This window comes from Aulonocara stuartgranti (genome assembly GCF_965226115.1).
Source record: "Aulonocara stuartgranti genome assembly, chromosome: 23".
NCBI classification, from domain to species: domain Eukaryota; kingdom Metazoa; phylum Chordata; class Actinopteri; order Cichliformes; family Cichlidae; genus Aulonocara; species Aulonocara stuartgranti.
The window spans coordinates 8,270,189-8,391,554 of NC_138958.1; the positions used below are offsets into that span (position 1 = coordinate 8,270,189).

General features: G+C 40.5%; 10 protein-coding genes and 1 long non-coding RNA gene across 19 annotated transcripts in view; 5 read left to right on the top strand and 6 right to left on the bottom strand.

The window, feature by feature from the left end:
* LOC309701379 (GTP-binding protein REM 2-like) overlaps positions 1-1,408 on the top strand; it is an 8,115-nt gene extending 6,707 nt beyond the window's left edge. The window contains exon 6 of the mRNA XM_082525503.1: positions 818-1,408. Within this exon, the coding sequence (XP_082381629.1) occupies positions 818-1,110 (293 nt within the window). The 3' untranslated portion in view covers positions 1,111-1,408. The remainder of the gene's footprint in view (positions 1-817) is intronic.
* A 3,730-nt stretch (positions 1,409-5,138) lies between these two features.
* On the bottom strand, positions 5,139-16,571 carry paics (phosphoribosylaminoimidazole carboxylase, phosphoribosylaminoimidazole succinocarboxamide synthetase). The gene is made up of 15 exons (XM_082524194.1): positions 15,759-16,571; positions 15,027-15,524; positions 14,888-14,947; positions 14,183-14,794; positions 13,451-13,528; positions 13,044-13,201; positions 8,350-8,389; positions 8,074-8,271; positions 6,940-7,118; positions 6,674-6,853; positions 6,449-6,562; positions 6,275-6,358; positions 5,898-6,078; positions 5,653-5,811; positions 5,139-5,427 (listed from the first exon to the last, which is right to left on the bottom strand). Exons 1-15 carry the CDS (start codon positions 16,126-16,128, stop codon positions 5,261-5,263), a joined length of 3,078 nt encoding a protein of 1,025 aa, XP_082380320.1. The 5' UTR covers positions 16,129-16,571; the 3' UTR covers positions 5,139-5,260.
* On the top strand, positions 8,544-22,695 carry ppat (phosphoribosyl pyrophosphate amidotransferase). 2 transcript variants are annotated; one of them, XM_082524198.1, is made up of 11 exons: positions 8,544-9,171; positions 16,616-16,682; positions 17,000-17,206; positions 19,299-19,411; positions 19,516-19,661; positions 19,897-19,972; positions 20,235-20,386; positions 20,470-20,597; positions 20,694-20,915; positions 21,841-21,961; positions 22,044-22,695. In XM_082524198.1, the coding sequence occupies exons 1-11, from the start codon at positions 9,044-9,046 to the stop codon at positions 22,214-22,216; spliced, it is 1,533 nt and encodes a 510-aa protein (XP_082380324.1). In that variant the 5' UTR covers positions 8,544-9,043; the 3' UTR covers positions 22,217-22,695. The 2 variants fall into 2 exon arrangements, with proteins under 2 accessions (XP_082380324.1, XP_082380325.1); XM_082524199.1 differs by having other exon boundaries at positions 8,545-9,171; positions 19,900-19,972.
* On the bottom strand, positions 22,562-28,031 carry LOC309700576 (uncharacterized protein). Its single transcript, XM_082524197.1, has 9 exons — positions 27,870-28,031; positions 27,705-27,768; positions 26,194-26,249; positions 26,064-26,097; positions 25,940-25,965; positions 25,815-25,863; positions 23,722-25,239; positions 23,034-23,076; positions 22,562-22,948 (listed from the first exon to the last, which is right to left on the bottom strand). The coding sequence occupies exons 1-9, from the start codon at positions 27,945-27,947 to the stop codon at positions 22,936-22,938; spliced, it is 1,881 nt and encodes a 626-aa protein (XP_082380323.1). The 5' UTR covers positions 27,948-28,031; the 3' UTR covers positions 22,562-22,935.
* Positions 28,032-28,308: 277 nt separating this feature from the next.
* On the top strand, positions 28,309-35,699 carry aasdh (aminoadipate-semialdehyde dehydrogenase). Its single transcript, XM_082524008.1, has 14 exons — positions 28,309-28,717; positions 29,598-29,718; positions 30,492-30,775; positions 30,858-31,050; positions 31,127-31,368; positions 31,460-31,566; positions 31,652-31,824; positions 32,604-32,940; positions 33,037-33,149; positions 33,243-33,942; positions 34,040-34,203; positions 34,324-34,449; positions 34,859-34,990; positions 35,237-35,699. Exons 1-14 carry the CDS (start codon positions 28,407-28,409, stop codon positions 35,630-35,632), a joined length of 3,399 nt encoding a protein of 1,132 aa, XP_082380134.1. The 5' UTR covers positions 28,309-28,406; the 3' UTR covers positions 35,633-35,699.
* Positions 28,731-32,669, bottom strand: LOC309700474. 2 transcript variants are annotated; one of them, XR_014274677.1, is made up of 3 exons: positions 32,547-32,669; positions 29,574-29,712; positions 28,731-29,446 (listed from the first exon to the last, which is right to left on the bottom strand). It is a non-coding gene; the product is annotated as an uncharacterized lncRNA (long non-coding RNA). The 2 variants fall into 2 exon arrangements; XR_014274678.1 differs by having other exon boundaries at positions 28,731-29,457.
* Positions 35,700-36,009: 310 nt separating the features above from the next.
* cracd (capping protein inhibiting regulator of actin dynamics) lies at positions 36,010-64,277 on the bottom strand. Of its 6 annotated transcripts, none has more exons than XM_082524003.1 (10): positions 60,607-60,659; positions 54,045-54,129; positions 43,266-43,431; positions 42,691-42,823; positions 42,450-42,605; positions 41,948-42,160; positions 39,286-41,848; positions 38,541-38,731; positions 38,287-38,449; positions 36,010-38,039 (listed from the first exon to the last, which is right to left on the bottom strand). In XM_082524003.1, exons 2-10 carry the CDS (start codon positions 54,094-54,096, stop codon positions 37,879-37,881), a joined length of 3,798 nt encoding a protein of 1,265 aa, XP_082380129.1. In that variant the 5' UTR covers positions 54,097-54,129; positions 60,607-60,659; the 3' UTR covers positions 36,010-37,878. The 6 variants fall into 6 exon arrangements, with proteins under 6 accessions (XP_082380129.1, XP_082380131.1, XP_082380128.1 ...); XM_082524005.1 differs by lacking the exon at positions 60,607-60,659 and adding an exon at positions 64,060-64,249 and having other exon boundaries at positions 36,011-38,039; positions 41,948-42,163; XM_082524002.1 differs by having other exon boundaries at positions 36,011-38,039; positions 41,948-42,163.
* A 1,309-nt stretch (positions 64,278-65,586) lies between these two features.
* Positions 65,587-69,550, top strand: chst14 (carbohydrate (N-acetylgalactosamine 4-0) sulfotransferase 14). The gene is made up of 2 exons (XM_082524201.1): positions 65,587-66,190; positions 68,203-69,550. The coding sequence occupies exons 1-2, from the start codon at positions 65,894-65,896 to the stop codon at positions 69,028-69,030; spliced, it is 1,125 nt and encodes a 374-aa protein (XP_082380327.1). The 5' UTR covers positions 65,587-65,893; the 3' UTR covers positions 69,031-69,550.
* Positions 69,551-69,561: 11 nt separating this feature from the next.
* On the bottom strand, positions 69,562-79,329 carry cep135 (centrosomal protein 135). The gene is made up of 26 exons (XM_082524200.1): positions 79,009-79,329; positions 77,939-78,090; positions 77,659-77,849; positions 77,374-77,541; positions 77,129-77,270; positions 76,934-77,018; positions 76,716-76,844; positions 76,403-76,618; positions 76,245-76,310; positions 76,001-76,151; positions 75,694-75,923; positions 75,446-75,601; positions 75,221-75,358; positions 75,052-75,129; positions 74,790-74,941; positions 73,927-74,042; positions 73,686-73,840; positions 72,726-72,781; positions 72,439-72,607; positions 72,225-72,335; positions 71,928-72,113; positions 71,579-71,788; positions 71,258-71,460; positions 71,070-71,174; positions 70,176-70,331; positions 69,562-70,018 (listed from the first exon to the last, which is right to left on the bottom strand). Exons 2-26 carry the CDS (start codon positions 78,049-78,051, stop codon positions 69,997-69,999), a joined length of 3,504 nt encoding a protein of 1,167 aa, XP_082380326.1. The 5' UTR covers positions 78,052-78,090; positions 79,009-79,329; the 3' UTR covers positions 69,562-69,996.
* A 713-nt stretch (positions 79,330-80,042) lies between these two features.
* exoc1 (exocyst complex component 1) lies at positions 80,043-92,188 on the bottom strand. Of its 2 annotated transcripts, XM_082524352.1 has the most exons (19): positions 92,080-92,188; positions 90,204-90,335; positions 89,980-90,110; positions 89,725-89,884; positions 87,462-87,649; positions 87,110-87,337; positions 86,559-86,691; positions 86,338-86,447; positions 85,063-85,212; positions 84,653-84,761; positions 83,804-83,848; positions 83,314-83,477; positions 83,093-83,206; positions 82,754-82,833; positions 82,436-82,664; positions 81,454-81,637; positions 81,152-81,351; positions 80,846-81,040; positions 80,043-80,759 (listed from the first exon to the last, which is right to left on the bottom strand). In XM_082524352.1, the coding sequence occupies exons 2-19, from the start codon at positions 90,325-90,327 to the stop codon at positions 80,607-80,609; spliced, it is 2,697 nt and encodes an 898-aa protein (XP_082380478.1). In that variant the 5' UTR covers positions 90,328-90,335; positions 92,080-92,188; the 3' UTR covers positions 80,043-80,606. The 2 variants fall into 2 exon arrangements, with proteins under 2 accessions (XP_082380478.1, XP_082380479.1); XM_082524353.1 differs by lacking the exon at positions 83,804-83,848.
* A 19,639-nt stretch (positions 92,189-111,827) lies between these two features.
* On the top strand, positions 111,828-117,246 carry nmu (neuromedin U). Its single transcript, XM_082524354.1, has 8 exons — positions 111,828-112,152; positions 113,364-113,419; positions 113,496-113,543; positions 113,706-113,759; positions 114,354-114,383; positions 116,465-116,518; positions 116,613-116,655; positions 117,042-117,246. The coding sequence occupies exons 1-7, from the start codon at positions 112,014-112,016 to the stop codon at positions 116,646-116,648; spliced, it is 417 nt and encodes a 138-aa protein (XP_082380480.1). The 5' UTR covers positions 111,828-112,013; the 3' UTR covers positions 116,649-116,655; positions 117,042-117,246.
* Positions 117,247-121,366: the final 4,120 nt, after the last annotated feature.

Genomic DNA, 121,366 nt, shown 5'->3' on the forward strand with positions numbered 1-121,366 from the left:
TTGAGTAGAAGATCCTTCCATAACCCCAGCTACAAGCCTTAGATGATACACAACATATCATGGTTGCTAATGACTTACGGTGTAATCACAATATTTACAGCTACATGTCCTTATTGATTCAGCTGTGTACACACAAATCTATTTCATTTATTCAGCCATACTTTACAGTGTGTTTTACGATGTGCTGACTGGAAACAGCGGTGGGCCTGGGATAAATGGGCACCCTTTTGTTGCTTAAGGCCAGGTTCGTGTGATGGTTTATGTTGTTATAATGGCCTTTTTCTGTATTCTGAACACAGATTAAGGCACGGATCATAAACCTGCAACGTAGTGCTCAACATTTCAAGAAGGTTTTGTGACCATAATATTTGTGACAGTATACATATTTTTTAAACTGAACATTTTCTTAATGCTTGCCTGACTCAGTACATGGAGTGCATGTACTGAGTGTTGTTAGTAAATCTCAGTGGAGTCACTCATTTGTTTTTGTGTTGGACATCTGGTTGTATTCCCTGGTGTGTTTTTGCCTCAAGTGGTGAAACATGTTTGTTGTTTCCACCTTAAGCGGGAACATTTTTATCACATATTTCCCAAGTATTGTGCTTTGTAAGAGTAGCCTTCTTAGTCGTCACTGAAGGCTGACATGCAGCTCTTCCTCTTAGACGTGCCCTGGCTTGGAACCTCTACTACCAACAATCTATTACAGGTGAAGGAGTATCAAAAGGTTTATATGGATGAAAAGACATGTGGCTCTGAATATAAGCTGTGACAGCTGCCTTTTTTCTGATCTCCTCCGTCTCCTGTTTTCCTCTCACAGAGGCCATGTCTAGCGCTGCCCTTTTCAACTGTCTGTATCTGGAGATCTCCGCCTCTCTGGATCACCGTACCGTGGAACTCCTGGAGTGTGCGGTGCGACTAGCCAGGGGCCAGTCTCCCTGGCCTCCGGGGACAAGCGCCGAGGACATGAGCGGAGGAGGGCAACGTGAAAGCATCACATCTCGTGCCAAACGTTTCCTGTCCAGTCTGGTGCCTCGGTACCCTCGAGAGCGAGAGGTGGGGAAGTTCCTGAGGCAGAAGTCCCGCTCCTGCCACGATCTGGGAGCGCTGTGATGGTGCCCCACGGGGAGCAAGTGGTTAGATTGTTAACAGGGATAGCTGGAAGGGATGTATTATACCAACAAAGAGAAAAAGATGTAGTGATGCAAATGAGTAGACAAGACAGGAGGAGTGACTAAGAAAATGTGAAGGAAACAGTGATAACAGGACAATGTTGTGAGGCTCACTCATCAGAGGATAATTGTTGATAGGATGATATAGAAACTCTGTAGACAGAAAAGGAGATGATAAAATACCGTTGTAGAAACATGTAAATAAACTGTAGTAGTGACATTTAACTGCAACCTTCACAGCTTTGAGAACTAAATAAATTGCTTTTTTGAGTCTTGAGAAAGTGAGTGCACAGTGGCCTTGAGGTCTGTTATTTTACTATCTGCCACGCGTTTTATACACTGAATAGGAAATCACATTAAAAACAGTCCAAGCCCCAGATAAAGTCATGACCACACATTTTCATAACTCATTTACAGGTTATGCTTTTCTGATGATTCATTCACTGTTTGTGAGCTATTATAGTGCGCAGTAAAACAGTGAAAGGCCAGTGATGACAGGCAGGAATTAAAGAGCTTTCTTTTTTAAAAATGGACTCAAAGAGCCCAGCATGAGAATAAGAAAAGGAGCAGAAAAAGGAAAGGGAGATTATTGTATATGGAGTGATTGTTGCCATGTTACTGTTGTCAAGGAAACCTGGAATCGTTGAGACTTACACATTATGTCCATTTCAGCTCTGTGACTGCACCTCTACCCTTTCTGGTGCATGTCGACTCCGAGAGAAGAAGGATGATTCGTGCAGCAAATCATATTTTTAAGTATGGAATTCGATCCAAATTAAAATGCAAAGACTTTTTATTATTATTATTATTATTATTATCAGATATCAGCCTCCATGCACTCATGTGAACCACGCTCGGAACCCTCAGCACTTCCATCCTCCCACTGACACCCACACGTGAACAAAGATTTAGCACATCACAGGTCATTATACCCATCATTTGTTATCAAAGGGAGAACTGGGCTATAATACAAGTAAAAAATAAAATGGTGGCATGATATTCTGACTCATTCCCTTGGCTGCAAACTACTGGAACGAAATGAAAGGTTAAGATTTTGGATCGTGAACATGGGGTGCAAGCTCCCTCGTGTGGCTGATTTCAGGTCCTGCAGCATGTAGAACATGAAGTTAGGCATAAGAATGAGACGCAAACATAAGGTGAAGGTTTAGTAATAGAAAAGAAGTCTGCATCCCAGTTCATGACTTGCTTGCAAGCTACTTAGCTTAGGTGAAAAGCAGCTATCTTGCATGCCTCCATGCAACAAATCGCCATATTTACTACATGCAGATTCACACGGGAACCCTTTTGATTTTTAAAAATAAATACAAGTACAGATGCTTTAAGTGCTTAGACTGATATTGTAGGTATAAAAAGGATGCAGCGACTCTGTAAGGAGCAGATGAAGATGTTGCACCTGTGCCAACATTAGTCTTTTATACCATGCCCAACATTTTGCTTATTTTTAACTTGTCCTCTGTTGAAATTATCCATATTTAGCAAAGCTACTCCAAATTCAAATTCAAATTCAAATTCAAATTCAAATTTTTATTTGTCACGTACACAGTCATACACAGTACGATATGTAGTGAAATGCTTGGACAACTGCTCGTGACCTAAAGAAAACAAAAAAGGAAAAGGCTATGAATAAGATAGGAAATAAATATGAAAAATTAAAAAGGGTAAATTTAACTAGGAAGGAATAAAATATAAATTAAGGTTAAAAATGAAATAACTGTACAACACAAATTAGAATGAAGGGTAAATTTAACTGGGAAGAATAAGATAAAATATATAAATTAAAGTTGAAAATAAAATAACTGTACAACAAAATACACAATATAGAACTATATAAGAATGTATGAAGAAATCTAAATATAAATAAATATATACACAATAACAGCAGCTGTACAAGTATTAACCGGAAATGAAGAATATAGTGACCAGTGTTGTGCAAAACCAAAGTCCAGAAAGTCCAGTGTGTGTGTAAGAACTGTATGTGTGGGTCAGTACTGTGTGGTGGTGTGATTGAGAGACCGTATCGCCTGCGGGAAGAAGCTCCTCCTCAGTCTCTCTGTGTTGGTCTTCAGGGAGCGGAATCGCTTTCCTGACCTCAGCAGAGAGAACAGTCTGTTGTTGGGATGGCTGAGGTCCTTCACGATCTTCCTGGCCTTGGTCCAGCACCGCCTGCTGTAGATTGAGTGCAGGTCAGGGAGCTCGGAGCGGATGGTGCGCTCAGCTAACCGCACAACCCTCTCTAGAGCTCGTCTGTCCTGCATGGTGCTGTTCCCGAACCAGGTTAAGATGTTTCCCGCCAGGATGCTCTCTATGGTGCACGAGTAAAAGTTCCTGAGCACCTTGGAGGGCAGTTGGAAGTCTCTCAAGCGTCTGAGGTGGTAGAGACGCTGTCGGGCCTTTTTCACCACGGTGTTGATGTGACAGGACCATGACAGGTCCTGCGTGATGTGAACTCCGAGGTATTTGAAGCTGTCCACTCTCTCCACTGGGCACTCGTTGATGACGGGGGTCTGGTAGTTCCTCTCCTGCTTAGTGCTGAAGTCCACTATCAGCTCCTTTGTCTTACTGACGTTTAGAAGGAGGTTGTTCCTCTGGCACCAGTTCTCCAGATTCCTAATCTCCTTCAGGTAGGCCGTCTCGTTGTTATCAGAGATCAGGCCCACCACGACGGTGTCGTCAGCAAACTTGATGATGGTGGTGGAGCTGGTAGTGGCCACACAGTCATATGTGTACAAAGAGTACAGCAGGGGGCTCAGAACACACCCCTGGGGGGCTCCAGTGCTGAGAGTGGTGGAGGCTGAGACATGTCCGCCCATCCTTACTGCCTGTGGTCTGTATCTCTTAAGATGAAATCCTGCTCATGGTGATAAAACCATTGGGAAAGTATCTGCAGAAAAACTGTCTTTCTTCTGGTTTTAAACTGAGGTAAAAATTGCTCCTCCTCATCTCCCTACATTAATGATTTATATAGCCCTAAAGTTATCTGACTGTTCCCAAATGTATACCATGACATTAAATGTCTTGGTAATTTATTCATTTTACAAGGTTGAATGATTGTACAGCATAGATCTAAAACAAGAACTAGGTACACAATTTTCAATTTATGTAGATTTTCATGGCTACTACTGTTTGATTTAATGTCCCTTAGCAAGGTGCACTTTCACCAGGCTTTTGGTAGCCATCAACAAGCTTCTTACATAGTTCTGGTTGGGATATATGACCACTCTTACTGGCTGGATTGGTAGAGTTTATTTCCTGGCACTAACCCAGCCTTTAAGCGTAGTCCGCACATTTTTAGTAGAGGAGAGGTCAGGGATTTGGGAAGGCCATTACGCCAGTTTAATATTGGCTTGCTTCATGTATTATTTGAACAGCTTTAATGTGTATTTGTGGTCATTGCCCTGTCGGAACATCCAATTGGGTCCAAGTTTTAACCATAGATGTTAAATATAGCTAATGTTGAATTTTGAGGTAGTCCATTATACCATCGCTTTTGTGCAATGTGCCAGTATTGCTGTCAACAAAACAGCCCGAGAGCATGACAGTACCACCCCGACACACAACAGTTGGTACAGTGTTACGCTTGAAAGCCAAACAGTGACAATAATGTGAAGTGGTCTAATAAGGAGTTAACAGGCCTTGGCATTTTCAGCTTAAGACATCGTAGAACCTTCAACTCCATTTTTTTTTTTTTTAAAAATACATGCATACACTCACTCATATCTGTATGCATGTATGTAGGTGAGCCAGTATGTATAATTTAGAACCTGGGTAATTATCTCAAAGCTCTGCACCTTTTTTAAATCATTAAGGACATATGAAGTGCACTCATTACAACCTTGGAAAAACAAAAGTTCAAAGAAATCATGAAATCCTCCAAACTATCATGGGATTCATGAATATGAGTATATAAACCCATAAAAATTAGTCTTAAAGAAAGAAAATGCGCAGAAATACATATAAGCTTTAATCATTTGTCTCTTCATGGAATGATATGTGTGACAAGCAACTACATTTAATGGGTTTTTAATAGTAAACAAAGACAGTGTGTTAAAGTGTGAAGCACACTGGGCTCTTCAGAGGCTGCAGGCCTGTAACTTCTTGTCAGCCAGCTTGAGAGACACCCAGGTGTTGAGCATGGATGCCCTCAGTTTGCACCACACCAGGTGGTCACTCAACCCGAAGATCTGCGCTGCAAACTGGGCAGAAGCTTCTGGAGACAATACTGTGGAGCAGCCAAGACCTGCAGGACAAATAAAGTAGAGAAAGACTTGGTTACCATAAGGGGGAAAAAATTAAAACCGTATGTATGATTCACACTGCACATGTATATATTGCTGCAGAAACGATGCACCCCCCCCCCCCCTTCTTCTCCAACATGTTTGCACCGAGTAGGAGATCATCTGTATCTCATTGTACATCTGTATAGTGACAATAAAGGCATTCTATTCTAAAGAGCTCTTCTCACCACTTGGCATGCGGAGGGATGACCATACATCTTGCGATCCCCAGTCTGGAGTGAGAGGAGGGCAGTTGATAACAGGGTAAGCCGTGTTACCAGACATCACTGGGCCGAGGCCGTTACTTCTCCCAGCCACAGCCACAAATACAGTGGGTATCCCATCACCTGCAAAAAAGCATAGAGAAATTATCACATTATCAAGAATCCCTAGATCAGTTTAAAGATGGAATTATGTCAATATTAAAGCACACCTTCATATTCAGCCTTGATTCGGAGCGTCTCATCTGGACCCTTGTGTGCCGAGGTGACTCTGAGGACGCAGGGGATCCCGTAGGAGGTGCACGCCTTTCTTATCTTCTCACAATGGGCCATGTCTGAGGTGGAACCCATTAAAACCACCACCCTGCTGCTTGCCTGGGGCTTCAGCAGCAACTGTAGATGCACAGAAACCATTGAATCATCAGTTTATTTCAGTTTTTGACTGGTCAAATTGTACTCGTTTTTTTCCCCGAATTGCATAAAAAGCAGCTGCAGGCTTTTGTGATGTTAAACAATGTCTGTTGGTTAAGATATTCAAAGCAAAATACTCCTACAAGATAAAGAAGAATTTAGAGTTTGTTTGCTGTACCTTGACCCTTTCAGCGACCCACTCAAAATTCCTCTTCACCATCTGCATTGCCTCTGGGGTAACCTCCTTCAGGTCTCTGTACACCTACAAAGGGGAAGAAAAAAAAAAAACAGTTTAAGGCTTGTATCTTCCCCCCCCCCTCATATCAGCATGAAATGAAAGTCAATGCATGACCTGTTTATCTTTCTGCTGGCTCCGATCTCCAGCTGGCCAAAGCCTCCATGAATCATTATCAATCACGTCAGCGAGCACAATCTCTTGAGTTTTAACATTGACACCAAATTCAATCTATAAGCAAAGAAAAAAGTCCTTAATTGTAGTTCTGCTGTAGGTACAGAAGAAAAGTGATTGCACCAAGATATGAAATTAACCAGCAGGGGGAGGTGCTGCACAGCCTACCTTCATGTCCACCAGGGTGCAGTTCTGAGTGGCCCAGGCCTTCTCCAGAATCTCAAAAATGGCCACAGTGCTGCGATTCATTATGTCCACCTCACACTGACCAATAGTGAGCCCAGCCAGACAGAATTTGGCCTCCAGCAGCTGCTCCTCTGACCACTGAGGATCATTGTTGGCATCATCCTAAAAACAATCATTGATGAGTTTGCATGCAACACTCACAGACTGAAAATGCATCGAGAGAATCACTGCACGCCTGGAAGACTCACTTTAAAGAACATCTCCATCTTTAGAGGAGAAAAGCGGTAGCCCTCTTTGACTCCTGGATTCCTCTTGAGGAAAGATCCAGTCGCCACTCTGCGACATACCCACTCAATGGGTATCATCTCACAGTGCGCTGCAATGAACGCCGTGTCCGAGTGCTGCTTAACAAAAGCTGTCTTAATGCCTGGGGGGGAGGGTGGATGTTAGGGCAACCTCAAACTAATGGACAAATTTCAATATGTGCAACCATGTCAGATTAGAAAAATATAGATTTTATTTAATTTTTTATACACTGGCACACAGATGGCTCTTCAAGTTACCATGATTTAAACCTATCTTTGATTAGGGTCAAGTGGATGGGATGTGGCTGGTTGGATCGGGTTAATTCTAAGTGGAAACACATCAAGTCACAAGGCAGCCATTACTACAGCTTGACTGACCTACGCGTCACACACAAGATGGTTACAGTTAGCCAATTGCTTATAAATTAAAGTCATATGGAAAGTAATTTTGGGATCATGTAAATCTTGCATGCCCTTCACATTTAAGTATTTTTGCAAGATTGTCATTTCTGTTCAATTCACCCCCCATCCATCCATGAAACACAACATAAAATTCAGTTCTTAGTGGATTGTCATTCAGAGGGTTAAAAAAAAAAAAAAAAAAAGTCATTTTTAAAAAGTTGCAAAAAATGAGAAGAGCCGAACTGCTTCCCATGTGTGGAAAACTGATTACCATGTACTTCTGAGATATTTAAATAAATCCAATGGCATTTCAGAAAAATCCTGCAAACTGAATAAGTGAGCCAGGGCTCTGACAAAGTGTGACAAACGTTTTATATTTTCTTAACATTTAAGCCCCCACATTAACTGAAACTGAAAAGATCAATGAGTCCAAAGTTTGTTTTTTTCCAGTAAACTCTACTGAATCAATTTACCTTTGATAGTTTGTTGCTCACAAAAACTTCTGCAGAAACAATGTGCCTAGATACTGGCCAAGTGTAAGGGACTTTTTTTTTTTTTTTAATGGGAAAAAAAAGAGAGCTGCAATAATTATACACATGCGTTTGACAGAACTGCCCCAACCCACTCAGACTGCAGAATACTGTCCCCCCCTACAAACATTCAATAAGTCCTCACCAGACTCCTGCAGCAGCTGGAACACGCAGCTCGTAGTTTTGTTGGCAATGGCAGCTTTGCCCTCCATCTGATCTTTCCTCACGGCATTCCCAGCCGTGATCTGGTCTTTAGACTGGACTAGAACCAGTCCCGGCTGGTCCAAGAGCTCGAAAATCTGTTTTGTCTTGCCCTCATTGAGCTTTTGGCCGACTTTCAACTCTGAAAAAAAAGAGGAAAAAGTTAAAACACGCACATCTAACTTAAGCGCTAACGTGTGTATTAAGGATCGTGCAGTACCTGGGGTGGATGCCATAGCGCTCGTCGATCCTGAACAGTCCTGAAAGACAAATCACAAAACACGCCAGTTAACTTATTGAGAAGCAGAAGGTGTGCAGGCAGCGGGGAGGGGAAGTGGGCCGTGTCATACTTGCGCCGGGAGCCAATCACAGTTCTCAACTCATCTAAACAACCAATCACAGCGGCGCATCTGTTACCACGTGAAAGGGAAGCGCTCAAACGTCAAGAGAAGACGTTAAAAAAAAAAAGAAAAAGAAAAAACTTTTGGAGGTTTTTCTACCAAAGTTCATCCTTTTACTCTTTGATGAGAAGGTTGTCTTATCAAAAGCTCCAACAGGACTAAATAGTGTGGTTTTTGACCTAATCGATTAATTTGATTAGAATTATTCGTAAATTCCACGTATTCCATTTAATTCGTTATGATTTTAGTTATGGCGGACCGGTTGTTAGGTTAAAACGTGTCTAGTCTGATTTAACTCTGTTACTCGTGATTTCATGCCCAATTCAGCAGTGTCAGCTGAGTTTGGTATGTTTTAACAAACCACGTTGTATCGCTGCAAGCACGTGTTTGGTCACGAACGTGTATCAGGCAAGCGCTCATACAAACACGCGCGCGCACGGTAATTGCTCACAGACAACTAGGCGCGAGACTAGACCGCAGTTTATACGAGAGGCATCGGCGACAGGCGAGCCCATGGAGTTCGAGGAGTCGGGTATTGGAGAGGAGTGCGGAGTCTTTGGGTGTGTCGCTGCGGGAGAGTGGCCCACACAGCTGGAGGTGGCTCAGGTCTTAACTTTGGGGTTGGTGGCGTTACAGCACAGGTAAGTAACGGAAAACCAGTTACTCCAAAATTGGTAACGACTGAAAAGTTACCACACTAGTTAATGACGTCCAAGCTTTGCATTTTAGATGAAATGTTTGGTTTAAATTTGAATCTGACCCAAACTTGAGCAAGAAAAACAAAAATGCAAGATGTGAATTTTTGCAGAAAGCAACCTCATGCATCTACAGTATTGTGCAAAAATATTGACCCCCGCTCCCCCTTTTCTTTATATTTTGCAGAGAAATTAGAAAAAAACGGTAGCGACTTTTTAAATATGCACAGAAATAGGCTGTATATGACAAAAACTGAGTTTTTACTACTCTAAAGAGCATCAAAGCAAATATTAGTATGACAACCTTTATTCTTCAACACAACCTGAATTCTCTTATGGAAACTTTCTTGTAACTTCTGTAAGTAGCCTTCGACACTAGTTCTCCTGGCTTGTTGAAGGACATTCAGAGTTTGTCTTTGGATGTTTGTTTCCTTGTTCTGTTTTCCCTCAGTCTGTCAATTCTGCCATCCCACATTGCTTTAAAAATGTTGAGGCTGGGCTCTGGAGAGGCCAATCCATGACTGACCATGTTTCATTGTGTGTGTGTTCTTTCTGTCCAGGTATGCATTTCCTGCATTGGCAGTGTGTTTGGAATCACTCCTGTGCTGAAAAATGAGGCATCAATCAGATGCTTCCTCGCCATGCTAGATCAAAATCTGTCAGTATTTTTCTTTATTATAATTGAATCAGAGGCAATACAACCATGATAGAACCTCCACTGTGTTTTAAAGATGGCTCTCTATTTTACCTCTTGGTTTTTTTTTAACACACTGATGGCAGTTTGAACCGACAATTGAATATTAATTAATCACATCACTGTCGTCACAGATTTTTCAGTCCAGTTCTTGTGTTATTTGGCATACCTCAGTTTTTCCTCCATGCTCCCCCTCCTTAAGAATGACATCTTTACAGACACCCTCCCACTGACCACTGAAGAACCAAATCCATCTCTTAGGTCCTTTGACAGCCCCCCCCCCCCCACACACACACATTTTTTGTTCATTTGAAAAATGAAAAACATGAAGAGTTAAAAAATGCTCAGTGACAAGGTCTACACTGAAAAGGAGTGAAAGAGCAGCCAATGTCTAGTGAAAACTATAAAAAAACTTATGTATGTGTAAATACATTACTAAGGCAAGAATAAAAGTGAGCTTTGCATATTTCCTAAGGTTTAGCTATATAAATGTACATGTGCATAAGTTTAGGTTCAACACTGTGGACAACAAAAAAAAAAATCACTTTGTATAAAACCAAAAAACATATGTATGAATTAGTTGTTCCAGTATTGGAGAGTACTCAGCCATTTGATTGCTATACCATAATTTGACTGTATTTAATCCCTAATGTTTTGTAATAATTCTTGCAGTGTTATTGGTTTTCAAAATGGAACATTCCCTTAGCTATCTATATTAGAAGGACATGTTATTCTTAGAGGATCCCAGGCAAGGATTGCTGTGTTAAGTGTAAAGAGCTGCAGCCACACCATGGTTCTCTACAATGTTCTGGCAACCAAGCACTCAACTCTTTCTGAGTGGGCATTGGATTACTTCATATAAAAGCACCAAATATGCCACATGCTTCTTTGCACACTAACTTTCTTTTTGGGATAACCAGCTTTTTTGGTGGTTATGACAAAGTGCTATATATTTCTGAATGCAGCCAGGTCATCCACTTGCTCAGCGCAGTAAAGTACCTTCCCGATTCAGAGGAGGTGAATGTTATAATAAACAACAACCTTAAACTCTGCTGCAAAACCTGTATTTCTACAGGTTCTGTCCTGTGACTGATTGGGTAGTAAAGCCTGAACACGGGTAGGACAATTTCTGGATATTTATCTACCACAGAATCAATTTTTTCAATAAGCAGGGTTTTTTCCAGTTTCTACTGTGTCAGTAGACCATTTTGCTGAAATGCTTTGCAAGCTGTGCGAAAAACATCAATCACTTACTTGGGTGGTTGCCTGATTTGTGGCACTGTGATCTACCACAATGGTAGATGCCTTCTCAAAAAGGCTTTGGAAAGCATCATTAGTTTTGCCTTTTTTGCCTCAGTGTGGGACTCAACAGACAGCCTGCATACCAGAGTTGGTTTGTGACGTTCTTTGGAGAGAAATATTGAGATTTTGTAGCTCTCCAAACTGATCTCCTGCATCCTGACAGTTTGCTCTACATCATAGGACTGGCATAATTCAGGCTGTGTCTTTAGCCATTTTTGAAAGGCTGTCTTACCTTCTGCCTTGTGTTTAAGAAGTTGGCACAGGTTTCTGATATTACCAAGCATGACCTCTTGAAGCTCAATGTTCTTGGGCTAAATACTTGAAGCATACATTCTTAAGCAATGAAGGCCTTGCTTTCTTCTGTTCTTCTTGAGCACACACTGAGAAAAAGACTACTCAATAGCTTTTCTCTTTTTTGTACAATTTTTGAGTCTACACTCATAAAAGCCAGATTTGATTGCCTAGCAGTTAGCAATTTTTTGTTTTCTCATCGACTCTGGTACAGTGGAAACACAAAACACCTTTTAAAGTGTCACTGTAGTTAGCAACATTTTATCAAGCAGCTTTTCTGAAAACATATCATATGATTGCCACATTCTTGGTTCTGATGAAATATTCGATACAGTTGTTGAGACCATGCTAGTTTTAAGTTACTGAGTTGAAGGCAACTGGATTTCTTTTTTGGTTCATGAAGCTGTCCCACATAGAATTCACACTTAGGTCTTGTGACCGAAATAACCCATCCATTTAGTCACATGTCAGCTCAACTGATGTGACCCTTAACGACTTGCATAAAAACCGGGTGGGTCAACGATCCTCAGGACACCCTCCAAGAGCACAACCCCACTAAGGGTTAAAATACTTTGTTTTTGGAACTGAAAAAGCTTCACACATGAGAGGTGAAATGTCTTCAAGAACCAAAAGGCCTGGTTTCCTTCATCTAGCTTGCAATTTAATATATCATTCTTTTTCTCCCAATTTCATTGAATTTAGAAAGCCAACCCGACAACCTCCGGTTAGCAGATTGGACAGCGCAGAAGAGCTAGCTCATCAGGACAGGGCTGTTTACACCTACAGGCCAGTGGCCACTCTTTCAGTGACGATGTGCACATCCTGGTTTGAGTGGCGAGCCGTTATGTGAAAAGGGGATGACATCTTTGAACTATTGTTCATCATCTTAGAGTGATGTGATTGCAGCCAATTCCTAACACTGTCTAAATGGTACTCATGCTACCAATGGTCATGACAGTTTGCATACTAACAACCATGGAACTGAATTTGTGGCTCATTGTTAGTCAATGGTGCTGGTTTCAGTTGTTATGCAGCTATACCGCTCAAGTACTGTACTGTAAAGTTGTGGAAAACTGCAGTCAGTCGATACTGAAGAAGTCACCTGGATAAGCGATGAAACATTTCCATTGAAAATGCTGTGACCAGATGAAGAAAATCAACTTTCTGGGATTTTCTGACATGGATTAGTGAATAACCCTTAAGACATAACAGTTTTCATTCATAAAAGCAATAGAGCTGCAGCTTTTTTTTTATTTTTATTTTTTATGATATATGCATTAATCAGTTCACCTTTGTTTTTGCAATCTGAAACAATCTAAAACCTAAACATGTTCAAGTTTGCAATCATAATTTTAATGTTCGGCATTTTTATTTAAAAAATGATTAACTGATTATCACAATGTTCGCCAAATAATCTGTCACTCGATTAATCAAGTAGTTGGGGTAGCTTTTAAAAAGTTGCCACAACAGCTTTTATTATTTAAAAAATACCTCAGTTTTATAATGGTCACATGAGATCAGTATATGTTACCTGTAATTCTGGCGACGGAGCAGGGGTGGCCATTGAACAGACTGAGTTGATCTTTATTATTGGAATATGGTCCGTCTCTTCTTTACACTGGCTGTGGAGTCTTTCAGCAACGAGAGGCCCAATGTTCAGCTTTTTTAGTGGTGTGTGCAGTCCAGGGTCTGGAAATAAGAAGGACAAAGGTTTACATTAACCTACTTTTTAAGTACTACTAGTGTAACATGTTAGCTCCTAGTAGGGTTATGCGAGTTGTGCATTTTATTAGAAGTCATGACCATATCCTTATCCATAATTTAATTATGAAGCGCCATGGCATATCATGGGACTTAGCCAGAAATTACAAAAGCTTCAGTCAATTGTGGATGTCACGTGACATTAAAAGGGATTACAGAAGGAGACATATTTCAGACCTTCATCTACAGCTTTCCTCTTGATTCTTCTGTGTGTTGAAGTAGTATCCTCTCTTTCCACCACACTCTCAGAAGCACCTGCAAAAATATAATATTAAAGGTAGTTACAAAAATACAAATATGCATTTTTTGCTACAAAAGAAAAGAATTGTCTTGGTACTAAACATAGTAAGACTGGCTTAAGACCACCTCGGGACTCCTTTTTAAATAAAATCTTTAAACTATAATAATAATATATTTTATATGTATATAATAATATATTTTAAAACCAAGTTGGACCAAGTTGTCTACTAATTGGAAAGTTGTTGGTTTGATGTCCGACTTCTCTGGACTGAAGTATCCTTGGGCAAGATAATGAACCTAAAGTTCAGCTGATGCATTGATTGATTTCTCATGAAGTGGTTAGAAATCTGTGCATTTTCTATCACATTTGGTAACAGATTCAGTGCCTTGACTTTGCTGGGGCTAATCTTGCATACATGTGTCATAAACCAAGAAAAGTCTGTTGTGAGCCAGGGAGAACCCTGAACTAAATGTCATCGGTTTGTTTTGTGTATGGGAAATATATTAAGACATAATGTAAAAAAAAAAAAAAACACATTTGTTTTTGGCTGTCCAAGATGGTCCTGCTTGATTATCTTACTCATGGTAACTGACCACTGAAAGCATTATGTAATCTTTTTCATCTAATTCATGCTGATAATAATGATGATGATTAAATGATCAGCTCACTCATCAACATGTGTTCTTGATCCAGATAATGCTCCTTAATTTTATGTCGCTTTGGCTCATAAGCATTTGATGTAGCCTCGATGGTTACTGATAAGTCCGAATCAGAGGTGCAGGTTTTGTCCTCCAAGGCTCCCTCCACAGCTCTCCTCGTGTTTGTCAACTTGCCGTCCACGTGATTTTTCTCATCACAGTTGTCAGATGTAGTAAGTCCGCCTGAATCTGCAGACTCGGCTGCTCCTGTGTCTCGCAGAGAGTCGTTAGCCGTGCGATTCATAATGGAGTCCACTTCCTCATAGAACCTCATGAGGCGTCTCGGGTCAGCTTCATCAGTCTTGCCCCTTTGAAGGGACCTGTAGAGGTACTTGAGGTTCTTGTACTTTGTGTGGCACTGTTTCCAGTCACGTTCAATGCCTTGTTGCATTAACCTGTTCGAGATCTGGACAAAGATGTCCCTCTTTCTGGTTGAGCTCTCCAGCTGCCTGCGTATGCGCTCATCCGACCAGACTTGGATCAGGGCTCGCACCTCTTGGTCGCTCCAGTTTCGACCCGTGTCCGACACTGTGACTACTTGGAACTGGTCAGAGCTGGAGTCTGTGTGTGCTAGATGGGCGTCTGGGATAAAAGAAGAACAGATATGGAAGGAAAAGTTTAATTATGCTGCTAAACTCCACAGTTGATTTGGCAGATTTTTCTTTTTCGGCATACCTGCACTTCTCCATTTTACTTCCATTTCTCCATCCATGTCGTAATCGTCACTGTTGTCATCTTAAATGATAAATACATAAGAAAATTATTTTCACGAAGTCTTGAATCTAAAACAACTGCTTGCAAACTTGATGCTTACCATCATCAATTTCAATGACCACCTCACTCTCAGAGCCCGTTATCTGCCCTGTGTGGCCTGCTGCTGTTTGTAGCCTCCCTGCTTCCATTTCACCATCATACAGTCTCTTCTGCATTTCCCTGGTCCCATTTTCCAGTCCTTTGTCCAGTAGAATGGCCTCCACTTCATCAAAAAACTTCATGTATTTCCCCGGGCTTCCTGCACTGCTGCCTCCCGCAGCGTGTGCACTTTTCGCAGTCTTATAGTCATATTTCAAATTCTTGTATTTTGTACGGCATTGTTTCCAGTTCCGTATCACCCCAAAGTTTCTCTGCATTTGACGAGCCATCTCTTGGAATATGGATTTGTTGCGCAGCGTGCATTTCAAACGTTCCCGAATGTTGCGGTCAGCCCAGACGCACAGCAGCGCTCTAACCTCGTCATCCGTCCAGTGGCGGCCTCCCTCTTCAGCCACATTAGTAGAGTAAGAAACAGCTGAATGAAATCGAGTCTTCATTCCTGTGCACACATGAAAACATTGTAAATTTTGGCTAAATGTTGATGTAGAAAAAACCCAAAGAAGAACAAGATGACTTTTATGTAAGTGTTTGAATTACTTTTTAGCACAAGCAAGCTAAGAATAGTTTTAACTGGCGTGTCTGTTTATCCTTGGATACCAGTTTTTGTTTTTTCCCAAGGTGGAAAAAGTCATGTTGTTATCATCAATAGTACAGTGGTGTTGTACATGTTTACCTTCCTGGACTGGGTAGATTCTTCTTTGATTATCCACATCTTCTTCCTCCCATGGCCTTTCAAGCGGCCTTTCTTCCACTCCTTGGCTGTAGTTTGCCGATGTGCCTGCGTCAGCCTTCCTGCTCTGAAGTCTCATGCTTCTGCATTTGGCCTGACACTCCCTCCAGTTGCGCACAACACTGAGCCTCCTCAGACGCTCTGAAATCACCTCAAATGTGCTTCTGCTCTCTACTACGTGCTGAGCTCCAACCTGGTCCCACACTGAGAGTAGAGCCAGCACTTCTGCTTCCCCCCACTGCCTCTCCACTGAGCCTTTTTCCTCCCCCACCTCACTATCACCTCCTCTTTGTCTCTCTGCTCCTCTCTCCATGTTTGAGCTGACCTGGAAACGCTTTCTTTTCCCCCAGCCTGTCTGTCTCTGCTGCCCGGTTCCCTAGGCAACCAGGCGGTTAAGCCTGAAAGCAACGCCTTCATGCTGAAAAGCAGCCTCACCACTGGCTTAAGCTGTGTGCTGAGGGGGCGGGACTAAGTGTAATCTGAGAAGCAGCTTGGTAATGGATTGAAACTGCAGCAAGGCGACTCTCCATATATGGCAGCCTCACCGCAGGGAAGCAAATCTGCTTTTTCCTTTTTTGGGGGGGGATTTTGTTTCTGCTCCATTTGGCCCTCGTTAAACCAGTTTTGATTTGCCTCAAGGCAACCGTAACTGACTCAAGTTTATTCTTGCAGAGAAGAAACAGAAATCATTCATGCAAAAAAACACACTTCCCACTAATACATGAAAATTTACACTGTGTGTGTGTGTGTGTGTGTGTGTGTGTGTGTGTGTGTGTGTGTGTGTGTGTGTCTCTACTCAGGGGACAGGAAAGTGCTGGGATTGTCACAAGTAATGGAGCCAGTCCACCCACGTACACAGCACACAAGGTAACACTGAATCATGATCAGAAGCTTCTTATATGATAAAACAGAAGCACAGTTTAACCCAGCATCTCAAAAACAGACCCAGGACGTATTTGGGTTGCGTCCTGAATATATTTCCATTTGGCACAGTTACATCAAAACAACCCAGCTGGTCAGAATCACACTGAGCACTTTAATGTTTGGCCTTTACAGACATGTTTTAAAGCCTTCAGACATCCTCATTGTTTGCTGATTTTCTGCTTTTTAACATCACTTTTATTTATTTTAAAATATTTTTGTGCAAGTTAAAACCTTCACAGAGCAATGTTGTCATTTTATAGGGAATGGGATTAGTGAGCACCGCTTTTTCACCAGAGGCTCTCACTAAACTGCGCTATGGTAACCTCGGCATTTGCCACACACGCTATTCAACCACTGGGATCTCAGAGCTGCAGAACTGCCAGCCCTTTGTGGTGGATACACTGCATGGCAAGATTGCTGTAGCACACAATGGAGAGCTGGTTAATGCCCATGCCCTGCGGAAAAAGGTGAGGAGGGGGCTCTGCTTGTCCACACTGAATGTTGCGCATATCAATGTGACATAAAAATAATGAACTGAACACACACAGACACAGTTTTTCTTTCTGCTGAAATATTTATTTGCTATATCCAATCTTAACGAAGGTTATGGGCTGGATGTCAACACTTTCACATACCAGAGCTGCATCCATCATCCAGTCAAAGGATTTGTTTGACTATTAAGTGTTTTGCGCTCTCAAAAGAATTTGTATCTGCAGTTAATGCTCGCATTAATGAGAAACAAAATGAATAGCTTTTTAAAATGTATATCTCTTAAGAACATTTCAGGCTGAAAATCTAAAAAAAAAACCCAAAAAAACCCCAATCTATAAAATGTAAGCTATATTAAACTGATTTTGCCCCAGGGTGGTTGTGACTACAATGTAGCTTGCCATCACCAGTGTGTGAATGGGTGGATGACTGGATGTGTAAAGTGCTTTTGGGTCCTTAGGGACTAGTAAAGCGCTATACAAATACAGGCCATTTAGCATAATTTAACAAATGTGTTCCCATCCTGTCTTTTTCTCAGCAACCTCTCTTCCAATCTGAGGCTAAAATACACAGGAAGTTTTGACTATATTTATGAGACTGTGCACTGAGTGAGAATTCCACACATGATTTGCCATGAAAAATCAGTACCAAATCATTAACTGCTCTCTTAAACTTCACTCCAAATTTCAAAAGTCTGAACGCTCAAACAGGCTTTTTGAAGTTCTGCCATCACTCTGATGGTTCAGTAAATCGATTACATTTACCTTGTCAAAGGTGATTTGAGACACTTACTCATGCTGGTTGTATAAGTGGATCTTGAGAAAGCTGTATTACCATAATCTGCTCGTTCGACACTGCCATTTCTATGATTATGCTTTCATACAAACCTGCACATTCACTGAGTGCATATTTATAACTGTCCTCTTTTTTTTTTTTTTTTTTGTTCTTTAAAGTAATCTTATGACAATCCATGCACTTTATATTATATATCTAGTCGACCAATTACGATGAATTAATAAGATTTTTTTTTTTTTTTAACGCAGACCTTGTCAGCTGGATTTGGTTTTTAACCAATTATACATAACTAACCTTTCAGAAGGAAATTTAAAGCTTTACATCAAATAAGTCCTATTCTTTAGGTAAATTTAGACTGCCTCCCCTTTTTCCTAACAAGAAGTCAGTATCTCTATTCATAAGTGGCACTGAAACATGCTCAGTCCAGCTGGATCACATCAACGTCCCTTCTCGAGTGCACTTTGTGATCACTAACAAAAATCTGTGTGTCATGTATATGTGTTGTGTTTTTGTTTGTTTTTTTTTAAGACAAGCCAGACCTTTATATGGAATATACAGTACGTACTACCTATTGAACTGGACGGTGAAATAGATCATCAATAGACCAATGGATTAACTTCATACTCTTAGTTGTCCTTTATGCTCAGCAGCCATCTTGGAAACTGCTTCAGGTGATTATGTGGACAATTATTTTAAAGTGATTTAGTTGATAACATTCAGTTGGCAAGTAAAGGTCACTGTTTCATTTCCAGCCAGAGACACAAATCCTCTTTGTGCATCAAGAAAGTCAGCCGGTATAAATCTCTGCCAACTTAAACATGTGGCCAACCTCTTGTGACAAGCCAGAATCTTAAAGTAGCTTTGTCTGATCTGAAAAACCCATAAATTTCATTTTGATGGCCGCTGAGACGTAAAAGCAGGACTGATTTAGAAATAAAATGTAAAAAACACAAAACACTTTTCTCCAGAGTCCTGACTCACATTATAGATGCAATAATTGAAGGAAAAATAATAAGTAGACTTATGTATATCTTTGTGTCATTATATAGCAGCTGTGCCTAAGCGCAGTTAAAACTATCATGAACATCAGGCGAGCCTAGACGTCAGTGCAACAACATGATTGGCCTGTGTCTCTTTCCCAGAGTGGCTGTTGAGTGGCTCTTTGAGGGCAGGGGTGTGACAACCATTTCCATTATAAAATTTTCCAAAGACTGCTATTCCACAGAAAATAACATTATTCCATAATTAATCAGTCACTATAAATGTGCCTTGTAGGTGATGCGCCATGGTGTCGGCCTCTCCACCAGCTCAGACAGTGAGCTCATCACCCAGCTGCTGGCACTGACTCCACCTATGGAGGAGCTAGACTCACCTGACTGGGTTGCCAGGTGACTGTTGTGACCTAATGATACATAAGCATATAAGCATAAATATTTTTGCTTTACATTACTTTAATGCTGTTTTTATTTGTTTTTTTTGTTTTTTGTTGTAGAATTAAAAACCTCATGACTGAAACGCCAACATCATACTCACTGCTGGTCATGTTCAAAGATGTAATCTACGCAGTGCGTGACCCTTATGGAAATAGGCCACTGTGCATTGGGCAGCTCGTTCCCATCTCTAAACTGCACAATCCAGGTATCTACACAGTTGTTGCATGTGACCGTTGCATCAGAATTAGTGCAACTGCAGAACACAGGCATGTTTGCTCTCAAAAGACTAGCTTTACTGATAAAAAGGACGCCTCACGAGAGGTCAATGGTTGCAGCAGAGCTTTTGGCCCTTTTGATTTTGTCAGAGGTCAGATGTGTAAGCTGGTGAATGATTAACTTGATTCTTGTTTTTTTTTTTTTTTTTTTTTTTTTTTTTTAAGCAGGCGCTCAAGAGGAAGACACTGAGGGGTGGGTTGTGTCATCAGAGTCGTGCAGCTTCCAGTCGATTGGTGCCAAGTAAGCATTTGTTACCTTTGCAAAAGTATTCTTTAGTATAAAAGGAACCGTAATGCCAGGTGTAAATCATTTTTATAACCTTATTTTTTTATTTTTCTTTCTTTCCCAAAGGTTTCATATCATTTGCCTTAGGCCACGAGTACTTTTTTTTTTCTTTCTATTTTGGCGCTTTAATTCTTCTGAATCTGAATGCATGAACAGTGAAATGGTGTTCCTTGAGTCCATCCGTTCATTGTACTTTTTTGTCGTTATTGATTAACAGGTACTACAGAGAGGTCTTGCCAGGAGAGATAGTCCAGATATCCAGACATGGTGTCAAATCTCTGAGTGTTGTGCCCCGACCTGAGGGAGACCTCCCAGCCTTCTGCATTTTTGAATATGTTTATTTTGCCAGACCAGACTCTATTTTCGAGGGTATGCATATTTATTATGGGTAACACACTTACTGATTACTCATTTCTTAAATGTATTAATACTGAAATATCAATGTACTACAGGGCAGATGGTCTATACTGCCAGACAGCGATGTGGGCGGCAGTTGGCCATCGAGTCTCCGACTGATGCAGACGTTGTCAGCACTGTGCCAGAGTCTGCAACCCCTGCTGCTCTGGGCTACGCTGAGCAGGTCTGTCTACAGTGTGTCTGCTCCACCTCAGTAATCTTATAATATACCGGGTGGACTTACAGTCTCACTAGTTTTTCTTCTGTCTTCTTCTCACAGTCTGGTCTTCCATACATTGAGGTTCTGTGTAAAAACCGCTATGTTGGAAGAACTTTTATCCAGCCAAACACCCGCTTGAGGCAGCTAGGAGTGGCCAAGAAGTTTGGAGCACTGACAGACAACTTTGCTGGGAAACGAGTGGTGCTCATTGACGACTCCATCGTCAGAGGCAACACAATTTCCCCTATTATTAAGCTGCTGAAGGAAGCGGGTGCCAAAGAGGTTCGTTTAATAGTGTTTGGCAATAGTTGTTGATATAGCACACACAACATTTTGGCAGAGTGGCTCAGAAACTGGTTGGTTTGGATTGTCTGATAATTCAGACTGTAAGTAGACTAGAAGCACAGGAAAGTAACATAAAACTGGAGTTTTTTTTTTTTTTTTTTCTTTTAATGGCAGTAAGTGGAATAAGTGAGAAAAGCCCATGTGTTTGTCACATTGCGTACTATACTTACATCAGGGGTTCATAGAAAATATTAGGCTCATTAACTGTCAACTCAAAAAAGTGGGCGTACCACAAGAGCAGTCTGAGACTGTATTTCCAATAAGACAGAAAATTCCCTCCGCACTATGCATGAATTAAAACCCCAAATCCAGGATATCTGGATCCAAATTTTGGGGGTATTTTCTTGAACATCCCAGTTATTATTTCATTGATACATGTTTATTTGGGAATATCTAATCTTGTAATACTAAAGATAGGAAGTGATTAACTTTTGGATTTTTTTAAAAGTTGGGCCAAGCCCCACGTCTGGTAAACCATTTTTATGAAAATCGGTCCCTAATCAGATTTATGGCATGAGTAACATACTCTCATTCATCATTTTTGGGCCTACTAGTCAATCTGATCTGAACCGTAATTCACATTTTAACCAAACATTCATGCAGCACTTTATTGTCTCTTCTTCTATACACATCAAGTGCTTGATGTGTATAGAAGAATAGATAAATGCTACATTTTTGCCACACTTAGTAAAGGTAAATAATCATTGTTACATGAATTAACGGAAGATACGTTTTGTTTTGTTATTTCTGACCATTTGAAGAACAAATATTGGTCCTGAAAAGGGCACCTAACTGTGTGTGACCAGAATATAGTCACACACTAACTTTGTGTTTATAGTAACCTAATTATTCTTCTGGACAGGTCCACATCAGGGTGGCTTCTCCACCAATCAGGTTCCCTTGCTACATGGGCATCAACATCCCAACCAAGGAGGAGCTCATTGCCAACAAGCCGGAGTTTCAGGACATTGCTGGTTATATTGGTATTTAAAAATGCACATCTACCATTCATTTCTTTGCCTGGTCAGAACAAAAGCTTGTGTTTAATGCTAACGCTGTTTACAGGTGCTGACAGTGTTAAATATCTGACTGTGGAGGGCCTCGTATCTGCTGTCCAGGAGGGTATTGCTTTCCATATTGAAAAGGACAAAATTAATTCCAATAACAAGTCCAACAGGAAAGTGGGCCACTGCACTGCCTGTCTGACTGGGAAATATCCAGTGGAGCTGGAGTGGTAACTGCTGCACCAACAGTAGCACTGTGGATGGTGCTGCAAACTTTAAATAAAAAAACCCCCCCTGTTCTACATATGGTTTATCTCAACATTGCCAGCCGGAACACTAAGATGTTGCACAACTACAGAAGGTTACTTTATTCAGAACCTCAGGAAGCTAAAAGTGATGCTTTTTCTCACCTGTGGTGGCTAAGCTTTTTTCTTTTCCTGTTCCTGGATGTGACTAATTCCAGGTGTGTATTTCTTACCACACAAGTATGTTTTTGTTTTGCAGCTGCATTTATTTGAAAAGTAGATTTCCACATGTATTCAAAGCATTTACAATGCCAGAAAAAGCGCACACGATAAATGACCAAAACATTAAATCATCTTTATTTCTGTTATTTACTTAAGACTGTTTTGTTTGGGTTTTGGGCTGTTTGCTCAAATTTGAACAATACAGGAATATGATGTATGAATAATAAACAATAACTACAATGACAAGTACTTTTTTTTTTTTTTTTTAAATAACTACATTCTCCCATTGACAATTTTATTTCAATAATGAATAGACAGAAAAAATGGACATCAAACATATATTCAAGAAATGATAGAACATATAAGAACAATTATAATCAATTAAAAATAGTTCAGAGAGATTAATTATCAGCGGGTTTCCATCGCAGAACTAGATGGTCATACATTTCATTAAATTTCATCGGCCCATCTCCTTGATGATCCCCTTCATCGCCATTTTCTGTATGTGACGGGAAAAGGTGAGTAAGAACACATCAACCCCCAGAGGCCAAAAATATCTTGTACATGGGAATTATTTTAGTCACCTGGGAGAGTAGCCACAGGTCATTTTGCTCTCTAGTGAACTTCCTGTTGAATAAAGCATAATGATTAGGTAATCAGAAACAAGTCAAGAAAACTATGAAGATCAGATGTGAAGGGACAGACAAACTTCACAGGTGCAGTGTTGGTCATTTAGTAGCTGTCATTTTTGTGCGAGTTGTATGCTACAGTGACCTCTGTCTGCTCCACTCAGTATGAGAATGAATTTTGGCTTGTACGGCCTCTCATACAAACACACAGGCGTGCTCTCTTTCTCTTACCCCAAGTGGAAATTCACTGACCAAATACACGTCGATGGACTCTTTACATAGTTGTGATGATTAAACTTGCATAAAATAAGTCTGACTTGTAATTTCAAAACCCAAACTTTAAAGAAATATTGGGGGTTCTTACAAAGTAAGCTGACAATCAGTTTATATATTTGTATCTTCTTTAGTTTGTGTTGTCTGGGTGAGTGGTTCCTTAGAAAGCTGCACCCTAGAAAAAACATGCACAATCATGCATGCATGCATGCATCCAAATTCAGTGGGTGTGTCCTCATCAAAGTCCTCTTCCCAAAATACCTGCCTGCACCTGATATGTTTAGGAGGCATCTTAACTGCACTTTTGTAGCTATGCAAAAATACATAATTTGAGCACTATCACTTGACTTAAAAAAAGGATGAGGCTTACCCATGCCAGAAAAATCCGCTGCAGATTCAGCCTCCACATATTCCTCATGTGCTGGATACTGCTGGCTGCTGAACCTTTGAAACATGTTGTGCTTACTGGAGCTACCACCACGAGGCAGCTCCAGTTCAGACAAAGGCCTTAGCATCGCTCTGCTGTGGCGTTTGGACCCTGGGGAGTATGTGCAATACACTTCCCTGAAGCGTTTGGACTGTGGATGGCTGCTCCAGTCTAGGTCCCTGTGGCGTTTCCTCAGGACAGACCGGTGTGGTGACAGTGCAAGAGCAGCCAGAGCTGATGAAGAGTGACCTCTGCTGGCCTCAGAGCTTCTAGCACAGAGACGGCATGCAGGGCCATTGAAGAAAGTTGACTTGTTCTGACACACAAACTTGTGGTAAAGTTTCATGAAATCCTCATCAACTTGTTTTGGTGAGCACGAGCCAGGGGATGAAGGCAGGACGGAATCAATGGAGAGGTGTCGTACGAGCCTGCGATGACCCCCTGCTGCTGAGGCTGACTGCGGTGAGTGTGGCAGGAAGGACTGCTGGGAGTTTTGTGAGTAAAGCATCTTCGGTGGCAAAACAGGCCTTTTTGTCGGGGAAAACAGAGAGGCCGTGAGTGATCTGGGCCTCATAGGCTCTCTGGAAGTCACAGAATATTCACTGGGGCTTCTGGAAAACAAATGAGGTGATCTTCCCAGGCTGGTCACCACTCTTGCTTTTAGGGGACTCCTGTCCCTAAAGCTCGGCGCCTCCTGCCTGACTGGGGAGCCATAGATATCAGGTCTCTGTACTGCAGCAGTGAATTCTGGTGCAAGGATGGAGCTCCCAGCTGTCTCTAATAGAGAAAGACTTGATCTTTCCTCAGAGGCTTTAGCACAAGGTCGTGAAGGACTGACGCTATAGGCAGAGGCCTGGTCTTCCAGCTGGGTTTGTTTACGAGAGGACAGCTGAGACACAGTGAAAGTCTTGTTTAATGGTATCTCTTTTGGTTTAAAGGACACAGAGGAAGCAGAGAAGTCCATTACAAGGACAGGCTTATGCTGGTGCCTGCTCATAAGGTTTTCCTCCCTATCAGGAGATTGGTGCATTTCGTGCCAGTCTCTAGGACAGGTCACAGTCTGCATAGGCGTTGTTTTGGTCCTCGTGAATTGCTCTTTCATAGGCCTGCTGGAGCTTTTCTCTGGAAATGCTTTTGTGGTCATCTTTGGTTTGCTGTTTGTGTGTCTAAGTGGGACGACAAAGGTGTTGTTGAGGTTACTTCTGTTTGATTGCTGACGCCATCTGCGGTACCTCCTCAGCACAGAATCAGCGGCTGTAGAGACATGCTGCCGATCCCAGGCCCTCTTTATCCGACTAATCATACTTGGATAGAGCTCCACCCAGGAACTGCCATGACTTCTAAGAGACATTTCCAGCTCCTCATCTTGGTCTTCAGGTTGAAGGTCCACATTGGAAAAGTTTCTCTGACTCTCATCCAGTGAGCTCACAGTCAGCTGAGTCACATCACTTCTAGTCATCCCTGTGTGTGATGCACAAGGGGAAACAAAATTGGGAATTAGACAAATAATATACTCAGTGCTTCTCTTGGATAAACAATCTTTATATATACACTAGTGGACAACCCTCTGTTTTATTTGGAAAGTTCACACACTACCAGCTTCCAGCTGCCTCACGGGCCAGGTTACCTAACTGGGGTAACCGGATGTACTCCAAATCTTCTATCTTGGATTGCAGTTGGCGATAGTGGTGCTTCTTTTGCTCCGAGGGTTCACTGTGAGCTGGAGGCCCACTCTAATTAACCCTCGCCAAAGCTAAGAGCAGAACAAGGATTACCTTTGCCAGCTGCTGTTCAAGGTGTTGGAGTCTAACACTTAAAACTACCACAATGGTCAACTATTCATTTATCACAAAGTACAGGGAAATCAAAATGTTTGTGGAGGCAAAACTTATTAAATATATTATTTAATAATTAAAGAGAGCGTGCATGTGTAATTTAAGAAAGCAATCACGCATTTCTGTTGTGCATTTCTTTGTTGTCACAAATTTAATCCAAGACTGGAAAACACTGAAACAAAAGGATTTCCTTTTTCTTACCACCATCTTCCATAGACAGCTGGATGCTGGTATCAGATGACAAGTCCAGCTGTCAAAAACAAACCATCATTAACTCAAGTTATGCCAGATATTTTGATACAGAAGGTAATTGCAGGTATATTTACCTGAGAGTCTCCTGTGGGGTCCTGTGCTGTGTAAGAAATGTTCAAGTTGTATTAGATGAACTACACAGTGAAGCAAAGAAAAAGATGCATGTTGTCATTTAAACTCTTAATTCTGAGAAATTACCTCTTAGTGACTCCTCTCTGACATCTGTCGAGCTCTGAGGAGAAAATGTGGGTGATTAAATAGTAGTAAACGCAGCTTATGGTATTTTGTGTCGTGCATGGCTGCAAAGGTCGTTGTTAGTAACCCAAACCTTCAGTTGCAGTGAGATCACCTTCTTTTTAGATAACGTCATGTAGCTGTCAAGCTCTTGAGGACAGAAAATATACACAATGTGGTCAGACAACAAAAAAAAGTGAACATTACAGATCATCAAATATTAAGCAGTGTTTCAGGTATCAGGCCTTCACCCATTGGACACACAAATACCTATAATTGAAATCTGGTGAAGAAGATAACAGCTGGAGGACGTAACATTTTCTTCCATTAAATACAATCAAAATCACAAATCATGCAAATTGCATCAACCACTAATATTCTAATTGGAGCTGACAGAAACAGTAAAATGTATCATGTGACATGGCCTTAATGTCTGAATGACATTAAAGGAAAGCTCTGCAGTTTTGCTTCTTTCAAATTATATCCAAACCTTTAATCCAAAATTAAAACAACACTCAAAATTAGATCTGGGAAAACAAATCATCCAGGTTTATGTTTTTTCTGGGATAGACCACCTCAAATCTCTTACTGCTGGTAAAAATCTCACCTTCAACTAATTAAAAATGCAGCAGCAAGACTTAGCACATAGCATTGCATTACCCCCGTTCCTGGCTCCTCTCTACTGGTTCCCAGTACATTTGATTTTAAGGTTTTACTGATCACTTTTAAGATATGTTTTGATCTCGTCTCCAAGATACTTTGCAGAAATATTATCTTGTTTGTTCTTCTTTTTTCAGCTGCTCTCTTTAGGGATTATCTTTAGCAGATTATCTACCTTCATCTCAGCCAATCTTTCTGCTCTATCACATCAACCCTCTGCATGTCCTCCTTCAACACATCCTCTGTCCAGTATATCCACTATACCTCCTCTGCTCAAACCATCTCAGCCTTGCCTCTTTAAATAATGTCCAAACCACTAAACCAGAGCTGTCCCTCTGATGTTCTCATTTCAAATCATGTTCATCCAGGTGACTCCCAATGACAATCTTAACATCTTCAAATCGGCCACCTCCAGCTGTGCTTCCCGTCTTTTTGTCAGTGTCACCACCTCTAAAGTACACATTGCAAAACTCACGCACCCCAAGATATTTAAACTCATCTACCTTCCTTAACTCTACTCGTTGCATCTTCATCCACACACATTCTATCTTGCTTCTGACTTTTAATCCTGTCCTCTCCAGAGCATACCTCCACATTTCCAAGCTACTATTATCTCACTTTATTGTCCTCTCATCTCAATGTTTGTTTTCCGTTTTTCACTGTTTCTGAATTTAGCATTTTGCTTTTGCTTGTCTGTCAAACTGCTTTGCAAACTCAAAACACTTTTCAAAGATTTATAATTAAAGTCTATTGTTTTTATTGTAATAAAAGGCCCTTCAGGCGACTATTGCTGTGAATTAATATATAAATAATACTGAACTTCATTATTCCAGAAAGAAAACAAGTCCTGTGATTGATCTAGCTTACAAACGCATCTAATTAGTTAGTTTTCGGTTACCTTTACTAACACAGACGATGTTATTAAAACCTTTCCGGCTCACTTACTTGTGGGGCTTATATCGTCGAGATCAACCTCTGTCCCCGCGTCCTGGTACTGAAGTTTTGAATACTATCAGAAGGAAACAGAGGTTGGTTAATTCTGTTGCTTTCATTTGCAAAACCCGCTGATAGTTACGTTCATGCTAACCGTCCATAGCCTTATTCACACACCTTGTCTATGATTCGATCCAGGGAAAGTTTGAACTTTGAATTGTTATTTTGCAATTGTGTCTTTACAAGCTCATCCATGTTTGCATATAAAATTATTTTTTATCAAAAAGACGACAAAGAAAGAGAACAGCTAAACGAAGAAGAAAAATGGCGCTTTCGATTTTAAAGATTCTACGTCACAAAATAGTGGAATGTGATTGGACAGTGGACATATGGTGCCTTCCTTGATACTAGGAAATTGCGGTTGTTTCTTTATTGCGTTTAATTTGAAAGACAAAATTAAAATAGAAAACTCCGGGATGTTAGCAGTGATAACACGTAGCGGTTATTGTTCATATGAAAATGACTGCAAGTATTAATAATATTTTGTAAGCAAAATTTTAAAACGACATTTAAGGACAAATTGTTGTTATGGCCGAGCTTTGAGACGAGCATTTGAAATAACCGTTCATTGCTTACTGTAAAATCCGCGTCATCAATCCTCGACAAATGTGCTTGTAAACAAATCCAGCTTCTTCTGAAATTAGCAACACTTGAATGTTTAAAAATTTTCGGGTTTTGCCAGAATGTACACCGACAGAAGATGAGCATTTGGTCACTAAAGGGCTTCTCAACATGTCTGCTCGGACGCTGCAGGAGCTGGTCGCCGCCGCTGCCTCCCTGCACGCCGACAGGCTGGCTGTGACACACTCGGTGTCCGGAAAACCATCGGCGTCCCTCACCTACAGAGACCTGGTTCAACTCGCCGATGAATTCTCTCGTGCTTTGCAAAATAACTGTTCTCCTAGGAGCGGGGTGATCGGGCTTTACTGCAGAGATGATTTGTTTGTACCTGTCTGGATTTTGGGGTGAGTGCAAACATTAGAGATCGACCTCTGTAATTTATTTATGGGCGATATTAGTGATCAGAATCAAGGAGACGGAAATTGAGGCAACAAAAAAAAAAAAACCCACAAAAAGGAAAGTTGTCATTCCAAGCTACGATAATTTATATCAAAATATATACAGTGAATTCTTATTTATGTGACAGGTACAATGCATGTTAATAAAAGAGAGTACACATAAGATTCAAGGATGTAGTAGAGTAGAATTTGCAGGTGACAAGATAAGATAACCTTTAGTTGTCCCACATGTGGAAAGTTTGTTTTGTTACAGCAGAAAGTGGACAGTGCAAAGTTACATAGCAAAACTTAGAAAACACTGGAATAGAATAAGATAAGATACTGTACACAATAGAATAGAATAAAATTAAAAATAAAGAATAAAATAAAACAAATGCTATATGCAACTGAGTATAATACAACGATGTCAGAAAAGAGTATTGCACTTAGTTTTATTGCTATTGCACATGCGTGTGTTTGGTCAGTTGGAAGTCTTTGTTGTGGTGTCTGACAGCAGTGGGGAGGAAAGACCTGCAAATCTCTCCGTCCCACATCGTGGGTGCCGCATCCTGCCACTGAAGGAGTTGCTCAGTGCTGTCAGAGTCTGCATGGGGTGGGAGATGTTGTCCAGCAGGGATGACAGCTTAGCCACCATTCTCCTATCATTCACCACCTCCACTGGGTCCAGAGGGCATCCTAGAACAGAGCTGAAGAGCTGTCATATTCAGAACTTCTCATTATTTTAATATTTGTCAGTGCCTATGTGCTTCTTGTGTGTTATGGCTGCATGTGCCTCACTGCTCTATAACAAATCATAACTCACAAATGACTCTGCTTTGTTTGTCAGGATCTTGCAATCCTCTGCTGCTTACGTCCCACTGGACCCAGAATCTCCTGGACTCCTCTCTGCCAGAGTCATGAACCAATGTGGCCTCAAGTACTGTGCTGTACAGACCGACCTCCTGCAGGTTGAATTTTGTCATATTTTATCAGCATTAATACAACAGCTGTGAGTAATTTTGCAAATGTAATACTCAGGCCTCACTTAACCCTCGGAGTAAAAGAGTAAAAAAAAACTCATAAAAAATATGTATGTGGGGTAATCAGGTTTTTAGTTTTTAACTGTTGCAAATCTGCAACGCCTGCCTTGAGAGGGTTAAAAGGTTAAACCATCCAGACGATGAAAACACACGAGAAAGGCCATGGTCTTATTTATTTATTAAGGCCAACAGCCACCTTTGTCTTTCCAGATTTAGTACATAAAAATACACACAGCCATGGAGACATCCTGAGAAAGAACCCCACCCCAAAAGACATGGAAATATAAAATAATGATAAAATTAGATATTCACAAAGCTGACACTGAAATATTACAACAAGGGCTCCACAGTGGGACTTTGATTCTGTCTGATTCTGTCCATCTAGTATAACAATCTGTGCAATAGCCAACCCAAGATTCTAATTAATTAATCCAGCTACGTAACCTGAGAACATCTTACTAGCCAGATGACTGTGGATTTTGGGGTGTTTGGGTTGAATTTTTCTTTACAAAACCCAATTCAAGATCCCCTCCTGTGCAGTAACAAAAAATATTCCAAGTGTATGTTTCCTACAGATGACTCGTCTGTAATATTAAGAGGTTTTTTTTAATGCAATATCAGAACACCTTTGTAAATTCTTTGTTAATGAATTGTGTTTTTTTGTGAATATTTATATTGCTATTGTTTTTTTCAACTTAAAGCAATTTCAGGCAGCTCTCATCAAACACGTAACTGTGGAAGTTTGTGTGGAGCTGCTCAAGTTCAAACTGACTCTGATTCACATCGAGCCGCTGCGAGTCGCCCAGCGTGAACGAGGAGCAGGACAAACTTCATCAGTAAATGATCTCAGCGGTTCAGCTGTGGAGCAAGACGACGCTGGGCGCAGGGAGTTGGCGTATGTGCTGCACACATCGGGAACAACAGGCTTTCCAAAGACTGTCAGGGTACCACACAGGTGTATACTTCCCAACATACTGCATCTCAGGTCAGTAAGGAATCATTTATGCCTTTGCCTGTTGTAGAGTGGCATTTTCAGTCCAAGACAAATCCCTTCTCTTTCTGCTCAGATCTTTGTTTCAGATGAGGCCGGATGATGTGGTTTTCCTCGCCTCACCTTTAACCTTTGATCCCTCAGTAGTGGATATTTTTCTCGCCTTATCATCTGGGGCTCAACTCCTCATTGTCCCTAATGTGATTAAGAAAATGCCCAATCGACTAGCTGAACTGTTGTTCAACGATCACAAGACAACTGTCCTCCAGGCAAGTGTAGAGCCAGTTGTGTTTGTGAGGCAGTATTCCTTGTTTGTGCAATGCTTCATTTTCACTGTTGTCACAGGTCACGCCCACTCTGCTGTTGCGCTTCGGCCATCGTATTCTAAAACAGGACGTGCTGTCGTGCGGCTCTTCACTGCGGGTGTTGGCTCTGGGTGGAGAAGCCTGCCCGTCGCCCGCTCTGCTGGAGAGCTGGAGACATGAGGACAATAAAACCAAAATCTACAACATCTACGGGATCACTGAGGTTTCCTGCTGGGCCAGCTGTTACAGAATACCAGAGTCTCTGCTGCGGTCAAGTAACCTGTGAGTGGACCCCCCGTTTTAAAATGTTCATGACTTCTACAAGTTTGTCCTACAGATGTAGGAGTTATCTAACATTACAAACATCTCACAGCACGGTGTCTTCTGTGCCTCTCGGGACTCCTCTGATGGGCACAGTGGTGGAAGTCAGAGATGAACATGGCTGTGTTGTTTCAGAGGGTGAAGGACAGATCTTCATAGGTAGGAAAAACACTGTGAGTTCTCTGCAAATTAATCACATTGAGATGAAGAAAAACCTCATGAATTCATATGATCGTTTGTGCAGGTGGAGAGGACCGAGTGTGTCTCTTGGATGATGAAGACACTGTTGTCCCTGGGACGATGAGGGCTACAGGAGACTGGGTGAATGTTAAAGATGGACAGCTGCACTACCTGGGACGGAGAGACCGACTGATCAAACGCAATGGAAAACGAGTGAACTTAGACAGCCTGCAGCAAGTAAGATGTTTTCTGATGTATGAATTATAAGTCACGTGATTGATTCAAAAAAGAAATAAGTCCACTGGCTTAGCCTCATGTTAGACCAAGACTGACACATGAAGGAACACACATCACTCGTGCTTTTAACATCCAACAACTTTTACGTCTTATCCAGGTCACAGTGTCAGCAGAGAAGCCCAAACCTTGGTTTCTGAGGGATGAGCTTGACCACCTCCCCAGAATACCCTCCCCAAGCTCAGTCAGAGTTGTAGCAACGTGTTTCCGAGCTAGCCAAGAAATATAATCTCTCTGCCTGGCCTGGGTCTGCTCCAGGGCCTGTTCTTGTTAGAACATGCCTGGAATACCTCAACTGGGAGGCGCCTTAGTCAGTTTCTCGAGCCACTTCAACTGGATCCTTTTTTTTAACATACTGAAGGCAAAGCTGATGTACTGATTGTGGTAAATTAAAGGAAAGATTTGAATCCTTAACCCCCACCCTAAAGAAATCTGGTGTCTCTGTTATGAACCAGTTTCCTCACTCAGATTCACTGTTACTAAAAATAATGAAAGACTATTTTTTCAATTTATTGTCACATACACACAGCAATAAGAAAAAAAGAGCAAACAAGAGAAAAGCAGTTTTAGCTGATTAATAATTGCGTTTTTAAACTGGTGGCACCTTTTCTTAATGCTGTACTTTAATGTGGATACTTTTCATTAATTCTTTGTAAACAAAATACCTTTTCAACATCTTTTTAACACCTTTATGATTTTGATTTACATCTCCCCTCCTGCAGGTCCTGCTGAGTCTCCCTCAGGTGGAAGCCTGCACTGTGGGTCTGCACCAAGGATTTCGACTTCTCGCCTTTGTCGTGGCATCCACATCTGGACACCAGAAGGCAGCTTCCACCTCCGCATCTGTACAGCAACGTGCAGAACAAATTCCCTCTGCTTGTGCTTTTGGTGAGCATGCTGAGAACCTACCCTCTTCTGTCAACCCCCCCCTGGAGGAGTCAGGCGGTGCAGACGGAGATCTGAAGAAGCTCATTCTGAGCCAGTTGTCTCTGCTGCTGCCTGCTCACAGCGTTCCTGACACGCTGGTGCTCGTCCCGGCTTTATGCCTGACTGCTCACGGTGAGCTTTAGACACGCTGTCACTGCTGAGGAGAAACAGCAGCTAATTCATTCACCACTTTATCCATTCACCTTTCTAACTGTCGTTTTTTGATAGGCAAAGTCAACATGGAGGCATTAGTCCGAGTTTATGAAAAACAGAGACAGTGTTTAGAGTCTTCACAGAGAAATCGCAGTGAACTGAGGCAAATTCTTCAGACTCTGTGGCGGGTATTTTCATTTTTGATGACAACATTCATGCTCTAAATTTAAATAAACCGTTGTCTCCTTATGTTCATTCTCTTTTAAACTATCTATCAACAGGATACTTTAAATCTTGCTGTAGATGTTACCGTTGACGAGAAGTCCAAGTTCCTGTTCAGTGGAGGAGATTCTCTGAAGGCTCTGCGTCTCTGTGAAGACATCCTCACTGCTGTGGGAGTGACCTCACCAGAGCTCCTGGAGGTTATACTTGATGGGACCTTCTCTGACATCGTGAATCATGTTGCCAGAGCAAGAGGAATCTTGGAGCATGAGAACAGCCAGTCAACGCCGTCTCAGGCCAAGAGACGGCACGTCGAATCCACGTCTCAGGTACTAGAAAAGAGAGTGCGCAAAGACTGGACAGCAGCTGAGAGTCTGCAGGTGGAGAAACAGGCTGTGAAAGTCATAAGAAGAGGGGGCGAGGTGATAGAGATGAACATCAGATATACAGAAGATGATAAAACCGTGCAGAATCAACTCCTCGGAGAAAGGGAGTCTTGTGGAGAAGCTGATTTGGGCCTCAGTCTGAGCTGGTCCTCAGACACAGGCAGATGTGTGGACGCCTCCCCGGTGCTTCTAGTACAAAACAGAGCTGAGCACAGGTCAGATTTGTTCAAAGCAACAGTGTTTATCGGCTCACACTCCCACAGGATCCAGGCTTTAGACGTCGCCACCGGAAACCTAATGTGGGAGCGAGTTCTTGGAGACAGAATCGAGGCCTCTGCTGCCGTGTCTCACTGTGGCGCCCTTGTTGTAATAGGTAAGTGTCAGCTTTGTGAATACCTAATGTTCAGGAGGTTTTATTACTTTATATTTCTATATCTTTTTTTTTGGGGGGGGGGGGGGTTCTTTCACAGGATGTTATGACGGCTGTGTGTATTTTTTATGCACTGAAACTGGAAAGACACAGTGGGTGTTTGAGACGGGAGATGCTGTGAAGAGCTGTCCTGCTGTGGATCCTCTCACTGGTCTGGTGGTAGTGGGCTCACACGATGGGTACGTTTACGCCCTAAACTCAGAGGTGAGTGCTCGATGCAAAGAGACACAAGGACTCGAATGATTCAGAAAAGTCACAGATTGATGGTTGCACTCGATACCTGTCTCACGTGTTTGAAGCAGACACTCTATTTTCTGTTTTCAGGTTCAGAAGTGTGTTTGGAAGTGTCACTGTGGTGGAGGAGCTGTGTTTTCTTCTCCACGTCTTCACGCGTCACGCCGTCAGGTGTACGCGGCTTCACTGGGAGGACGCCTGCTCTGTCTCAGCATCGTAAGTGAAGGTCGTTTTGCCATTTGGTGCACAAGTGGAAATAAGAAAGGAAGAGGCACGAGTCTGTTTGAATCACAAATTTTTGTAAAAATATTTCTATGATGACTTTGAGGGTGTTAGTTTAACGTTTAAAATGAGAAAGCTCTTCATCTTTCAGCTGTTCCCTTTAGGAGTCGCCATGCAGATCATCTGTCTCCATCTCACACTATCGCTAGCATCCTCCTCTGTCACGTCAACCCTCTGCATGTCCATTTTCACTACATTCATGAACTTTCTCTGTAGCCTTCCTCTTTCCCTTATGTGCACATTTGTCTCAAAAGAGAAATTTGCTACTGACTATAAAACATTAAAAAAGGAGAATAATAAGAGTGATGGCCCTACATGTCTCACGTGTGTTTCTCTTTCCCAGGACAGTGGAGATGTCTTGTGGTCTTACTGCAGAGACACTCCTTTCTTCTCCTCACCAAACTGCTTCTCTGAGCACATTGTGATCGGCTCGGTTGATGGACACATCTGCTGCTTCAGCAACACAGGGAAACTTGTAAGGAGCTCACTTTTTGTTATAATATTTTCCAGTTACTATATATACAAAACCTGATTTGCTGAAGATTTGAGCGATTTCGGGGGTTTGGGGTTTTTTTTTTGGTTTTTTTTACATTAAAGTCACAACCATTCATTACGACAACATTCAAATGTACTCGTATGGTGAAAAGGGGGGAAGGGGCCTGGCTATTTTCTGAATCCTCTGTGTAATTCATAACTGTATGACCCTTGTGTGTATTTGCAGCTGTGGCAGTTTCTAACAAAGGGTCCAGTTTTCTCCTCTCCATGCATCACGTCAGACCAGCAGAGACTTCTGTGTGGATCACATGACGGTTGCCTGTACTGTTTGAATTGTGCAGATGGCTCTTTGGTTTGGACTTTTCAGACGACAGGCAAGGTGTACTCCACCCCATTTGTGTTTGACGGCTCAGCTGTGGGAAAAAGGGGTTCACTGGTGGGCCTGGCCTCCACTGACGGCACAGTCTGGATCCTGGATGGAAAAGACGGACGGATGTTGGCCTCGCATACCTTTCCCGGGGAGCTGTTTTCATCCCCGGTGGTGTGGGAAAGGTCACTCCTAGTCGGATGTCGTAATGACTATGTGTATTGTCTGAGCCTGAGTGTAAAAGAGGAAACGTAGAAGGATATATTTTATTTTTGTACCTTTTTTAAAAAAAAACAATAAACACAACTTGTTTGTCAGTGAAGTGAGGTGTTTTGGGAAATAGGATTTTTAAGTCAATTCTACTTGTTTTCTGAGATCCATATGTCTTGTTACACATTACAAGCTTAGTTGAGGCATTTTTTTAGAACTCATCAATCTTTATAATTTCAAAGGGAGTCCACATCCCTGATGTGACCATCTCAGGCATGCACTCTGCCCCACCCACTTTCCGTTTAAACCAGGGTGGTGTTGGGGCCCGCCAAAACACACAGAGCTGTAAATGGAAACAGCTGTGCTGATTACTGCACGTCGCAGGTCACTGGGTTACACTTACACTGGGACAAATCTAGTGAACATACACTATATTGCCAAAAGTATTTGCTCATCTGCCTTCACATGCATATAAATGTTGGAGGAGAAGCCCTAGCTCACAGTGTCCACTCTGATTCATCCCAAAGATGTTCTGTTGGGTGGAGGTCAGGCCTCTGTGCACCATGCTTTATGCACCTGTAGCCATGGAAGTAATCGAAACACCCGAATTCAGTGGTTTGGATGGGTGAGTGAATACTTTTGATGATATAGTTTACCAAAAGTATATCAAAACCATTTTTAGATTATGTCCCAATTAGAATAATGTAAAACAGAGAAGGAAGCGAGCTAAAACAGCTTGTTTCATTCAAATATGAACTCAAGGGCTGCACCGAGACTTAGCAGTAAGGTAAACTGATTAATTTGAATTATGAATCATGTAAAGCCACTTCAAGAATAGAAATATGGAGTTTGTAATGAGCATAGTACTTTCCCCTTCGTGATTTTGAACAGTATGAGACGGCAGTTCTGTGGTTCAGACATCAGTATTTAATTTACATTATTCATAACATTTTGTATCTTTTTTTTCATATCTGTAAGTGGGACAAAAAAGTGCAAATAATACCAAACATTTTTTGTTACATACAACACTGCGTACACTACACTATTGTGCACGACCAAAGTTAGAAACAAAATGACAGTGAGTCCACCTCTTTTAGGGCCCTCTTTTTGACCGAACCTCCGGCAATGCCTTTCACTTACATACAGTACATACTTACATAGATACAGATCATTAAGTGAGTGGCAGGAAATAAGAATCAAGTTTTTTTTTTCTTCATAGAGGAAATGTTTACATTATGTAGGATCATATCACATTTAAGAGAAAGTGATGGCGCAAGCCTACTAAGACGAGCGTGTTACAGGAGGACAGCTATAAGAGTCGTAGGTCTACAGCTAGGAGGTGTCACATCTGTCTCCAATAAGCAAAGCCTAAAAATAAAAAATCCAAATTACATCGGCACACAGCTGTGAGGATGAGGTGCAGGTTCACCATAAATGCCCAGTAACACTTGTGGTCTTCAGTGCTGTGTTTAGGTGCACCCACCATGTTTCTTTTCTTTTTAAATCATGGCAAAATTGTACAATAGCTCCTTGGACAGCTATCACAGTCGTCACGGGCACAGTGAGAATTGTTAAGCTAAGATTTTCCAGTATGTGTTGATAAAAAAAAGGCATCTCTTGTAGATGAAAAACAAGGCTCAGAGAAAAGACACAGGAGAGGGAGAGCTGCTGCTTTACATAAATAACGCCAAAAAGGACAGAGGGGATGCCTGTAACACTTCCAGAAGCAGGTTCGTGCTGAGTTTAAACTGGTAGCCCTTAAAACATGATTCAGACAGTTATCCTCTGTTGATTAAACACTGTCATAGATCAGAGCTTCACCTCTATAATAAAGAAGTGTTATATTGTGTTGAGCAAATGATTTATTTACAACCATGGTGACACAGTTGGCTACACAATTAAAAAAAAAAGAAAAAGGTTGGCTATTGCAGTGGCCAACCATGGTTGCGATTGGCTGCAGGAGTTTAAGAGACATATAATTTATGTTTTTATACAGTATGTGCATGCTCGCATCAATTGTTTATATCTGTGTGGCTGTATCGGATTAAGTGAATGTGAAGCGCACTTTAACATGATAATAGTACCAGCCAGTGTATGTGGGGGGGTTAGGAGGAGATGGAGAGCTTTACTGGTTTCACAGTCGGGAAGAGTTTTCATTGTGAGAAGTGAGAGGTGGAGTTCTCAGAGGGGGGGGACAGTTAATGGTGACACTCCAAGTGTTTCAGAGTCTGTGGGCAGTGTACACTCTTGATGCAGGCCGGAGTGTCGTGTGTAGCTGGTGGTTTGAGGTGTTATTTGATGATCTGAGGACAGTCGCTCCAGGCTTTGGCCTTTCGTTTGGCCAGAGCAAGCCAGGCCGGCTCTGTGGAAACCTGCGGAGAGTCACTGGAGGGGAAGCGCTTTGACACCTCTTTGACAGCAGGTGGCGACGGTGTAGAGTCTGCAATCTCAACTGCAACAACAAACATGTAAAAATGTGTTACTAATCTGTTTGCTTTCTATATCCCATTATTAAACTCATTTTAAAAAAACAGATTAATTTTGAAGAAGAGCTTCTGGAAATAAAGAAATTTGCCTGACTAATAACAGCAACTGTAATCAGAATAACCAGAAATCGCAGAAAAAGAGCTCATCCTGTTGTTTGTGACGCTAATAGCTACTTAGTATATTCACTTTACTACGATATATGACAATTTTACCAGTGACAGAGCTCGGTAGAGTGTTGGCCTTCTTTAGGTGCTCCCGGCGTTCAAATTTTCCCAGGAGGCTCTCTGGTCTCTTGGGCTCCTCTGGCGTCTGAGGTTTAGAAGAAGGACTGGTGCTTCCACTTCCTTTGCTGTCTGTGGGGCTCACCAGTGTAACCTGCAAAAGAGATTTGGGATCCATTCAGAAGATGGACAGTATGTTACGGAGATCACGAGAAAGTGTGTAAACGTTTATCTGTGGGGCATACACTGTCTCGCTCTTTAGCTTGTTTTTCTGCCAGCTTGGCCTCTCTTTGGCTACGACGCTCCTCCCGGTTCTGCTGCTGCTCCCTGAAGCCTTTCTGCTTCTGAAGAGCCAGTGTGATCCACAAAGGTCCAGCCTCCTTCTCCTGGACCCTCGCACTGTCCAGTGAGTGCCTGCTCTGTAGGGATGGTTTTTCTGCAGATGAACACACGATAGATGTTGTTGGAAAGCTTTGATACTACAAAACACTATTTTTAATTTAACAAAACATTCATCTCAAAATCATATTCCAAATTTTTCCACAGGACCTTTTTTTCTTTCTGTCCGACAATGCGTGTAGGTTAGTAGAAAGAAAATAGCCATTTACATAAAAACTATTCACATAATTGCTTGCGGATTTATCATTTAGTCCCAGTATATTCACGGGAAGGCAGACATCTCTACTGCCAATATCACCAACTCATGCCAAAACAATCTAGATGGATAAATGGTAATTTGATTTAGGTATGGAACATCCTTTTAAGCAGTAAATGTTGCCAAGGTATTGGCAAATCAAATGGATTTGCATTATGTAGATGAGAAGATTGTTGCTTATGTCTCTTTACTTAAATAGGAAGCTACGGTCTGGAGATGCTTGGGGATGAAGCAGCTTACACAGTTTTGTCTAAAAGTATCAAGATAAGCTTACAGGTTCATCTAAAGCTCGTTATTTCACGTGATAATTTCAGCTAACTAACAAAGATGCTGACCTTTCCTGATGAGTTCTGTCTTTCTGTCTGCCTTTTCCCTCCAGGGTATGTTAATGGAGGGGAAGAATGACCTCTTCTCCTTGGGCTCTTCTTCCCCTTGGACATGACTTTGGCTGCTCTTGTGCAGCAGGGCTGAAGGTTCCTCACTCCTTCCGGCTTGCTCCTGGATGGATGAATCCACACCCATTGTACTCTCCACTGAATCATCACTGGGAGACTCATGAGCTACCTTAGGTAGTGGTGATGGGGGAGGTGTTGGGGCTGCACCTGTAGGCTTAGGTGATGTCACTGGTCTGCGGTAGAGCGGTGGCTTGGAAAACACTTTCTCACCCTCACTGTGTGGAGTCGGACTGGTAGACTTAGTCAGTTTACCCCGGGGGAATGCAGGAGAGGCAGATGCATGTAAATACTTGCTGACCGCGCCTTCTTTCTGAGGTGACGTGGGGCTTGATTTGTCAGAAAAGACAGAAGAGGCATCAGAGTCTGGCTCAATGGGGGTAAGAGGCGAGGGGACGCCATCAAAGCTGTCCCCAGCACTGTAGCGCTTCTTCTTTTTCTCTGTGGACTGCTCGCTGTGAAAACGCAGAGAGTAGTTGGTCCTCCTCAGCTTTATGCCAAAAGGAGAAGGCTTCTCCTCACTGTCCTGGCCCTGCTCCTCTCCCTCCACTCTGCTTTCAGATGTCTCTGTTTCACTCTGAACCCTGCTCTTCGACTCTGCCTCTTCAGATTGAATTTCAGAACTGGGAACGAGGAAAGAAGGAAGGTCTTTGGCAAACATACACTCATCTGACCCTCTTTCTATGATGCGGACACTTTTACTTGTCCTGTTCTGAGGTTTACTTGATGGAGAAGGAGAGGCTACAGTGGGGCTTCCAGGTGGAGCAACCTCCTCTCCTGCTTCCTTATCTTCTGCACCAAACACCTCAGAGTTCCTATTTGAATCTCCAAACTTCTTCCTTGCAGGGGTGATGGAGAACTTGGCGCTAGCAGACATGGTCTTCCTGAGGTTCGTGTGGGCAAACAGAGGCTGTTCTTCAGCGCTGGACTGAGACTGGCTCCTGCTCGGCTCTGGGTACTCGTCGTACTTCCCCTCTTCTACCCCCTTGAATATCTTTGATCTGATGCTTGCCCATTCTGCCAGGACAGCTGCACTGGACTGATCGGTAGAGAGCACAGACTCATTGAGTGATTTGGTTTTTCCAGACTTGCGTTCTGGGGAAGTCTTGCTCTTTGTTGGCGGTGTTCCTTGGGCCTTTCTATCCTCTCCCAAACCCAGCAGGGACTTGCAGGCGGTGTCTTTGATCTGGTCTAAATTGACAGCTGTCCCACATAGCTGGGCGCCTGTCACTAGGATAGCTGTATGGGGGACATATGGAGATGCTGGCAGGTTGGGGGAGTCTGGTCCTTCAGAGGAGGAAGCCTTTGCTCCATCTCTTTGATAAGCGACAGCAGCGCTCTGGTGGCTGGAGGCCGGCGTAACAGGCGTCAGATTGACCTTCTGGAAGAGAATCTGTTTCTCACCAGAGGACACTTTAAAAGTAAATGGCCTCTGTCTCTCCTCCATCTCCCTCCAGCGTAGCTCTTCAGCTCTTCTCTTCATCTCTTGTGGATCAAACTTCCCATCAGCCTCCTCCAATGACATCCTTCTTTGCTCCTCTTCCTCCTTTTTCCTCTTCTCCTCTGCTACCTTTTTCTTCTTTTCTTCCATTTCCCACAACCTCAGTTTCTCTGCTTCCTCCTCTTTCTTTCTTTCCTCTTCTTCTACCAGCTTCCTCCTCCTCTCAGCCTCAAGCTCCTGCTGCCTCCTTGCCTCTTCCTCATGTTTCCTCCTTTCCTCCTTCTCTTGCCTCTTCCTGTCCTCTTCCTCTTTCCTCCATTGTTCTTCTAGTCGTCTCCTTTCTTCCTCTTCTTCCCTCTGCCGACGCTCCTCCTCTTCTCGCATCCTCCTTTCCTCCTCCAGCCTTCTCATGCGCTCTTCCTCTTGCCTTCTTTCCTCCTCCTCTCTGATCCTCTTTTCCTCCTCCTCCCTGATCCTCCTTTCCTCTTCTTCTCTGAACCTCCGTTCCTCCTCCTCTCTGATCCTCCTTTCCTCCTCCATTCTCCTTCTTTCTGCCTCCTTTAGCAGCCTCCTTGCCTCCTCTTCTTCTCTGATCCTCCTTTCCTCCTCCTCCTCTATTCTCTTTTTCTCTGCCTCCTCTAGCAGTCTCCTTGCTTCCTCTTCCTCTCTGATCCTCCTTTCCTCCTCCTCCATTCTCTTTTTGTCTGCCTCCTCGCGCAGCCTCCTTGCCTCCTCTTCCTGCTGTTGCATACGATATCTCTCCTCCTCCAGTTCACGCAGCCTCAGCTCCTCTGCTCTCCTCTTCCTCTCTTCTTCCTCCTGTCTGAACCTCAGCTCCTCAAGCTCTCTCATCCTCCTCGCCTCCTGTCTTTCCTCCTCATGGAGTCTTTGTTTCTTGAAGCTTTCAGGGGACTCAACAGACGCTCTACGCTGGTCGTCTGTGGAGATGCCAGCTGCTTCGAGGTCATCTTGGACCAAACCAGGAATGGATACCTCTTGGAGGTCCTGGAATGCAAAAGTCCAAGTAGTGTCAGCTTTTTTTAACAATAACAAAGGGTGTCACAGAATAAACAAACATGCAAACCCACATTAAAAGAAACTCACCTGTGTGAATCGTCTGTGCTTGCGGGAAATCCTCTGGTTTTTCGGCTTGACGGAGAGTTTATGTTTGGCGGCAGCGTTGTCTAAGCGAGGAACTGATTGAGGGACGGCATCAAGGTTGATGGACTCAATCGTGCCAGTGAGTGGAAGAACTCGTTTGGACCTTGGAGACTTCACAGGGGGGCTGTGTGGTCCAAATGGCTGACCTCCCTGCACCTGCTTATGTCACAGTAAGAGCAATTAAACTACGACTTAAAGAGATCTCTGTAGACACAGTACACAGAAAGCAGAGGTGTCCGTGGTGTGATAAGGTTGTTTATTTATTTATGTGTTTATTTAATATTAATACAATCCCCTGATGTGGAGTGATATACCAGAATCACAAAAGGTTCTAAGCAACTTCTTCACATGTTTAGTGCTACCCAAGACTTAAACAGAACAAATGTTGTGTTAAATTAATCAAACTTAAAACAAACAAAAAACCTACCAGTCAGTCAACTCATACCTTTGGCTCTGTTCCTGGTGGCTCCGCTTCTACCTGGGCCAAAACTTTCAGAGGGCTACGCGGAACCTCTTCCTCATCTGAGCTGCCCTCATCTCCCTCACTTCTTCTCAGAGAAGGAGGCCTTTGGCCAAACTTTATACCTTGTGCTATCTGCCTCTGTGAGGATAAAAAGCAATTAATGATTACAACATATCTAGTTGGAGCAAAAAGAGAAGTGAGTGTACACCTCTGCACGGCCCACCTGCAGATTCCTAACTTTATCCGACACGTTTTCCTGGGACATGCTGTGATCCAGACCAGCCTCCTTCACCGGTTCCTCTGGAATGAAGATGCTGTCGTGTGAGAGAGCTCGAGATCCGATGGGATTCAACTCCCTGCAGGAGAAGGAGATTGTCTTCAGTGCTGCAGCGTGTCATCTGTCAGTCATTCATGCATTTATCACAAACTTGCAGCAGCAAAAAACTTTACACAGTGAAATGATTGACCCCGCAGTCCTGTTACAAGTCGTTACAGGTAAGCTCGTATTGTCAGTGAAGCCTTTTGCCTTTAAAGTCATTTCAAAGCACAGCCTCACCTTTGTCTTTACAGATTATGTCACCTTGAAGCATTTTGCAACCGCGTGATTTAACACTTTCATTTGTCTAGAAGTGAATAAGAAGCTGAGTTGCTTTTAGCAGAGAAAAAAAACAATGTACTGTTTTAAAAAAGCAACAAATTCCAACCTTTGGTAGTGTAGTGAATGGACAATAAGCTCAGTTTCTGTGTGTATAGTATAGATGAATACATGTTTTAAAAAAAACTGATCCATGTACTAACCTCAGATTTTGATCGGACTCCTCATCAGATGTAACACCATTGCACACTTCCCCTGTGGAAAAACTGGTTTTTAGCTCTGCTCCATCAAAGCCCTCTCTCGCCTGTCTTTTCTTCTTCTTCCCAAACAGTCGTCTGAACGGCTGGAACTTGCCCTGTCGCCTTCTCTCTGGCGGTAGAAAGGAGAATGGATGACAACCACAGCCACATGCAATCACATCATTAATCTTTATATCTCACCCTCGGGCGAGATAACGAGCAGGACTGTGCCTATGAGCATATTCATTGTTACACGCGTGTACTTAATGAAATGTGTTTGACGGAGTTAAAAGAAAACGAAGAAAACAGCAGATGGAATGAGAAGAAAACCTTGGCTCTTTGGTTCATACTTGTATTTACAGGAAGTGTGAAAGATCGACACCACACATAAAAAATAGAGCACCAACAGCCAAAGCAATTAAAAAAAAAGGAGGAGGTCACTAGCTCCCCTACTTACAGACTGAAAATAAATGCACAACTGAAAGTAGGGAAAGCTCAGTTATCGTCACAACTCCAAAAGCTATTACAAACTAGCCACATGTGTGCAGCACTACAGTAAATATAAAAGTTCAAGGCTACACATATCACAGGTACCACTGGAAGATTCGCTAATCTATCAGTCTATGAGGTAATCACTTCAAGTGTGTCGATTTAGACACAATAAAACAGGGCAGCTGTCATAAACCCTGCTATTGCTACCAAGATCAGTGCTGATTCATGAGGAAGTGTTTGACAAAAGCGAAGAATTTAACTTTGGACTTTCAGTAGGTATCTTTACCACCTCGTCATTGTTCATGCCAGTAAGTTATAAACTCTTACACTAAACTTTCCCATGTGTAAACGCGAAAACGTGTCTGTGCGCTCTCTTCTCAGGATCCAAACAATAACATAACAATAAAAGTTTGCTTGAAAACATTTAACAGAACCTCATTGAAACAGTAGCTCGTGCAATTCGCGATCCATCATAATTCAAAGCTTATTGCGCATAAAAAAACAAAACAATTATGATTCTGACCTTAAGCACAATTTGATTGAAGATGCATTAGATGATAATTGTGTTTAAGTGTGATTAAATCCTGACCACTACTGTAGCAGGAGAAGCAATTCTTGCTATTTGAACATGGACGGATGACACATTATGGCAGGAGCTCATTGGTTCTTCGGCTAAAACTGTAGACAAACAATTTAATGATCTCCTCCAAGAAAATAATGTGATTGCTTCCTGTTTTTTTTCCTCTTGGTTACCAGGATCAAATAGTTAAAAACAAATTACGAGAGTTTTGGCTTGCTTCAACTTCTGGAGTCAATCCAGTCACTAAAGACTTCCTGGATTCTTGCTAGATCCAGGAAGTTTTTTAGCAGATTCTTTATCATTGAGATATAGAGCAAAACTTTGACATTTTATGTGATATCATCACAAATACATACCTAACTGAAATTGGGAGACATCCCCTGATGTTCTTAAGCTAATATCACAAACTAATCTGGATCTGGATTCTCTCTCCTGATCCAGGGATTCAGTTTGTCCACAGAGTGGAGGGACTTTTCAGCCTTGGTTGAGGTGTTTCAACAAGTACTGCAGAACATTTCTCCTTCAAAACTACAGCAGCTACCCAGCTGTGTGTCTTACTTCTGTGTGTTTGTGTAGTTGTGAAGGTCCACTCCCTGAACTAAGTGAGTGAGGTTACAAAGCTACAAAGCTACTCTACACCACTGTGCAGACAGGCATTCTCTGGGCTCTGCGGGTATCCCTTTCAGTGCTATAAGTAGAAACCGGTGTGGGATTTCACTTTGCATGCTGCTCACTAAACGAAAGGCATGATGGGAAATGATACAGTAAACTCATTTCCCCACTCCTTGACCCTGAAGAACTTGAGGGTTTTTTTGTGTATGAAAGAGGACATGTTTACACAAAAAAATATTTTAGAAACTCAGTGTCAAGGGACAGATGTTTCCATCTTGTTCATTTTATATTTGACTCTGCTGAAGTCCCCCATCATTCCAAAAAAGATCTATATAAAGATCTATATATACACCTTATCTTTTTTACCCTGTCCCCTAGCTTAAATCTTACCTAAAAAACATAACCCTCATTTTCTTTTTGAAAAATGTTCACAAGTATCAGCCAAGATAAAAACTATTCCCATTTTTTTCTATAAAAACTTAAAACTACTGTTGTTTTTCTTCAAAACATGGATGTGACAGGGTTACCTTCCATTGTGATGCCCCAGATCCCAAAGAAGAACATGTTCATTCCTTTTCTTGCAGAGACTTCGAGACTTAGCTACTTTCATGACTTAATGTGAAGCTTAGCTTAAATCTATGGGAGAAACTGCCACCATGGCTCTTTCCAAATTGAATAATAATAATAATAATAATAATAATAATAATAATAATAATAACTAGCAAATCCATGGCACACAAATCAGCATTTTATATTTATTTGCTTCTGTCATAGTAATACTTAAGTGTAAAACCTGTAGGTAGATGTTTGCTTGTAAAGCAGTGAATCACCAGCAGTCATTGTCTTTGGTCAGCGATGATATTATGAAAATGATGAATGAGCTTACATGACTTTGTATCATATTTGTATTTTTTTTTCCCAGTTTCTTATGGATATAGCACATGTAGGTGCAATCTGTCATATGTTACTCCAAAGGCAAACAGGAAGGAACAGAAAACACCTTCAGACATTGTGCTACGAAACCGCCCTTCAATATAAAATAAATTTTCAACCTAAACAAATTTTTAAGTCAAGATTTGTAAAGGATTCAAGACAAAACAAGGTCTACTGCACAAAACATTTGTACTCTAAATAAATAATTTAATTATTGTTTTTAATATTGTGGCTGATCTGTGTTTCTGCTGCCTAACGTGGCTTCTTGTTATGTAATGCACCCTAAAATGACCAAAATGGAAGAAAATTGATAAAATCAATCAATCAATCGAGACATTATGTCCACACGAGTCAAATGGATTTGGGTTTAAACTGTGCGTTTGATAAAATGGTTACAAAACACACATTAGAGTTAGATTAGTATCTAAATCTAACTCTGAGCAATACGCAAATCTATTAAAATCGTAAAATAAACAAGTATTAGGTATTTCTTATATTTGAGGAAGTGGAATAGGATTGATAACTAAAATCATGAGTCCCTGTATCTGCATCCAGACTGACAGCGCTGTCTTTGCTCCTGTCAACAGCTGCTGAGGTAGTTTAGATTCACAACACTGGAAAAAAAAAACATACGAGAACTTTCGAGAGGTCACTAATGCTTTTAAGTGTGAAACAGTTCATGAATTATAAATATTAATCTTAGCCGTTTAACTACTAGCAATTACCCGATAGCCACATTAGCGTGTATTACGGTAGCAGCTAGCGGCTATGGCTAAACCTTAATGTGAACGTTAGGTAGCAAGCGTTATCAGTCCTGCAGATCTGTAACGGTAATAAACAGCGTGAATTTGACAAAATAACCAATTTTGTTAAGCTAAAAAGTGTTGTGTTTCTCTTGAAGTCAAAGATTGAAGCTGATAAAAGCCTACCAGCAAGTAGACAGAAACGTTGGCAGCCTACCTTAACAGCTCTAATTGATGAGCAACGACATATGGAGGTAAGGGTCTAGAAGTACAGCACTGCCTCAAGCAAAAGTAAAATAATAAGAATATATAGTAATGACAACAAATTTGTTAGACCACCAAATGAAAGGTTTATTCCCAGCTGCCAGAAATCAAGCAATAATTTTTAATATTTCTATTAAGGTTCAACCACCAGTATATGCACAAGGTCCTCAATCAAAATTATGCATTTTAATGCTAAATTTTAATGCTGTGTTTTCCAAAAAGCTCATGACATAAAGCACATCATCATTATTATTAGTATTTTTTATTTATTAGGCTACCAAATTCTCACCTCTTCAACAAAACCTTCGTTTTTTTTCTACTCTTGTGTAAAGCGCCCTTTGAAAGGCACTATACAAATCTATTATCATTATTATTATTATTGTTAATAATAATAATAGTTACAGCTGTTAAGCTAGCGATTAAAACTAAATGCATTCCTGAACAGAAAAATTAGTTTTAACGGTTGAATGTTTAATTACTTTTTGATTTCTCAAAGAAGTCCAGTGCTGGCTCAAATTTGGGTATTAAAACAAGATTTCAGTTTGCTATATGCCTAATAAAAACATGAGGTTTTTAACAGTTTTCTACAATCTTTGTGTTTTCTTGTTTTTTATGACAAGTGGTCCAATAATTTTGTCATACCTTACAGTTAAAGTAAGCAGTAGGAGTGTGGTGGGAGCAGGTGGATATCTGGAGAGTTGGAGGCTTGCTCCAGAGAAAAGAGGAATTAAAGACAGAATACATGTGTGTTAGTGGGAGGGAGATCTGTAACAGTGGATTCAATTCAATTCCATTTAATTTTATTTATATAGCGCCAAATCACAACAACAGTCGCCTCAAGGCACTTTATATTGTACAGTAGATCCTACAATAATAGATACAGAGAAAAACCCAACAATCATTTGACCTCCTATGGGCAAGCACTTTGGCGACAGTGGGAAGGAAAAAACTCCCTTTTAACAGGAAGAAACCTCCTTCAGGGAGGGGCGGCCATCTGCTGCGACCGGTTGCGGTGAGAGAAGGAAAACAGGATAAAGACATGCTGTGGAGGAGAGACAGAGATCAATAGCAGTTACAATTCAATCCAGGAGGATTCAGGGTCACCTGGTCCAGCCCTAACTATATGCTTTAGCAAAAAGGAAAGTTTTAAGCCTAATCTTAGAAGTAGAGATAGTGTCTGTCTCCTGAATCCAAACTGGAAGCTGGTTCCACAGAAGAGGGGCCTGAAAACTGAAGGCTCTGCCTCCCATTCTACTTTTAAATACTCTAGGAACAACAAGTAAGCCTGCAGTGCAAGGGTGAAGTGCTCTAATAGGGTGATATGGTACTACAAGGTCATTAAGATAAGATGGGCCCTGATTATTTAAGACCTTGTATGTGAGGAGCAGGATTTTGAATTTAATTCTGGATTTAACAGGAAGCCAATGAAGGGAAGCCAAAACAGGAGAAATATGCTCTCTCTTTCTAGTCCCTGTCGGTACTCTTGCTGCAGCATTTTGGATTAACTGAAGGCTTTTCAGGGAGTTTTTAGGACTTCCTGATAATAATGAATTGCAGTAGTCCAGCCTGGAAGTAATAAATGCATGAACTAGTTTTTAAGCTTCACTCTGAGACAGGATATTTCAAATTTTAGAGATGTTGCACAAATGGAAGAAAGCAGTCTTACATATTTGTTTAATATGTGCATTGAAGGACATGTCCTGGTCAAAAATGACTCCAAGGTTCCTCACAGCGTTACTGGAGGCCAAGGTAATGCCAGAGTAAGAATCTGGTTAGATACCATATTTCTAAGATTTTCAATAACCTCAGTTTTATCTGAATTAAGAAGCAGAAAGTTAGTGGCCATCCAGGTCTTTATGTCTTTAAGACATTCCTGCAGTTTAACTAATTGGTGTGTGTTATCTGGCTTCATGGATTGACATAGTTGGGTGTCATCTGCATAGCAGTGAAAATGTACACTATGTCTTCTAATGATACTGCCTAAGGGAAGCATATGTAATGTAAACAGAAACCTCCAAAGGACCATTGGACTCTCCATTTACGTGCAGAAAATTGGAGTCGATTTGATAGATATGATTCAAACCACTGCAGTACCTGTAATATCTGTAATACCTACAGCGTGCTCTAGCAGGACAAGCACAGAGATGAGTCTACTGTCAGAGGCCATAAGAAGATAATTTGTAACCTTCACTAAAGCTGTTTCTGTGCTGTGATGAGCTCTGAAACCTGACTGAAACTCTTCAAATAAGCCATTCCTCTGCAGATGATCTGTTAGCTGTTTGAGCTGCCAGTAGTAGAGGAAGAAAAGGTTGATGAGCTTCAATACCCGGGGTCAAACATCAAAAGCAAGAGACATGAAGAAGAGAGTGCTAGCAGGGTGGAGTGGGTGGAGTTGAGTGTCAGGGGTGATTTGTGACAGAAGGATAGAAGCAAGAATGAAAAGGAAGGGTTGCAAGGTGATAGAGACACCTGCTGTGATGTATAGTTTGGAGATGGAGGCCAAGCTGAAGATGCTAGGAGTTTCGCTGAGAGTGACCAGGATGAACAAGATTAGAAGTGAATATATCAGAGGGACAGCTCAGCTCAAGTGGGAGTTAAAGAGGAACGAGTGAGATGATTTGGACGTGTACAGAGGAGGGATGGTGCAAAGATGGTGGAAAAAGGATGTTGAATATCAAGGTGCCAGGCAGGAGAAAAATGAGAAAACCTGAGCGGAGGTTCATGCAGAGGGTTAGTGTGACTGTGAGATGGAGGCAGATGATCAACTGTGATGACGCATAAAGAGAGCAGCCGAAAGAATAAGATACCTTACAGTTACAGCATTTTTTTGCACTGCGCCAGACAGCTTAAAAAGTGTTGTCACTGATGTTATCTTTTTTTTTTTTTGCAATACCTTATGTTTTTGTCATTTGTCCCCTGTGGTTTTTCAAAATAGAATCAAATACATTCCTTTCTATCAGTATTGAGTGTAAATTTCCACTATTGTAACACCCTAGTTTGGAATCAGGTTAAATTTGGTAAAAAACAGCTCACTGAATGACAGAATAGTGGACTGCCTAATCTGTGGATAATCTCAAAGCAGTACTTTTGGGATATATTACAGAGTGATTATGAGGAGGCCTCTGATATTTTTTATCTTGGCTTTGTTTCTTTTCATGCCATTCTTGTGTCTCTTTTTGATCAAATTGGTGGCATCGACCTGTTCACTCTCAGTGCAAGTGCAGTGACTCATATTATGGGTACGACGGTGATGCTCTGTTTCCCTGCAGCACGCTCTTCCAGCATGAGGGCCAATCCAGTGGTACAAAGCTCATAATACACCGCCATGGGCATGCTCACACACTCATGCATGAAACAAGGCAGGACACATTTTTTCTGCAGAGAACAAGACTGTGCAGCAGCACAACCTATTTTTGAGGGTTACGTCTTGCTTCCCATGTGCTCGCAATGCAGGATGCTTTGACCCTGGTAATCCAGGATTCAAAATCTTGCTGCTTTTTCATTCTAGCCATTCGATCTGGGATTGTTTCACATCTGGTGAAGGTAAAAGACGGAAGCAGAACAAAGCAGGAGGAAGCAAGCTAAAAATAACTATTTATGCAGTATGCAGTCTGTGATCCTTGATCCATAAATGTAAGGGGGAAACCAAAACACAGCAGCTGTGTAATATTCAGGTGATAATACCTTTTTTTTTTTTTTAATTTAAGTGTTTATTGAAGTTAAACCTGAAATAAAATGTACATCACTTGACACATACCTTAATTTTAAGACTCACTTGGTGAATCCTGTGTTAGCCACCCTTTGGTCAGTGCCTTTTTACATGCAGCCAGCAGCACACCAAGCATTTATCTATATCCAACTTATTTTCTTTTATTACCATTTTCCAATCCTCTAGTGTGGCTTTTACCCATGGATTTCCTGTTTTAACAATCAAGTCCTGTAGAGTTTTATCTGCCAGAACTGCCTGTATATGCATATCGGTTATTGTTTTGCATTCAGTTTCCTTCCATGCTGCTACATATGATGGATCACACCAGTGCAGCATTGCTGAAATATAGTACTTTTTGTAAACATGGTAGGCCCCTGTAGGGCTGTTCGATATAACGATATATATCAGATGACGATATAAAAACATCTATTGTTTCATTTTACGCTATCGTTTGTTTCGTGGTTTCGCAAAATAAACTGTTTACGGCAATATTTTTTCATCGTTTTGATGGTCACTGTAGTGGCTATATTAATTTCTTAAAGTTCTCTCTTTCTCGTATATTTAATATAACCACAATACGGATGGACAAGCGCCTGTTTTTATGCGTTGCGGTTAGCAACAACGACGGTAACAGCATCGCGTGTCCGCTTGTTTATGTTCCACATAAACCTTTCATAATAAAGCTCAAGATCCTGTTGAAACCTTTCAAAATAAACTGAATCACATGAAAGAGCAGATTATTTACGGATGAGAAGTAAAAAAAGAGCCGTCGGGTGCTAAAAAAAATAAACCTTAGACTCAAACGTTAGAACAGGCTTTTTCCCCGCAGCACGCCGTGTAATAAATACTCACAAAGAAAACGGCGGCCGTTACAACTTATGTCTAAAAATGTATCGTTTCATGCATCGGTTAAAACACTCGACTCCAGCTACATGACGCGCAGCTGGAAACACTTCCCGCAAGTCGAGCTGCCCGAGATTCACAGAATTTACAGAAAATGTTACATTTTTGTGATTTATATCATTATCGGGACGATAGAATTCTTATATCGGGATATGAGATTTTGTTCATATTGCACAGCCCTAGGCCCCTGCCACCATGCTAGGAAATAGAAGTATAAGATGTCCACTCTTTCCTTTTCCTAAAATAGGAATCTGTGGCACATAGTGGACTTGGTTTTTAATAAAGTGATTGATGCTCAGAATAATACAAACACTGTAATTCTACATGTATTTGGAAACCATATTAAAGACAATAAATATAAAATAAACTACTTTTAGACTCAAACTTTTCATTTCTATCTCATCATAACAAAACAAGCAGTGCCAGACTAAAACTAAAACTTGCTATATTTCAGACAGAAAGGGTGTAAGCCATAGAAATGTCTTATGTAACCCTAGCCCTCATATGTAATACAAAGTGACAACTTTTAATGGTAAACGTAATGCTCTGCAGCATTCACAGTTCACAATAATCCCTATTTATCTTATACTGGGCCTCATTCCCCTCGTTTAAGCTAACTTTCTCCTGATTGGTTGCTTCTTAAAAACAACACTTTGAAGAGCAGGTGGGAGGGGCTTATGAGCTCAAAACCAATTATGTTGATTTGAGATGACTATATGAGGAATATCTGCTGTCACTTACATCATAGTGAGCCAAAAGTGGGGAAAAGAATCTGCGGCAGTTTGAAACGTTTAGCTGACAAGAATTACATGTAAATTAATTGAAATTATTTATTCAAAACATAGTCATATTTAATATATATAAGTTTAACCACTAATGCAGAAAATATGAAGCATCACAGGTCCACTCTAATAGTAATATTAATACTGACATGAGAATAAGAAAACCTACAGTGTTTCTTTTATATCGACAAACTCCTCAAGCTCCAGGTTGACAGGGCCCTGGTGACAACACTTTATCTCTCTTTTATTGAATTTGAACTCACTTTCCAAGCTGTCATTTGCAATCAGTCTCTCGAGATCAAACAGAAAACATACTGAATAAGGTGATTAATATCTGCAGCAAAATAACTGGAACAGCACTGAAAACCCTGCAGTTACATAAGAAAGCAAAACCCATCATGTCTGATTGTTCCCACCCTTTACATCATCTCACACTAGTACATTCCCTAATGTCCGCAGCCATCTCTTCACTAGACCCTTAAGATGAAAAGTTTACTCCCATATATAATCTAATGAGTTATTTTCCTATTTTTTCATCTTTTAAATAGTTGGTTTCTTCAGCTCTTCTTCAGTTTTTTCCTGTGCATTTCTTTTTTGTTGTTGTTTTTGTTTTATCTGTAAGCTTCAAACTGCTGTAAATGAATTACCTGATCGAAGGCTGGGAGATTCAAAAAACTACAAAAAACCCAACTAGTGTCTAATCTTTTCAAATGTTTTTATGCTTTTATAACAACAGCAAAAATATGCACTGTCTATAGCTGGGCAGGTAGTATAGAGTAGAGTTTTGTAGCTTTTTTACTTAAAGCATCAGCAGAGCAGTGAACCATTAAAGCCATGGTTTTCATCTTACAGTCACTAATAAGCGGTATGAAACTGATGAGGGACATTTTTAAAAAATATTTCTCAGAATAAGCAACATTCAAAACTCCCAAATTGCCTATAGAGGATGGGGTTTACAGCCACTATAAACTCCTGGACATGTTATTTACAACCAGTTTCAAATTGTGATCGCTGCCAGGAAATAGTGCATGCAAAAAGGGCATGATAATTCTTTCATTTTGTGTCCATAATATTTTATTATATACACTTATTATGCCTTTTCAGCTCCCTTTCCCCCTCATTCTTGGTTCTATCTTTGTCTGAAATGTGACATTTTATCTGCTCTCACTTAAAGTCACCTGTCAGCTGACTGGCTGCCCCTCACAACTAAAAGGTTTGCACTGCATGTTTGTAAGATGACCTTATTAGGGATATCCAGTCTCACTGACATCACAAAGATCCAAGAGTAAAAGTATCCACCACTGAAACAGCATATATGTCAAATAGTCGAATCTGTTAACATTATCATTAAGACAGCTATCGATTATGTCCACCAATAAATGTACAGAATCTGTACACTTGCAATTCCTGAACACAAATGTGTTTTCATGATGTTTTAACATTGATGTGTTACTTTGTTCAATTTGCACTATGCTGTACTCACTCTCCATGAGGGTCATCGTGACCCTTGCAGGGATCACAGACAAGCAAGAACAAGGCGATTAAAGAAGTCAGAATGTGGACACACCACACCACAAGTGAAGTAAATCTCTTCTATGAAGTCAAACCCATCACCACACCATGCAGTTCTTAAAGAGACAGTAAAAAAAAAAGGTCATGATGCGATGAACCTAACATGTTTTTTTAAAAGGCCGTCTCTTTAAGATGTCTATAAAACTACTTTACCTGGGCCTTTGGATTCGGTTACCTCTAGGACCATGTCATGCTTAGTTTCCATGGTGTCCGTTGCTATGATCACTGCCCACCTTGGCTGTGATGAGAGAAAAAAGGAAGTGAACATGGGGATGCTGCTATTAAGATTTTAATTCAGGGAAAAGGAGGAAGAGGAAAGGGCCTGTGCGCTTTCCATTTTACTCTCATCAGAAAGGTCGGCTTTGTTAGCTCTTGCAGAATGGCTCTTGTGATTGGCTTTCCTGGGGTATGATAAAAACAAGATGAGCTCTCTGAAGTCTCTCTGCTGTGGCTGCAAAAATAGTGATTAAAACCCCCAACAACTCAGGTTTATCCAAAGTAACAGTTCTCAGCTAAGATGCAGGTATTATAAGTTGCCTCATAATTAGAGATCCACACAAACCACCTCTTATTTGCAACTCCTAAACTGGCAGGAACCAACACACCACAGATGGCTTCCTGAACCCTGAAACCCCAGCGTCCTCTGGTCAACACCTGTCTGCAGCACGCCGGCCGAGCCAGAGGTTTTCTGATGTACAGCAGAATGTGTGTTGTGTTGTAAAAAACCACAAGTGGTCAGGATAAAACCAGAGAATATCAGAGACAGTACTGAGAGAGCTGGAGAGAAGCCCGCTGCCTCCAGTGGGATCAGCATGTCGTGGGCTTCCTTCCTGAGTGTGACAGAGCTGCACAGACTCTCTCAGAAATGTCTCGCTCCAGAAAAAGGCTCTTTGTCCTGTCTGACTCCAGCCAGCACAGGACAAGGAGCAAACAAGCATGTTTGGAAGTAGGAGTGTGAACACAGACAGAGAGAGCGTGTTTTGAGGAAAGAGACTGCATGTGTTTGTGTCTATAAACGGAGATATTGTGGAATCTTGTTTTATTGTTTGTCTGTTTGGCTGCTTGTGCCAATGTTGAGAAAGTGTCTGTGTGCCGAGAAGCTTTTATTTCGTGTTTATGTGTAGTCCGATTGCTGCAGAGGACAGAGATGGGATGAGAGAAGCACGAGGAGCAGCCATGTGCTCTACAGAAGCAGAGAAATGCCTTTGACAAGGATACAGCTGCATCATAGTATGGCGGTGGCATAACACGATGCTGCGTCTCAGCGCTTTTGAACGACTCAGCAGCTCAACATCCTTCAGGCCAGACAGCTACCAGAGTCCTGATGGCATAGCTCAGAGTTGTAGCAGCTATGTGCCATAATCGCACAGCACAGGTAGCTTGCTGACAAAGCAGACAGACGAACGTGTTGGAGCTGTGTTAACAGTTTACCTATTTCAGCTGCGCAGCTCGAGATGGCTGCGCACCACTGCAGTAAAACCTTAGGGAACATCGATCTGCCCTTTTGCACAAAGCTCGTTTTACCCAGATGAATGTTCCTGCTGCCTCCGCTGTGTCTTTGGGAGAAAAACGGTGAAATAAATACAGTGCAGTGACAAAACAACAGGTCTGGGTTTGTTAGGTGTATAAGCATCAGGTGTAGACTGAAGAATGGGAGCATGGATTGGAAAGTGAGATGGTAAGCGATGGATGAGGAAGGAGATGCAATCCCAAGATCTGTTAGGTGCCCTTAGGGTTTGGACTTCGATCGTGTCTCAGCCTATACTAATCATAGAAACAGGCAGGGCCAAAGGAGACCGAGAACGTACACAGAACAAGTGCTTATCACTACAAATAGACTGAAATGGTTCTCTAGGTGCACACCTGCATATGTGCAAACACTGCTCCTGGTTCTCCTGATGTAGTTGTTTTAAGAACAGTTGCACAGAGCAGCACAAAGTGGCAAGCAATGATAGTAAAAGGAGCATGCATGTGCACTTGCTATCTAGTGCACCCTATATTGGTTAAAATAAATATCAGTGGCAAAGCAAGTGTAATGGTGTAATCAGTTCCTCATGTTAAATGTTTCTATGAAGTGAGCCGAAAGCCACAGAAATGACAAAAACTGCAGTTTGCGGTGTGGCAATTTGCAGCCATGATAAAATCACCAGTTTAACAGAATTAACATCACATTTACAGCCTGCTACAAAAAATAGCTTTGATCTCTATGTGTAGTTTCCCCTTTCTTAACAATTGCACTTTTCATAAAGCTTTGACAGGTGTGCCAAACAGACAGACAGCAGCTGCCTGCTAGGCCTCAACTCCACTGATCTGAATAACTGAATACGACCTCGCTATTGCGTTTGTAGCGTTGGCGCCTTTTGAAGAATTTTTAATGGAACTATCGAGCAAATGTCATGGTCCACTAAGAAGTACAGCTCATCTATGAAGTTTGTGCTTTAATTTTGGTGAAGGAAATTCTTGTAATTTTATTAGTTGCTGTTACATAGTATTAATTAGCAGGTGGCTTTCCATGTACGTATTTGCTGCACCCATATACAGTATGGGTGCAGCAAATATGCAAATATGGTTCCAAAAAATCCAAACAGCACCAGCTAGTCAGACGTAGGCTGTATAGGTGCATACCAAAAACAAAGACACCTCTTACAGTGGGGCAAAAAAGTATTTAGTCAGCCACCGATTGTGCAAGTTCCCCCACTTAAAATGATGACAGAGGTCAGTAATTTGCACCAGAGGTACACTTCAACTGTGAGAGACAGAATGTGAAAAAAAAATCCATGAATTCACATGGTAGGATTTGTAAAGAATTTATTCCTAAATCAGGGTGGAAAATAAGTATTTGGTCAATAACAAAAATACAACTCAATACTTTGTAACATAACCTTTGTTGGCAATAACAGAGGTCAAACGTTTACTATAGGTCTTTACCAGGTTTGCACACACAGTAGCTGGTATTTTGGCCCATTCCTCCATGCAGATCTTCTCGAGAGCAGTGATGTTTTGGGGCTGTCGCCGAGCAACACGGACTTTCAACTCCCGCCACAGATTTTCTATGGGGTTGAGGTCTGGAGACTGGCTAGGCCACTCCAGGACTTTCAAATGCTTCTTACGGAGCCACTCCTTTGTTGCCCGGGCGGTGTGTTTTGGATCATTGTCATGTTGGAAGAGCCAGCCTCGTTTCATCTTCAAAGTTCTCACTGATGGAAGGAGGTTTTGACTCAAAATCTCACGATACATGGCCCCATTCATTCTGTCCTTAACACGGATCAGTCGTCCTGTCCCCTTGGCAGAAAAACAGCCCCATAGCATGATGTTTCCACTCCCATGCTTCACAGTAGGTATGGTGTTCTTGGGATGCAACTCAGTATTCTTCTTCCTCCAAACACGACGAGTTGAGTTTATACCAAAAAGTTCTACTTTGGTTCCATCTGACCACATGACATTCTCCCAATCCTCTGCTGTATCATCCATGTGCTCTCTGGCAAACTTCAGACGGGCCTGGACATGCACTGGCTTCAGCAGCGGAACACGTCTGGCACTGCGGGATTTGATTCCCTGCCGTTGTAGTGTGTTACTGATGGTGACCTTTGTTACTTTGGTCCCAGCTCTCTGCAGGTCATTCACCAGGTCCCCCCGTGTGGTTCTGGGATCTTTGCTCACCGTTCTCATGATCATTTTGACCCCACGGGATGAGATCTTGCGTGGAGCCCCAGATCGAGGGAGATTATCAGTGGTCTTGTATGTCTTCCATTTTCTGATGATTGCTCCCACAGTTGATTTTTTCACACCAAGCTGCTTGCCTATTGTAGATTCACTCTTCCCAGTCTGGTGCAGGTCTACAATACTTTTCCTGGTGTCATTCGAAAGCTCTTTGGTCTTGGCCGTGGCGGAGTGGCGGAGTTTGGAGTCTGACTGTTTGAGGCTGTGGACAGGTGTCTTTTATACAGATGATGAGTTCAAACAGGTGCCATTCATACAGGTAACGAGTGGGGAACAGAAAAGCGTCTTACAGAAGACGTTACAGGTCTGTGAGAGCCAGAGATTTTCCATGTTTGAGGTGACCAAATACTTATTTTCCACCCTGATTTAGGAATAAATTCTTTACAAATCCTACCATGTGAATTCATGGATTATTTTTTCACATTCTGTCTCTCACAGTTGAAGTGTACCTCTGGTGCAAATTACTGACCTCTGTCATCATTTTAAGTGGGGGAACTTGCACAATCGGTGGCTGACTAAATACTTTTTTGCCCCACTGTATATATGTATGCAAAGATATAATTTGCTAGGCAGTTGCATTGAAAATGCTGCAAAAGGCGCCAGGGTCATAAACTGTTGACACTTCTAGTGACTATGGCTTATCAATACCTGCTGGTGACTTGTACTACAATCTTATTTTGATTTGTTATTTTTTATTTCAGTCTTCTATATCTGTGGACAGACGCACTTACACCTGCTAATGCAGTGGTTTTACAGCAGCAGGCTGGTTTTCATACAGACCATCCAGTCGTCCACTGATGGATTCAGAGTTAATTACAGATCATTTGACTTCTACTGTCACAGTCAACTTTAAATTTAACCTGAATATCTAAAGATGATGCAAAGTATTTCATCAAATTATTTGTTAGCAGTTTCATTATTGTCAGGGCTGCACATTTTCACTTGCATTTAAAGGTGGATTAACCATTAGCTCCATGCTCTAAGCTGATTTCAGTCCACATGTGTCTTTTTAAGCTTTTTTTGCAGCTAATTTTAATGCAAATCTCCCCTCTTACAACCTTTGTACCACACTTGCTGTACAGGGCTTAAGGAAGACAAACATAAACATCAAAACACCAACATGTGCTGATGCTGTTTCTGCTGCCATGAAACCAGAGCCCCATGTGAGTTAGTGAACATACTCAGTTGTGCGAGTTAGATCTAAACCTACTTCTGCCTGAGTTAGAGCTAAGGCATAATCTACTGACAAAAGATAAAAAACTGCCATAAGGAAACGTTCTTATGGATGATGCAGTAGCACCGATATTTACAACCTCACTTCCAAAAAATGTTGGGTACAAAATAAATACAGCGATTTACAATTCTCATAGACTCATATTTTATCTTTGATAGACCATAGAAAACGTACAAAATTTTCAAACTTAAGACATTTTACTATTTAATGAAAAAATATTTAACCCATTTTGAATTTGATGGCAGCAACATGTCTCAAAAATTTTGCAACAGAGGTAACAAAAGACTGAAAAAACAGGTATAAAAAGAGCATTTTAGAGGGGCAGAATTTCTCAGAAGTAAAGATGGGCAGAGGTTCAATCTTCAAAAACACTGATCTACAAATTGTGGAACTTTTTAAAAGTAACATTGCTCAAAGTAAAATTGCCACAACTTTGAACATGTCATCGTTTACAGTACACAATATTATTAAAGAGTCTGAGAAACTGAAAAAATCTCTGTGCGTAAAGGACAAGGCTGAAAGTCAATATTGGACACTGCATTAAAAATGGACATGAACTCAGGAACACCTCCATAAATCACCTGTGAACACAGCCGTGCATTCCACTAATGCAGGTTTAAACTTGTATCATGCAAATAAGAAGCCATATCTGAACATGATCTAGAAAAACCACTGTCGGCTCTGGGGAAAAACCTCTGTTAAAACTCAGTTTAATACTGCTGTGTGTTCAGATGAGGCAAAGATTACATTTATTTTCAGACTAAAGAGGAGGAGGACAGTCCAGTTTGCTATCAGCACTCAGTTTAAAAGCCTCTGATTGTAAAGGGGTGCAGTAGTCCTTGTGGAATTGCAAAGGCATCATCATTGCTAAATGCTTTTTTCTTATTCTTAAAATGGTAAATTTTCTCAATTTAAACATTTAATATATTTTCTATGTTCTATTGTGAAAAAATATGAGATATGCAAATCTTTGCATTCTTCTTTTATTGACATGTTATGCGCATTCTAACTTTTGTGGAACTGGAGTTGCACATGGCATTTAGAAGACTACATACAGCTTCATGAGGATGCACCTGTGCACAGTAGTGCTTGGAGCTAACATTACTGTACTGAAATTCTCATAATGCCAGTGCTGACAAACTAACATGATGCAGGTAGTCAATATCATTGACCATCTGGGGAGTATAACTGCCAGTATAGCTGTTAACTGACTGTAACTGACATTTCTCCATGGACCTCATTAATGGTCTTATTATTAACTTATTGCCTGAACTCCACAGCCATAAAGCATAGTGTTGAAAAACCTTAACAGAAGCACTAAATGTACAGTTTGGTCGGACAGGTCTGGAGTAAACACCAGCTGCAGTGTTCTTGGTATTTGTCCCCTCCTTTGAAAGCCAAAGGCTGCGTGTGGTGTAACAATGGATTTAGGAGTCACGTGCAACATGTATCACATGACCGTGGTTATATTTTCCACATTAGGCAAGTGTTAAGTGACTATGCTTAAGTTTTGCAAATAAGCAAAAAGCCCCTTTTCTCCTGCCTGACCATCTCACACACTAACATCATGACTCAGCATATTTTATTAGACAAATAACATACAGTAACATTACTGCACATAATAACCTTGTACAGCATGAGCAACATGATAGGTGTCTTTCAAGCAGAGAGAGACTGTCTACACCAATCTACAGCTTAAGTCAACCATCAAACAGCATAGAAGAGGCAAACCTAACTGTGTGCTCAAGATTGCTTTCTTACCCTTGTGAAGTCGCTTTGTGCGCGAGGGGATCTGCGAGTGTGTGCCTGTTCCACCTGCCTGCTGTCACTGTGGATCTAGGGCATTACCTGGAGTCAGGTGTCAAATGCGGTGAGCACTCGGTTGTGTGCGCATGTACGTCCATGTATGTGGGCGCACGGGAGAATGACTCGGTAAGCATCCCTTGATATTCTCACGCTGATGAGAATATTATTGTCCCTGTGAGGTGACGTCATATGATGAAAACTCATGTCAGTTTTGGCTCATGTGTGTCAGAGAGTGGAGCACACGCACAGTCTGAAGGGAGGAGGTGTGTCGGTGGGTACAGGGGCAGTGAGAGTGCCTAGCGAAGAGAGATGGGCGTTCTCCTGTGTCTGTTAGTGCTGCTGTGCTGAGGAGGCACAAAGTGACACTTTGTTTTCCCCGCCAGATATCCAGTGCAGGAGAACAGAGTGGCATTCAGCATTTCAACTGGCTGATGCTCATAAAGACTTTCTTTGTGGGTTAACTGCAATCATGGATGCACATGTGTGATTATAAAGGTCTGTAATGCGCCCCATCACAGCTCCCTAATAGTGTTATGGTCACAAATGTCTGTAATAGACTAGTCTGTGAAGCTCACAGCCTTTAGAGCTATCCAACACTATCCAACACACACAAGTCAGCTTGTGGAACTATTTAGTGGCTTTTTTTTTAAAGTAAATATCCTTTTTTAGGAGAACAAAAGGAGCTAATTTCCCTCAATCCTTTTTTTTACATTTATAATAATGTGACGTGGTACCATAATGGCTGTGAGAATCACCACAGTGTTACTGTGTAATAAGGGCTATTCCCCCCACTCTCCAGTTTTGGCAGGATCACACTGCAGTCTCACAGGGATATGGTAATGATGGGGCTTTACCAACCTGGATGCCGCCTATGTTACAGCAGCACAGCACTTCAAAGACAGACTGTTCTCTGACTGCCTATGTGCATAAATAGAAACCTCCCAGTAAAGCAGCGCAAACATGCTCTAGTACAGATATTCACATCCTCGTGTATTCGCGCACACACGGCGAGCAGAGTGTCTTAACGATTCCACTTTGTGCGAAAAAGGCCAGGATCAAACAGCCTTCTCTATGCTAAGTGATACTGTAGCAGCCACTACACTTGGCATGTGGTAAAGCAGCCATTCAAATTTTTTATGGAAATTGGAAAGCATGGCTGAATATGTTTCTCCGTAGCACGGAAATCTGTATAGATGCAATGTGATGTCATCTTGTGATTTATAAGAAATACACAGAGGGGGAAATGTCCACAAATAAGAACATTTTGAATGGATCTCATTAAATATACAAACCTACACAGATATGTGATCTACAGCCTGCTGCAATCCCTTGTCATTTTGATATATGCTAACATTTCTGTGGTGACCTAAATATATGACGCATGTCAGGAAAATAAGAATAACAACATAAACACAATAAACACTGTGCGGTCATATTATTTAGGGCAGAGATGTGTTACATAAACATTTCTAAGATCATCCAGGAAGGAAATTTCTAAAGAGTTGATATTAACTTGCATCACAGAGGACTGAATAATTAGGACAGGCCTCCTAAGGAACTGACTGCCAGACTGTAATTACATTTTTTTTTTAGCTTTGGAGAAGAACAGCAATAATCGTAATGCAAACCTCTGTATAGAATAAGAGAACTTATGCTTTAGATGGGCAGTGCGGAGCTTTGCACAACATGATTAAAACTGTGATTATTTAATCAGGTTAGGTATCTAGCAAATTCTTTATCATTTTTACATTTTTTACAGGGGCTGGTGTATTGGTTAGCCTGGTGGTACGGGCTGGTGTCAGAATCCAGTACTTTTATCAAATCATTTAGGCAGTCTAAAAGGACCCTGGGGCATTTTGACTCACTAGAAGCAGTAGGGTCTGTATAGTGCCATATAAATAAATTAAAATGGAATACAATTGAGTTTTGTGTTAATAACATACTGTGAGTTATTCTGCTACTATTTTGAACTAAAGGAGGACAAATCGTAGTACTTGTTTCATTTCAGTATACAGAGTCAGGTGGGTCATGCAGTAAGATGCAAACTACAATCAAATGCTGGATCCGGTCAGTGCATCACACGCTGTGCACATACTCTTGGACAGTCACTCGTTTAATGAACAACCAACCTTTCTAGGTTATCATGGGGTTTTTCAGCTCTGTTTTTCCTGATATTTAAAACACACAGAGACCAGAGTATCAGACAGACATTTTTACATCTTACAGAATTTCAAATTAAATCATTTTATTTTGAGGTCCCAGGGCCATACATGACTCAAATAAAATAAATTCATGTCTGGCACTACAAAGACACTCAGCAGATGTCTCTGCAAAGAAAAAAAAGCCAGTTAGTCACCATTGGGTGGTGATGATACGATAACGGTTTGTTGTTTACTGTGCATCAGTGGATCTGATACTCTAAAGGCTGGATATGAAGCGACTTGTTGTTATAGCTGCTAAGTAACTCCACTTATCTGCTTTCATCGTCTTTACTATCATATCTTTCTCCTGCAAAGCACGTGCTTCAGTCTTTCTATTGATGACCTAAAACATAAATACTACAGCAGTCTACATCTTCATGTCAGTCAAGCACTGAATCAGCCAACCAGAAAACAGACCAGTTTACTCCACACCAGCACCATAAACCCAGCACCAGTAACCTGTGAATTAATATCTGGCAAGCTGACATTAATATTCGCTGCCTGTGTGTCTCAGCCTCAAAGTCCATTGGTACGACAGTGTTGCAGCATTGATTTAAAGGCTTTAAATGACGCGTGGGAAAATAAATCCATAATTTCCTTCATTTCCCCCCCGCACATGTAGGCCCGCACCATATGGCCTGCGCATGGTTTTCAAGCTGGCATAAACATCCTTATAATTCATCCCGACTGCCCATCGTTTAGGGGAAGACAAAGTAAAGGAGAACATCAACATACACCCTAAAGGCACCGATCGATACCTAACCGCTGATTGCAGATTAGCGGATGCCGCCGCACGGGGACTACAGTCTATTAATTGCAGACTAAAAAGCGCGTGGAGAACAAAGAATGTGGCCTCTGCTTTTCTCACATTTTTCACTGATAGCATCCAAACGGCGTTTAATTGATGAGGATTGTTTTGGGGTTTAAAAAGTAACGATTGAGCACAACCTGGCCTGTTGACATCGGCGTTTGCGCATTTCAAACCGGATCAAATTGCAAGTACCAGCCCATTTACAGCAAACACACACACACATACACAGACGAACACACACGGATCTGCGATGGATGGAGTAGAAGATCTGAGCAGGTCAATGGGTAAAATGAGGGGTGGTCTACAATGACAAGGTCAATAGCGTCGTGAAAATGGAAGTCAGTAACCATAAACACAAACCGACATGGAAGAGAAGAAGATAAAAAATCCCACCACCTTTGCTCGGAAACGCGATCCCCTCCTTCCGATCCGCGCTGAGGTAAACCCAGCTCCAGCTCCGACCCTTTTGTGTTGCTGATGCTGCGGGTGCCCGACACGGAGACGCACGCACCGCCCGACGGTCACAGCTGCACGCGTGAGAGATGGAGATGAAGATGGGAGGGTGTGGCTGCCAGAGAAAGGCGAGTGTCGGCGAAGTAACAGCGCATATATGAGCTCCGGTCACGATGCGAGCACGTTACTGTAACGTAAGCTCGTGCCTGTGGGTGGTAATGAAAGGAATGACGAACTGAATGGAAGTGAAAGCACCGAGGAGGGAAGGGAGGGCAGGGTGGTCTTCCTGCAGGTGTAAATCCTGCAAGGGTGTCTTGAGTCTGTGGTTTTCTTGTATGATGCCCAGTGATAATACAACCCTGAAGCATCACAGTTACACAGCAGACCGCTTACACCGTACTGTGGGCTGCGTGTAGGATAACCGGAGAAGGGCACATATATTCACCCCCCTTCACCCATCCAGCATATTAAGAGAAAGACTCATGTTTTGTCTCCAATCTTCAAAAGGCAAGAAGGCATGCGAGTCTCTCAAAAACTAATTAAGTAAAAAAGATTTGAAAAGACATCTGTAATCAGCAAAGCAGCAAAGGTGTCAGTAGTTTGAAAGTTACTGCCATAGAAAAGGGAAATACACAAAGATCACAAAAATAAACTACTTTGGCAAATTTTAACTAAGAAACTCACCACCAGGGGGCAGTGTTTTACCAGCCGGTGTGTTGAACTCTTTCCGAGGTGCTCAGCTGTTCTTTTAACTTTTGGCTGCATCTCCTGCCAGTCACTGGTGAATTTCTAGCTGTAGTCTCTCTTATATACAGTGGTATCAATGATTCCAGCTTTGGGCCAGACAGTTTTGTGGAGCAGTAAGGTGCAGCTGGATTGAAAAGGTGGATAAAAACAAGGAATGCTGTACATTTTAGGCTTTGTATTGAGTGCCTAGCAGGATGTATAGTTTTGAAATATAAACAGTTTGTGTTCACAGCTGATTCGTACTATATAAATGTTTTCAGTCTAAGGACCATAGATTAGTTGAGGACCTACCAAGCTATGTTTGAATGCGGAGATAAAAATCAGAAAATGCTAACTGGACTACATACACCAGCATGCATAGGGATACTTTGGTCCCCCCCCCCCCCCTCTCTCTAAAACAAAGCAGTAAGGATTTTATTTTGAAACTGTATATTCTAGTTAGCTTGATCAGTTTGCGCAGTTGAAAAACAGCGAGCAAAAGCACTTTACAGAAATTATTACATTTATTTTTCAACGTCAAACAATCTAGTTTGCATCATAAATTTAAAAAATATACATTTTTTGTTTTACTACAAAAATTCTACATGGGGAAAAAAAACTACACAAAGTTTTGTGCCTTTCTCCTATGATCTGTAACTTAATGCACATGTATTCAGAGATGATGCAGACGAAGACTGGAAAACTTAAATCATCACACTAAAAATTGCACTTATTTCTCTTATGAAATCTCAAGTAGTTTACCGTCTATGTTGTAAGTGTATTCTCAATAAATTAGAAATGAAACCTTCTGTGGTTTGTTAGGCAATTTTGAGAGTGTTTTTTTTTTCTTAGCAAAAACTGAGACTCCGATTTATCCCTGATTGAGGGGTTTTTATTTTGACAGTCAAAACAGGAAGTGCTTATATTAAAACACAAAAACACTTTTCGTGCACTTTTGAACTTAAGTATGGGTACGTGGTAGGTATTACTGTAGTTAGAGAGCAACTTAGAAAACCTGGTAGGCATCAAACAGACAAGCCGGACACAAACTATGCTCCCTCGGAGGCAGGAGTACGGCATGAAGAGGAGCGGAGGAGCGCGGAGCGGTTCGGTTATAAACTTCAGGTCAGCGATGAAGTTGAGCTCTGGCCGCCGCAGCTCCGCCGTGCTGCCGTCGCTGTTAACCTTCTTGGTCATCGTAGCATCCGGAGGCCTGCTGCTCATGATAGAGAAGGGAATGCTAAACGGCATGGAGACGCCTTCACCCCGCAGTAACGGCAGGCGACTAGACTTCCACCGGGGGCAGGCGGGGGGACGCAGCCCAGACGCGGCGGACCTGGAGTCCCAGGTAGAGGAATGTAACCCCACATGAAGATTTAGCTTAGATTTAGTCTGAATATTTCAGCATTTCGTAATAGTTGCTGATCGGTGATAAGCCGGAGGCTTAAGAGCCTTAGAGCAGTTTCCTCAGTGAAATGGTTGAAAGGTAGATTTTTGGTTGGTTTCCGTGAACGCTCGATTTAAACACCATCTTTGAATCCCTGCAGCCAACTTTGACATCATGGTACCCCTGATCAAATGTAGTTTCACTCCACATTCATGGGCGTAACTTTGTGCTGAACATTGGTGGTGGGGGGTGTAATCATCTGGGTAAATTCCCAAATGATTAAACATGCAACTATTTTGCTGGTAATAACTGAAATGAGTAAACAAAATCAACAGCCTATTTATTAATAACTGTATTGGGGGGGGAATCATAACCCTCCTGGAAATTATGCCCCTGTCCACATTACTGCAGTAAATAATATTTAAAGATCTTTAGTGAACTAAAACTAAACTAAAATTAGAAATAAAAGGAGTTGGTGAGTGGCTGTGAATAATACACGACCACCCCTCGGTAACACTTACTGGACATGCTCTGAACACGTTTCAGCTCCCCTCTAACAGGGACAGATGCACAAAGTGTTTACCACCTTAATACCAGCATTCACGTTAACTTTAAAGCTCCTTACTGTCATATTACATTGTGAATTACTGAGATTTTCCCGTTAAGTATAATATTCTACATTTCTGAGACATTTCCTTCTGAGATGTTTTTCCATACTTTATCTGCTTTAACACATTTCCAACTTTTGGGATAAATAATTTAACTCAAACCAGAAATCATTTTAAGCACTCAAAAGTGAACTGAAATGGAAAAATACACAGGAAATGACCATGTCATTATCTGCCTCATGAGATTTTGGTGCAGATATTTACTGACACTCAGGAAGTCCACACAACTGAGTCAAATGCCTTGAAAAAGCACTGTTTATATTCTTAAATTCAATGTCCATATTATTTTAAAGAAACTAAAACTGGAAACTAATGGGACTTCAAATTAAAAATTGTAATTAAATAAAGTAAAAATCAACTATAATAACAACTTAGTAAATTCACCAGTCACATCCACCTATAAAAAGTTTAAAGTGGCCAGAGTCTGTAACGAAAGATTAAATCGTGACATTTTTCTGCAAAACATCTACCCAGTAAAAAGTGTTGCACTTTCACACCACTGGAGGCCTCTTAAAGGGGATTCACACCATATACGAGGCTTTATTTGCAATTATACAGTTGCTGAAATGCTTTGGAAACCCACAAATACTGACATGTAACCACAAATGGGAGGAGGAGACATACAAGAAACAGCCAGAGTCAAATATCTATATAAAAAGATTTAAATGGTCCAGCTGTCCTCAAACAGCACCATTAAGGTTTCCCTGTTTATATTGATTGGTAGAATCACAAGTGAAATCCAGTCTATCAGCTAATAGACACGGTCAAAATTTCTTCAGGCTGGCTCGGCAAAGTATTTTCTACTTGTGCAAACATGTATTTGCCATACCCAACTTCAGGTTTATTGCGAACACAATACGAGGAAAACAGAAGGACTGAGATATCCTGAACCTCAGTGACAAATGTTTCAGTATTTTTTTTTTATTTGATGCTTGTTCAATTAAATTCAGTTTTATTTATAGAGAGCCAAATCACAACAATTGCCTCAAGGCTCTTTGTAATGTTAGGCAAAGACCAGACAATAATACAGAGGAAACGAGATCAGATGATACTCTATGAGCAAGCGCTTGGCAACAGTGGGAAGGAAAAACTGCCTTTTAACAGGAAGAAGCTTGCCAAGACCGGCTGTGGCCATGGCAGATGTGAGGGAAGGGAGATAGGACTAAAGACTCACAGTGGAAGAGAGCCAGAGACAAATAATAAGTAATGATTAAATGCAAAGTGGTATATGAACACAGGGAGTGTTCTTACTGTGTAAAATTAATGAAACACAGCTTGAAGTCACTGATTTCTGTTCACTTTTAGATCCTCCAGGAGATCCGTAACCGGACCATCAAAACCATGTGCAGTCACAAGAACATGCCCCACAGTGTGTGGTCACTGAGCCTCCTACAGAGGAAGACGCTGCTGCAGCATGTCCTCGTGAACGACGAGCACCGCTTCCTCTACTGCTACGTCCCCAAAGTGGCCTGCTCCAACTGGAAGAGGGTTCTGAAGGTCCTGAGCGGAGCCCTGGAAAACGTGGACGTCAACATCAAGATGGACCACCGCAGCGACCTGGTCTTCTTGTCCTCTCTGAAGCCCGAAGAGATCCGCTACCGCCTCAAGCATTACTTCAAGTTCATGTTTGTGCGAGAGCCCATGGAGCGCCTGCTTTCCGCATACAGGAACAAGTTTGGCGAGATAGAGTCCTACCAGAAAAAGTACGGCGTGGAGATCATAAAGCGTTACAGAAAAGGCCGCGCTAAGGATGCAGCTATAACAGGAGACGACGTGACTTTTGCAGAGTTTGTTCGTTACTTGTTAGACGAGGACGTGGAGCGCATGAATGAGCACTGGATGCCCATATATAACTTATGCCAACCTTGTGCTGTTTCTTATGATTTCATCGGGTCCTACGAGCACCTGGAAAGCGACGCGGAGTTTGTGCTCCAGCATGTTGGAGCGCCTCCTCATGTTCACTTTCCAGAAAGGCAAACGTGGTACAAGCCGGTCACCACGGAAACAATACACTATTATTTATGCAGCTTACCACAGAAGCTACTGAGAGAACTCCTGCCCAAGTACATTTTAGACTTTTCTCTATTCACATACCCTCTCCCCAACACAACCGCTGCACACTGTCGGCATTAAATGAGCAATGCTTTAAAGTTGTATTTTTTTTTTTATAGAAAACCGTTTGTACTATTTTTAAGGAACAAATTGTATTTTCAGAGCTGTTACACAGGTTTACTTGATGTCCGCGTGCCTTTTAAAAGTGCTGATTATTGGACGAGAAAGACCTGACTTCAGAACCACTAAAGCTTGAAATCAAATTCAAAAGAAAAGGTCAACCAAACCATACGTTATGTCAGCTGTTACAGTAATTATATCTGCTCAGTATACAACAATGGAAATATTAATATGGTTGCAAGACCAAACTCTGTTTTTATTTGTTGCTTTATACACTGTAGACCTTAGAAAAAAATTGTTCAGTGGTTTTAGTGGGCATTCAGTGGTTTAGCAGGCTAAAACACGCACCATGTGCTGGGATGGTCAAGGGTTTCATATCAAGCTTATTTAATGCTCAATCGCAGCCTCTCATTGCCAGCTCCTCTCCCTCTTTGATGTAACTGAGATTATTTACCATGTAATAAAACTGAAGTTTACCTTTTCTGATGTTCGTTTGCAGTTTTTAATTACTTTATTTATGAATAATTTAAGCATAATATACATAATACAAAAAAAACCTCACACAAAATGAACACTTGCTACATGTGGTTAAAGATGGTGGGAATCACATTCATTTTTTTGGGACTTCTTTATGAAGCTTTTGTTTTTAAATCAATAGAAAATACTTAATCTACAGTGCAAGTAACACATTCAAAAAACATTGTTAGAAATGTTAGAAAAATCTTCACCTTTAGTACAAACGTTATTTAAACAGCCCTGGTTGCCCTTTTGTTGAACGGAACAATAAAGTTTCTATGAGGTACTCCACAGGTTAAACTGTGGTTTACAGAGGCCTTCATTTTTTATGTCCAAAGTCAAGACATCACTCACAAGCTTCTAGTGGGTTCTGACTCACTTGTCAGTGCCTTCATTTAATCTTTGTTCCAATCAATCCTTGAAGCTCACACTCCTAAAAACAGAAGGGAGGAAGAGAGGTTTTAAACACATGATAATAGTCATAATAATGGCAATAAATCAAGCCTCAACATTTTCAGCCTCAACTTAAGATCATATTGGTTTTAAATGTCTTTCACCTTATTTCCCAAACTGTTATGTTTATGGCTTACTTGTCTGCTGATTTATCAGTGGAGTGATCAAGAGATCGGAGGATGGAGCGTTCTGGTGAGATGTGGTGAGAGCTGCTGGAGACGCTGAGGGATGATGAGGTTTGCAGGGTTGAGAACGACAGACCCTGTCTGCGCATTTCCTGAACTGCCCTTTCACTGAGGTGAGAGAGAGAAAGGAGGCAACAAAACAGCATCAGAATATTTGTATCTGCGGTCACGTCCTTGTAGCTACAAAGTTGATCTGACCTGATGGGGTGATGACAAAACCCCATCAGTCTTCTACGGCTGAGGGGTAAAAATGAAGAGTGAGGTTGTTTTGGAGAATTAAATGTCAGAAATCGTTTCATCCAACTTCAAATGTATTTGGCCAGTTTTTTACAGCTAAAATTAAAAACCCAATGTAATTACTCTTTTTTTTTTTTTTTTAAGTGGAATGATATTTAAGACTGCTGTTACATCAGCTGTATTTACTCGTGTTATGAAGCTGCAGTAGCTGAGTGATATGATGGAATATTGCATCAATCCTGACAGATGTGGTGCACTCAGGGTGAAATTTTGATAACCAAACATTTCTGGTTCAGAGTTAACATTACGTGATTACCCAAAAAATTAATAATGACATTTTTCCAATGCAACACACTGATATCACCTGCTCTGTATTAGTAAGTGGTTTCATGGGATGGATAGAGTTGCAAAAATACTTTTTTTTGGCACTTTTGAGATTTTCGGTCTCATGTAATGAAAATATTGATTTCTTTTTGATTAATCTAGAAACAATTGCTATCAGATTCATCAATAACGCCCACAGATAGACTGATAGGTTACTTTATTAATCCCCAAAGAGAAACTGCTGTTATAAGCATCACTGTAAAGACAAACAGTCGTGTAGCTCACCGCTCAAAGCGCTCAGTGGTCAGCTGCCTTTTCAGAACGTCAATCTCTGTCTGCAATTGAGAGACTTTGCCGCGAAGCTGGGACACCTCCCTGGCATGCTCTGCACTTTACACAGACACACAAGTTACCAACTTTTTCTTTAGGAAGGAGATTTCTTTTAACAAGTAGAGTGAACGGGATTTATTTACGTTTTGCTGTCAGCCAAGGTGAGCCTGTCTCGTAGCACTTTCAGCTCTGACTCTCGTTCGCTGGCTGTCAGATGTGTTTGAAACTCCTTTTGCCGATTTGTGGAGAGCAGTGTCTCGAGGTTACGCACAGTCAGCCGCTCGCTGGCTAACTGCTTCTTGAGAATCTCCGCCTCTGACCGGACATCCTCCAGTTCTCCTGTAACCTAAAAACAAAAAGCAAATATCATAATTAAGTTTGAAGGAAAACAGGATGTGAACAGTTTCCTGCCAAGACCAGAAAAAACACTGTAATAAATAAGCCGGCACCACAGCAAGCCTCACCCGCTCGAGGTCCATGCTCCTGGAGGTGAGCTGACGTGCAGTGAGCTCCTTGCTCGAGTCTAGTTTGACACATAGCTCCCTAACTGAAGCCAGATCTGCGAGGAGAGCAGCCTTCTCTTCCTGTGCTTTGTGTAGCTCTTCCTCTAATCGGGACATCCCACGAACCAACGAGGAAACTTGCGCCTCGTAAGCCTGGATCGCCTGCATGTGCTTGGATAAACAGAAAAGTGAAAAAGGGTGCATTTCAGACACATTTGTTTAAAGACTGAAATTAACATTCATTTAACTTGTTTACCTAGAATAGCAGCTAGAAATGTCTCTGTAATCTTTTTCCAGTGCCACATCTCACCTGTTGGATTTCCTTTTCCTGTTGGCCGACTGCATCTCGGAGGTGTCTGCGTTCTGTGTCTGAAGAGAGCAGCTCCAGGCGGATGGAGTTGCTGAGGCCTTCAGCCTGCTGTAACTTTTGGTTCCGCTCCTCCATCTCCATGTGGGACAACCTGAACCGCTCCAACAAATCCCTGTTCTCTTGTTCCTGTGGGTCAACAGAGCTGTCAGAAGAAGGCTTCTACAAGGGCTTCCAGGTAATTATAATATGTGTAAAGTCGCAAACATAAAATACAGGAGCAAAGGGATATGTTCTTGCCTTTGTGGCAATCAGCTTCTCTACTCTGGCCACTTCAGAAATGTAAGAATGGAGCCTCAACTTGAGCTCATCCTTCTCATGTAAAGACTCTTCCATTTCTGCATGTACAGCCTGGACAAAAAAGATGCAAGTAGCTAGTGTCACTTCTATTATTTTGGTACATGACACAGAAGACTCAACATTGATTACAGTAATTGTGATTTTTTTTATTTACTTGGTTCTCCCTGGTCATTGTGGCTAGGTCATCTTGCAGTCTCCTGTTCTCTCGGACTATAATTTCCTTCTCTCTCCTGAGTCCAGCCAGCTCCTCCTGAGACGCATCCAGCTGTCTCCTGAGGCTGTTCAACTCCCTCTCACGACTGTTTAACGCTCCTTGAAGCTGACTGAAAGAATTTAAAATATTGGTTCATAAAAAGAAAAACTTTATTTCTTACGTTGGGTTTTTATCCTAATATTTACTTAAATAAAACCGACATTGAACCCCAAGAACACAGTACTCACGCTAACGAGCTGTCCATGTTTGTGACTGTGAGTCTCACGTCTTCAAGGGTCTTTTCCTGTGTAAATATCAAGAGTTTACCTCATTAATTTTTTAAATAACATGTTTTAGATGCAAATGCAAAGTGCATTTTAATAGAAAACCCATGTGTATTTAGTTACTGTATTTATTCCTTCCTCATGTGATTCCAGTGTATGAGTACAACTCATTATCCAAAGCCTTCTTTTTGTACAAATCCATGGTTTGTTTCTTGAGCCACAGATTAGTTCATATAATATGTTCTTTGCAAACAATAGCTAGAGTGGACACATCTCTCCATTAGTTATGTAAAAGCTTTCAGTTATAAACCGGTTCTTGTGTGACACACTCAATGTTTCGATCATGGATTCAGTCTCAGCTTCAGACCCACTACTCCCATAATAAATCCATTAAGTTTATCCGGAGGGACAAAGAAGACAGAGCTATTTAGTTAGATCCACTCTTCTTTTGACCCAAAAGACTGGGCCACAAAACACTGAACTGGTGTACGCGTACTAGGCACAGTTGACTTACACAGCGTCCAAGCACAATTCCCCATCCAGGTCCAAGTACGCTTGTGTTTCTCTCAGCATCTCAACTCCTCTCTCGTAGTTGCTCTCAATTGCACACATGGTTTTGAAAAGTGCTCTTGTAGAGCACAAAGAGGCTCATGATTTTATTTGAAATATTTTTCTTTTGGAAGTGGTTATGGAAGTGGTTGTCTTACATGCCTCAAAGAGTTAATTATTTGACAGCAATTTTCACAGAGACAGCTGGCACAGTATCCAGCGATCACACCCGTCACATGAACTGGACATTAGGGGTCAGATGTGAGATTTGACCTTTAAGATTTCACATATGGACATGAAATTCGATCCTTTCATAAAAGTTTGTAATCTTGAACCTTAAAAAAAATAAAAAATAAATAAAATAAAAAATACTACCTTGTTGGATAGTTCCTCTTGAAGAGCAACCAGTTTCTCAGTCTTTTGATCCACCTCATCCTGCAGAGCATCTTTTTCTTTATCCAGGGCAGAGATTGACTTGTGAAGAACAGCTACTTCCCCTTTGTGCTTGGAACTCTGCTGACTCAGCTCCCCTGGAAGGCAAACTAAAATTCAGCAAACAGGAAACAGAGCCTTACAGAAAAAGAAAAAAGCGTAATGACTGTTTCAACATATTCACCTATTCTCTCCTCAAGTTTTTCTATCTGCACATGGGAAGCATGCAGCTCATTCATCTTCACAGATAGCCTGTGCTGAGTATCAGACAGTGACTTCTCCATCTGCTCCTGTAGCAGCCTACAGACAGGCAGGGAAAATCCCATCAGCTCTCCAACAACTGGTGACAAGTATAACAATCCCTTAGTGCAGCATCAAGAATGATGACGTTTCAGATGAGGAAGTCTAAAGAAACCAATATGTTCTATTTTTGAGCTTAATACATTTTGGGTACTTTTTGTATTTGGTGTGATTAAAAATAAACAAAAAACAAAAACGTTGCTACTCCGTCCTATAAAAATCATAAGGTCATATCTTTGTGCACGAGGACAGCTTCCAACACAGCTCCCAGAAGTTCTGTTCGGACCACTCACAGAAAACCATCTGCAGAGACTTGCACACAGAGCAAACATAAACTTGAACTAGAAGTTTAATGCTAAGAATCATCACTGATGATGAAAGCTGTGTATCTGGCTATGATCCAGTCAGTGACTAATGAGCAGTTTTCTTTAGAAAACCCAGCAATATCCAACCCCAGTGGTCAGGAGTGCCACCAAGAGAATACTGTTTAAAGACATTAGATATTCACAGGGTTAGACACAGATTTACACACAATTGTATCCTCCAGGGTCAAATTTAAATAGGGTAACTTTTTGTTTTGTGAAGTGTCGAGAAACTGTTCCACTGCACCACATATATAATGTGATAAATTTGTGATACAATAATATAAAGCATTTTACAGAACTGAACTATGGCACCATTAGTTGGTTACATTATAAAGATCCTCAAGTGGAAGTGAACACCGCTGATATAACCAGCAATTCAAACCTCAGAGCATTAGACTCAACCCTCTGCTGGGCGACCTCCTCTCCATTGTGGACCATAGCAGCAGACTGAACCTTCAGCTCCTCCTCTGCAGCCTCCTTGCTCTCCTTTAGCAGGGATACTTGTGATTGGAGATCCAGTCTCTCCCGTTCCAGCTGCACTCCAAAAATATACATGAACATTACATAATATCACAGTATAGTGAGAATTCAAGTGCTGGAAGGTTCAAATAACTAAACCTATTAAATGAAATATCCCAACTCACACGCTTTACAGCATTCTCCAGGTTAAGAATCTTCCTCTCTTCCCCTTGTCTGTCTGTTAGAGCTGAAGTCTGTGCAACCTGCAGATACATGTGCACAGCATGTGTCTGCAGAGCTGTAACGGCGCATCAGAATCACGTGCAGATTTAAAGGCTGTATTCTTGCACTGACCTTTAACCTCTCCATCAGTGTGTCTCTTTCAGTCGTCATCTGCTCGAGCTTTGCTTCTGCTCGTTTGATCTCCTCCTGTAGTTTCACAACATTACTCGACGTATCTACTCTGCGGGTAAGCTTCAGCTCATCCTGAGTCTGAATGAAACAGAATCATATCATGTAAAAACAAAAAGATTTATTCAAATGTGTTATTGGTGCAAATGTAAAGCATCTAAAACTTACTTGTTTAAAGAGGGTTTTGAAATGATCCCTCTCATTGCTCAGGGACTTTATATTATTTTGAATGTCCTCCATGTGCTTCTCAAAATCCAAGAGAGCAACCTTCAGCTCATCTCTTTCCTGAATTACACGAAGCAGCTCCGCTTCTGCAGCACCTCCCTGAAAATTTGAAGTCATTGTTCTTTAGTATCAGTTTAACATGAAACTACCTCAATTAGAAATTTGCTAGTTTCTTTTTTATTGACTCTTACCCTGACTACTTTGGACCCAGGACTCCTGCCCCTGCTTGGGCTACGGCTAGGGCTTATGTCAACACCGCCAGCTCCTCTGGCTCTTTTGTAACGCTCAGATTCTTTGCGATAGTAATCCCTCTCCTCCTCTAGACTCTTGACAAATGCATCGAGACGAGACGGAGAGCGTTCCCTTCCACAAACGCCATATTTAGTACGCATGGCCTCCAACTCCAGCACCAGCTCTTTGTCTAGGATATAACATCAAGTGCGTATATAAACACTGCAATGCATATATAGCTGCTGAGGTATTTCCACTGCTGCTCACCAGCTGCCATCATTTTCTCTACTTTGTCCTGAAGCCTGTTTTTCTCATCCTCCAAGAAATTCACGAGTCCCTCCATCTTCTCATTCTGCTCTTTGAGCTCCACCAGCTGATCTCTCAGACGATCTTTTTCAAAGTCACTTTCAGATTGCTCCTGAAGTAAATAAGTAATAGAAGTTTAAGCAAAAGGTATATTATACTGTAAAGTAGGAAATCTAGAGTTAGAACAGTGTATACTACTACTTACCCTTCTTGTCTTTGTGATAATAGCCTCCAGATCTTCGATCATTTTCTGCTGCCTTTGAATTTCTTTCTGTTGAGAAAACAGTTTGAAGTCCATTCTTAATGGATGAATTACACTGAATGCTTTTAAGCCAAGAACTCCAGGATCATCACATTGCTTACTTTAGTTTCTTGTAGCTCCATGTCAGCAGTTTCCAGCACGCGCTCTTTGTCCATCTCCATTCGCTTTGCGAGGTCGTCGATGTGCGTCAGCTCTTCACACAGTTCCAGGTTCTTTAAAGACAGATTGGCTACTTCGGTGGAGGCGTCCTTTTTTTTCTGCTGCAGTCCGTCTATTTTCTGCTCCAGCGTCCTGTTGGTCTCCTGTAAGTAATCAATCTGCACACAAACATATCAAGAGATTGTACTAAACTACCAGCAACCATTCAAACCAAATTTCTTTACTCCACTTTTATGCTGTGACTGTAGAGCTTGCCTGCAGGTTAAGATGGGCGATTAGTTTTTCGTTGCTGATGTTCTGAGCCTCAAGAGAAATTATGTCATGAGGTCGGCCGCCATGAAGTGCGCCATTCAGGCGGTCAATCTCTTTGTCCCTCTCCTCCACCTAACAGAAGTGCGTTTTAAAAAATAGAGCTGATTACCTCTATGACAACTTAAAATATTCACAACGTAACAAGCACCCACTTAACGTACCTGAGTATTTAAATGTTTTGCAACTTCTTGAGCATTTCCAAGGTCTAGTTTCAATTTGACAACACCTTCCTGCAACTCCTGAATTCTACACAAAAATTGGAGCGAGTCAGACAGAATAAATGCAGATACAAACATTAATAATCAACAATTTAATTAAGCAACTACAACAACTTTCAGTCACAAAAGAAAACAAACCTTCCATCTGCCAGCTGCAGTAGATCAGCTATGTACGGATCATCAGGTTGCTGCACAGGATAAGCTGATGTTGAAGACGGAGGTACTAGTTCGTCAATCTGCATTCTCTGCCGTCTGAAAGGAATACTGCGTTTTTTTCCACCTGTTAAAAGCACGAGAGGGGTCAAGATTAAATATACCTAGATGGAATATCATTTTAAGTCCACTATCTAAGAGTTTAGGCCTTACCCCTCCCCTGTCAGTACCTGGTGTCTGAACAACAGCTTGCAGGTTCTTCTCCTGAAGCTGCTGAATGCGTTCAGATTTAGCCTTGCTATCCTTCTCCAGGCAGCGAACCTTGTGCACATACTGATTATTTAAAAACTTCAGATCAGTCGTCTCATGGTCCAGTTTTCTGATGTTGGTTTTGAGCTCTGGAGCCAGACAGGAAAAAAAATGTTGTCTGTTGTGTATGCAGGTGATGAATATGAGGAAAATGATTCAAACTGTGCTGAAGAGCCAGTGCTTGCTTATTATAACGCAGTTATTACCACTAATGACACGCTCTTTCTCGTCCTTCAATTTTAGAAGCTTAAGGTGTAGCTCATTGTTTTCCCTGACCAACCGGGCATTCTCTGTCCTGTATGGCTCCAGAAGAGAGTCTACGTTTCGGTTTTCTTTGTCAGACTTCCCTGCTGACAGTTTGGCATTGCGCAGGCTTTCAGTTGTGTGGACCAAGTCACTGTAACACAAAGAAAGACATGGCTGAACTACACTGGACCACATGGTGATATTAAGAGAATGAGGGTACATGGTTCAGAGGTTTCACACCTGAAGAGTTTCTCCACAAGTGGCAGTGACTCGATTCCCAGCGGTTGCCGGTAGCCCAGCTGGTCCAGACGTTTTCGCAAATTAACAAACTTCCTTTCTGCATTGCTGGTCATGGTTGGGAGCCGATATTGACCTTGGTGACTGCTATCAGCCTAATCGCAAATAAGATGACGTTAAAAGGATGTCAGTATTGTCTCACATCTGTTTGTTGCTGTTCTAAAAATGAATGTAAATTTCAGGGGATACGCAGGGGACACAGGCCCCAAAAGATTTAAAACACGTTTGCCCCTCCAATAGGTTTAAGGTTACTCATCAAAGAAACATTCTCATAGAATGGGTCATGTTTATTCCCAAAATGTGTTTAGGAACTTCAAGTTCCAGACACTTTTGTGCTTCAAAACGGGCCCTTCAGGATGATTACATATGCAAGCACAATTGATCTGCATGGAACTTACATTACCTACCTATGAAAAAAAAATACATAAGTTAATATTTTAGAATTTTTCTGCTAAACATAAAAATACAATCACTGTCTTCTAGTTTGCCAGCTACTTTGGAGGTAACATTATTGCGTTAAACAATAAGTAACTTAACCTAATGCATTTTTTTGAATGTGCCAGATGATTTTAACATGACCAGACATTTTGCTGTAACACATCTGAGTTAAGACAGGTTTATTTATCACTGATCACATTTAACCAGGTTTCCTCTCCAAATAAAGTATCAAATCAAGTTAGACCACTCCAACTTTGACATTTAGCCTGTGGCAAGAACAGCCAAGAAAACAAATTCATAAGATATTTACTAAAATGTTTATTATTCATAATTGACTGTGTTGAGTTTATAGAATGGCTAAAAGAAGTTAGCAAGTCTTTTTAATGTTTGCTAACGTTAAGCAGCAAGTTTAACATTAAGCATGTTAGCTCATCAGAGACATTAGCCTTATGCGTTTATTAACACTGAGGTAACTTTTTGTTGTCGTTTTGTCGCCTGCAGTAGCCTGTTAGTTAGCAAAGCTTGACGACTAACGAGCTAGCGTTAAATCCCAGAACGATCACAGCTTGTCTTACCCTGGAAGTGCTTTCCTAGCGGCTAACGTTAGCCCGTCCAGCGTAATTCTACATCACCGACAGTATGTTTCCATTTCCTTTGACCAATGACTTGCACGAGCCACATTATAACGTATCATATATGTTTTCTGGTAGTGTTAGACAATCTTCAATTCTGAGTTGACACGTTTCCGCGGTAAAGTGGTTTGAAAAGAGCGCCGATGGTCTCCGGTTTGGATTCGTCACCATGGAAGTAAGAGTCTAGGGGAAGTATTTGGAGCTGCGTGTTTTGTGCACCGGTGCTGCCCGTTCTGAAAGCGGACGGGTGGTGTCGACAAAGTTATTTAGCCCAAACAGTAAATATTAACGCAAGGGCGTTTCCAGATATTTTCGATCGGGGAAGGGGGGACTAATATCAAGCAGGGGAGGACCCAACAGGAAATCAGAACATCTGAAGAGAAGAACTGGAAAACCATTGAAAAAAACAGTCACAGACCGTCGGGCACAAACGTTTAATAGGCCCAGCCGACCTTTTTGTTTTTTCTGTAATTTCCTTCTTTTAGTTATATTTATCCTGGACTTTCACAGAGGTTTACAAAACACACAGCTTGCATCTTTTTCTGATAAAACTGAGAAACAACATTTCTGTGGTCCTGAGTATTATTTGCCACATTTATGTCAGGATCTTCAATTAAAAGTAAAATATCAGTTTAGCCCTGTTAACTTGTTCAACTTGGTTAATCTAATTTTAACCTTGTTAGTATACTATATTTCTAATGGGGTTTTTTTTGGCTCACAAAGGTTTATTTAATAGCTTTGTAATATGAATAGTTTATTTGACCAAAAAATTGGAAATAAATACTGAAATTACCAATAAAAAATTTGCTTAAATTAATACTGTGTTAACTAGAGTATTCAGTAGGAGGGTGACTACTACCATTGATGGGTTGTTTTTCCTAAACACACTGTAGTTATCATAACCAAGTAGCCTAACAGTATAAAAGTTTTAGCATAAAAAAAATAAATTACCTAAAGCAAAAGTAGTCACTACCAAGTGTATGTATACATCACTTTATTGATGCAGCTGGAGATGTATAACCTTTAAAGTAAATGTGCGCAGTACAAAATGCAATGTTTGCATTCAACTGTAAAGAAAAAGCAAAATAACACAGATATACTTTAACAAAGTATATTAAAATTGTACTTCAGTAAAGTTACGCTCCACCACTGGTCCTATCCCTGCTCTCATCCAGTATCGAGAGCAAGGACACTCCCCTGACTTAACGGTAAAACAAACAGAAATGTGCGACAAATACTAGGAGGGGTTGTGCAGATGCTAATTTATTATGTACATATGGCATCAAAAAATAATAAAAATATGACAAACAAGAAGTATTTAGAGAGCTGTTGTTAAATCTCAACGAAACACACACACAAAAAAATGCAGCAATATCCCTAGCACTGTCTTATGTACAAATTCCCTTTCATTCAAATAAAAACACAAAGAGGAAATGTTCTTAATTCAAAAAGCATTAGATGGTAGTTTGTAAATTGCTAGTGTATCTTCAGCCAGTGTGAGCCAGTAATGAATCATTAAGGAAAGGTGCATAGCAGCAAGATTAATGAGACTGAGCAATGCTGGAGAAGTACTCCAGCATGTCCTGGATTGTAAACTCCATAGTGATCCCAGAGCCAGGGTAGCACCTGCCTATGAGATCTTCAAAGTGCTTGTACTGACGGATGAACTCGTCTTGCATGGAGTGCCACACCACCTAGAGGAATAGACAGGAAGTGCAACAGTTCAGAGGCAGGAAGAGGCATGCAATGATTTTAATCCCCTAAACTGTTTTTTTCTCACCTGCAGCAGACTTTCTTCTTCACACAGGTGTTTGTCCACCTTCTTATAAAGATTGTCGAGTCCCTTTTTCACCTCTTTACCAGGATACTCTTTGATTACTTTTCGCAGCTCTTGCTTGTTGAAGGCCAGCTGATAGCTCACCTCCTCCTCACGAACACCCTGGGCTACACGTGCTTCAACTCCTTCAAAGAAATGCTGCAAGCGAGATGACAGTTTGCCTGTTATAAAACTCTGCTTATATTCGTAATACTCCAACTCAGGCTAATAAAGATGACTGAATTTTGTGGTCACTTTAACTCTTCTCACATTCAGTTTTTCTAGAGGCTGGCCCAGAGAATTGATTACGTAAGACTGTAGATGGTCTGTGTATTTGTGCTTGGCCTCTCGTCTCTCTGCATCCAGGCAGGAAATCTTTAGACGTGACAGCGTAGAAAAGATGTGGTGGAAATTCTCCATCATCACGACATCTCGTGGTGTTTTCTGGCTTTCATTGGCAACCTTCTCCACTGAGAAGACAATAAACAAGTCAGAAATTCCAGGACACCACATCAACTTCACATGATCCTTTTCCAATAAATAAAAACTTGCTTAATGATCAGTGGTCTCACCGTTCATGAAGACGGCCCTGATAAGCTTAACGTAAGCTTTGTCCAGGTCTCCTCGACGCTCTGCATTGCGAAATATGGTTTCAGCCAGTTCAGCGAATTCCTCAAACCCAGTGACAAAAGGCAGGATACCAACTTTGCTCTTCTTGGATATCTTAAATTCCTCCATTTGTCGGATCTGATTAGACTGTAAAAAAAGAAAAGAAAGAAAGTTAAAATTTATTCCCAAATTCAGCCCAGCAATGACTCCTTTGACTGAAAACAAACAAATAAACAACAACACTAGTAATTTCCCACAGGCCCTGGATTATCACAGAAAATGAATTCTGAGTAAAATTTTGCTTGGCCTTTTCACAAAATGATACTACTGTTATGATTTTTGAGGAGTAGATCGCTATAAATAAATTCCTCAGCATCAGAAAACTACACTTTGCCTTTATGACTTCATTGTAAACTCACGTGTTTGGTGTCACAACACTGAATGCAATATCCAGGCATGAGTAGCCGTGCTGCACAACCATTCCTGACCCACAGTCACCCAGCTGCAAGGCTTTCTACCACTTTAGTGACTCCAGGTTTAAGGCACGTCTGTGTTGCCCTTACCTTTCAGACCCAGAAACTTTGTCCCTCTTTTATACTATTTTGTGGAGTTTGCATGTTATCCCTCAGCCTTTTTGATTTTCCTTCACCTACTTTCACTTCTTCCTACAAGCCAAAGATGTGTTTGTTAAGTGGTGATTCTAAATTGGCTGGAAGTGTGGATGTCAGAGCGTGTTTCTGTCTCTTCGATGGACTGGCGAGTGTCCAGAGTGTACCCCCCCCCCTCCACATGACCCCGAGTTGCTTGTGGGTCTGGAGTTGGATAGGCAGTTAAGAAATTAGACAGACACATAGTGTGGCAGCCTTCAATAAACCTACATAATATTCCTTAACCAGACTTGAATTTAGTGATGTCAACAACAACAACAAAAAAGGCACTACTCACAATGCATTTGTCAAAGTTTCTCTTGACAGTCACCAGCACATTTCCCAAAGTTGTGCTGAGATAAGAGGCCGGGTCAACGTTCTCAGCTGTCCACACATGGTGACTCATCTTCACCAGCATGTACAGAGAGTGGAAGCTGTCAATCTTGTCGCCCAAAGCGATGAGGCTGTTGAGCTCTGTCTCGATGCTCTGGAAGATTTTATTCATCATCAGCCGCACTATATCTTTCCTGGAAATAGAAAAAAGAAGCGAACAATTGCATTTAAAAAAAATAAAAAATTACATCAGAAATATTAGCAATGATCTGCAAGAACTCACTCTGATGACAAGGAGTGTTTGTGTTCTGCCTGGGGAGGCTTTTTAGATGGCAAGCTTCCATCGAAATCCTCCGCCTCTGGCTGACAGGACAAAAGAGATCAAACATGACAAACCTAAACAAACATCTGTGGATGCATATATGAATGACACTGGATCTGATAACACGCTAACATCTGTCATCACTGTTTTATTCTACGCTTTCAGGAGAAACAAATGCTCCAGTTTCAGATGCTACCACACAAGTACAAGCACTGCTATTGTTGTGAAGTATTATAATTCATTTAGATGACATTTGATCTTTCTGTTACAGCCATTTCCAGTATGTGATCAAAAAAATACCTGTGCGAGAGGGGGTGCAACTGTCAAATGCTGCTGCAGCTTGAAAAACTTGCTGATGAAGTCTTGTTCTGCAAGACACAAAGGCTCCAGCTCACTGAGGACCTGCTCAAATATCTGCAGAGACAAAAATAAATAAATAAATAAATAAATAAATGTAATTTCTCAGGATGTACACACATGTTGCTTTATTTCCACTCCACTTAAATTTCTGGTAGTGTTACCTTGTCGAACTTGGTCCTGTCGGCCACATCGAGGTCAGAAGCGGACATGTTGCCCATGTCCAGTAGTGATGAAGACTGGGAACGCCGGCTGTTGGAGCCCTGCACTGTGAGCTTATTCAGGCTTGAAGTAGAGCCTGTCAGCTTCCCAGAGCTGCCATGTAGGCCTAATGTAGCACAACAAATATGGTATGAGTTAATGGCTATGTTTTGTGGGAAGGCTAATACAAGTCAGTTTTCCAAAAATTCTACAGTGAAGGAATCCAACTTAACATCAAATTAAATGGTTAGATTTTTGGCATTTGTTACAGAATGTGTGGTAATGTACTGTGATGATTTAGCCCAACCAACCAGGTACAGGGTGAGGTAATGGCTTGTATTGGAACAGCAAAGGGGTTTGATCAGAGGATTCATTTTAGTACAGCCATGTAGTGATCAGAAGCACAGTTGAAAATTGACAGTGGAACAGCTCCATTTCAAATGTCGTACTTACTTTCTGTTTCCTGTTTGAGTGCACTCTCTTTCCGCGGAAGCGTAGCTGCAGCCAGTTAGAAAGGCGGGCATCAAAGACAGACACAGGTTAGGCTTAATACATGCAGCATGGGAGGGGTAAGGCTAGATGTTAGATGTACACATATGCTGACGTGCACCACAGTGACTTAGGTAGTAGCTCGAAAAAACCTTTGGAAAACAAAGTCTTTGTTTTTGTTTTCAGAAGGAAAAGCTAATACAGAGTGCAGAAAGCAGAGTCCTATAAATCTGCCAAAACCTAAGTTCATCCAGGGGTTCTGTGCAGATTATACATATTGAGAAACAAAGCATGTAAAGTCCCTGTGCAAAGGGAAAAGGAGACATTACTGAAAGACAAACTTTGGATGCAGGCATAAGATTATAAGATGGAGAAGCCTGCAACAGCAAAGATAAGAATAATTTCAGGGGGGAAAAAGCTATTTATAATCTTATTTTAAAAGCTAAAGCACATAAATCTTCAAGTGTTTTGTTTTTTAAAATCATATTCAACTGGTGATTCTACAGATGCAGTTTTTAATGCTGCCGTGATCATTAGATAAAGCTTCAAAATAACTGTCCAAATAAGTGTCTAGAGGGATTATCAAGAAGGCTGCCAAGGATGCAGAGCTGTGAGACCTCTTCTAAAAAGATTTTGGTAATGCTTTTGGTACCAGACATGGTGCAGAAATGTTTGTAAAGGTGTGAGAACATAATATAAGAAGAGGATAAAACAGTCAAGAAATGCAACAAAATTCATTCCTTTTGAGTGAACTACATGATGGAAGACAAGCATAGTTCATGTTAAGTTTAACGTGGGAATCATAGCGCTTACCGAACTTGCCCTTCGGGTCTTTGGATGTACCCGCCATTTTTATTTTGGCAACTTCAAAGAACTCTTTGATTTCTCGCTCATACAGTTTGCTCATATATTCAACATATGTCTGTAAAAAAATGAGAGAATATTTGTTAAGATTTACGACTTGTTACAGCTAAAATGTGTATTAACATTTTGGAAAACATACATTCTAGGAAAGCATTATATTATACTAAGAATCATGTGCTCTCTCCTCTTTTCTTTGCTTCTAGTTTATTTCTTAGTCTTTTTTAACCACTCTCTGCTTCTTTAACTGTATTAATAATGCTCACAAATGTCCGCTGTACTATCCAAACCCCACAAAAAGCACACTTCCCAAAATGTCAAACTGTTTCTCAAGTATTTTTGCAAAGTAACACTGCACTGACCCTCGACAGGCCTTCGTACTTCTCCCTGTGTGTGTTCTTCAGCCACTCCATGAGCTTGGCGTAGCGCAGTAAGTCCCTGTGGAGAGGGCTGTGTTTGGGCAGGGTCAGCTCAGCTGTGTGCTGTGACAGGGTTGAGCTCTGGTCATGGCCCTGAAGATCACAGTGAGAACAGATAATCATTAGCAGTATATTCACCAGAAGTATACATTACAGGAGAAAAGTTATAATATGCATTTTTCCATATATGCACGCAAACACATGTTATGCAAAAGGAAGACTTGGCCTGCTTCCTCTTACAATCATCTGAAGCATTACCTTAGTGTACTGGATATCCAAATGATGTTAAAGTAAATAATCTAAGACGTTCTTACACTCCAGAGCCACCACATTCTCAGCCAACTTCCTGAACTGCATCTCTTTTGATACCGAACTGATGTTCTTCCCACTTTCCCCTAAGCTTGTTCAGTCTCTTCAAGACATGCACGCAGACAGGCACAGCATCTTATGATATGAGACTATTAGCAAAGAAGCCACGTTAGCACACAAACATAATGAGCCCTGAGCCGAGGCATTTGCCAGAGGAGGAGGAGGATGGACAGAGCCTCTTCAGCTTTGAGATCAAATGTGAGATGTTCAGTAGTTAGAAATATATCCCATGCAATACATAATGTGCTATGGTGAAAAGCTTGAGCTCTCATGGCATGTATGTTTGAGTTATATGTGAGAATTCAAACATTAGCAAAATGGGGCACGTGGGGATTGCTGTGAGGGTACTCACTGGAAGTGACAGACAGGAGGACCTATAGAACTGAGGGATGGTCATTTTGAAGTGACTGAAGTGGTTGAACTGACACAGAGACAAAGAGCAGAGTGGGATGATTCAAAGTGGGATACACAGAGAATCAAGGATAGGTGAAGGGAGACGATACAAGGAAGCCCAGGAAGTAAGTCTTAACTAAACAGAAAGCTCAGTAGAGGAGAAAGAGAGAGACAAAGAGCTTGGAAAAGCAAAGGATAGACTGATGTCCTCCATTTCACAGCAGACCAGGGACGAGGATACCAAAACATTTCATTATTAAATCTGCTTACACTACTTTGTTCAGCCAAACATTTACGAAACCAACAAATTTCAACGTTATCAGTACACCTTGTTCAATTTCACAGTTCAGTAGTGCTGGGGGATTCAAGAGACATTTATTCTGATGAGATTTTCCTTCTTTAAATGTTTAGAATAAGACAATGAAAATATATTCCTGACCAAGCTATGCCTGTTACCTGATGAACAAACACATTGTTGAGATGATTCGTGAGGCGGCGAGCAAAGGTGTCTCTCAGTTCAGCAAACAGGAGCTGTTGCTGGTTCACAGCCATGAGTTTTTCATGGCCTGCAGAAAGAAAACAACAAGACTTTAATCTCATTACTTGTTTTTTTTAAAGAGCACCGGCTCATCAACCCAGTCAGCAAGTAATCAAGAAAACGTCATTTTTAAACTTACCTGGTCTGAGAGCCACATTCATACACTGCAGGAGAGCCTCAGAGGCATTGATACAGGCCTCTATACCTTTAGGGGATGTCAGATCTCCCTCCTGTAAGGCCCTGATGTGTCCCTTTGATAAGTCCATGTAGTTCTACACAAGGAAAACAAAATGAAAGTCACAAATCAAAGTGTCGTTGTCTAGCAAAATCTAAATTTGGTTGAAAGTAGAATTGCTCAACTGATCCTCAAGTGGCCTTTTTAGACTGGTTCTAAAAGTGAATTTCATAAACGCAACCTTTTGAACTTTATCAAGTCCTAAAAATCAGGAGTGTGTCTGCTTTGACTATGAAGTGGACATGGGTGGCTTCACCTTAATTTTACTTGTCGTGTGATTAACTGAACTAAAAAGGCGCCCCAAAAGACTTTTTGTACGTTACTTCACTACTTCTTCTTCCTCTGAAAAACAACATGGCCATTCCCCAAAAAGTTTTAAATTTCCAATACCCTCAGATCCACTGAGGCTTAAAGTTTGCTGCTTATTTTGGAAAACATTTTAATGTGCTTCTTACCACTAAGAACTGGATCTCGTCCAGTAGTTTGCCATTGTTGGTGTTGCTGATCTGGATGAGACGATTGCTCTGTGAGATCTGGTCCATTTGCTCCTTCACACTCTGGAGCATCTCTTCATAGCTGCTCAGCTTGCCCTCGATGGTGTCCACCTCTCCCAGTGCCTCATCCAGCAGCTGCATTAGGATATTGACCTGCTTCTCTGATGCCATGATGGACTGAATGTTGGCCTTATTGTAAGAACAGATAAAGAGATATAATTACTATCATTTTCTTTCATTATTAATGAGAGTGGTTTTAGGTCATTAAACAGATGTCACTCTTAAAAATGGACAATGAACTGGCTTTACTCACCCCATCTAAAACCTGAAGCTCCTTGAAGAGCTTCTCAGCAAAAGCCTCTGCATTGGAGATGGCGTACTCGCATGTCACCATCATGCTCTCAATGTCTTGCTCTTCACGGGTGCTGAGTTCCTGGTATTCATCCAGAGCATCCTCATCTCCCCCTGCAACACTCTGGCTCTCACCACTTGGCACAGACTCTAAGCCCAGGAGAAGAGAACAAAAACATGTGCAAGACATAAGTAGAGTGGCAAAGTTCAAAACACATGATATGGCATCTTCAGACTCAATCCAGTTTTCTTCCATTATTGAAAGAACATCTACAGGCACAATTACACTGAGTAAGGGATACCCAGATCTTTCATGGTTTTAAGAGTAAAGCTGTACTTATTTTGTATGAGTGATGAAAGCGTAGCATGACTATGAGCAACAAATGAAAAACAATATTAGATAGTGGCAGGAGGTTGAAAATATGAAGCATGTCTATCAGCTTCCAAGTAAAGAAATTACTGTAATAATTAATCTGTATGCTGAAACAACTGAACTAACAATGTACTTTACTTCTTTTAGCTCCAATTAAACTACAGGTGTGCATTAAATAGTGTGGGATATATTACTAAGGTTATATACTGACATATCCATATGTATGAAAAGGGACAATTCACAGCAAAATCAAATATAAATATTTTCACTCTGGCCTCTAGAGTGCGACTTGCCCAGTTTTGGAGATAAACAGCTGTAGAGATGCCTTGAGGAGCTCAGGTAACAACATAAGTACATTTTAAAACTCTGCATCAATATCTTTCCATAGTATTATGATCCAATTACTTAAAAAATGTACCCACCAGGTTAAGAGCAGTTTCATGTAGGAACTATTTTCAACCTGATAAACTACACCCAACAAAAGGAAGTACACACATAGTCATGAGAAGAAGTTCATGCTCAAGGCTCAAGAAAATGACACAGGATCTACACATGAAAGGAGACCTATTATACTTTCCTACAATTTTCAGATGTGGCTACTCATTAAGAAAGGTTTCAAATAAGTCAGTCAGTATATATATGCTAGAAAACCCGATAAACCAAAGGCTCATGCTTCAACCTGCTTGCTTTTAAGTACATTTATGCTCAATTAAGAGGGTTTTTTTTACTCTTGTATCTCTATGATGTCAAATAGAAGTAAGAGTGCTTGGTCAGTATAGACAGCAAAAGGCAAATAGTCCCAACATCAAACTGTTTATAACGCTTGGTTTTTTTTGAGTAATTGGCTCATGATTTCTAGAAAGAGGTATACTGCTGATTGTTTCAAAAATATTCTGTGCACATCAAAGTTCACATGATATCTAGTTCAATTATAATCAAGAGAAGACTGGTTATTTCCTCCAAAACTGAGTCCTTCCATCCAATTTTTTTAGTTCAGGGTTGTTGTGGAGCTGGAGCCTATTCCAGCTGTCATAGTGCGAGAGGTGGAATAACACATAGAGACATACAACTATTCACACTCAATTCCACACCTATGGCCAATTTAGAATCACCAATCAACTAAACATGCATGCTTTTGGACTGTGTGAAGAAATCAGAGGTACAGAGAACCCACACAGGTGCAAGGGAAGCATGCAGATTTAATTCAAACACGCTCTTGCTCTAAGGCGATGGCACTCAAAACAATATAAACAGATACACAGCTACAGGCCAGAGGACAAGTATGTAAATTTGATTTTGATACAAACAGTCATTTTAATGTGGAACGAACATGGGAAACAAGGAGATTAAAAACATGATCTAAATGTCTGTAGACAAACAAAATGAATCATTTCTATTTACTTTCTAAGGACAACGAGCCAAATAGCAGCAGTTTTAAGGAGGTGAAAGTCTCTGGTGAGAATGGTGGTTTGATGTAATGAAAACACATGAGGAACGAGGAGGGGGAAGTTAAGTCCTACCAACCTTCCGCTTTAGGAAGTTCTGGCCAGAGAAAGTTAAAGAGAAAAAAGTGAGAATAAAGAAAGACTTTAACACAGAAAACCATACCACAAACCAGGAAACAGAGAAGAGGCAGAATCTTTTTGAAAACATGCCATTAAAAATTTTACTTAAAAAGAAAAATCCAGGTGGAATTCTCACTTCCATATTAGATTACCTCAAATATGTGCACTCTAGTGTCAACGGCAGTGGTTTGAGATAAACAGACACACCTTTAAGCAAATGCAATCAAATTGTAGCAAGAGGCATGCCGTCACAGGGATGGCTAATGGTGGAGTATTTATTTACGCACCTTCAAGCAGCTGAGAACTGACATTCACAAACTCCACCTTCTTCCTCAGATAACGCTGGTTCAGCTTCCAGATGCAGGAAATGAAGGAGTTTTTTTCAGCTGTACTGCTGGCCACCCACCGGTAAACTTTCTCAAAATGAAGATCAAACTCAGGATTTTCCTAAACCATAAAAGTAAAAAACAATATCAGCTTTGAAAACATGTTTTCTAAGTGAAAACACAAAAAAAAGGTCAGAGAAATGTATTATTTCTCACCTTGCTTGCATCTTTGGCATCTACTTCTGTCAAGTCTCTGAGCTCCCAGGTCTGCTGTCGCTTGTAGAAGTCCCCCTTGTCCGATTTTTTCACTTTTACTACTTTAACCTGGACAGGCCTCTCTGTGGTAACTGGAAGAGCAAAAAAAACCAATTACTTAAAAAATTACTTCAAAAGGCTTCTTATCCTTACACATTATTTACAGCCATTTATATGGTGACTACCTGTAGCACACAAGAAGCAGTTCTTCTTCTTTTTTCCTGCTTTGCAGACATTAACAATGCCAAGGAGACGCTCATCATTGGGTGTGAAGATGTCCCTCTGGAGAGCATGCTTTATGGCTGTCATGATGGATGCTGTCATACAGAGACCATGACATAAATAAATGCTTCTTTCAACTTCAGGTACTTGGAAAGTTAAAGCTGGTTGTCTGTTTTAGGGACTTTGAATGGTTATCCACACCTTAATTTCATCCTGAGTGGACAACTTGAATAGATTTTATTCAAGTATCAGTCTGTCACTGCCTGGGTGACTACAGCAGGTCCAAAACACAGCAGCTTGGCCCAAGCAAGTTTTTTTTAATCGGATGTTTCCTAGAAGCACATTGTTACTTTTTAAGAAAAATGCTATATAAATAAAGTTTATCATTTCCTTCATACAGAAAATTTTGGTGATTGCCCCAAAGAAGTTTAGCCTCTCCCAAAGAGGTTTTTATACTCTTTTGGGAAATTTTTGTGTATCAAATGGTAAGAAATAACAGGATGCACACTGCAGTTTAATAAGGTAACATCATTTCACTGCCTTAACTATAACTGATGTGCCAAAAAAAATGATAAGTAGTATCATATAAAAATTATTTGATTTTGATATTATTATATTATTTAATATTTATTTCACATTTATATATCCTGTATTTATCGAGGTAAAAAGTATAACTGACACTAAAAATGCCTTTTCCAAGACAGTTCCATAAAGATCTTTTAATGTAGAAGACGGAGTAGGTACAATAGTGCAAAGTCATCAGGATACTAGAAAAACTGATTTCTTTATTTTATATATAGTGGTGTGAAAAAGTGTTTGCCCCGTTCCCGATTTACCATTTTCTTGTAAGCTTGTCACGCTTAAATGCTTCAGATCATCAAATAAAATTAAATATTGGAGAAAGATAATATAAGTAAACAAAATTCAGTTTCTAAATGAAGGTGTTTATTATTAACTGGTTGGGCCACCCTTAGCAACAACTGCAATCAAGTGTTTGCAATAACTGGCAGCAAGTTTTACAGCACTGTGGATTAATTTTGCCCCACTCATTGTTGCAGAATTGTTGTAATTCAGCCACAATCGGATTCAGGTCAGGAGTTTGACTAGACCAAAGTCTCAAGTTTGTTCTTATTAAGCCATTCAAGGGTGGACTTGCTGGTGTATTCTGGATTGTTATCCTGCTGCAGAACCCAAGTGGACTTTAGCTTGAGATCACGAACAGATGGTCGGACGTTCTCCTTCAGGATGTTTTGATAGAACCATGAATTCTACTGTCCATTTACCACAGTAAGTCTTCCAGATTGTGAGGCCGCAAAACAGCCCCAGACCGTCACACCACCATCACCACATTTTACTGTTGGTATGATGTTCTTTTTCTGAAACGCTGTGTTACTTTAAGCCCAATTAAGATCAAAATGAAGGGTGGTCAAGATGTACATTTAGTTTCATATCCCTGATTGAAGAGGTTACGTCAATGCACATAAATAGTCGCTTTGTGTCTTTGTGCATTTCTAACGCTGACATATTTAAAGGACGTCGATTAAAACTACAACACAGTGCCCCAAAAACTAAAATAAACGTGCTTTCGAGGCAGCTGGTGAATACTGCAGCCCTGAACCCAGAGACATCGGTGACCCTTCCTGCTGTCCTCTCTGTCGGTTAGCGTCTGTTAGCTGGACAAAGCTAGCTGCTGCTGTTAGCATAAATGACGCCGGTTGCATAAACCAGGCGAAAAGAGTGCGTACACCCGCGAAATACTCGTATAAACCACTGTCAGGGTTTTTATTCAAAATGCACTCTGTGTCCATTTTAACAGAGATATAATACAATAGCGGTTACCTTGTTTTTTCAGCCCTCCAGCCCTACGAAGCACCGCCCTCTTACTTCCTGGTCCTCAGATGGAGCGGTCATGTGACAGCAACATCCTCCTCCACCAGCAAACGCTAAAAATAACACTACAAGTCACATAGATTCTGTGCAGTTGTTTAACAGTTGCTCCTCGTAATATAACAGATCTCCTCGCTACAGAAGTGTAGATTTGTTCTTTATGTTCATTATGTTGAACAACAAAGCATTTATTAGTTGAGTCCTGTACCACATGTTGACGCAATGTCCCACGCACTGAAGTCAAAGTAAACTTTATTGTCATCTCCGCTACATACAGTCCAGTATATAGAGAGACGAGACGACGAGGCTCCAGTTACAGCAGTGCAAATAAACAAACAACAAATATAAGAAGAGTAAGAAAATAAATATACACTTTAGGACCAGGGGTAAAGGGGTAAAGGGATCAATAACGATTTAAAATTTATAATTTACAGTTTGATGATTTAAAGTCTCACACACAACCTGTCGACAGGGCAGTGGGGCCGGCTGCTTCCAAATAGAGCACATTTCATTCATAATGTTGTAAATCCAAGCCCATTATGTATTCATGATTTGTTCCTGGGTTGTGCGAAATTCCAGAAATACACCTTAGACAAAGTGAATCTGTGAACTAGGGTGTAGGTCAATTAGGTTCATACTGGAGTGCAAAATTAAAACCAATGGAAGATGGACAAGAAAAGTTGAAAGCCATCAGGTGCTCAGTTTAGAAAAAATAGGGGGAAAAAAGAGGAAGAGAAATGAGCAAAAGATAGAGGTAAGCAGATGTGTCATTGGATAATGGCAGGTCATGTATCCTGAAACAATCAGAATCACAATCAGAATACTTTATTAATCCCTAAGGAAATAATGTGGGTTACAGTTGCTCCAAAAAGAAATGGTAAAAATAGTAACAGTACAATACATAATGTTACAGATTTTAATATTAATTAGTCATTGTCAATTGTTGATTTGTCCTGTTCTCATTGTATGACGAATTATGATGGCTGTTTGGTAGCTGTTTGCATACTATGCATACTTTCTCTCTCTTCATGTTGTTAGTGTGTGCGCATTTTTCTCTGGTGAAATTCAGTATGGTTCTGACAACAGTTTTATGTGGTTGGGGGGAGGAGGGGGGGAGGGACGCCAGAGGGAGTGTTCACTCAGGGTGCCAAACAGGCTAGGACCGCCACTGGGTAGACCCTACAATAATACATGCAGAGAAAACCCCCAAAATCATCTGACCCCGCTATAGGCCAGCACTTTGGAGACAGTGGGAAAGAAAAACTCCCTTTTACCGGGAAGAAACCTTCGACAGAACCAGGCTCACGGGCAGCCATCTGCCATGACCAGCCGGGGAGAGAGAAAAAAGATGCGATAAAAGACATGCTGTGGAAGAAAGCCAGAGATTAATAACAAGATTCATTGAAGTATGATTCAAGTATGATAAATGAAACCAAAATATGAAACTCTGAGATATCTGTAAAACTACTCCTCTAAAACACTGCCAGACAACAAAATGTTTTATTTTCTGTTAAATTATTTTTCTCTGATAGTGAGTATTCCCTTTGTCTTAAAAATAAATGTAAAATCAAAATCATTGAGTCTGCTGTGATCAAGTGTCAAGCTGTGGAACACATAAGTGCAGTTTTGATAACCAAATATGTCTTTTATGACTTAAAGAAGTCAAATTTACCAAAGCAATAACTTTGACACCCTTGCTCAAATAAATGATCTGAATATATGTAGCTTTCATAATCTCATAACCAGTGTTGGGACTAACGCGTTATTAAGTAACGCGTTACAGTAACTACGTTATTATTGTGGTAACGAGCACGGTAACTAGTTATTATGCCAAAATCAGGAACGCGTTACTCGTTACTGGGATTTAGATAGGGTCGTTACTCGTTACTTCGTGTGGTGGCATCGCGGAGTTTCCACAGATTCAGTAACATTAGCAAGTGGTGGAGGCAGCAGGTGGATGAAGGAAAAGGGACGCAGAAGGAAAAGAGACCCGAGGCGGCCGCCGGTCCAAGTGTGAACTGAACTTCAGGTAAGAAGTTATGACCTGCAGTCTCTCTGGGTCAGATATGAACCAAGTTTAGGTGGAGTTTATTTTCGTTATTCTGACTTTTTCCGTACTGCGTGCTAGCTAGCATGACGGAGTTTCTACACAGCTGGGTGGTGCTATGAAGTTAATGATGTTGAACCTTATTTTGTTCATAAGTTATTAGAGTTGCCAACCGTCCCGCCTGGTATTCAGAGAAAATATTACGCGTTTCTTATTGAGGTGAAAAGGAACAGTTTGTCCCGTAATTCAGCTACAATGAAAAAGGCACAAAGCTGGAGTTATTCTGTGTCTTTACGCTGCACAGCTGCCTCTTCTCCTCTCATTCTCCCCCCTCCCTCTCCCGTTTCTACTTCAATCATGAAACTGATCAATGATCAGCTGATCGGCTTTTCTCTCTTGTTTGTTTATCGCCCACTTTGCGCCGAAAGAGGAAACCAGCGGATGTCGCGCTAAACAACAGCAGCACGTTTAAGCTTGATCAGCTGTTGTTAGAATTTATTTAATATTAATTTCTAGTATCAGCTGATGTTTGCTGGAGCCACAGCTGTAAAAAAAAGCTGCTGGTCATGATATGGTTTGGTTATCTGGTGAGAGGGAAACATGAAGATGAAACCAGGAGATGTCCTTACTGGATCATCAGAGCTGAGCAGGTGATGGAGAAACAGGTTTACCTTTTAGGTGACATGAATGAGTTGAAGGGAAGTTATGAACTGTTTCTGAGAGACAAATAACCCCAGGATCCTTTTTTAGGTAGCTGACAGCTGGTAACTGTGCAGGTGCGGATCTAGCAAAGTGTGGCCAAGGGGGCATGTAGGGCATTAACAGGGAGAGGTGGGCACAAAGAAATACTTTTCTTTCTTATTCTCATTTAAAATGTCTAGCTTTTAAAAAATAATTATCTGAATCTTACAACAAACGATTGATAGATTGATGCATATATACCATCAAAACAGTGAACATCACTGTCACAACAGTGTTTGTTTTCATTCAAAGGCTTTATGATTTTTCCTATAATGGTGGGCCAGTTTCTAGTCAAAATGCCCGGGCCAATTTTCTTTCCCAGTCCAGCCCTGTATGCAGCTCATCTGCAGTCTGGTGTTACCTACATCTTCCTATTCAGAAGGCAGAATTTCTGAGTTCTGAGTACAATCGAAAGCACCACGACTGCAGTTTTTGTGTTGGATGTAAAAGGCGCAGATGACTCTGTGACGTAGGCTAGAATCATGGCAGCAGTCAATGACGGTCCAGGCGTGGGATTTCTCTCGTGGAAATATGCACGTTATCATATCCTTTCTATTGGTAGGTGGCACAGTGCACTTGTGGCAAGTAAGCAAGCTAGAAGACTGGCAACGTTATGGAAGAAACACATTAACAAGAGAATTCTGAGTAAAACCAAAGTTACTTTCCCTAGTAACTAGTTACTTTGAAAGTAACGAGTAACTTGAAGTAACTGAGTTACTTTTGAGAGAAGTAACTAGTAATGTAACTAAGTTACTATTTTAAAGTAACTTACCCAACACTGCTCATAACTATGTACTTTTTAATTATGGCAGGAGAAAAAAAGGTTTATGCCCTAAACAGAGGAAAGAGGAAAGTTTTGTAGTGAGACATCCATTTCTGTCACTTCAATTAATTCAAGAAGGGTCAGCCATCTGCCATGACCAGCTGAATAGAACATGGCTTTACCCAGTATAGGTCAGCTGGACAGCAGGAGGGGTGCATAAAATGGTTAGAACTGCCAAAGTGCAATAACCATTTTGATATTGACTAAAATATCGTGTAAATTAAAGTAACATCGTGAAGTTATATACATTGTCTTTGAACTGAGATTCAAAAATAGGAGCCTTCCTAGCTACCAAAATATTTCATTCCTTGCTGGTGGCTCAACTTTCTCAGGCGATGACAAAATTTCATGTCATTCAAACATGATCAAACATGATAAGGACAGCAGGTGGCATTATTAAGCCACGAAATAGATATTATTTCTATACTTTCAATGGCTTATGTGTATTTTTTTTTTCATAAATACACTGGCCAAACACCATGTGTTTAAGAACACGAGGGTGTTGTCAGTATTGTAGAGATGAATTTGCCTTTTTTTGCATCAATAAAATTATATTTGTGGTCCAGTTTTATAGCAAAAGTCCACTGAGGCCATACAGAGACCCGAAGCAAACCAATAAACAAGTCAAATGAATGTCAACACAATGAGTCAGAGATGTGACACAGATTAAGATCAAGGATTAACATTGATCTGCAGACAATGCCTTGAGGTAAATGGCTGTGTTGAAGTTATTGTGCAGAGACAATGCTGAATCTCCCAGCTGGCGTATGTAGCGTGCACTGTCACCATCAGTTAGCTTCAGAGCTACTTGCTCAGTGTGATGAAATTGGGAGATTTCAAAACACATCCAAAGTGTACAATGGGTGCTTTCATATTTTCATTTCCACCACTTGTCATGTGTCATAAACTGTGCCTCATATGTCCAAGTTAAAGAAACTATAAAAGTCATGCATTATTTAGGGAAATGAATACAGCATCAGTGTAGGATGTGATGAAAACCTCTGTTGTAGCTCATTGATGTACATTGTACAGACATGAAAACATTTTATGGAGTTATGGCTGTAATAATGGAAATATCCACGGAGTATAATACACTATAGAGGAATATGTAGAGGAATTTAAGTCTTGGCCAATTCTGCTTCATACATTTAAATAACGTTTAATCTGTAAATATTTTGTGACAATTACACACATTTAGTCACAGAAAAAGAACTAGTGTATTTTGGGGGGGTTATTTTTTGTGTAAAAATAACACTGTTTACAGCCCATGTGTGCAATATACACCTTTTTATTTATTTATTGTTTTCTTGTCTATGGACAAGTCTGTAACATGACCCACAGCACAGCATTAAAAGGCTAACTATTTTTCCAGCTAAAAACAACTCGCAGCCACACATACATTACAAAATATACACACACTGTAATTGTCTTCATTTTTTTCCACCACCACCTCATTTTAAGGGTTCACTCAGAGCTTCCACGTATGTCTTCCTTTTATGTGAATGCGAAAGTTTATAATGGTCGGTACTGACGTTGATGTTCCTAAAACAGAGCGATGCTTTTGCAGTCGCAGGAACTTCAAACTTACTGAATTGTGATAACTGCCGTTTAGTGGGCATAGCATCAATTAAAAGTACTCAATTTAGAGGAACAAAACAAAGTGGAACCTGCAGGTAAGAATTTTCCCCAACTCGTGTCAGGAGGCCATTTCTATGATGTGGGCGCCCCGGTGACATGCACGGGGTGACATGCAGATGTGACAAAACAAAAGGGCTTTTCACGCTGGTGCTGCAGTGTCAGAGGACGGTGATTGCATCTGTGTAATCTACATTTGACATTCACACTGGTGATTAAAGGCTGATAGCATTTTCTGCTTCTGTGTCTGTTTCATTTGGTATCAGGATGACATTTTCGGCAGCCTTTAATATGCTTGAAGAAGGCATCATTGGTATTGTTTTCAAGTCAATTCAATTCAGTTTTATTTATATATTGTCAAATCACAACAACTGTTGCCGCAAGGCACTACATATTATAAGGTAAAGGCTGTGGCGACAGTGGGAAAGAGAAACTCCTTTTTAATAGGAAGAAACCTCTGGCAGAACTGGGTTTAGGGAGGAGCAGACATCTGCCATGACTTATTGGGGGTGAGGAGAGGGAGACAGGGCAAAAGACACACTGTGAAAGAGAGCCAGAGATTAATAATAATTAATAATAATTGATTTTAATGCGGGCAGCACGGTGGCACGGTGGTTAGCACTGTTGCCTCACAGCAAGAAGGTCCTGAGTTCAATTCCACCATCAGGCCAGGGTCTTTCTGTGTGGAGTTTGCAAGTTCTCCCCGTGTTTGCGTGGGTTCTCTCCGGGTACTCCGGCTTCCTCCCACCGTCCAAAGACATGCAGCTTGTGGGGATAGGTTAATTGGATAATCCAAATTGCCACTAGGTGTGAATGTGCAAATGAATGTGAGTGTGAATGGTTGTCTGTCCCTATGTATTAGCCCTGCGACAGACAGGCGACCTGTCCAGGGTGTACCCCGCCTTTCGCCCTATGACAGCTGGGATAGGCTCCAGCACCCCCCGCCACCCTGAAAAGGATAAGCGGAAGCGAATGGATGGATGATTTTAATGCATAGTGGTGTATAAAAGAGGTGAGTGAAGAAGAAACTGGGAAGCCCCCATCAGCCCAGGACTATTGCAACATAACTAAGGGCTCAGGGCCACCTGATCCAGCTCTAACTGCATACTAGAGTTTTAAGCCTAACCTTTAAAAAGTGTCTGTCAGCTGAATCCAAACTGGGAGCTGATTCCACAGAAGAGGGGCCTTGAAAGCTGAAGGCTCTGCATCCCATTCTACTTTGAAATACTTAGACTGCAGGCTAACTTGTGGTTAGTCTGAGAGCAAAGTACTAATTTGGGGTCATATGGTACTATGAGGTCTTTGAGATTAGACTGGGCCTGAATGTTCAAAATTTTGTATGGGAGGAGAAGGATTTTAAATTCAGCATTTTGGATCAACTGAAGTTTTTTCGGGGAGTTTTTAGAACAATCTCATGGTAATCAAGAACAATACTCCAGCCTAGAAGTAATAAATACTAGACGCGAACCAGTTTTTCACTTCAGACAGGATGTTTCTATTTTTTCCAGATATTATGTAAATGCAAGAAAGAAGTCATATACATTTGTTTAATATGCACATTGAAGGACATATTCTGGTCAAAAATGAGTTGAAGATTCCTCACAGTGTTACTTGAAGCCAAGGTACTGCCGAGTAAGTATCTAAGACTCATATTTATTGTAATGTCAGGACTCACACAAAATATTAAATTAGTATTCATACAGGGTAACTTTTATTGGTCTTTTATTGGCAGCAGTCTTTTATTAGTTGTTTTAATTTTTTTTTGAAAATCAGACAGCAAGCTGTAATAAACTCCTATTCAAATGTATGTTGATGGAAGTTTTCTTTTGCCACTCTTTTCCCTCTCAACTCCCATCATGTTTCTTTAGCTGTTAAATTATGGATCAAGTATGTAAATGATAGTGACACTTGACTCTTGGAGCAACACAGCAAAGCACTCACATGAAAACTTGTATGAATGGCATCCCACTTGAGTAACCTCATCCCAACATGAGGGCTTTGCTCATCACTGGCAAATTACACATAAAGAAGAACATGCTAGTCATCCAAAGCGAAGTAAGCATGAGAGCTGCTATTACATGAGCAATGCTCCATGTAGAGCTCTTTGCTCATTATGAGGGTCAATAATGTGTGCGATTTTGTTTTGAAGTAATCATGTAATTTAAAATGTGCGCGCCTCTGTGTTACCTGGTGTGCTCTGCTGATTGTTTATGTAGCTTCCTGAAACATGGAAAAATATAAATTGGGAAATTGCTGTCATTATGACCGAAAAGTGAGTAGTTTTGCAGGACTTAGGACCCAGACACTGAGAGGGAGAGCAAGGGCACGAAAAGCAATTCTTTTGTTTTGGGCTGTTATTGTTGGATAAATTCTTTTCTTTCTTGCTTTTTTTTTTAGTCTAGTCACAGATTTTTATTTTTATTTTTACTGGCATGAAAATGCTTCCATAGACTTTGTGTGAAACAAAAACAAAAAACTTTCAAAACCATAACATTTTTTTTAGGTAAATGCAAAGTGGTGTATAAACACAAAGAGTATAAAATCCAAGTCTCAGACTACCCCCTAAGACCAAGCACCTGGCGACAGTGACAGAAAATCTCATTTTTAACAAGGAGGAACATCCAGCATGGAGGGACAGCCACCAGTTGGGAAAGAGTGAAAAACAAGAGAGCAGATGCACACAGGACAAAAGACACACAGGAACAAGAGCCAGAGTTACTAATGAAAAATAAAATATGTTGTATAAACAAATGGAGAGTGAAATGAAGTGAGTGAAGAAGAAACAGTGCATGATGGGAAGCCTTCAGCATCATAAGATTAACTAAGGGAGGATTCAGGACCACCTGATCAGCCTCAACTGTATGCTTCATCAAAAAGGAAAGTTTCAAGCCTAATCTTAAAAGTAACGAGGATGTCTGTCTCCCGAATCCAAACTGGGAGCTAGTTCCACAGAAGACAGGTTGGAAAGCTGAATGCCTCCCATTCTACTTATAGAAACACTGGTAACAACAAGTAAGCTAACATCCTGCAAGCAAAGTGCTTTATTTTGCCAATATGGTAATGATTTGATATGAAGGCCCTGATTATGTAAGACCCTGTATGTGAAGAGAAGGATTTTAAATTCAATTGTGGATTTAACAGGTAGCTAAATCCACAATGAAGAGAGGCTTATATGGAAGAAATGCAGTTACTCTTTCTAGTCCCTGTCACTACTCTTGCTGCATCATGTGATTTTTATTGCAGGACAATAAAAATCACATGATATGATAGTCCAGCGAAGAGGTACAGGAAAGAGGATAGTTCTAGTTTTAGAGATATTGCACACTACAAGAAAGTAGAAAACACCTCAATTCTCCAATTACGAAGTATCCATATAAGGTATATTTGTAATCTGTGATCATATTAAGATAATAGATTCTGGAGCCTATCTCTGCTGACAGTGCCCAGTAGACCTTGGATAAGCTGCAAGTCCACTGCAGTGCTAATACAGAGAATCCACTAACTACACACTCTTGCATCCACGGCCACGCGCAGTGCATATAGTCACCACCTAACCTAACATGCATGTATTTGAAATGTAACAGGACACAGGAGTATGCAGAGACAACCCATGCATGCACATGCAGAGCATGCAAACAAAACAAAAACCAGTAGGTTCAAACCATCGTCTTGTTCTAAGGCGAAAGTGATAATAAATGAATCACCAATGTGTCTTGTGTGCGATGCAAAGTGTTTCACGAGTCCAAATTATACTGTGTATAAACCACAGTATTGGCTAACTGACAGTTATAATGGCATCATCATGTGTTGGACTTTAGGCCCTGTGATATACTAAGTCAGTCAACAGCTTGCTATTGCTTCATGTGTTAAATATGTGATATTAGCAACATCAACTCTTGGATTAAGTTCAGGAAAATATATTTCCTTTGATTTAGTATGTGGCATTTCAGAGTTCCCCTATTATATTATTTCCAGCTAATCTGGTGGCATATAGATAAATAATAAAGTAGCTAGCTGATGATCCAATAAAATGATTGTGAAATAAGCTCAAAGTGACTATGGCAATGGGAAATCATCTGCACTCTGCAGTGTGAACAGTTTTTAAAGTTTTTTATTTTATTAGACTAGAAATATTTTTATTGTACAAAACACAGCATTGGTTGGGCTATCAACAGAGGCTGAATTTGATTGTATTACAAACATAAACATATTGAAGGGAACAAAGGATCTTTGTCAAAAAACTGTAATAAGTGTGGGACATTTCCCATCGATTATGGTGAGGGGAAGAAGATTGCCTTCTGTTGACATTAATTTAGCAGATTCTGCCTACACAGGAAGTTGTAAATGTGCCTGGTCTGAATGCAGTAGTCAGTGTAATGATAAAACATAATAATATTTATAGCCACGTGTTGAAGTATGACTGCAGATAATCTCCTGTAATATATGAAAAAATTGATTTCTGTTACTTGATACGACCAACATATGTAGCAGCATTCAAAAGTAAAAATAATTAGAATCACAGTAAAGACCTCCTTTAGTTTGTTGTTTGATTAAGTTAGTTTTCTCTTTTTTGACATGTGATGTCAAACCTGGTGATTTAATTTTCAGTTCAATTTAAGCTTTAGAATATTAACATGGATTGTTACATGAATAAAACTAATAATATACAAAAATCTTTATAGTTATTCTATATATTTATTCAGAGATTTTTCTTCATAAAGCCACTGCTGAACTGGAATTACATTAACATTTTACATAACACAATGAAAATTTCTTTGTTAGTTATGTACATATTTTAAAAGCCCATTATTTCACTTTCACACTAGTTTGCAGGATGATTCTCACAATTTTTTTATTGCTTTGATTTTCTTCATGAGAAAACACAATAAACTTAGAGGTTTGTCATATTTTATAAAGTTAACAAATCATCTTTGATGACTTGCTAATACGTTACGCTCCCTGCTAATTTTCCTCATTTCCAACCATGAACATCATTTAAAACATCCTGCTACTGTGTAAGAAATTGATGCGTTTTGGTGGGTCTAATTTTTTTAAATACTTTAATTGATGACACTGGGCCCAGTAGTTACAGTAAAGGTTTCTGGTTGAGCTGATGAGAATTATTATTCTTGTCATCTTAGCACAAACCGTGGACACAAGAAGAAAAGGCTGGCCCTGTCCACTTTTTTGCTGTGCAATAAGCTTTAGAACCAAAAAACCTGAAAAACCATAGAAGACACCTAAAGTACATAGCGACAGAATTATTGCCTTAGTGAAGAAAAACCCCTTCCAAAATCTAGCCGGCTGAACAACGCTCTATGTAGGTGAACATTAAGAGATTCTTCAAATATAACTATACTCTCGGCTCAGATTCAGCTAAGTTGATCAGACGGTACTTCATCTCAACAGAAAATAATACTGCAAAAGCAAGTCAACGGTTTCTCAACGCAAATAAAAGACATACTGTATTATTCAATGGCCAATTACTCAAGTCAAAACTGCAAGCACAACAAGCAGTAACTGAAGACAGTTACAACTACAGTAAAGTCCTAGCAGAGTAGGGGAGACCGGGGATAGTTGTAACGTGGGTCAGTTGTAACACTTCCAATTTCTCCAGTCAGGGCTAAGTTTCAAATGATGTGACTCATCCTGTGCATGCCCAATTCAGTTCTGCTATCACATGTGAAAAATCAGCACATTTTGTCAAACACAGACAATTTAACACGAAAAAAAGTAATTTGTATGGCAAAAAGTAAGTTTTTCTACTTTATTTCAATTTCTAATAGCATTATTTGCTTTTCAGTTAAACTCATCAAACTTAAATTATGTTATTTGTATGTCTATGGGGATATATTCTGTGTAGGTCTTTAGTGCTAATGTTTTAGCCGTTGGCTGTAATGTTAGCTAGTTCATGGCTATAGGAGTCTGGGTCAGTTGTAACAGCAACAGTCTGGGTTAGTTGTAACAATAATGCAGATGTTACAACTTACCACACTATTACTTTAACTTATATTAAACAAGTTGGGGCAACGACATCAGCAGAGAGAGGTTCACTGGTTTCATTTGTATATGCGGTTAATGCCATTGGCAACACAATTCCTCCACTGTTTGTGTTCCCACACATACATTATGCAGACCACTGTGTCAGAGATGGACCAGTAGGAAGTACTGGTAGTGGAAATAAATCAGGATGGGTGCAAGAAACAGATTTCCTCATCTTTCTGAAGCACTTTGCAAACCACACCAAGGTAAGCCATGATAAAAAGTAATGGAATTGCGATGCTGGTGAACAACTACATTTTTCCAGCTTCATTGTTATGTTCAAAATTGGTGCAAGAGTTGTAGGTTATAATGCCCACTGAGCCAATGAGGCCAAACTCAAGGAAGACCAACCAAAATTAATGAAATATTCAGTTGCAGAAAATTCCATAACTTGTCTTTTTTGGGGGGTTGGAATATGTTCAAAAGCTAGATTTCTGCATTCTGTCACACACACACATAACTACATAAATGGCTCTAAGTGCATTCATGTGTTGAATAAACAAAGATTACATGTTAATGTTTTGTTAGTACCCTTATTTCATTGTGTTACATTTCACCCCAGGATATGTTACAACTAACCCAGACTATGGGGTTAATTGTAACATTTCACTCTTTGTGTTTGAGACCATACCATGCAATGGGTAATTGTGCTGTTTTTCAACGTTGGATACCCTTCCCATCGCACCGCGGATGACGTCAGTGCGCACACTGTGTCTGAGGAGGATGTGCGGAGGTGCTTCAGGAAGGTGAACGCACACAAAGCTACTGGTCCGGACGGGATTCCCGGCCGCGTCCTCAAGTCATGCGCGGCTCAGCTGGCTGGAGTGTTCACGCACATCTTCAACCTTTCCCTCTCTCTGTCTGTAGTCCCAGCCTGCTTCAAAATGGCCACCATCGTCCCTGTACCCAAATCCTCCACCATCTCCTCATTGAACGACTGGCGACCTGTAGCCCTGACTCCCATCGTAAGCAAATGCTTCGAGAAGCTGGTCAGGGACTTCATCTGCTCTGCACTACCCGACTCACTGGACCCTCTACAGTTCACATACCGCCACAACAGGTCCACTGATGATGCCATAGCCCTGACACTACACACTGCCCTGTCACACCTGGAGAAGAGAGACACGTATGTGAGAATGCTGTTTGTAGATTACAGCTCAGCATTCAATACCATCGTTCCCTCGAAGCTGGACAGGAAACTGCAGGATCTAGGACTGAGCAGCTCCCTCTGCAGCTGGATCCTTAGCTTCCTGTCTGACAGACGCCAAGTGGTCAGACTGGGCAGCATCACCTCATCCCCCGTCACACTGAACACTGGTGCTCCACAGGGGTGTGTACTGAGCCCTCTCCTGTACTCACTCTACACCTACGACTGCACAGCCACTAACAACTCCAACATCATTGTGAAGTTTGCGGACGACACTACAGTGGTGGGTCTTATCACCAACAGTGATGAGACAGCTTACAGGGAGGAGGTCAGCGCCCTGACCCACTGGTGTCAAGACAACCATCTCACCCTCAACGTCGCAAAGACAAAGGAGTTGATAGTGGACTTCCGGAGGTGCAGAGAAGTACACACCCCCATCACCATCAGCGGCGCTGCTGTGGAGAGAGTGAGCAGCTTCCGGTTCCTTGGTGTACATCTGGCTGAGGATCTTACGTGGTCAGTACACACAAACAAAACAGTGAAGAAGGCGCAGCAGCGCCTCTTCTTTCTCAGGAGACTGAAAAGATTCGGCATGAGCCCCCGCATCCTCAGGACCTTCTATCACTGTGCCATTGAGAGCATCCTCACTGGATGCATCACCACCTGGTATGGCAACAGCACCGCCTACAACTGCAAAGCTCTCCAGCGAGTAGTGCGGTGCTCTGAACGGATAATTGGAGGTGAGCTTCCCTCCCTCCAAGACATCTACAGGAAGCGGTGCCTGAGGAAAGCGGGGAGGATCATCAAGGACTCCAGTCACCCCAGCCATAAACTGTTCAGACTACTTCCATCAGGAAGGAGGTTCTGCAGCATCCGGTCCCGTACCAGCAGACTGAGAGACAGCTTTTTCCATCAGGCCATCAGACTGCTGAACACTTCATAGACACCTCAGCTTCACTACTGGAACTTTAACATTATGCACTCCATACTGTACAGTAATGCCACTGTTTTGCACATGTCTCACTCTGTATATTTTATTTTATTTATTTTATATATTCTATTCATTGTTTACTCTATTTAATTTGTAAAATATGTGTACACACACACACACACACACACACACACACACACACACACACACACACACACACACACACACGTAGAAAAATATTTAGTATACACATCCAGAAATGCATATACTATTATATATTGTACATATATTTATTAGTTTCAGATGTAGCCATTCTTGTATTTTGCTTGTTTACATTATTGTATTTTGCACAACTCTGTTGCTTGTGAAGCTCGCACACAAGAATTTCACTCACATGTGCTGTACCAATGTACCTGCACATGTGATGTGACAATAAAAGTGATTTGATTTGATTTGATTTAATAGAATCCCCAGGAGTCTTCTAAGGTGAATGTGTAAACCACTACACTATGAAGCCATGGATAATTTAGAAATACTGATGAAATGTTAAGATTCCAGTAAGTAAGGTAGCTACTGAGTCAAACGTCCTGATTTCATTTCTTTGAAATAATTATTGCACAATAAAGACTGTAATCTGTGTTTTGGCTTCAAGTAATGTGTGAATCATAGACAATAACCTTCTCTAAATACCTTTGGGTTTTAACTCCCAAAAATATTTTACCCCAACATACGCAAATGCCAGTCAGCTTCATGACAACACAGAACTCGTTAAAGGTCGTGACATTTCAAGACTTCTCCAGAATGCTGGACCAAGGGGAGCTTTCATAAGCTCAGCAGGTGTTTCTGAAGTAACTTTAGCATCCATTTCACTTCAAAAGACCGTGAAAACTTGTGTTTATCTAACAAATATCAAAAAGCAAAGAACAATATAGCTTGTCATCCTGCTGTTATGCTTGCACCGTGACCTCCCCTGTTTGGTCTCCATTCACAATAAGGAAAAGTGGGAGATAAAGCATGGTTAGCGAGATTAGTGTAGGAGGATGACAAGGGTGGAGATGAGTGTGATGACTCCTTGAATTGCTCCATTATCAGCACACTCCATTTGTTTCTACTTGTGCCAGTAAGCAAACTCGCATCAGATTTCGAAGACAAAGCTGTGAGCAGATTACAGCCCTCTGTCGAGTGCATCTCTTGTTTCCGCAGCAAAAGTGACTTAAAAATGACCTTTAATCTTTTTACAGTGAATCAATATATATACATTTTATCTGGTGGCAGGTAATGAAAGTGGTAAATGAAAGCAGTATTTTAATTTCTCAAGTAGCTTTATATGTACATGTAAGTGGCAAAGGTGCTTTTCAAATCTTGAGACAATGAATCACATATTGCTGTGTGCACAAAGTCCTTATGGAGTATCTACATGACTCCAATAAATCTTCAGAATCTTTGTTGCAGCATCTGTTTCTCATTTGTGGTTCGTGTCATGCCTTCTTAGTCAATCAATCCAAGCCCCTGCTTGTAACAGTGAAGCCAATTACAGCCAAAATATACCCACCTTGCTTTGTAGTATCTCATTAATTCATCTTATATTCATATTGGGTTGAGATGAAGAAAACAGAACAGTGGCGATCATTATTTCCTTTTGTTACACTGTCTGGATCAAAATGAAATGTAGCGTTGCCAAGTGTGTCTGCTTTTACACACGCTGCTTCACACAAGGGCCAACAATTACCTGGTATTAGAAGAGATAATTCAGTAATGATCTGTAATGACTCATCCTAATAATGATGTACATTTAACTATACACGACTGCGTGAATGCATGAAAAGTTTAACAAAAGTTTGAAAAAAAAGAAGACATAATTCACTATACTATACATTATGCTCCATGCTTACAGTGAGGGAAATAATTATTTGATCCCTTGCTGAATTTGTAAGTTTGCTCACTTACAAAGAAACGAACAGTCTCCAAATTTTATAGTTGTTTCATTTTAATGGAGAGAGACCGAATATTAACCAAAAACCCAGAAAAAAACACATTAGATGAAATGTATAAATTTATTTGTATGTCATTGAAGGAAATACAGTGGGGCAAAAAAGTATTTAGTCAGCCACCGATTGTGCAAGTTCCCCCACTTAAAATGATGACAGAGGTCAGTAATTTGCACCAGAGGTACACTTCAACTGTGAGAGACAGAATGTGAAAAAATATCCATGAATTCACATGGTAGGATTTGTAAAGAATTTATTCGTAAATCAGGGTGGAAAATAAGTATTTGGTCACCTCAAACAAGGAAAATCTCTGGCTCTCACAGACCTGTAACGTCTTCTGTAAGAAGCTTTTCTGTCCCCCACTCGTTACCTGTATGAATAGCACCTGTTTGAACTCATCATCTGTATAAAAGACACCTGTCCACAGCCTCAAACAGTCAGACTCCAAACTCCGCCATGGCCAAGACCAAAGAGCTTTTGAAGGACACCAGGAAAAGTATTGTAGACCTGCAGCAGACTGGGAAGAGTGAATCTACAATAGGCAAGCAGCTTGGTGTGAAAAAAATCAACTGTGGGAGCAATCATCAGAAAATGGAAGACATACAAGACCACTGATAATCTCCCTCGATCTGGGGCTCCACGCAAGATCTCATCCCGTGGGGTCAAAATGATCATGAGAACGGTGAGCAAAGATCCCAGAACCACACGGGGGGACCTGGTGAATGACCTGCAGAGAGCTGGGACCAAAGTAACAAAGGTCACCATCAGTAACACACTACAACGGCAGGGAATCAAATCCCGCAGTGCCAGACGTGTTCCGCTGCTGAAGCCAGTGCATGTCCAGGAGTGGCTCCGTAAGAAGCATTTGAAAGTCCTGGAGTGGCCCAGCCAGTCTCCAGACCTCAACCCCATAGAAAATCTGTGGCGGGAGTTGAAAGTCCGTGTTGCTCGGCGACAGCCCCAAAACATCACTGCTCTCGAGAAGATCTGCGTGGAGGAATGGGCCAAAATACCAGCTACTGTGTGTGCAAACCTGGTAAAGACCTATAGTAAACGTTTGACCTCTGTTATTGCCAACAAAGGTTATGTTACAAAGTATTGAGTTTTATTTTTGTTATTGACCAAATACTTATTTTCCACCCTGATTTAGGAATAAATTCTTTACAAATCCTACCATGTGGATTCATGGAATTTTTTTTTTTTCACATTCTGTCTCTCACAGTTGAAGTGTACCTCTGGTGCAAATTACTGACCTCTGTCATCATTTTAGGTGGGGGAACTTGCACAATCGGTGGCTGACTAAATACTTTTTTGCCCCACTGTAAGTGTTTAAGCTACACGTAAAACATTACTAAGTACTTGGTGGAGAAACCCTTGTTGGCAAGGGGGATTTTGCCTCTCTCCTCTTTACAGAAACTCTATAATTCTTTTAGGTTTCTTGGATCGCAAAGCTTCGGTTCCCTCCACAGGTTTTCTATATGATTGAGGTCTGGAAACTACCTACACTACTCCATGACCTTAATGTGTTTCTTCCTTAGCCAGTCCTTTGCTTCCTTATCGGTATGTTTTAGGTCATTGTCATGCTGGAAGACCCATCCACGACCCATCCTCAGTGTTCTAGCTGAGGGAAGGAGGTTCTTATCCAACTTGTTCCAGTACATGCCTCCATCTAAAGTACAGTCTCAAAGCATGATGTTTCCATCTCGGTTTTAAGGGTCGCAATGGTGCTCTTTGGGTTATACTCAGGATTTCTCTTCTTGCAAACATGGTGGATTGAGTTGATGCCAAAGAGCTGCACTTTGGTTTCTTCTGACCACAGCACTTCCCCCCCCCCAAGGCTTTACTGAATCATTTAGCTGTTCACTGGCAAACAGTTCTGTACATGTGCAGTCTTGAACAGGGAGACGTTGCAGATGTTGTAAGATTAGTGCTTAGTGTTTTACCAGCGGTGTTCTTCTTGACTATGGTCCCAACTGCTTTCAGATCATTAACAAGCTCCTGTAATGTAGTTTTGGGCTGATCCACTATCTTCCTCATGATCATCCTCATCCCATGAGTCAAGATCTTGCATGGAGCTCAAGACTGATCTATAATTGATTGATTAAGTAACCGGTTGTAATATAATTTGTTTTTTCTGGATTTTTGCATATATTCTGTCTCTTTTCATTAAAATTAATAGCCATTGTTATTTTAGTTATCATTGGGCACAACAGTGTGTTGGATAACTAGCACCAGCACTAAATAATCCATGCTACAATATCATATTGCATTAGTGTTTACCACTGATTATTAGAGCGGGTCTCAAGCGTGAAATAACATTTTCCATCTCACAGGTGAGGTGATGTTTTGCTGATGACCACATAAAATGAAACCAGAACCAATTTCAAGCTTTAGGAACAAGGTGAAAAGTCATAAACAGTAACTGGGATATAGCTCTGCTTATGTCTTCCCAGCAAAGCTATGGTCTACACCAACTCTCAGTCCTTTCAACTTTTTGTTTTGATTATCCTGTGTGTGTGTGTGTGTGTGTGTGTGTGTGTGTGTGTGTGTGTGTGTGTGTGTTTTTTTTTTTTTTTTTTTTTTAAACCCCTTTAAAACCTCTCTTATATCACTTACCATCTTTCTTGTTTTTTACTGGCACCTGTGTTCAAACACACGATGAAAGTGTGACTTAGCATAAAAATATGATTAAAAATAACTACAATCATGTGAAAAACCAAGTTTTCATAGGACTTAATGGTGCATAGCCCATGTTTTGGTAGTTTATAGAACAATCTTTAACAGCAATAATTTGAAGTTAAAATTTTCAGTATGACCTTATTGGTCTCTCACATCACTGTAAGGGAATTTTTGCTTAAAACATTGCTTCAGTCCATTGACCTCTCTAATGCACCTACCACAGGATTTCGTTTAGGTTGAGATCTGGACACTGAGCCATGACACGCATATTCTTGTATTTTTCAACCATTCTGTTGCAGATTTGCTCTCGTGCTTAGGATCATTGTCCTGTTGCATGACCCAATTTTAGTGAAGTATTGGCCATCTGGTGTTAGCTGTTTAACAATAGTTAGTTTAGAGGTTATAAACTGTGAGCTGAGTGTACAGGTCTGTGTCAAAATGTTTTTTTAGGATTTTCCTTTAAGAACATTTTACTTGTGGAAGAAATACAAACAAGTGCTTTGATGCACATTAATACATGCACAGTGGATATACAGATAACTAAAACAAAAACATGTTTGCTGTTAATATGAAGATCTTTTGTTTACTGGGTTTGACCTTATTGGGTTTGATTTATTTTGATTTCTTTGTGTTTTCTACTTCCTTCTGTCTCCCCTGGCTCCTTCATGGTGTTATGTTTAACTAATACTTTATTTTTCATAACATAGCCTTTGCCATAACGGGATGGGCACCTTACTAGTAATGTAACTACACAATGTGGCGGCATAGACGTCAGCAACCTTGATAAGTCTGTTTGGTGGCAATATGTAGTGTAAACATCATATATTGAATAGCACAAGGACACTACCTCAGTGAAACAAAATGTAAAAGATTGCAGTTAACATGCTCATTATGCTAATAAAATAGATTGTGTTTTGCCAGTGTGGACATGTGCAGTTTTTGTTGCTTGCGTAACTCTGCTCTGAAGTCAAATGATGACCTTGCCCACCATGGATTCAATACAGTACTATAAATCGCCCTTTAGTCTTTATGTGTAAATGTTAATGTTGTGTGTTTCTTGTGCTTTAGGTATATTGTTTCATTTATTTATTTATTTATTTTTGCCAAGGAAGGCTCAAATCTGTTGTTTACTTTAGCTGAACCTGAATCTTGTGACCTCTCTCCAAGACCACACCTGAAAAAGTTTGCATAGCACAAGTGATTTTAAAACGCTAACATGCTAATATTAGATTCCTGAGCTCATGTGATGCAATAACAACAAGCGTGCAAATTGATTATTATTAATGTAAAGACCGAATACTAACTTATTTTGGGAAAAATAAGTTATTAATGATATTAATAACAAAAAATAAATAAATAAAATCCACAGCTAGTGGAGAAAATTTCTCATGATTGTTATGATATAAATACTTTGTATACTTTACAATAATTCATGTGGGAATTTTTACAATTCTAAAAGAAGATAGGCACCGATCTGAAACTAGATATCAATTCAAAGACATGAGTAATACTGTAGCCTACTTTATCATATTCGTATTTTTCAAGTTCGAAACGAAAAAAAAACATGTTTATCTTATTTATTGATTTATTTTCTGATGGACGTGATACAACTTTACTCACTTCCTGCTTTACATCCATCCTTCATCAGCCTGCCCGAAGCACCTCGTTCCGCCAACCTGTTGCGGCAATCAAACAACTTTTACGCGCGCCGAGCTCCAGTGACGCAGTCAAGTGTCAGCACGAGAGGCGGGTGTTTGACACGAGCCTTCATATTTCTCTGACGTGAGATACAAGCTGTCAGAAGAGCAAGAAGTCAAAAGACAAAAGACACCAAAGGCCAGCCAAAGAGAGAGATGAGAACCTTTCAGAGCCAAAGTCAGCGCGGAGCCTTCAGTACCCTGCACAGCCTCAGCAGCAGCGCCATGAGTCCACTCCGCACGGCCAGCATCACCTTCGCAGCCCTCCTCATCCTCACCATACCAGTCTGCCAAAGTAAGTCAGTCAGCTTATTTCCTTATAAGCAGGTTTATTCCTAATTTAAAAAGTTAAAGAATAACGTCTAAATCTATCTATCTATCTATCTATCTATCTATCTATCTATCTATCTATCTATCTATCTATCTATCTATCTATCTATCTATCTATCTATCTATCTATCCAAGTAAGCTAAGAAAGAACAAAATAAAAATGATTTGTGATAAAGAAATTTAAATCTTAACTTTAACATGAACTTCTTGTCTATCTTCTGTATCAATATTACCTGGATTTAGTTTCTGATATGATATCAAACTGTACAAGACAGTTTGGTGAAAGGAAAAAAATCTTAAACCCCTGACTTTTTGCGTTTACTAGCTCACAGAAAGTAACAAATGACTGAGATGTACTTAGATGTAGATTGACAGTCAGTTCTCCAGCTGTCGGAGTAATCTGTGAGTTTGCGTGTAATCTTTTGGAGTCAGTGTCAGTGCTGGAAAATGTTGACTTATTGTCTTCTGCAAAAGTCATTCTCCAAGGTGAAGGAGTTTACAAAAGATTTTATTTTGTAGATCAAAAATAGACTTACATTTATATGTGTTGTGAGGAGTTGGGTTTGTTTTACCTTTATTGTAAGGGCAACATAAGAGGTAAAAAATAAATACAGAAATAATAAGCAAGCACTTACACAGTAAAATAATGCTGAGATAGTAATGAGCATAAAATTTGTCAAGTGAGGAAAAGTCAAATTGATTTTCATCATAAAAACATATTCAATTAATTTATAATTTCTTCAGAATATAGAAAAGTGTTCTCAGCTATTTGCCTAATGTGGTAAAACATTTTAAATGTCTTTTTTTTTTTAATTAAAATTTTATTTGATGGGGATAATACAGTTTAACATACTTCAGACACTGACTTGCTGTACAGAGAGTTTTTTATTACTCCTAGTTGAACATTTATATACATGTATTTGAATACATTTAAAGATTTTAGTCTCATAAATACAGTCTAAAGGTCTAACACATACATAATACATATCATTATTACTATTGTTAATAATAATAATAATAATAATAATAATAATAACAGTTCCTGTTCTTCCTTGGTTTTAGCTGACCCCTGAATCATAGAAATGACAAATTGGGCAAGGGAGAAAAACTGTAAATCGGTTGCGTCAGTTTCTGTATTAACTGTATATTGTATGTGTTTCTGTATGAAACAAAAAGGTGCTCCAGCAGATCTTCAGCAGGCAACAGCAGATCAGGGGCAGCTACTCAGAGAGGTAAAGCACACTGATTTATTCTTTTTAATCATTTCTGTTGCTGCACTCCTCCACCATTCTCTGTGTCGCTTTGCAGATTGATGCCATGTGCTCATCCTACCTCTCTGAAGACCTGAGGTTTTTGGTGAGTTATATATATCTATATCTATATCTATATATATATATCTATATATCTATATATCTATGTGTGTGTGTGTGTGTGTGTGTGTGTGTGTGTGTGTGTGTGTGTGTGTGTGTGTATTTTAATAACTTGAAACATTTAAACAACTCTCTGGTCTCTTTCCAGGCATCTGATGTCTTAGGAGAACTCTGTGTGTTGATGCTGGTTCAGAAATCAAAGGTACCTCAGAGTTGTTTACTTGAAAAGTAACATGAAGCACTTTTGTTTTGCAGAATTTGGTACACAACATTAAAACATCAATTATGGCATTATGACAGAATTCACAAAGAACGACCAAACCATAACTCAGAGAATTCACAGTATGAAGACTTTGGACTAAGATACCCTGCTTTCCCTATCCAATACAAAACACTATGAAAACTATATGTGGAACTATAAAGACACAAATACTGTGCAACAGTCATAATTTTAAAAGGATCTATTTTGCTCTTTCTCCAGTCTGATGTCTTTAATCTTGGACTCTACAAGAGCAGCTTTGCATAATTCATAATTTAAAAGGATCTTATACTTGGATTTGGTGCCGGCTCACAAGCAGTTTCATATTCCACCGCCTTCCTGTTTATCGAGATCTTTCTGATTGGCTGCTCCTCGTAAGCAACATGTGAACAGCATGTGGGTGGAGCTTCAGTGCTCACAGCTACAAACGCATGAGATGACCCTCCCACTAACATCATACAATGTCAACAGTAAAAAAAAAAGACATGCAAAAGACCAAAGACTAATTTAGTTGTCAATATTTCATTGTGTGTTCAGGAGCTGAATGTGAGAGAAAATAGCAAAAGGGTAAGTAAATGTTTTCTCACACTTTAATGCTTTGCCTTATATGGCTATCATTATAGATTAAACATTGCATGTGTTGTGCTGGTTTTTGAGTGGGTTTGGTTGTTATTTTTGTTATTTTTATATATATATATATATATTCCTGCCCTCTATGTGCAGTTTTTGTTTCATTACTCTAGACCACAAGGTTCTGTCTTGTCAAAGGGAGGGGTAAGTTAAAAGATTGAACTGGATTGCTGCAGAATGCTGCTTGACCTAAAAAAACCACCTCTTTTGTTTTACAACTGAATCTGCACTTCTTGTTGTGACGCCTCTTAATCGGCTGAATTTAGGCCTATCAGAGCTATTAACACCAGCAATTAAAAGTAACTGCACGTCATGCCCCTAACCACAAATGCATGCCAGACCAACACTTGGAAATGTAAACATGCACGGTCCTAATATATCTAAATATGTACATATGTATGATAAAATTTTGCTCTGTGTTTGCTCTGCATGTGAAATACCTATAGATCATAGATTAGTAGGAGGCTGTGCTTCATGATCGCACGAGAACCTGGATGTATTAGGGTTAGCGATCCTTCCTGTCTGCCCTTCATACCTGACACCTCACACAAATGTTGTGTCAAAAGCAAAGGGGATTGTGTCTGAAGTTGCAGATGATATTTTAGCGCACAATTTTATACTTAACTATAAGGAAAATATGTCATTATTTATTTGTTTGTATGTTTGTTTTTGATGAAGATGAATCCTTGTTCATGTTGTTTCTGTATGCAAAAGACTTTCTGGCTGTTTACCACATAACAGAACTCAAGCTAGATGATGCAGGGAGCCTTTTTCTACAGCTAATATAAAATAGAATGATACGTTTACATCGTCAAATATTATACGCAGTGTGAAAAACAGATGTCATATTTACAAACATCATATTTTTTTCCTCGGTGTGGATTTATGGTTATTGAAGCCAGCACAGACAGGAAACATCCTTTAATGCACATGCAGCAACTTTTACTGAAATAACACAGCATTTTGCTTCGGTGACATATGATGCTGTTCGCTTTCTCACTCCACCATCTCTGTGATGCAGAATGAGACACAGAATGTGATCTATTTATACAGGCAACACACTTTGCTGCAGTGAGGAAGCATTTGTACGTTTGTATTTCTGTGTAGCATGCATTTATCTGTTGAGAGAAAAAAACTTGTTTTTCTCTTTGCCCTTGTACATTCCATAGTCTGTACTTTCTTTTTTGCTGTTATTCATGTGTGTGTATCTGCCTGTATCTATCTATGTGTCTGTATATGTGTATGTTTGTCAGTCCCCTCAGTTGCACCCTCTTCTGCGTCTAGTTTCCCAACTAAATACTAGAAGACAGAGAGGACTCACAATGCACGTATGTACCACTCACATCTGTTCTCCACAGCCACTGACTGATAAAACAAAGAGAAATACTTTGTTTTTTGAATGCAAAATGCAATCAGTGGCTCAAACTGTCATTAAATCCTGTGTTGTTTAATATCCCCCTACACTGTGGGACAGCTATTATGCAAAGTTACTTCTTAAACGTATATATTTGGATATCTCAAGAGCAACAGGATGGTATAGAAAGAGGTGATGAATAGATGATGATAATTGCAGCAGGCACGATGAAAGCAGCTCCACTTTTGTGCGCTTGCTGCAAATGTTTATAGTGAAATGTGTGTGCTCCATTCTGTAATTGTTTTCAGTGTGTTTATCCACATCCTGAGCGTCCACATCAATCATGCTGTTGCATATCTGAGAGCTCTCCTCACTCTGTGCAAACTCACTCTACATTAGTTGTTCTTTCCCAAGCTGAGAGTTATTATGGTCTATAATTGGTGTGGCAAGCCAGGTGAATTCCTCCCCCACTTACTATCAAAGCACTGACAAACACAAAGTGGACGCCGATAAAACGTGAGCAAGAAACGTGGAGAGTGTGTGTTTTCAAATCCAGATGTGAGTCTTTGAGTGGGTACATGTTGGTGGTGAAGAGGTGCTGTAGACAACACTAAGAGCAATTTTGCAGGTGGCTAAATTGTGTGTTTTTTAAATGTTTTTACAGGCCGACCTCCAGGGACCTGGAGGAATCCAGAGCAGAGGCTACTTTCTCTATCGGGTATGTTTACATTTGTGCCACTAAAAAGGAATTAAAAAGCCTACAAAATAGGCAGAATTTGAAATTAAATTAAAAATTGTGTTTACACTTACAGCCACGGAATGGGAGAAGATCCTTAGAGTATGAATGAACTAAAGGTAAAAATTTGGTTATAGTTTTTTTCCTGCCTTCATGTTATGTTTGAAAGATTAAGTAATTGTACATGAAATTTAGAGTAGAAGAAAAAGCTCTAGGAGTTTATTAATGATTATGTGACTGTGCTAAAATAAGCTAAAATATCAAAAACCCAAAGGCACTTTCATGCACAGTGCGTTTTGGCATATACGTCTTCAACAATTAAAAAACTATATCTATTCCATAAAGGCATTTTAATTTTACATGAAAAGAGAGTGCTTTGGAGTTTTTGTGATATTTATCCTCTTGACTTTTGTACTAGACTCGTAGGACCGCGTTTATATGCCGTTTATATGTCAAATGCATGTATCTGTATCTTCTACTCATACACATCCTGCATGTGTTTTAGAGTCTCCACCTCTGAAGCTTAGTGTACAGAGACAAAACAGACCCTGAGACCCAGGCTGCTGTACCGCCACTGAGTGATCCAGACATCAAACACATCCCTCTGCCTCTGCTTTATAGTGATGTTTGAATGTACACAATGGATATTAATTAAAACACTATTAATTTATCCATATTTTGTTTTGTGTTATTAAAACTGCTATCTGTGGCTGGGTGTAGTTGTGTAATTTTGTTTCAGTGTGATTAGTTCTATTTCAGTACATTTGAAAACAGTGTAAAATAGAGTGAAGGAGTGAAGGGGTGAATTAAGTTTTTACATAAAATAGTAAGAGTAATTTAAACATGAAAATGGCTTTGTTTGATGTACAGTTGTATAATGTGTAATTTTAATAATAATAAAGTTACAGATGGTAAAGTAAGTTCCTCCTACTGCAGAAGCCTCAGGTGTTGAGGCTCTGATACTAAACTAGCACTATATCTGCTTGGTTTTCTGGGGGGTTTGGCTGGGATATTTTCTTTGTTGTTCTCCACCTTTTGTGGTGACTTTTCATGTGTGTGACATCAGACAATTTATTAAGTACATCTGGAACTCCACCACCAGCCTGAACCACTGATAACAACGCAGGTTGGAACCATGCTTTCATGTTATTTACACCAAATTCTGACTCTACTCTCTGCATGTTCAGCAGAAATCAAGACTCATCAGACCAGACAATGGCTTTCCAATTTTTATTGTCCAGTTTTTGGCCACCTGTGTGATTGTAGATGACAGCAGTGACACCTGGTGTGGTCTTCTGTCGATATCACATGCTTCAATATTCAACATGTGAATTGAGAGATCTTCTTCTGCATTCCTTGGTTGGAATGAGTAGCCATTTGACTTAGTATTCATCGGGAAGGCGGTCTGGTCATTCTCCTCTAATCTCTGAAATCAATAAGGCATTTCAACCCAGAGAGTTGCTGATCATTGGATATTTTCTCTTTTACAGATAATCCTTGGTTTACAGAGGAAGTTGTGGTTAAAATCCCAGTGGATCAGCTGTTTATGAAATACTCAGTCCAGCCCATTTGGAAATAATAACCGTGCCACATTTAAAGTAACCTGAATTCCCCTTTATTCCCATTCTGATGCGCAACATAAACAAATAACACGACCATGTCTACGTTCCTAAATACATTGAGTTGCAATTGACTGATTAGATATTTGGTTATAAGGTATTAGATAATTACTGGCAGGATTTTATTTTATTACTTATTTGGTGCAAAAAAAAGTGCAAATTACCAACCACGGAACACGAATGTGTAATTACTACTATCAACAGTAGATGTCGCTATCATCAGCCAGTTAAAGCCTCTTTCTTTGTATTCTGTTTTCGATGCTGGTGTGTCGCTTTAAAGAGGAAGGAAATGTATATAATGATGTTTACGCGCTGTATAGATCTATAAATAAGTACATTCCGATTATTTCACAGAGAGTTACTCACCTTTACCGGTGAGATAAGTGAATGAATTTAAAAGTGTTCAAATTCCTTTAGTTCATCGTGAAATATTATTGTTATGGCCTATCTTTATCCAGGCAAGTCTCACTGAGATGAAAAAAAAAACAACAACTCTTTTTCAAGAGTGACCTCACTATAATGATCGAGGGCAAACACTGTAATCAGTCTTTTGGGTATAAACAGTGACAGCACGATAAATAAGAATGTGTTTATCTTTAAGGCGTAATTAGTGTGCGAACCTAAAAAACAGAAAGAGCAGTTGTGTAAAATACCACAGGAGCTCTTGCCAAGTCAATAAAATAAAATCCAACTGCAGCATTTCACACAGGACACCAATCAATAACCTCCAGAAAGGCTATTTCTTCTGTGTACTCAGTGGGTTCCAGCCAGACTGAAGACTATCATCACATAACTGGAAAAACGAAAAACGTTTTTTGACCAAATTGCCCGTCTGCCATCCTTCCTTAGAGATGAGCACATGTGAGCAAGAAATCATATTATAGCCCTTTTAATTGTTTTTGTAGCTTTGAAATTGTAAATAAAGCTCTGTGGTGATTTTTCTTATTGCTGCCTCTGTATGTTTGCTTAAATTTAAGACGCTTGCAGGGGAGGCTTGAAGAAGACGCAGACTGTGATAAGGTGATAATGCTGTAATTTATAGGGTTTATAAATTACAGTATTGTTCTTTGTCCCTGGCTTTTCATAATTAATCTTAAAACCGTTTTAAAGATAATTTACTGTGTAAAATCTGTTTGTTTTATCCCGAATAGTTAAATTTCTAAACCATTAATACTTGTGGTCCAGGCCAAACTGAATGCTCTGTTATAGACTGAGTTTTAAATGTTATAATTTGTTTGGGGTTTGCAGTAGCCTAGGTATGACAAACTTAGGCGAAGTGTAAACTCTTTCTAATAAGTTTTGCAATTATTATTTTTTTCCTATTTAATTTAGAATCGTTTGGTGTACTACTCCATGTTTATTGCGTACAATTTCGGAAAGATTGGTTGTTTCTAATTCCTAAAGATCAGAAAAAACTGTAATATCTCCCTCAAAGTATCGGAAAAGCGCCACACATCCTTAACGTGGCCAAAGGTGGCATTGCAGGGTTTGCTACTTCCTGTTGTCATGGAGATGAGTAGGCTACCCCGGAGTTGGCCGATAAACATAAAGACACACGTCCAAAGGGCAGACAGAGATAATTTATCGACAAATAATCCTGTCTTCAAACAAACTTGACACAAAGAACAACAACGATAAATAAGATATAAAACAATGACATATAAAATTACAACAATAGCTTTTATTTTGTCCCCTGGCTGTGAATTACCGAAAAAGTAACACGTGAGTCTGCTTGAGAAAACTTAGAAAGCGTAGGCCAAATGCAAGCGGAATTTATATTCTTTAAACAAACAAACAAAAAACACTCCTATGCATGCAGATCTTCTTTGGACATCAAACTGAAGAAGGAAAATTATTCAAATGACTAGTTTTGAAGTATGCACAATCTGAGTTATTACTTTTATTAGTTTAGTCACAGTTTTTTTTTCCCAAGTGTGGTCGTTTTAGTTTAGGTTTCATTGTTCCATAATGTGCTTTTTTAAGTTTCAGTTTCAATTTTAGTTTATAGTCTTAGTTGCAGCCAGCCAATGAGGGGTATGTGTCAAGTGCAAGATGTAAAACATTTAGTACTAACATTTTAAGGCCTTTGACTCATAGTAATATAAAGACCTCAGTCTCAGTAAACACACACACACACACACACACACATATGTATATATATATATAACACAATTCATTTTACTACCTATTTAAACTGATTATGTTTGATTAACTTGAACTGATTTGCATATTAAGTAAGCTTCACTTAAAAGTGTAGTTTCCCAGTTCTCATTTTTATTGTTTCAGGTTGAGTGTGAGGCCAACATTGTGATGTGAGTGATGGGAATGCATCAGTGTGAGAAAGGCTGCTAGTTGTTAGCTGAATACTGTGCATTTCTTTCTGTTTCTGTTAAACTGTGTCCACAGGTTTTGTTTTATTACCATCAGTCACGTCATGAATGTTGGCTGGTTGGTGCAGAGAGGAGTGACAAGGTATTGCATGCTTTATGTAAAAATAAAGCCGGATAGACGTCAAGCTCTTGACATTCAAATTTTGCAAAGCAAAAGTAATGCAGAGACCTGGTTTTGATTTTGTATAGGGTCACTCCATCTCAGCTCATCAAAAAAAAAAAGGGGGGGGGGGGGAAGACAGAAAATTCCCTACAAGTTTCCCTGAAAAATGACAAAAAGAATCCAGGGGAGAGGTTTTAGGGTTAGAGGAGGTGTTTATAGATGTCTTTCTAGCTCTGTGTAATATGGGCTTAGGCTATGTGTAATGAAGGCATATGAAAAATTCACAATGGGAAAATGAGAGTGATCATCAAATGGCAATTAACAGAAATTTGCTCTTCTTTCTAAAAAAGATGATTTGGAAGTGACAGGGTGTCGTACCTGGGGAATAACACTGAAGATAGATGAATTTCTTCTGCAAATCAAATAACAATTGTCTACACGCAGAATTACGATTGTCACAGACTTTCAAGTCTGCTGTCAGAGGCTGGACATCTTAAGGACTAATTAGCTTGAGCTAGAGAGTTGAGTCATCATAGTATCATTAAATCATGGTAACATATATTTACCCTAAAGCAATGGACCTATAACTTCATGTTTATTAGATAATGGAATTAAAGTGGCCCTGCTGTAAAAACAAACAAACTAAAAACAAAAATAGGAAGGACCGGAAACCTTGCAGTATTCCAAAGAAGTGTCGCTTACTCCTGGAATTTTTTCC

Bases quoted from the DNA above. Each gene is read 5' to 3' on its own strand.
- LOC309700576 (XM_082524197.1), bottom strand. From the start codon at position 27,947: ATGGATGAGCTTGTAAAGACACAATTGCAAAATAACAATTCAAAGTTC. The intron at 26,250-27,704 runs GTAAGTGAGCCG...TCTGTCCTCAAG, and splicing joins CGACGATATAAGCCCCACAA to AGCTTGACAGCTACATGACG. The intron at 25,864-25,939 runs GTAAATATACCT...TGTTTTTGACAG, and splicing joins ACCCCACAGGAGACTCTCAG to CTGGACTTGTCATCTGATAC.
- cracd (XM_082524005.1), bottom strand. From the start codon at position 54,096: ATGGAAACTAAGCATGACATGGTCCTAGAGGTAACCGAATCCAAAGGC. The intron at 43,432-54,044 runs GTAAAGTAGTTT...TTCTACCGCCAG, and splicing joins AACCGAATCCAAAGGCCCAG to AGAGAAGGCGACAGGGCAAG. The intron at 42,164-42,449 runs GTATGAGTTGAC...CTGTGACATAAG, and splicing joins CACCAGGAACAGAGCCAAAG to CAGGTGCAGGGAGGTCAGCC.
- ppat (XM_082524198.1), top strand. From the start codon at position 9,044: ATGGAGTTCGAGGAGTCGGGTATTGGAGAGGAGTGCGGAGTCTTTGGG. The intron at 20,598-20,693 runs GTCTGTCTACAG...TTCTTCTCACAG, and splicing joins CTCTGGGCTACGCTGAGCAG to TCTGGTCTTCCATACATTGA. The intron at 20,916-21,840 runs GTTCGTTTAATA...TCTTCTGGACAG, and splicing joins AGGAAGCGGGTGCCAAAGAG to GTCCACATCAGGGTGGCTTC.
- paics (XM_082524194.1), bottom strand. From the start codon at position 16,128: ATGGAGAGAGGAGCAGAGAGACAAAGAGGAGGTGATAGTGAGGTGGGG. The intron at 8,390-13,043 runs GTAACATATACT...TTTGTCTTTCAG, and splicing joins CTCCGTCGCCAGAATTACAG to GACTGTTCAGGATCGACGAG. The intron at 5,428-5,652 runs GTGAGAAGAGCT...TTTGTCCTGCAG, and splicing joins ATCCCTCCGCATGCCAAGTG to GTCTTGGCTGCTCCACAGTA.
- nmu (XM_082524354.1), top strand. From the start codon at position 112,014: ATGAGAACCTTTCAGAGCCAAAGTCAGCGCGGAGCCTTCAGTACCCTG. The intron at 112,153-113,363 runs GTAAGTCAGTCA...TGAAACAAAAAG, and splicing joins CACCATACCAGTCTGCCAAA to GTGCTCCAGCAGATCTTCAG. The intron at 113,544-113,705 runs GTGAGTTATATA...GTCTCTTTCCAG, and splicing joins CTGAAGACCTGAGGTTTTTG to GCATCTGATGTCTTAGGAGA.
- cep135 (XM_082524200.1), bottom strand. From the start codon at position 78,051: ATGACCAGCAATGCAGAAAGGAAGTTTGTTAATTTGCGAAAACGTCTG. The intron at 73,841-73,926 runs GTGAATATGTTG...TTTGCCTTCCAG, and splicing joins AAAACTTGAGGAGAGAATAG to GGGAGCTGAGTCAGCAGAGT. The intron at 71,789-71,927 runs GTGAGATGTGGC...TGTTTATCCAAG, and splicing joins AGGAAAAGGAAATCCAACAG to CACATGCAGGCGATCCAGGC.
- aasdh (XM_082524008.1), top strand. From the start codon at position 28,407: ATGTTTAAAAATTTTCGGGTTTTGCCAGAATGTACACCGACAGAAGAT. The intron at 31,825-32,603 runs GTAAGATGTTTT...CCCCTCCTGCAG, and splicing joins ACTTAGACAGCCTGCAGCAA to GTCCTGCTGAGTCTCCCTCA. The intron at 32,941-33,036 runs GTGAGCTTTAGA...GTTTTTTGATAG, and splicing joins TTTATGCCTGACTGCTCACG to GCAAAGTCAACATGGAGGCA.
- exoc1 (XM_082524352.1), bottom strand. From the start codon at position 90,327: ATGACAGCCATAAAGCATGCTCTCCAGAGGGACATCTTCACACCCAAT. The intron at 89,885-89,979 runs GTGAGAAATAAT...TTTATGGTTTAG, and splicing joins ATGCCAAAGATGCAAGCAAG to GAAAATCCTGAGTTTGATCT. The intron at 84,762-85,062 runs GTCAGTGCAGTG...ATTTTTTTACAG, and splicing joins AGTACGAAGGCCTGTCGAGG to ACATATGTTGAATATATGAG.
- chst14 (XM_082524201.1), top strand. From the start codon at position 65,894: ATGCTCCCTCGGAGGCAGGAGTACGGCATGAAGAGGAGCGGAGGAGCG. The intron at 66,191-68,202 runs GTAGAGGAATGT...GTTCACTTTTAG, and splicing joins CGGCGGACCTGGAGTCCCAG to ATCCTCCAGGAGATCCGTAA.